The following is a 131,832-nucleotide window of genomic DNA, read 5'->3' on the forward strand; positions in this document are numbered from 1 at the left end:
TTGGTGGGATTTGAACCTAAATTAAATGTGTGATGTTTTCGATGACTCGTCGCGCCTATCCTCCGGACCATGAATGCTGCATGTCTTGGCCGGGAAAATTGTGCAACTTCAAGTAGCGCCCTTTCGTTGCCAGTGATAAATACTGTCGATTTCACTCCAAGTTGGACCGTCCCAAGTGTGTAAGCTCCTTCAAAGTGTGGAAGCAGCTCAGGGTTACGTCAAATCATGATGGTGTTTTTAGTGCACTTTTTCCTTGTGGTTCAAGGAACAAGTGTAACGAATACGTTTTAATGATCTGATGCACGTGTGCACCCTTATTTATCACACTTTTTTGCACTCTATAATTTTTGTGATAGTCCAATTTGGGGTGAAGTGTGCAATAAGTAAGTGGACACGACTGTTGCACTTCCAAGTTTACCACGGCTGTCGCTTTTTTGCTGTTGAGATTTTGTTTTGTTTTCATTGTGTGGGGCTAAATCTTCACGTTTTATGTATCGTTTTAGCGCCTCGGCATATTGAATCGTTGATAGCCGTGTGGTGTACGCACGGGCCTATCAATCGTAAGGTTTTTGGTTCAATTCCAGGTTGTTGTTTGTTTTTTTGTTTTCAAATTCTGGTTTCTCGTAATAAAAATCTACGAATTTCAACAAGATTTCTTGTGGCGAATTTTCATAAGGGATATTTAAGTATTTCTTTATCCTATTTGCCTGAGTGAGGGAAGGTTTGACGATAAATAGAGCAATGAAATCTTGCCATTTTTGTTGCGATGAAGCATTAAGTAAGATGATGCAATGAAGCATTGAATGGTGACCGTATATCACTCATTAATGCACATTTTATTGCTACAATAAAACAATGCTACATTGCATTCATAAATTGGAATTAAAGCATTACTGCACGCATATTGCAGAATAAAAGCAATGATGCATTGCACTCGTTGAATTAAAGTTAAAATACGGTAATACCTTAATGCTTGTGGTTACTTGGGATGTCTTCCATAGTTTTATGTTTTGTGCAAAAAGGGTGCAAATATTGTGTTTAATGATCGTTTTTGCGTAAAATTCGTGATTAATCTTTTATTACCCCACTTGACGGAAATCCTGGCTACGCCCATGGTGCGAAATGATTTTTTATTCATATATGAGCTCTATAGAACTCATAGGGATACTACAAAAATTTCAGGTGTTCCTACCAGAATAACGAGAATACGAGAATACTTACATAGAATACCATATTCATCATAAAAAATCAACACGCTGCCTCACGTGAGAAAATTGAGAGTTTCTCTCACTTATCGCTCTCTGTTACAATCATGAATCACAGCAAATTATGAACGTCTGTTTACAGTGACTCAATCTCATTTTCGTACGGGGCACTGTTTTCATATCAAGTTGGTATAAATCTATTAAATGGTGCATGGACTTCGAAATACTTTATCAATATTGAAGGTTATATGTGTCATCTATTGTCTGGCAATGACAAATTGTATTCATTTGCTTAAATCTTTGGAATAATGGAAAAGTATTGAGATTGTGTCTATAATTGACCCAATAGGGTCCTAAAGCCCTGTCCCAATTTTAGTGCCAAACGCTTAAGTTTAGGCCAAAAACACATGTTTACTCATTTTTTTTTATGTTTTTCGTTTGTTTGAGTCCAAAAAAAAATGTTTGTTTTTTTTAGATTTTGTCACACCCCTTGGCTTAAACTCATATTTTTGGGTGTATTTAGTTTTCCGTGTCCCTTTCGAAATGTCAGATAGGAACAACCCCAGTGCTAAAACTAAAACCCCTGTGGTGTTTTTGTCGACTAAGCGAACTTCAAACATGATCTTAAGTGTCAAGGTTCATTTATTGACCCAATTTTTAAATTGAAGTTTACATATGATAAAGCCGTTATTTGAGCGGGAAAAATTGCTAAAGTAGTTGCAGTAACATGCTTTTCCGTTTTATTAAATCAAAACAAGATTTCATTAAACATTTTAGGACCCTATTTCATATTCGCACACCTACACTGAAATGAATTTTATTGTAGAAACTACTGAATCCATGGTAAAATTAAGAACTGCACCAACCATTTTCAACCGACTACATTAATCTGTTAACTCTACCAAAACATAGTCAACATCACTACACAAGAAAATTTCTTCTGTTGATTTAACCAGAGTTGTAGTATTTTTGACTAGAAACATTCTTGATTTGAGAAGTTTAGCATCATACTTTTGACCACACTTTGTTGTACGGTGGGTGTCACGGATTGAAATACAATGCTTTGTAGTGGATGCTACTATGGACATGGTCAAATTTACTGCACTGCTCAGTGATTTTCACCAGATTATAGTAAACTTAACAGATTTTTGTAGTTGGTTGAAAATCGTTGGTGCAGTTCTTAATTCTACCATGGATTCGGTAGATTATACAACAAAATTTGTTTGCGTGTAACAAAAAAGAAATATACAGCTTTCAAAACTAATTTTTAATGGACTAGATGATTACTTATGCTCTTTGTTGTGTTGTTCAGATGCAGTAGAATACATTTGGAAAATTTAAAAGCGGACATATTTGAAACTTAAGTAAATTTAAGAAAAATACCAGTTTTCCCATGTTATTTGCTAAAATATTCGGTAAGTCGAACAATAAATTGCATTTTTTCAACATCACTTCCTTAAGAATGATAACTGCGAATATTGCACAAGTTTCAAAAAATTATAATCAGTTTTAGAGTAGCTAGGAGTGGATATCGACAACTTATACTTTTGAATCTTAGGTAGTATAACATTTATAACAAATCCAAAACCAAAAATTTTAGTCAATTTCTTTATGTTTGGCTCCTAAATGTATATACATAATCCATAGTTAATGTTCCTATCAAAACATTGCGTAATTATCATTTTTACATTTTACTACCAAACATGATTATAGAGATTTAAGGAATAAATATAATTGCCATAACCGCAACACAAACGTTTTTTAAAGTGATGAAAACAACAGGATACATTCTATTAAATTCAAGTTATTTTGTATTTTTCTTATAAAATCAATAAATTGCAAAATAGGGTGCTATTTTGAATATAATTTGAATATTATTTCAAAGATAATTGAATATTACGATGACATCAATTATGTGAAGGTATGTACAGCGTAGTTTAGGGTACTTTATTGTAAAACGTAGTTCGTAGTTCAAATTATTTTTACAGACAAATTTAAAATTAACATTTACCTGTTGTTTAGAATGAAAATTTGGTTTACATTGATTAAAAATATAATTTTAGAAGAGTTTTGAACTTATGGCACAACAATTTTCAGAACTCAAAAGGGATAAAAACTGTTTATGATTTTTGTAAACTATATATATTTCAACTAAATTTCTATCAGAGCTTACGAGTATAATCTATAGATTGGATCCAATGACAAAAATAAACGTTATTGTTCGAATTATAGGATTTAATAGCAAAAATCATTGGAAAATTGGCCTTTCTCATAACTTTAACCTAAATTTCATATTTGCCCACTAATAAATTGTCCAAATGTATTTCACTACATCTGAACATCATAATAAAGCATTTCAGTAATCAAATAGAGCTTCTAAATTTAGTTTTGAACGTTGTGCGTATGCATTTTGGTAGGTGTACGAATATGGAATTGGGTGGATTTTAGCTGGGTGCTGCGGACAGACTCGAAATGCTTGTCAAACGGGAGCCTAAGTGCCGGAGCCAAACATTTGAAATTGAGGTTATGTTTGTTTCGGATGAATGACTAATGAGAGTCAAGGAGTATTGTATTCTATCAAAATTAAAACCCAAAAAAGTTTTTGTTTACTTTTTCATATTTTACAAGTATAGTTTGAAAATCGATTTTTCTTGCATTTATGATTCTCATACTGATTTGTCTTTATAATTTATGGTTATCACGCTCGACATCATACAGCCATGCTGTCAACCGGCTGTCGAATTCTGATTTACGTGTTTTTATCGAAGCGTAATGCTACAAAGATTCATGTTCAGTGTTATCATTACTCCGAGCAAAAGAAGATGAGCATAAACTCTGATTCAATGTCTTCGTTTTTGTCTGGTTATTATCATAAAGTTTGAGCCACTTTGAGCGGAGAATAAAATCCGTCGGGAAGCGATAGAAACTCACATGATCCTTCCTGTTGCTCCTTCGGCAACCTTTAAGCGAGCATCGTATTGTAATCAACAAGTTAGTTATGAGTAAGAATAGAATAGATAGACAATAATCAACTTTCCGAAGATTTTCATATGATCATATCCATATTTCACTTGTAGTCGATCGAGTCCAAATGTAAACAAACTTTGAGAAAGTCATGGGTGTTTGAACACATTCAAGCTCTCCAGAGAGAGATCGGTGAGCAAAATTTTGAGAGCAGAGAACTTTGAATGACGTTTGAGGGACTAATGCGACAAACACAATTCGTCACAAGAAACATGTTTCAAGATTTGCTTGAAAATAAAAGGGGATTCAGTTCGCAGTACCCAGGATTTTAGACATCAATTCAATACTTTTCTATTAATCCAAACATGAATGTAAATGGAAACATTTTGTGATTGGCAAATAATAGATGACACCTGTTACCTTTAATGTGGATAAAGTATTTGTAGCTCAATACTTCATTTAATAGTTTTTTACTAACTTGATGTGGAAACAGTACAGGAGAATATGAAATTGGGCCACAGTATCATCTTCGGATACAGCTCTGATTAGATTGGAGGGATAACAATGTACGATAAAACCCATCAAAGCTAGCTCCAAACTGCTATTTCGCTGCTTTAGTTGCTACAACTTGCGAAACATTGCTGATCATGGACCGATACAAATGTGATGTGTTTATTCGTTTGCTTTGATCTTGCTTCGAAATCGAATGAAAACTAATTCTGCAATGCCTGGACATGGGACATTATTTTTAAGAAATAAACACGGAGAAAACCAAAAACCCATATTTGAGTATTTTTTAACTTACTTTTGAGTTATTTTTCTCTCCCTATTTCATTCGCTCCTTCTATGGTTGTCAGAGAGCGAAGAGCAAAACAACCCATAAACCGAACCTTTGTGCGTTACCTCAAATTTGAGTAAGTGGCACAGTACTGAAAGTTGAGTTATTTGATCTGCCGATTGAGTGAAAAGAACTTAGCCAGTAGGTATTTTTTCGCATGGCTGCAAATGAAAACAACTTCTACCCCATCAACTCAAAAATAGGTTAACGCACGAACCCCCGGAATTGAGTGGAATGAACTCACTTTTGAGTACTTCATTTTCTCCGTGAACACAAAAGTGACATTACGTATGTATGATGCATAATGGAGTTTCTTTCTATATTAACATACACCAAGCTTAATGATACTTAAAAGTTTTATTATTTACATAAATATTACACAAAAACAAGAGAGAAAATGGCTACGCTATTACACTTTTGCTAAAAAACAAATTGCGAACAGGACACAGTTGCAAGCTTGAAATAGATTTCATTCCATATGAATGATAACGTTGACATTACTCATCGAATAATCAATTACTAGAACTCAATCAATCGTAAAAGTATTTTTCCAGAAAAATATTTCCAGTAGAACCCTTTAAGCTTGCAACAGCCCGTCGCTCCACAATTAACCCTCGACATAACCCCAATAAGTACAAACATATTTCCCTTTCGCGCGAAAACGTTTGAACTTTCCCCACATGGCAGCAAATCTTATCCGACAAGTTCCTGTTAAAAACCGGTACGAAAACTGCATTATGCTTAACGGCAAATCCACTTTGCACAATTCAGTGTCATTCGCGATAATCGTCGCATCAAAGTAGGCTTGAACTCTCATAATGACAACATCAACAATCGTCGCCATTGGTGACGACGACGACGACGACGACGTTGAAGACGATTGGACACATGGAGGAAGTTGCAGCCCGGCATACTTGGATTTGCGCAACCAGCATGGAAACTGGTTTTCAACGGAAAGGAAAACGCTGTCGCGCTGCATGGGGTCGCCGTTTCTTAATCGAAATTTAAAAAAAAAACGATGAACTGGGAAGCGTTTTTGTGTAATAGTTGTTATCTGGTACTAAATGCTCGTTGTTTTAAAATTTCGTCTACTAAAAAAACATTTATAACAAAAGAGGGAAGGAAGAGAGGGGTTGGAAATAACTTTCGATAGGATGAGTGGAAATTTCCGTTACAATTTCTAAAACAATATCAAACAAAAACTCAATAACAGAAAATGGGAGGGGATGACGGATGGCTGATTGATTTTGGAGATGTTAAACATAACCTTGCTAGAGTGTCGATATCATCGCGGTTTTGTGTGGTTTGCGCAGGTGCCGTGGTGACAATATAAAAATGTGTATAATACAATGAGAATCAACAGAAGAAAATGATTTTGACTGAGAAAGACTCTAGAAAAAAAAAGGTACAACAGTGAGTAGTCGAAGATTGGCTTACTAGAACGAAAAATAAAAATAATATGAATTATCTAACTTATAATCTCTGTGTGAAATGGTTTTATCCCGTTTGTTTTCCGCTTTCGTTCGTTCTTTCTCGCTCGCTTTCTCACTCTGAAAGCGTTGTTGCTCGAGTCTCTTTCTCGCATGGCTTCGGCTCAGACGCCTTCAATCTTCTCATCACACGCTCAGCAGTTGTCTGAGTTTATTTTTAGAAAACATGGGATACTCTGCGTGATGAGCGGGAGCTTATTTCTTGAAGCCGACGTTCTCAGGTAATTCGTTTAGGAATTGCTGCAAAAAAGGGAAGGTATCGTTGATTTGAGAAGCGATATTTCGAATGATGTGATCTTACATATTGATGAGGTGAGTGAGATTCGTGACCGTAATCGGCCCACTTGGTCAAGTCGATCGATGGAAGGATTCCACTCTTGCATGGCACTCTTGGATTGCTGTTGGATCGGAAGAAAATGGTGATTAACAAAAACTCATCGAAGATGGCGAGCAATGTGTAAACTTACATTTCATGATCGGGCAACACCATCGGGTAGATTTGCACCGTATCGATCAGATCGGTGTTGTCGCAGATGAGCCGCGCCAGCTTGGCCTTGCGGATCTCCTGCAGCTGTTCGGGCGTGAAGGACGACGGTTGGTTCGGCAGTTCGTACCAGAACCGATCGCCACGGCGGACGTAGCTGAACTGGGTCGCAATGATACAGGCAAAGGTCGGTCCCAACATCGATCCTGGCAGAGATCGTTCGGACACACCGCCCGACCACAGATCCACGTCCGATGGGTGTCTGAGGAATAGAGAACAGTAAATACGAAGTCTGTGATGTAATACTTAGTTTCAACTCACTCGAAGATGCTCTCGTACCGCCGAACGGTCTCATTTGGCATCGATCCGAACAGTTCTTGGAAGGTATCGGCCGTGGGCAGTCCGCAGAACTTTCTGAACTCCATGTATCCGGGGACGCCGAATTCGCGACCGCGCTGCATGTTGAACGATACCAGATCCATACCGAAACGGGCGCCCTCCTTCTTGAACAGATGGTTGGTGACCTCCTGGGTGATCGAGTCGTCCATAGCCTGGGCAACCTGGTTCATCAGACCCATCAGGTACTCGTCGTAGACTCCGGCACGGTACAGATCGTACGGGCGACGAATCAGATCGGACAATCGCTTGGAGGCGATGAACTTGTGAGCCTTGGACCAACGTTCGATGGCCGTCGGCAGCAGCGAGTGGCCAAATCGGAAGGCAGCGGCGGAGAAAGCGTCGATGATGGCCGGGTTGATGTTCTCATCGTATCCATCCCAGTATCCTTCCTTCAGTGGTAGCAGACCGAACTTCTCCATCACTTCTTTGCCGAGCAGAATGGGCAAGAACTCGTTGTAGGTGATGTGCTGGATGATACCGATGTTGATGCGACGAGATTCCTGGAAGAGAGTTTCGTCGTCCCAGTGCGGGTTGATGCGTCCCAGCTCCGTAGCGATACGATTGTGTTCACGAGCCAGAAGGGTGTGCATGCAGGTCAGGACCAGCTGTTCGTTGACTCGGATCTCGCCGGCTTCAAAGCAGAACATGCTCTTGTTGGGACGAGTGCAGCCCTCATCTGGAATGTCCAACTTCAGTGGGAGGAGGTCCTTGAGGCCGTACTCGGCGAAGACGGGGTTCATGCGGAGGAGGCCGTTGTAGCCGGTACGCAATTTGCGGGTGAATTTCTCGTTGACTCCGTAGATGGTGTTTCCGTCGATGACTGAGGTGAGAGTGTTGAACTGTTGACGCGATCCCAGGCGGCATCCGGCGCGAGGAGACGGGAAGCCTCGAACGAAGTCGATACACTTGACGTTGAACAGGCGGTAGAAGTAGTCATCATCTGGGATGCGGATTTCGTTACAGTACGGATGCTTGAGGTGAGGTGGACGCTTGCAGCATTCTTCTGGATCGTTACGGTTGATGGGGTCCAGTGGGGTTCCGGTCAGGGTGAAATCGTGATCCATGAACTGTCCCCATGCGATGACGAATACGGTTCCGGCGTGATCATGGTAGCCCTCATCAGGATGGATGGTGCGCGATACGACACGGGACAACGGCAGTTCATGTCCAGTTACGGAGATCCTGGGAGCGTTGATTCCGTCGGCGTACAGTGGGCCGATCAGACGCTGGAAAGGAGTCATGGCAGCTCCCCACGTGGGGTGTTTCAGGTTGTTACACAGACCATCGACGCGACGGTACTTGCCGGGACGGCACTCGACTCCAGCCAGGAAAGCCGGGCAAACCTCGCGGATCAGAGTCTTGGAGGTGTCGATCGACGGGAGACCCTTCTCAATCTCCTCGTAGGAGAGGCCATATCTAATAATGAGGAAAAGGATTAGTAATCTTGAAGAAGCATTGATGACGGAACTTACGTTCTGGCGAGTTGGATGGAGATGTCCAGCAGCAGCTCGCCGACGGTGGCGATATCTTCGGTTTTCCAGTCTCCCTTGGGTTGCGAAACGCGGATGCGCTTGCGAGCATCCAAGTAGGCTTGATTGATGGCATCGTATGTGATGCAAGACGTTTGCTCCGCGTGCAACGGCGATCTGCAAAAATGAAACGTCAGTTATAAATCAACTCAACCAAATTGGCAACACTGCAGCAACAACTGATACTCACGGCGTGCCTCGGAACAGATTCAGGTTGTAGTCGAAGGCGGACGATTTGCCGGGGCCGCTGACGTAGAGTGCGCACTCCTGTCCATGCTGCTCGAAGGCCAGAAATTGTGAATGGACCACGACCAACGTGGATATGAGCGCTGTTAACCTGCGGAGGCGTAAACGAAGATCAATGGAGGAGACGTTAATAAAAAGTGCAGAACTAACGAGCCGTCGGAAATTTAGTGACCTAGACGGGGAACCGAGAGCTGAGAGCGCGTGGTGCTGTAATTCTTCATTAGGAAGGTTAGCGACGCGCAGATGGTGCTCGGCTTGCGTAAATCTTGGCGCAAATTAGCGTAATGACATTCGCCACAGACTGCTTGGATTGAGTCGGTGATCACACGGTCGGTCGTTCGTTGGTTGCTGCGATTTGACGGCAGATGATGACGAAGCATGCCTATTATGTACTTGAACGATGGATGCTTGTTGCGGTAGGCCAAGAACGCTGCCGCTTACTCAATGGTGCCCTCAAACTGACATTGTAGAGGTCCTTTTGCGGATTGCTTGAGAGACGACGACATTCACCTCACCGATCCGGTGGAACACTAATCTATGCATCTGTAGCAAGACATACGTGAGTGTTGTAATGTGTCATAAATCATGTCGCTCATGTTCCATTCCATTCCAGCGCAGGTACCAGTGGCTTGTTGCTGCAGAAATTCTTTTGAATCTCCACTGATTGCTTTGAGCAATCTTAGCGTGCGCGCACTCGACTCAGTGACTCATTCGAACCAATCGAATGTCTTGCGTCCAATCAGCAACCAGAAGTAGGCTTGTCCCGTCAATGAGTTCTAATCGCTTGCGTTGCGCTAACACGTGCTCGCGCCTGGTTGCTATGACCTAACGCTTGCTTAGTTATTTTCCGTTGAAAATCGACATCGTTAAACAGAACATTGCACCATTATGAAACTCGCGGAAGGAGATGACATTTAACGGACTTTTACTTTTCCATCGGTCGCTTCACAGCTGTATAACCATCTCCCGCGGTCATCGCCACGGTAACCGTTTGCCCCGTGATCGGGCGTCAACGGCGAAAACTCCACACTGAGTTATGCACGCGAGATGCAATTGCTGCTCCCGGGGCTGGCTGGACAACTTTTTCAACCGGCGCGACGGCTTTCCTCCTCCTCCTCCGATTGAGGCACGCACTTCAACAGTAATACCGGTACAATCGGGTTCGGATGGCATCATTCCGCATCCAAGCGGGAAGTCAACCGGGCACCGGCCCCTAGACATCTACGTAACTCCACAAATCCAACGCCGAGGGAAGTCCCCAACGGACGAAGCAGGCCATGTGCGTGCCACGCAGACGCCACTTTCGCTTTCGTGCGGAGCCTACTTGGATCTTTGGCAAATGTTTTCCGAAACAACATAAACAGCGCGTTCGCAATCGCGAAAAACTCCTCCATTAGATGATCTATGGAACACATCGATTCGTTAAAGAGGTTAGGTTTCAGGAGCAGCGCGCGGTCACCTATTCCCGCGAAGCGCGGGGGAAGCAAGATATTGCGCGATCGGAATTTATTATTGAATAACTCTCAATAGTGGCGCGGAGGATCGCACTCTCGTGGCCGATAATACCTACAATGTATGATCGGTTGTTTTTCTTTCGCAATTGCAAGCCCAATAAAAGGCATCTCGAAAGATCACGTTGCTTGTTGCGTGAGTTTGCGATTTTTTTCTTCTTTTCTGTAGCCAACATAAGCGCTTTAGATCGTACCTATATGAGCTTCGATCCACGATGCTGATTGTTGGATGTGCGTGCAATGCTCGAGAGCTCACGAGATTGAAACATTCTTCTCAGTTTGTTACACCGGATAAGTGTAGATTGCGAACGGGTTGCGTTTTCGTTGGATAATTTTCAAAATCAAAAGTATTTGTGTTATGAAATTCTAATGTTCGTTTCTTTGTCATTAGAGTTTGACGAAATAATGACGTAGAAGTCGGACTCAGAACACGTACAACTTCTAGTACTACGTTCGGTTCATCGGTATCGAAGTTTGACATATCGCAGAACATTCTCAGCGTTCTAGATTTTGCTCTACTACCTCACTCACTATAGATTTCTGGGCAGCTGCAAGGAACATTACCAAATTGATGGCTGAAAATCAAAGGAATATTGGTGAGTCTTTTGACTCATTGTGTCGTATTTCCACAGTAACTGTTTACTCACACAAAGCAATGATTTCTTGTTTGTCTATTAGAGTTATAGTAGTGCTTTCTAACGTAAACAACAACATTCAGTTTTCATGAATATTTGACGGGCTTTATGACTAAATAATTTTTGACGGCTTGAGTGGGATTGTAAAGACGAAATAAAGACGTCCATGTTCCTTGCATTTGCGCAAAATTTTATGACACATAAGGTAATAGAGCTAAATCTAGAATATTGTGAAAAGTGTACTGCGCTCTGTCAAACTTGGGTACCTTTTGCAGTACCAAGTGACCAAATGCTGTACTAGAAGTGGTATCCATTCTAAACCCGACTACTATGTCTCTATCCAGCTTTTTACGCTAACTATAAAACTGCGAGGGGTTATTCAATTTTGACATATTTTGCATATATATAGACAGTGTTCATTCGACTGTCAAAAATTTTCACTTTATTTGTTTTCAGCTGTTTTCTTAACCAAACTTGAAAGATTATAATATTTTTCAGTAATTAATATATTAATACATTCATTTTATACCTTTTTAGGCACTGAAGGACAGCACACATATACGAAGAAATTTTTGCTATGCCAGACCAATACGGAATAACACAAATCTTGAAAGATTAATGTGAAACTCCGTTGAATCCACAAATTGTAATGTAAATGTAGTGGTAGGCATAACTTTATTCTCTTGTTTCCGGGTAGTAGTGAAATTTAAATCATATGTACATCGTTGCCAGCAATTGATGTCCATTTTATATATGTGATTGGCGTTTATTTTCAATTCGCTTTCAAACTGCTGGATGTCTTACATACCTTCCAACGACACTGACAACACTGCAACAACGAAAGCGATCAAAAATTAGAAAAATAAAAAAAGTGAAATATTTTAACATCGTGATTGTTGTAAGTTAGCGTTTGCTTACTATTTAGAGCATGCGACTTACCTTGGACTCAACTCAGGGGCGCCTAGCTTCCCTAGCCGAGAGGATTCTTCCGTTGGAGAGAGGGGTCTCTCCTAACCGCCGCCGATCTCCACCGTCACTCACACTCACTTTCCCAGCATCCACCTCAACCCGTAAGGGGTGTCTCCCGGTGGGGAGGGATGCCGAAATGGTTTCGCGCGGGATTTCACAAGATCACAAGATACGGACCGGACCACCGCGGATATGGCCAAACTTCTGTCCGTGGAACTTCTGGCCAAACTCAGGGCAACACAATGTCACACACTGCCACGAGGTCTTCTCCCCTTCAATGAGCACTATGGCACTACTTGGTGTCTAACACTTCCCCCGGGGGCCAACTCAACCGATAATCTTGCCGGTGAGGTCACTAGTTCTTCCACCTTACCCTTCACTAGTTCTTCCACCTTATGCCCGGTCAACTACGCTCCCAAAGAGCGGACACTTTCGTCTCCTCCGGACTTCACACGCGCTCAAACCACTTTTTTTCTGGCTAATCTTTTCCGCACACACGACTGACTTCGTTCACGACTCAAACAGAAGAGAGCTAGCTCGGGTCGCTTGGTCTCCTATGAACCCCCTAGGGCTCCGGCTCGTGTTCTCTCGGGCGGAAGACGACGCCCGAAGGCTGGCATTTTTGCGTTTTTTGGGAAATTGTGTTCTGTCGGAGTGGGGTTGGCGTTTGCGGTTCTTCGGAACACAAGGTTTTTATTAACAAATTTAACAGGTCCTAACTCCTAAACATTCAATAGTATAATATTGGATTTAATTATATGGGACATTTAGTTATAAATGTAACATTTCCCCCGAGGTAGAATAAAAAAAAAATAATGAAATGATTTTTTTTTTTGTTTGAATAGTATATATACAAGAATACCACAAATATTATCTAAACTAACGTAGAACTGGAATATTAAGGATTATATAAGAAAATAAACAAAAGGATAATTAAGAAACAAATGTTGAACAAAAGCAAAATATCGATTTATAAGGTGTTCGATTTGGGTACGCGCAATTGGGGGACCCCCGTGATCTGGCACGCCATCACGGTGAATCCAAACATTTACTATCGACTCCTCGAACACCCGTGCAACTCTTATCTGACCAGAGTCGTGCTGATTGACTAATTATCTTCGTCCCATCTAACCGTCGCTGGTAGGTCGCAGTCTCTTTTAAACTGTCGACAAGGAATATATTTAAATGACGAATCGCCTCCCCTTTTCCTTACCATTCTGTCCCGTCTTATTGCTTACTCGCGAAGGTACATCATACTCGCACTTTGTTTGAACGCTAGAGAATTCCCTAATTTTGGCCATCTTCAGTTTTTTGAAGACACACATTAGTTTTTGCAGCGATCTGTTTTAAGTTGAGAAGGAAACCGCATTTCCTTGATAAAACTTATGAAATATTCGGCCGGCCTAAAAGATGTTCTGAGGTTTTCAGAATGAGAAAATCTCCTAAGCTAATCCTTACCACCCTACTCCCACTGAGAGAGAACATTGGACATTCACATTAGGAGATCTTGACCACTCACAGCATGCAATCCTCTCCCCGAGAGAGGCAAACACTGTCCCGCGTGGCTCGTGAGAGTGAGATTTCGTGAATTTTCCGCCACAGCAAATCAAGTCAATAACATGCGGCAGACAGGAAAGGAAAAAGGAGAGAAAACGACCACACAAAGCATCAACAGGAAACTAGGGCTTAATGTGTTCGGCGGGCCAAACACCCAAGTTTTTCCCCTCGAAGTCTTCGAGTTCGTAGGAGCTAGAACCGCGTTTCGCTACCACGCGACAGGGTAAATACATAGGTGCCAACTTAGCGTTATAGTATTCTCCAGCGTTCGATTGTTTGAAGTTACGGCGATATACACTTTGACCCACTTTGAAATCCTCGGGGCGCGCCCGCTTTCGCAGATTGTAGCGTTGAGCGCTTGACGTGTAAGCTTTCAACAAGTTTTTTGATACCAGGTCGTATATTTCGCCGGCAATCTTCTTTTGCTGGTTAGTTCGTTCTTCCGGTTCGTACTCTTCCTTTCGTCGCATTCGCAGATGATCATCTCCACTTATCGCGATCTCGTGATTACGGGTCACGAAGAAAGGTGTGAAGCCTGTTGCGGAGTGTACCGTATTGTTGAACACATGCTCGATATCGGCAATCTTGGCATCCCAGCCCCGCTGATCCTTTTGGCAGTAGGTCCGTATTGCAGCATTTACCGACCTATTTAGGCGTTCTACTGGGTTTCCTTGACTGTGATGTCGAGAGGTTGTCCAGTGCTTGACATTATACTGTTTCAACAATGCCTCGAATTCCTTCGAAAGGAAGGTCGATGCATTATCCGTCAGGACGATCTCTGGTATAGAGTTCTTCAAGAACCAACCTTCACGAATTGTCTTGCAGAGGTTCCCCGCTTCGATCCTGCGAACGGGGTGGAGCTGACACCATTTGCTAAAAAGGTCTTGCACCACCAGGATATGCATATATCCCGCCTTACTTTTCGGCAAAGGTCCTATGTAATCCATGGCGACGATTTGCCAAGGATGATCGGCTAACTTTTGTTTACCCATCATCGGTATTGTTGGGATGGTGGCTGGCTTACTTTCTTTACAAACGGTGCATTTCTGAATCCACTTCCGGGTCTCAGTGGCCATGTGAGGCCAGTAGTACCGCAGCTGCAACCTGGATAACGTTTTCTCGACTCCGAGATGAAACGACTGTTCATGCTCTTCTTGTATTATCCGTGGACGATTTTCCGGTGGTGGCACCATCTTCCATTCGAACTTTACGTCGAAAGGTTCTTCATCTACCGGGATGTATTTCCATAACTGTCCGTCTTCTAATCGGAAGTCTGGAAAATCCGCTGGTTCTTCCTCTACCTTTCGCACCAATTCCTCGAAAGATGATGTCCGTACCCGGGAAGCCTTTATCGCGCAAATGCTTCGCGAAAGAGCGTCGGGCACTATGTTCTCAGTGCCTTTTCGGTGTACAATGCTCATGTCCAGATGCTGCAAGTCTAAACTCCAGCGACTGAGCCTGGACGATGGGCGCCATTTATTGTTCCGGATATATTGAAGGGCGGAAGCATCGGTCACCAGCGTGAAGTGGCTACCTTCAACATAACCACGAAACTTTTCCACCGCCATTAAAACAGCCAACGCTTCCTTCTCAGTGGCCGAATAATTTTGTTGAGCTGAGTTCAATTTCTGGGATACGAAGCTTATAACCTTCTCTGACCCGTCCTGGATTTGAGTTAGCACTCCTGCCACGGCGCGATCACTCGCGTCCGTCTGAATAATAAACTCTTCTTCAAAATCCGGGTTCGAGAGTATGGGAGCGGTAATGAGACGCTCTTTGATTAGCCGGAATGCTTCGTCCGCTTCTTTAGACCATCGCACGATCTTTGGTTTGCCAGCAAGGATGTCCGAGATCGGCGTGGTGATGGCACTAAAGTCGGGAATGAAACGCCGGTAATAATTTACCATCCCAAGAAACCTTCGCACCTGGCGAATGGTCTTGGGGGGTTCGAAATCCAAAATTCCTTGGACTTTGGAAGGATCGGGTCGGAGTCCGTCAGATGACAGCAAATATCCCAGAAATGGTACTTCAGACCTACAAAATTTCGACTTATCGATATTTATCGATAGGTTTGCTTTCCTTAGTCGGTGTGCAACTTCCTCGAGAAGTCGGATATGTTCCTCGAAACTGTCGCTAGCCACTATGATGTCATCTAAATAGACGAACACCCAGGGTTCTAGCTCTCCAGCTCCGAGGATTTTATCCATCAACCGAGATAAGGTTGCCGGACTATTGGTCAAGCCGAACGGGAGGCGAGTGTACTGAAACATTCCCCGCCCTTGAATGCAGAAAGCGGTAAGAGGCTTCGAGTCTTCACTTAGCGGTATCTGTAAAAAAGCGTCTTTCAGATCGATAGTGCTAAGGTACCTCGTCTTGCCTAAACGTCCCAGTATACGGCCGACGTGAGCCAATGGGTAACTGTCTCGCTTTGTTCGGGCGTTGAGCTTTCGCGCGTCTAAACATAATCGTACAGTCCCATTGGGTTTTTTGATGGGCACTGCGTTGAGAGCCCAATCGGAATATGACTCTTCGATTACTCCTAGTTGCAGAAGCCGATCTATCTCCACGTTCAAGGCTTTACTAATTGTCGGGGAGTATGGGTAAGGGGATACCCGTATTGGTGGAGAATCTTTAAATTCCTCCTTCAGTTCTATGGAGTGTTCGATCAGCGAGGTGACCTCGAGCTGATCAGACATAGCTGGCTTGAAGATTCTCTTAACTTTTTCTAGTGCCGCAACCTGTTCGGAGCTTAGCTCAACGATACGAGGTGGGTTACTATTAGGGCATTCCTCTTCATTCACCAAGAAGAGAATTTCTTCTCCTCTGGTTATATGAAGATCAAAAGCCGTGAAGAAGTCCATGCCGGCAATACATTCGACGGGCAAGTCTTCAACGATTGTGGTCTCAATTATTTTGGTTTGGCCTTCAAACCAAAATGGAAGAAACACACGTCCCACCACGTCCAGAGAATCTCCTGAGGCGCTAGTGAGAGTTAAATTGCTTGGAAATATCTTCGTGGTAGAAGTTTTCCAAAGCGGGGACGTTGTGGCAGAGATCAATGTTCTCTGACTTCCACAATCCAACAGTGTTCGAACCACTGCATCAAAAATTTTTGGTTTTATGTATGGTCTATTATCATTTATTATTGATAAAACTGAGGAGCATTGAAAATCTTCAGTATTATCGTCACATTCGGGTGAGGGCAAATACCCGAACGCAATAAGAGAATCGGTCAAGCTAGAAACAGTTACTTGGAAGGACTCCTGTCCTTCCGACGCTGGGAGTTTTTTGAACAGAACGGACACCGATGTGTGGGAAAACCTAAAAATCCGCACACTTGGCAGTGAACTTTGTAGGGTTGAGTGCACTGACCGGTGAAATGCTGTTGACTTCGGCAGTTGAAGCACACGAATTTCTCGTTCAACGGCACATGTGTACGCAGCTGGCCTTCCAATCCATTATTTCCTTTCTGACTTTCCGGCGCCTCACCTTCACTTGAGTCGCCTTTTTCGGGTCTAGAATCCCGTTTTGTCTTGTCCTCCGTTTTGGGGTTGGGTTGGGTTTTGAAAAACGGTTTTCCTCCGGGTTTTCCTGGATTCGCTCCTTGCTTGGGTCGGAACTGTTGAGTTGAAGCCTGTTGTTGGTTTGAGCCCTTGTTTCCGCCCCTTTGCGATCCTTGACCGTGTTCACGCGACGCCGTGTTGAATGGCGCTGGTTTCCCTGTCGCCTGAATCGCATTGGTTTGGGCATTCCCCTGTGGCTTGGTGAAGAGATATGTGTTTGTTGCGTCGATTTCTTGCCCCGCCATTTGTAGCGAGTACAAATCTGGAAACTCTCGACCAATGAGAGCACGTTTGTAGTCGGCACGCAAGTTTCGCCGCACTGTTTGAGCAATCTCCTCCTCAGACACTGGCTTGGTCAAACTTTTGAACTTCCTCTCGACATCAAGGAAAAACTCCAGAAAGCTTTCGTTTTTCTGTTGCCTACGTTGGTAGATTTCTAGCAACATGAAATGATCCAGGTCCGGATGACGGAACGTGGCCTTTAGGCTATCAATCAGATCGGAGTAGGTAGTGAACCGGTGTTTATTACTGATGAACCACATCTTGGCTTTTCCGGTAAGTAGATTGCCAAATGATCTCAGTAGCTCCGGTTCAGAAATCAATTCCGATTGTGTCCAGTCATTAACTTCCCACAGGAACGTATTGAGTCCGGCACCGCGATCCTCTCCTGCGTAACGCATCGGCCATTTGACAACCGGAATGGTTTTCGATCGGTTTGCCAATGGTACAAAATCCAAATCTTGGAAAGGGTTGAGGGAAGGAGTTGGTGCTGAGGTGTGAGCCCTAACATTTGATTGGGGGAAATTGTTCCTTGCAGAAGCGTAAGGATTTGGCGTTTGGTTCGGCGCAGTCGGGTTACTCCTACGCGGATCCAAACCTACCAAATCAACTGATGTGGGAGTATATCTCAGTGGGATTGTATCGGATAACTGTACAGGGCTGTGTTCCCTAATTGGATTGCCAGATTGTGGGAATGTTGGTTGGTACATCGAGTCTCGATGATTAACCGGGACTGAATGCAAAGGGTTATCGAAGTCTGCGTATTGATGTGTTTGGATATTCGCATATCCAGTGTTGGGATTTGAAAAATTAACCTGGGGTTGGGTTCGAGCATAGTCGTATGGGATTGACCATAATGACGTAATCAACTGTGTATTGGGTACTGCAGAGCCGGTGTTCTGTGGAAGCTGTTGTGGCGTTGCGTATTGATCGAAAACTGGTTGTGACTCCGGATGGTTACCCATTGCATGGGCTCTTACACCTGATACACTGTTCACAATCGACGCACGTATCGAGCTTACTGTGTTCACTGCGCTCGTTTGTACCGTTGCAATACTCACAGATGGCTCCCGAAAATCACTAGGCAATTCGCGAACCGTATCGAATCTAACTTGTCTAGACTGTACCCGCGACGCGACCTGGTATCGTGGTGTTGCCCACGTCATGTGTAAATCACTCCCTGACGCTATGGTGACGATTGGCGCGGTAATCACGGGTGTTACGTTAGGCACTGACACTGAGGTGGCAGAAATAGATAAATTGTGGAAATTTAACTGTGGGTCATTTTCCGCTGCAGTGAGAATCGGATTAGAGACGGGCTGTGTATCAGTTGGTGCTGATATTACCGTTTCAGCTACCAACGAAGTCAAAATCGGTTGTTCCAAATTGATTAAGTCGTGCGACTGTTCTGCCGTTTGAGCTGCTAAACTAGCTGCTCCCTGCTGCTCCAGAGGAACCGTGTTCTGAACAGTGACCGAATATGGAGAGTATAAAGCATTCTCGTTGAAGAATGATACATAAGTTTGTATCACCTTCGAAAACAACCAAGTTGCATCGTTAGCATAACTGCCAACACCAAACGTTCGTTTGAAAAGCTTCAAACGATGATACAAATGCAAGAGCGCCGTCTTGGACATCTGCCTATCGAGTGAACTATCATTTAACTCGTCATACACCCGCTCTAATCTCTCTCTACATACAACGAGTTCAATTTTTGGATCTCGTTTGTACGAAAAGATCCGAATCAATCCATCCGCTTCTTCTCTCAACGCATTTTTGAGCTTCCTACGGTTCACGCTCAAACTACGTTCTCTCTCCTTCATCAAATTCCTGATCTCGAGCTCAAAAACAACTTCATCAGGGGTAAGATAAGTCACACTCATCTCCACCTGATACTCCCTATCCATGTTCATGGTTGACGCAAAGTGCAAAGTCTAAATCTACAAAACTCTAACACTCTCGTTCACTGCGTGCCTGTCAATACGATCAACGATAGATCAAACGAAAAAAACAAGCATGCCCAAAACGTATACGAATATAGATGGATATGGAATATGGATAAACAACTATTGTCTTCCGATCGACGGCACAAATGGTGTGTCTTCTACCCTACCAAGCAGCGTGCGGTTGCAAATAAACCAAAATCTCCTACCTCCAGCACGTGCTATCTACTCTGTCTCTAGCCAACAAATCGATCGTGAGTATGAGTACCCCGCCAGAAAGAAATTAGACGGGTTCAGAATTTTTTTGGTTATTTTAAGAGAATTATTTTTTTTCTTTAAAGGTTCGGTATTCAACCACCTAAAAATATTCCCCTTCTCCAACGAAAAAATAATTCTCGATAAATCGAAGCCTATTTTTTTGTTGGAGCGACAATATGTAAGTTAGCGTTTGCTTACTATTTAGAGCATGCGACTTACCTTGGACTCAACTCAGGGGCGCCTAGCTTCCCTAGCCGAGAGGATTCTTCCGTTGGAGAGAGGGGTCTCTCCTAACCGCCGCCGATCTCCACCGTCACTCACACTCACTTTCCCAGCATCCACCTCAACCCGTAAGGGGTGTCTCCCGGTGGGGAGGGATGCCGAAATGGTTTCGCGCGGGATTTCACAAGATCACAAGATACGGACCGGACCACCGCGGATATGGCCAAACTTCTGTCCGTGGAACTTCTGGCCAAACTCAGGGCAACACAATGTCACACACTGCCACGAGGTCTTCTCCCCTTCAATGAGCACTATGGCACTACTTGGTGTCTAACACTTCCCCCGGGGGCCAACTCAACCGATAATCTTGCCGGTGAGGTCACTAGTTCTTCCACCTTACCCTTCACTAGTTCTTCCACCTTATGCCCGGTCAACTACGCTCCCAAAGAGCGGACACTTTCGTCTCCTCCGGACTTCACACGCGCTCAAACCACTTTTTTTTCTGGCTAATCTTTTCCGCACACACGACTGACTTCGTTCACGACTCAAACAGAAGAGAGCTAGCTCGGGTCGCTTGGTCTCCTATGAACCCCCTAGGGCTCCGGCTCGTGTTCTCTCGGGCGGAAGACGACGCCCGAAGGCTGGCATTTTTGCGTTTTTTGGGAAATTGTGTTCTGTCGGAGTGGGGTTGGCGTTTGCGGTTCTTCGGAACACAAGGTTTTTATTAACAAATTTAACAGGTCCTAACTCCTAAACATTCAATAGTATAATATTGGATTTAATTATATGGGACATTTAGTTATAAATGTAACATTGTTTTGACCACGGTTTTGCTAAGTTTTAAGTTATATCTACCAGAAATGATCTAGTACGTGTTCTTAAATATACAATAAGTGAAAGTAAATCCTGCTGAACGGACTACCTTGCGCAGAAACTAGGAAATTTAGTGAAAAATGTCCTTCGTTTGCAAGTGGATTAGTGTAAACAAGCACCGAAAAAGTCGTCGTGTGTGTTGAAAATGACCACGAAACGTCAAATTTCGAACATAATTAGTTGAGAAAATGAGTAAAATGGAAAGGTAATATAGTTATTACAGTGTTTTAGCAATTTGGCTGTAATTAATCACTGGTAAGTTGCATAACATGAGAAAAAGAGAAAACCGCTTGCTGAATGTGTCTGTATGCGTCAGGAAGCCATCTTCCCTGCCATGTCAAGGATTCTTTCCTATATGTCCTTAAGTTTAATCATCGCTTTGTACGTGATAGTTAGCTGGACTATTATTTTAATAACACGAATGGGGGGACAATTCCAAATACATTTTTGGAATAATCATCCATTGCTAAGGTGGATATTATGTGGTAATGGGGTTGGCTCAAATGTATGTTCCATTGATGTGTCTACCATTGGCGTAGCTAGAATTTTTTTCTGGAGGGGGCCCAGGGGGGGCCTAGAAAATACTGCTTTTATAGAAGTAATGTCGGTCGCAATAATCACGATTTTTTCTAATTTCGTAGTTTTGACAGATTTGTATTCATTTTATTTATTTGTTATTTTGTCTCATTTTGCGGCAGATCAGAGATATTTGCAAATTTCAATTTTTGCTACGAAAAAGATTCATTCTTTTTGTAATCCAGTAAAAAATCTTTCAAGAATTTAAGCAAATAAACTCAGAAGAAATGTCCTTTGTGATTCTTCTACGAACTTTTCAGGTATTCAACCATATGCTTTGAAGAGATTCCTCTGAGAATTAGACATGAATGCACCATTTTGGTGTAGAATATCTCAAATAAACAAAACAAACAACAAACAAACTCTGAGAATTAACACAGGAGTTTCATTATGAATTTATTTCTTAATTTTCAATTCCTTCTCCAAGAACTCCTTTACCAATTTCAATTGAGTTTGTCCTAGTGTAAACTACGTCCGACGCAGAACTTGGCCAACCTTCGACGATGACCACAGAACCTCGAGACTTACTTCCCGACGACTTCCCAGAATCACAGACCCAACGATAACTGGGGGTATTTCGGATCGCAGCACAAAAGCGAACTAGCTCGTTTGCTTGCTGTAACTAAACTGATTGAATTTATTTCATCGAAGCGTTGAAGCCCCCAAAATGAGAATGAATATGTATTGGTTGCCTGCCCGATAGCACCAGCTTCCTAATAGATTTACACTAGGATTCACATGGAAAATCATTCCCAGACTTTCTGATCTCACCAGAAAATTTCTCGGAGAATCTCTATCGAATTGCTTAAAAAATCTCTTGAAGAATTCCGCCAGAAAATGTATTGGACATTATTTTAAGGCTAAGTAGCCCGTCATTCGTTTTGGCAAAAATGATGACTTTTCAGCTTACTTTTCAAAGTGAAAAAACTCAGTCTTGATAGTTTATATTGACTTGATAAAGTATCACTGTACGCGCTAACATTCATAATGTATGCTAATACTTTTTCAGCTGTATCAGTGCAAAACCAACGGATTTTCTTTGATTAGGAATCGTGAGATGAATTAGCAACAATCATCAACGACGCGTACAAATGTCAATGACGGCCTACTTCGCCTTAATCATTTCTCCTGGAAGGACCTCTGGGTACTTATTACATATAAATTCCAATTGTTAGTTCAAAGTATCCTCCTGTGTTCATTGATAATTTGTTTAGGATTTTCAGAAATTACTAAGCATTTCTCCAAAAAATAGTACAAAAATTCTAGGAGCCTCACCAAAATTGTCTTCAACATTACCAAGCAAGGATTTATTCTACGAATTATTCAGAGAGTACGCCAACAGTATTTCAAACTTTACTTTTCAAATTATTTTTAAAGTTTCTCTATAGGATTGTTGGAAAAATCGCAACAAAAAAAAAACACCAACAAAAACGTAACAACAACTTTCTGCAAAAAAAAATGACTCTTCCAGGTGTTACTGTAATCACCCCTATTCTTGTTTACGTACGAATGCGCTTTCGATCGAAAACCCTTTCGCATTCTCGTTTACGCCAGCAAAATCAAATGGGCAATGGATTCGAACGAATAGGATTCGATCGAAAGTTGGATCCGCCGTAAACAAGAATGAGGGTGAATATTCCACAAGCATTTAATGAGCAATTAAAAAGAATTCAATTGGTAATATGTTATTGATGATTTCTAAGAGAAGTTATCCGCAGACCTATCTGTAGTTTTTAACAGGTAATTATTTTTTAGATATATCAAAAATCTGGAAGCAACATCTCGCATTCCTACAAAACTCTATTGATTTTATTTTTCCAAAAAATCCTAAATGAGACATGTTTGAAGAATTCTAACATTTCTATAAAGTTCCTAGAGGAATACGTTCAACTGTTCTTTCAAAAACTTTTCCGAGAAAATACTCAAACACTTCTCGAGTAATCCGTTCATGGATTTCTTAGAGAATTATATTATTGTTAGAATATTAGGATTGTAGAATATTATTGTAAGGATCTTATCAAAACAAAAACCAGAGATTCATTTAAGAATTTTCCAGATATTTTTTCCTTTGAACAGCACTAACGATTCTTTTGGGATTTAAAAAAAAATTCCACCAGATTTACAAAAATTTCGCAATTCTTGAACTTTTTAAAAAATTTCTCTAAAAGTGCGATCAAGTATTCATGGACATTCAAGAAATAAGCAATAACTCCAATTTTTTGGCTAATGCTAATCTCAGGATTCTTCAATAAAAAACTTTTTAAGTATTCATCCATTCTCCATTATTTGGTTCTAAAACTACTCCAGGAATATTTCAATATTTTTTATAGATTCAAAAGATCTCTGTTGTTTTTTTTTTTTTTTGAACAATTGCAGCTTAAATATAATTTGGATAAATTTACTCAATTTCTGTCGTAAAATTCAAGATTTAAACCGTAGAATTTCTTAAACTTGTTGACAGTGTACCTCACAGATTTGTATTTCCATACAATTAAATAAACGTCAAAATATCATCGTTCAACATCAGAGTGACCATTTCATGCATTGAGGATTAATGAACTTTAGAGAAAAATCTTTCCGATATAAACAGGAAACCTTCACCACGTTTGAAACGAAAAAATGTATAGCTTTCTGAACTGAAAAACAAAGAATTATTAACGTCATCCACAACTTTAGTAACAAATTGACACACTGAAGCTTATTTTTGTTAAAATATTCAGGTAAATTTAGCTGAGTTTGAAATTTAACCAAAAAAGTGATAGTCAGTGAAAAAAATTCACTGAAATCCAATCGTTAAATTCTTTGAAATAATCCTACATATTGACACAATGCATTTTAAATATGATATGTGCAGTTTATTTCGAAAAAAATACTCTGCCAGATGTCAGTTCTATTGTTGACCATTTTTCATGGTCATAGTTTCTGAAAATTATCATACGGATATTTCAAATTTAGATACTCTCAAGTAAATTTAAAATGACCGATTCAAGATAACCAATCATTGAAGCCAAAAATGATACAATGATACTTGATCTCAAGAAGGCTTGGTAGAATTTCGAAAACGTAGAAAATAAATGCAAACTTAGAATATTTTTCGTGACCCAACAGACATCAGCTCACATCGCAACCCACATATTGGGAAACTATGGTCTAAGATGCATTGTGGTAAAGCTCGTAATGTGCGATTTAAATGCATTTAAATATTAGGGGAAACTTTTGCATTACTTTGAAAATTTGTTGAGAAATTTCTGCAATTTTTCTAAACTCCTACATTTTTTATATTCTTTAAAATGTTGCTTTCTGAAGTATGGAAAGATTATTGTACAACGCTCCTCAAAGCGTCATGCGAAGGGAGGAGAAACAACAAAATGTTGAAGCAGGCACCATATGCTACAGTCAATATATGGGCAATGGTACAATAAAAGATAATTTATAATCTTTTCTATACGGGTAAATTACAGGATTGTTAAAACATCTCTAATGAATTTACAAATACAACAAATTTCTCAAGAAGGTCCATGAGAATTTTATTTAGAAATTATTCTTGAAATCTATCCTACCTTGATTTCTGGTTTTCTAAAATTCTGTCAGATAGCCTCTATGAATTCCGCCCTCGTATCAGACAAAAATTCAAACCAAATGGATTTTTCCAATAATTGATAAAATTAATTCTATAGAATTAGTCTCTAGAGATTCCTTTACCGATATGCTAATTTCGGAAGCAAAAGTTTTCCAGGGGGGTTTCAACAAATGTTCTCTGAAGGTTCGAAGGCAAGAGACATGAAAGAATTTTTGACGCAATAGTATTTTGGAAATATAATTTAAGGACTTAACTTCCCATCCCCAACCATTAGCCCTCTAATTCGCCTTTTTGGCCTTATAAGGCTATTATACGGCCAATATAGGGTATGTCAGCTGTATTATAGCAATATATTAGCACGCAGGGCGAAATAAAGTGCAATTTGGTTACTTGGGTTCGCGGGAGAATTTGGAAATAAATGTTTGAGAACACACTCCGAAAAAACCATGTGATTTTACGTCTTTTGGATGCACATAAAAGAAGCGAGCCGTATGACGTGAATTTATGTCACATTTCAAATACCATAACGTCTGATTCGGGAAATGCCGATCATAGTGACATCGTTTTCGTGTCCTTTAAAGTGTAAAATTACATTTTTTGTTCAATACATCTGCAAGGACACATTTTTGTGTCGTTTTATCATTTACATCATGTGTCATTCAGTCATACTATGAATTACGTCCACAGTAATTTCCATTATTGTTAAGAGTGAATACTATTTAAAAAAAATCACAGAAGAATTTATAATAGAGTTGTCAGAAATTATCTCTGCGTTAGATTTGACAGAATCAATTAGTTTTTGGAGGAATTGCGAGAGAAAACTGAACTTTTTAATGATTAGGTAACAGTTTTTAGGTAAATGTGCAAACATATTCCGGAATCAATTTTCTAATCAAAAGTAGAAATAGAAGGAATGGATGTTCACCATGAGGAATTTATTTTGAAAGTATGAACAAGTTCCCAATGTTGGTTGATTAATTTTTAAGAGGTTTGCAAAAGTTCTGAAGCTACCATTGAATATTCCTTTAGAAATTTGATTTAATTCTATAAAGAATATCGAAATTTTTTTTGAGAATTTTTGTTGCAAATTTGTTGGATTTATAAAAAAATGAATAATCTATGAAATAATAAGTTTTCTTGGAAACATATAGTTTAAGCAATAAATTTATTCATGCGGAAATACTTGAAAAAAATAATCAAAATCAAAGAGAGAATTAATTGCTGGGATATTACACTATTGTCAATTTTGTTACATTTTTCACACCAGGTAAAATTTCTGCTATTCATCTGAAGAAAACTAGGCTGGGCCGAAATTCCTTGAAAGTTAAGTCTTATTGGTCGACATTCCCGCTATGTATTGTATGAGAAATTCCTTTAGTAATTTTGTCTATTTTTTCAATTATTTTTTTGAATAATATACGAGTTGAAGTTAATGTATGGATTTCTTAATTGAATTCTCATAAGAAAAATCATCACTATTTCAAAACATGAGAAATCTGAATGCAGTGAATATGCTGCTTAATGCTGCTTTTTTTGACGCTTGTTTGTACCACGGTAAGTTTTGCAACGGAGATGTCGGAAAATTGCGCTTATTGCATACAACAAGAAGCTAGTTCTAACAGAAATCAATCGATCGACAGCAGATGGTTAAGCTTTCGGTTGTCGCGCGATTCACCGAAGTCAGAACCGCCACGTTGATGCTGTGTAAGACAAGCGAGGTTTTCTCACTATATTTTGACAACATAAAGTAACATAACTACTGAAGAGATTTTTGTCAATAACATGATTCAGAAAATTTTGTTTCATGTTTAATTGTTTTTTTCTTGTTATTATCACCAAAAATTCTGGGGGGCCTGGATGATTCTGGAGGGGGGCAGGCCCCCCTGGCCACCCCTGTTCCTACGCCAATGGTGTCTACAAGAGGAAGCGCAGTTTGACACGTTAATTTCTTTCATCCACGTATTTATACGTAAATAATGACCAGCGTCACCTAACAAGATAGCAACTTTGTATGTAAAAGATACAGTAAAACCATGTGAGAGAAAAATCATATATTTTATTGACTTGCTGTTAGGACAGCAGTGAGCTAACTAACAGAACCAAAGCAGTGCTTTAACAGGACGACCCGTCCACAATGGCCGATCCTACGGCTATTGATTAAGATAGAGGGTTCTCTAAACTCTCAACATCTCAATTGCTTTCGAATTGATAATTCTAACAAAATAATTTGGGCATCTATTTCGTTGCTCAGTTTAGAAGACTGGTGGTAACACCTTTTCCTTGACCTGATCAAAAGTTTTTAACTGACAGGCTTGCGCTGAATGGATGAATAAAATTACACCAATTTTCCTCCAGCGTCAATCGGAGCCATTGACTCTGCGACTTGTTTTTATGTACAACTCTAAAATAATAAGAGCTTTAGTATTATATATGAAGTTATAAAATTTACCGCTCCAATTTCCTTCAAACAAGAATGCGATTTCATGATGCTGTTTTATCAACACGAAACATTTTCAATCTTGAATAGCTTACTACGATTCAACCATAAAAAATATAGTGTACGCAAGAATTGTCAGAAAGGGGTGATTCAAAGTTTATAGCAAGCTAGCGTAAAAAGCTGGATTCGTCTCTGGTGATTGAATGATTTTGCACGCAAAAAACTCTTGCATGACATTTTCGAAGCCAATTTCCATTGAATTTGTTCTCGCGAGAGAGCTCATTGATTACGATTTGAGTGTGAGTCTGTCAACATTGGTCCTATGTTGGCTACGTTATAGAGCTTAGTGACATTGGAACACACGTAGACTAGCATACGCTCGTCGTACACTGTTTGTTTTTGTTTTCCTCAAAGAAACTTGCACACGCTTTCCAGACTCATCAAAATGCATATGGAAATATTACCCAATTTGAAAAATTTACACCCGGATTCTGAGTGTTTTCGAGACAGAGTGCATATTGTTTTCCTATAAGGTTCACAACTACATCTACACTAGGGCACCCATACCATTGGGCGTGATAACCACTATGAGCCTCTGTACGTGCCATACATTCTTTTGTTCGTTTGACTTTTACTGTGCGCCGTTTGTTGGTGTTGTCTCGCTCTCTCTCGCGGGCAACTAGAAAACAGGGCGCACAGTAAAAGTCAAACGTTTTATATCATGCATAGGCTCATATCCAGCCGTTTGAACTCGCTATAAAACAATAAGGGGTTATTCACATTTGACATCTCTTGCGTACTGATTTTATAGCTGTATCTTAGTAGGCAGTTATCTAGGATAGTTGATTCAAACATCAATTTTTTTCACTGATTGGTCCAACATAGAAATCCTTTATTACTATAAATTATAAGAGAGATTCGCGGAAGCTGACATTTCTGTCAAAGTGTGAGCCAATGGACCAATGCACGAGTTCACTAATTTGACGTTTGAGCGGTGCCGAATTCACTAGTTACCATGGCCACATAAATAACACGGCACCGCTCAAACGTCAAGTAGTGAACTCGTGCATTGGTCCATTGAGCAGCGAGAGTTGTCAAAGTGTGAGCACAGACAAACAGACGTAACACTTAGAACAAATCTCGATCGAATTCATAGTCACGAGGACATGTACGCCCAATACTAAAATCGGTATGTTTGGCCGACGCGCCAACAGATGGCGGTAGTGAGCAAACGTCAAACACGAACAAAAACGATGTGAGCGCTGCGGGTGGCGGATTGGCCACCTACCATATTTTCGAATCAACCGTTAAAAAGGTAGTCGATGGACAACGATGGGAGTGTGACGTCTGTTTGTCTGTGGTGTGAGCCAAACGAACATGCGTTATGTTTGTTTTGAACTTTTCTTGAGGAGTAATGTAATCCGCTTGAAATTATTTCGGTTAAAAGAAATTTTGCATGAAGCAAAAATAATAAATGTTTTACTTTTTTGAATTTTTTTCAATGCGATTTTTAGTTTTTATTTTTTTCGGCTGTTTATTAGTTTTGATATGTAGCTCAAAGATCTATAACGAAAAAAAATACACTTTATGGCAATGAGGAAGTCATGTCCGTGTTACAATATTATTCTCGACACCGAGCAAAATCAGCACTGCTGGTCTGTTGCCAAATCATTCCATTTTACTTCCGCTTATCTCTCTATAAAGGATCACTAGTCCAACATATTATTAATACTTTTGTATTTTAATATAGATGTTTTTAGGTACCTACAAAAATGCATGTCTCGTCTTCAATATAAGGGCTAAATTGGAACTCTATATTATATAATTTGATGGTATCAAAAGTACAAATGAGAATAACGAGCAAAACAATAGTATCCGTGTACCAGGTCTATCTGGCGTAAAATATCTAGTCCGGCACTTTGTTTTTATTACAATGCTTTGTATACCCTGCTCTTTTGAGGTTTCTTATGGAAATTTCGTGGCGTCAAAAGCTTTGGATTGTAAAGAAAAATTTGGATTGATTTTCAAGGACCGGTAAAGAGTATGTTAAAACGCTAAATATCATTAAGTGCGAAGTTATGTTTAGTCCTTCATTTATATTATCTATTTATAATTTTCATCCATTAATAAGTGATTTGTTCACCACCGATTAGGCCTCAAACCTGGTTTAACCGTATGGATAAACGTGGTTTACGGCTTAAGCACAGCTGAAGAAAAATCTGCCCTTAGTAGTTTTTGTAGTGTCGTAATGCTCCTTTTGCATAAGCCCGTGGTTCAGCTTTCCAGAAGAGGTTTTATATGCTTATCCCAATAGATGGCCCCAGTCTTTGAACATTCATTTGGAACTTATGGCAGTCCTCTTATAGAGGTGAGATTATGCTAAAAAAGGATTATTTTGTTCATAATTTTTCGATAAATTTCAATTAAACTATTGAACGTTGAAAAGAGTTGACATTTTCTATGTTTACGCAGATTTTTCAATCAGGCACGGTTTGTTGAGATGCAATCATAAAAAATAGTAGTTTACGGAACAAGTTGCAGAATGATGATTTTTAAAGCACGAGTCGTAAATTTATCCTACGAGGCTAGCCGAGTAGAATAACTACGACGAGTGCTGTAAACATTGAGTTCTGCAACGAGTTATGTACTACATTTTTGCAATTTCGTTGAAGACCACTTGAGGGTATCAGAAATTATATTGTTTTACAATTTCTGAAAAATTGTTGTGTTATGACTCATTACGCAACTCAAAACAGTTGCGTAATGAGAAAGCGTTGCGTAATGAATCATTACAGCACTGGTTTCAGTTGCGTAATGACTATTCCCACACTGCATACTTTAGTGCAGGAAAGTAGGCCGTTTCATGACAGATTGGCGTGATGAAAAACAGCCTATTACGATGAGAATTTGAAAAATGTAGTTTATGCAGCACGTGCCATAAATTCTTCTGTTTTTTTACTTTTGCGCCGTGTGTTGGTGCTGTCCCGCTCTCTCCCGCGGGCAACTACTAAATGCAGTACTAGAAGTTGTATCCATTTTGAACATGATAACTATGTCTTTATCTCGTCTTTGATCAAAATCTATGATCACTCAAGAGCTTTTCTATGAGTTTAAAGATGTGTTATAATGTTTCAATTAGTTAGTAAGGTAACCAAAAGATTACTAAGAACATGGGAACAGCATTTCAATGAATATTGGGATAATGAATCAGCCTATGCTCTAAGAAGGTGAGAAAGATTCCAAAACAAAAAGTTCATGGAATGTACCAGGATTCGTACCAGTCATCTTCGACATGATCTGAAGAAGCTATACTCTCGAAGACATTTCAAATGGAAGTCTGCATTTTTTGTAGAAATTCTTTCTGAACTGTCTGGAATTTGAATCAAAGTAGCCGGAATATAGAACAGAGCGAGTAAGGGCGCTTAAACCTAGGCTATGGGGCTCTGCACAAAAATCATTGGCTCTCTTTCACTCTTTTATGAAATTAGTAAACAGCAAGGCCAGTAAACATCAAAATTCTATACAGAATCATAACAGTGCAGAGCCCCATACCACGGTAAAAAGAAACAAGGTATTATATTCTGAAAAATGACATTTGGCAGTGACGTCATTCCTATCGCAAACTCGAACGAGTGCAAAAGAAAGCAAAGCCTGCTTTTCTTTACTATCCTCAAGGCCTCATGCTTCACGATAGGAATGACGACACATGTATTGATGGAAAATCGTTGTTTACACGTAGGAATAGCCTACCTTGTTGTGTATACCGTGGGCTATACCTGTGTCCCATCCTAGGAAAAGGGCCACAAACAACAATGGAGTACGTAAATAGAACATTAGTAATCCTTTCTAACGTAAACAACAACATTCGGTTTTCACGAATTTTTGACAGGCTATATGACTGAGTCGTTTTTGATGGCTTGAGTTTGATTGAGTGATTTTGCATACGAAAAACTCAAGCATGAGATTTGTGAAGCAGATTTCCATTGAATTTGCTCTCGCGAGAGAGCTCATTGATTAAGATTTGAGTGTGAAACTGTTGTATAGGAAACAATCAAAGACAAAATAAAGACTTCCATGTTCCTTGGAGTTGCACAAAATGTTATGGCGCATTAGGAAATAGAGCAAAACCTAGACTGCCGTTATACGCATATTTGTCCCATGTTACTTTTTGTGCATTTTGACTTTTTGCCATCAAACAGTTTATTTTTACGAATAGTTTTAGAAAACACTTACCAAAAATTAACTTTGTTAGGAAACTCAATGGAAAGCAAGCCAAGTCAATTTGTCCCATTGATGAATTTCCACGCATAACTGTCCCACTATTGTATTTCTACGTATAACTGTCACACTATGAAATTTGCTGCGCTGATCTCGAACAAAATATTCAGTAGACAGTATTTAGCTGGAGTTCGGGGAGATCGTTTTAAATATCTTGTTACGTTGGCTCTACATCCCATGTGGAACACAACCTGTTTTATGTGTTTGTATTATCGGGATGCATTCATCAGTCATGCGAGCTCAACATCATATTTGATTGAAATTTTTAATATCACAATACTATTTCCCATCCGTTTTTCAATGCATTTCAGTTGAATTTTAAGGGTCAATCACAAAATTCTTCTAGTTTTTGGAACCATGGTCATCGACTAGAAATTTACCGTAATTTTGAAATCATCGCAGGGAGTACTGAAGTGATCCCACTTGAAGAATCAGTAACCACTTTAATCTCGAGTCCATAGCTTGCGACAAATCAATTTCATGATTTAGCTAACCAAGTCTAAATAGAAATGGTTCGACAGTTTTTGGATGACTTTGCCACATTCTGGGTTGTTCCAAGTACCGGTTCACTGGTGGAAGTGGCCATTATATTGGCGAATCTGAAACCTGGCTTGCGACATACCAATTTTCATGAATTTTCAAATTAAATCTAAAGGTGGTTCAGATGTATTTGAATGACTTGACCACATGTCGGTTTGTTCCGAATTCCCGGTTTCCTGGGGAAATGGCCACTGAAGTTCCCAAATTTCATGAATTTGCAAATTAAGTTAAAAGAAGAATAGCTCAAGAGGTTTTGGATGACCTGGCCACATATTGGGTTATTTTGGATAACTGGTTCTTCGGTGCAAGTGGTCTGTCGACCCTGCAGCTGGAAGAGTCGATATAGGAATTTAGTACATCTAATAAACTCTATATATTACTCATCCACTCTTTCTTTCACTAACTCATACATTTTCTCATTATCACACAAACAGAAAACTTTGCTTTCCATCCCAAACTATAAAATCGTATTTCTTCACTTCCCTACACGTGGCTCCGTTTGGCACATGTCACTTGAGCCTTCATTAGGTGCCTTAACATAGTCTTGAGGATATACGTTCTCTACATTCGGTACAATATATACATAAGAACGGTAATCTACAGCAGTATGCTTAGCACATAATTGGTTACTACTATCAGTGGGACTGTTATGCGTAGAAATTCACCAAAAACCCCGTATTTCTAGGCATAACAGTCCCACTATGAATTTCGTAGCTAAATTTACATTTTTCCCATAACACAAACCCTTGACTCAAATGAACACGCCATTCTTTACACTATTGTGAAGATTTTTATTTAATTTACCACACACCTGGTCAAAACGATGCCTAAATGTGTTAAAATCTTTAAACGCGTTTTTCTCGATTGCATATTTTGGAACATGGGACAATTATGCGTATGACGGCAGTAGAATGCCGTGAAATATGTACCGCGATCTGTCAAACTTGGGTATCTTTGCAGTACACAGAGAACACAAAAAACCCATATTTGAGTATTTTTTGAGTTTTATTTGAGTTATTTCTTTCTCTATTTCATTCGCTCCTTCTATTGTTGTCAGAGAGCGAAGAGCAAAACAACCCAAAAACCGAACCTTAAAGCGTTACCTCAAATTTTGAGTAAGTGGCATAGTACTGAAAGTTATTTGATCTGCCCGTTGAGTGAAAAGAACTTAGCTAGTAGATATTGCAAATGATAACAACTTCCACCCCATCAACTCAAAATTAGGTCAACGCACGAACCCCCCGATTTAAGTGGAATGAAGTCACTTCTGAGTATTTCATTTTCTCCGTGTACCAAGAGACCAAATGTAGTACATGCTAGAAGAGGTGCCCATTCTGAGCCTGACTACTATTTCTTTATTTCGTCTTCGAAACTACCAACGACGTAATAAAGACGCAATTGAGCATCATTTTATGGTGCGTGAGGAAGTAGAGCAAAATTTGGAATGCTGGGATAAGTGTACTGTGATCTGTCAAACTTTGGCACATGAAAATCGTATGAAGTACTAGAGTGGTACTCATTTTGATCTCAACTAGGGTGATGTGCTAGCATCCATCGTATTAAGCATTGATCGGTGAGAACTGTAATTTTCCCAGTATTGCAGTGAAAGATGCTGATACAAACCGTTGCTAAACAATTCTTTCTCAAAACGGCTTTAGCATTGTACAATAACATTTTGATAAATCTTGATCTCTTTTTGGAAATAATGCAAAGAAAATGCATCTTACCGTATTCTCAATCCGTCGTATCGTTTTCAACTCCGTCGCAATCAGTTTCCAGATTCGTCTCACAACTTACGGCTCACTGTGATGCATTGAGTGGTTAAAATACAACATATCAACGTTATAATAAAATGTTTTACTAGAATATATAGATCTACGGGCATCTCCCTCCATTCCTTCAGCATGGTGGAATATACTACTTTCCTTTAAAATTAATTGTTCGTCATTCAAAATTCAGGCCAAACAATGTTTGGCAAACATATGAACACAATTCTTTTTGACCGTACTATTATGGCATTTGCTCACAGTACAGCGAAAACAACACAATCAAAGGAACCGTATTTTTCCGTCGAGCGTCGCGCACACATTGATGCGCACAAGCTTTTTTTTTTCTCAGTACGACGGATTGAACTTTGTTTACATTCTCAATTATACTCGGCGGTTGAGGAAATTTCGTGAAATTTGGTGATTTATTGAAGTTTTACGGCGGGTTTTTGGAATGAAATCCTTCCATGAAGAAGTACGAAGGTTTTCCAAAGTGAAAATAAGTGCCCGGCGAAGTAAGTCACCCACGGGGGCGGGAAGAAACTTGTGTTGCAAAGTGGTGTGGCTCAGTCGATCGTTAAGCATTTCTCTCAAATCGTGTTCGTCCATGCGATTTCGGTGAAAAAGTGCAAAGTGGATAATTGTACTGAAGTTATTTACCGAAATACAGTAGTTTTATTGCATTTTTTTGTACAAGTGTACAAACCATAACAGTTTTCACAAAATTGCACATGGAAAATGAATCTATGTTGCAGGTAAGTTGGAATATCCGCCGTAGTGGAACATTTAAAGTTTGATACGACAAATAGTAGTGCTTACGACGATGTAGAACGAAACCCTACTATGTCTTTGTTTCGTCTTTGAAAAAAAAAACGCCGATAGCGTCAATTTTAAATAAATGTCAATTTTAAAAGTTAATCCATATACGCTTTCGTAGATTATTATTTTCTATTTGAACTATCAAGACAATACGCTATAATGACGTTGCAGCTGCCCAAGGATGGCAAGTAAAGTAATTGAGTAAAAACTGAAAGAATTAATGAATTAATGAAAAAGGGAGTGTGTCTTGGAAGGTTCCTTTGTTTAAACTGTCGAGTGTTTTTTTTTTCGGTTTCCGCGTTTTGCTGGGCAGTGCGCTTTGGAAGCCCAAGCAAGCGGTTTCCTTGTTGTCACCACTGGAGTGTTTTTGTAACATGAATACACAACATTCATTTGAAGGTTTTGTATTTACAAAATCTTTAAAGGGTTGTCGCCATAGGTGTCGACATATTTTACAATTCGTCTCCATCTATGCTAAAAGGTGGTCTTTTCATTTGAGGTTACATAAATCGCATCACTTACCAAGATCAATCCAGATTGTGTAGCTTCTGAATCTTTCCCACTATCAAAAAACCCTTCCCGTTATTTCCAATAGGGTCCTAAAATGTTTAATGAAATCTTGTTTTCATTCAATAATACGAAAGAGCATGTTACTGCAACTACTTTAGCAATTTTTCCCACTCAAATAACGGATATATCATATTAAAACTTTAATTTAAAAATTAGATCCATAAATGAAACTTGACACTTGAGATCATGTTTGACGTTCACTTAGTCGATTAAAATACCACAGGGGTTTTAGTTTTAACACTGGGGTTGTTCCTATCTGACATTTCGGAAGGGACACGGAAAACAAAATACACCCAAAATTTGAGTTTAAACCAAGGGGTGTGACAAAATCTATAAAAACATAAAAACATGTTTTTTTTTGTTTTTAAACAAATGAAAAACATTAGAAAATTTAGTAAACATGTGTTTTTGGCCTAAACTTAAGCGTTTGGCACTAAAATTGGGACAGGGCTTTAGAACCCTATTCTGTGAAGGTTTTTTTCAGATATTCTTGTAGGGTAAACTTCAGAAATTCTAATACAGGTTCACACGTTATTTTTTTTGATTTCATGAGTGAATGCTTTAAGACTTCCGAACTTAGTCTACGCTCTGAGAAGGCGAGAAAGATTCCAAAACAAAAAGTTCATGGACTGTACCAGGACTCGTAACAGTCATCTTCTGCATGATCTGAGGAAGCTATTAACCCCTCTACCGGCAGCTTCATTTTTACCGCTACAAAAATATTCAAATCGTGATAACTTTTGTGTTTCTCGATATTTTTACACCATTTTTCACAAGATCTCACTCTTCTAGTTTTAGAATCTGTGTCGATATTAATCATTGGTGATCAAGTTTTGAAAATATTCCAATGTTCCTTGGGGGACCGACATTCTGCATATAAAATGTCTTTGGCGGCCATTTTGTTTTTGGTCAAATTATCAAAAAAAAAAAATGTGTACTATACAATGCCAGATAATAAGGAGCTCTGAAAAAATCATACAAATCGGTTCAGTATTCTTGAAGAAATCTGAAAATTACGATATGAGGTTTTTAAGAGTTTTCAAGATCATCCAGCTTGATACCAGAAACATAAATGCTGATTACTCAAAGACGGCTGCACCAAATTGTTTCATTTTTTTCACAACATACTCGCATTAATCTAATTAACATATTTTTTCGTGGTATGAATATCCGAATACGATAAAAAATTGTAGCCTGCGATATTTATGCGGGTTATGGCTACGCGTCCCCCACGGAATTTTGGAATATCTTCAAGTCCTGATGACCAATTATCAATATTGCTAAATTTTCTTAAACTAGAAGAGTTCCTGGAGGGCTTGTGAAAAAATGGTGCAAAAATATCTAGAAACAAAAAAGTTATCGTGGTTTGAATATTTTTTAACGGTAAAAATGAAGCTACCGGAAGATATTCTGAAAGACGTTTCGGACATGGAAGCCTGCTATTTTTTTAAAGAAATTCTTTGAAATTTTTTTGACTTGAAAGGTTACTATGTTTTAATATTGGCCGGTCAAAAGCTCTCAATTTTAATAAACTTTTTCTAAAGATATCTTTGAAAATTTAGAATGTCAAATTTCTTAGACGGCTCTTTATTAGCTTAGTGAGTTCAATTAATGATTTGACTTTTCTTGTTATGATTTACATGAGCTGTCCGGAATAGGAATCAAAGTATCCGGAATATCGAGCAAAGCGAGTAAGGGCGCTTAAGCTTAGACTTCAGAGCCAAGGTATACGAAATAAATAACTGTGTCCCATCCTAGGAAAATAACGCTGAGGAATCATGTAGAATTATTTATTTTAAATGCTTTTTTAAGAGGTTTACATCACTCAGCCCTAAAGTGACCATAATATAAATCAAAACAGGGCACCCAGCAAGATTTTTTGAGGAAATTTTCAAGAATATTGGAATTCTAATAGGAATGAAAGCTTTTTTAAGGAATTGTTTAGTAGACTCTTCAAAAATTCCTCTCGGGGTTGCTCGACGAAGATCTTCTGTAATTGGGTCCTAAAATGTTTAATGAAATCTTGTTTTTATTTAATGACACGAAAGAGCATGTTACTGCAACTATTTTAGCAATTTTTTCCGCTCAAATAACGGCTACATCATATTTAAACTTTACGTTAAAAATTGGGTCCATAAATGAACCTTGACACTTTTTATCATGTTTGACGTTCGCTTAATCGACAAAAACACCACAGGGCTTATAGTTTTAACACTGGGGTTGTTCCTATCTGAAATTTCGGAAGGAACACGGAAAGCAAAATACACTCAAAATTTGAGTTTAAGCCAAGGAGTGTTACAAAATCTAAAAAAAAAGGTTTTTGGACTTAAACAATAGAAAAACATTAAAAAATGGAGTAAACATTTGTTTTTGGCACTCCTTCTAGGGTTTCTCCAGAAATTTTCTTTGGAATTCCTCCAATAATTACTGTAGCAATTTCTTTATTTTCCCTTTAGGAATCTTCTGAATTCTTTAGAAACTCCTAAAGCAGTTACTGTGCAGATTTCTCCTGAATTCTCATAGTAATTTTCCTAAGTTTGCCATCAAAAATTCTTCCATTGGTTTCTCCAAGTCTCTTCCAACGTCAGATATCACTTCAAAAGATTTGCGAAGAGTTTTTGTAGGAATTCCCCAATTATTTTTCCAGAGATTCGTTCAAAAATTCTTCTGGTGAATTCTTCCACGGATTCCGCTATAGATACCGTAAAACTACACGAAAAAAAAATAACAAGACATAAGAGTATGAACGCAAAACTAAGGTGAGTAAGAACACTAATACGAGTAAGATCTGATATAACCGATTTTTATTGGTCCATCGGAAAAGTTTGTGATCCGGATCAGACAAACGCCTTAAATCGGTACCGCACCTCAATCGTAAAATTTCAAAAGCAATATATTGCTAAAAAATTCCAGTCGTGCGTTTTTTTATCTCCTCACCTCAATGACTTTATTTCCATAAAACTTAATACTTTTTGCCCAATAAGTCATCAATCCGAGCGCGTTTCTCAATCTAATCGAGTGCTTTATGACGCACCTCTTACTTCCAAATCACGTCTAAATCGCAACGAGCTGCAACCGAAAATAAAATAAATTAGCAATAAACTTGAAAAAGCTAACCCGATCCGAACGTTTGCAGCCTGCGCAAATTGCCATCGAGGTAGGCCGTGAGTCGAATAGAATATTCAATGGTTGCTGCGACACGCACCGAATCTAGTACGATTACGCCGCCAATCAATCGACGGCACATTACAAATGGGGTCGTCGTTAAACTAGAACCGCCTTACCCCCTGTGTCAGACCCCCCCAACGCCCCACAAATGCTAACTAGACATTATAAACCTATTAATATAACTGAAAAAGAGACACCTTCAAGAGTGGATCGGTTGTCTCGTCGACGGAGGTAACTAGATCACTTCGTAGCGCAAATCGTAATTCATTATTCACCTCATTGCATCGAGCTCGACGGGGGCACACATTGCGCCAGCTTATCCTCGTGGAGCTGGATGGTTGCCTAGGTCGCGCGCGTATCCTGACGCAATCGGCTCGCCTACTACGATATTGGCTTACGTCTAGTTCCATTCACTTCTACTGACAGGTTCATGCGTTCGGTTCAGATCCCCAACCGATTGACAGACATAGGTGTAGCTGGGATTTTAATTAGGGGGAGCCTTGCGGTCTCAACATATCATCAACGAATTTCACGCAAAAACGATCATGAAATGTTGATCAACATCTGCTCACATTTTTCTGTCACAGTGTGCAAAGTTGAGTCCCAAGCGCGTCCTACTTTAATTTGTTGGCTGAGTTTAATAAGGTGGCGTTTCAGGGAGTGAGCAATGGCACTTAAACCAAAGCTCTCTAGCTAGGACACAAGGAAATACATGTGTCCCATCCCATGTGTATGGAGTGACATTACATTTCTTAGCAACGTAACTTCTAACAATTTTAATCCAAGACCATTTATTCCCTTCCTATCATCCAATTCCTTGACATCTATGAGGGCGTCGGTGAGTTGCTGGCTTTTTTTTAAGTAGATGTCATATCATCATTATCCTTCCCTTTCCTCGTAAGGGAGGAGATGGGTGTGGCCGGTGATGGAAATTTTCATGTCTTTCAATTTCTGTCTTCCGAATGAATAGCTGTTTCATCCAAAATAGTTTTTTACAAGTAATAGGAATAAGTGTGATAAAGTTAATAACATGACAGTTTTCAGTATGCAATCTACAAAATACTCAATTATCACGCAACGCAAGTGGCCCGAAGTTTTGTCCCACTATGGGTCAAAAATAAATCGAAAAAGATATATTTTTAATTTGTTCCATGCAATGGAATTTTAATCGAAAATTACAACTTTGATGTCTTAAAACAACAATTACTCATAACTTTTCCAAATTTCAATCATTTTTTATTGTAGTTGGAGTAGAAGTTTTTTTCATTTGAATAGCATTCCAAGATTCAATTAACAGAGACCCGGATGCCCGTCAATTTCCGCCTGGTCAATTACTGACACAAGTTATAAGGATTCCTTACCGATCCTCAGAAAGATTGAACCAGCATTTTTTCAAAAAATAACTTTCGAATCTCTCCAGGCATCCCACCAATATTTTTTTTTAAAGTATTCCCACAAGAAAACCAGCACAAATATCTCCAGGAAGTTGTCTCAAGATTTCTCTAGGATTTATCTTCTTCCTGAAACCTTTCAATCAAATCATGGGTAGGACAAACGTTGGCAAATATTTTGTGCACAGTGAGGCTAAGAAAAAAATTATCCCTGGACTGGAAATTAAAAATTGAGGGGCGATTTTGAGTTTAGTGGAGGAAATTCTACAGTTTCCAAGCATTATAATAATATTTCATGTGATTTTTCCGCTCAACAGAAAAAAAAACATAATTCTTGAAAGACTGGCTTGTTTTATTTCCACTCCCATGCAATTTGTACAGAATAAAAATTGCTTAAAAACATCAGAGTAGAATTTTTCAAAACTAGGTTTTTGTCAATGACACCCCTTTGCTTCTAACCCCCTCGTTTTCATTCCATTACTTCAGATTTAGTGATTATTTTTCAAAGAAGTTCTACACGAATTTCGCTAGAGAATTTCTCTCAGAATTTTTTGAGGGTACATCCATCAATCTATTTTCCTTGGATGCCCTCCAAGACTCCCGGTCAAAACGTCTGCTAACATTCAATCAACAGATTCTCTAGGAATTTCAAGGGATTTTCTCTGAAATTGTCCTTCAAGATTTATATAAGATTTCAATAAGGGATTTCTCTAAAGATACCTTCAGCAGTTGTCCCAGAGATTCCTTCTAGGATTTGTACAAAAATGACTCATTTTTCAGGAATTCCTTCAAGAATATCCGAGAAGTATTTCTAAAGAAAATCAAAAATTATCCTGTGAAGAAACATTGGTAAGGACTGTTCATTTTATAAAGTGGACACTTTGTTTATGCTATATCTTTTTTATTTATTGATAAAATCGTAATCGGTTTTCTGTGTATCGTTGACCTATTATTCTAAAATGCTATGAAAATATAAAATCTTTGAAAATGCTTTTGGTCGAAGAGCTAAATAGTTTTTCCAAAAACTCTTAAAAAAAGCTGTCCGTCAAAGTTTGACATTATTTTTCGCAAAACAAAAATCCTTATTTTTATGAACAAATTGTATGTTTGTATCCTTTACTATTCTACTAAAGGTAAAGCTTTAAAAATATCAATTATATTCCACCATTCTATGACATTAGGTAACTTTAGTGATTTATCCATTTATGGCCAAATTTGCTGATACACCATCCTTTCACTCCCAGCAAAAGAGAAAAGTAAAAAGCGTGTTCAAAACTAGTTTGAATTACTAAAGAAACTATATTAGTATAAACGAAAGCTAAATCGTGAGATTAAACTACAGTCTTAAGTATAAATTTTACTGTTCATGGTAGTTTTACTAAAAAGTCTCATACTTTTAAAATCATGTACGCATATTTATCGATCTAAAGCAAATTGTGAACAGTTTTCTCCGAATTTTTCAGTTGGTAATCTCAGAATAACATATTATGAAAATAATATGTGGAAAATAAAATCGATTTTATTACAGCAGTGTTGCCAATTTTGATGATTGTCAATGTACTTTGATAGGTCTTCTAAGAATAAAACAATTGTGTTTCTGTTGTGCTTTGAATGTGACGTGGGGACTTACTAAGTAACTCTATGAAGGCGTAAGTTATTTTTCATATCAATACTATATTAGGACTTCCGTCAGGACGTACTTTTACACAAAAAATTCTACTCATATCAATTCCCATCAAATTTAAAAAAAATTTCTTTAAAAATATACAGGAAAATTGATTTTATTATATCTGTAAAATTGTTGCTCCAAAAATAACTTGATTTTTTCCATCAGGCTTCTGATTGATGATGCTTTCGAAGAACAAGCCTTTTTTGAAAATAGTATATGTAAATTATCGAATTTTCCAGCCAATTTCTTACAATCATTGATTTTGATAACCTCAAAAAATCGACCGATCTAATCGTTGTTCCATATTCGTGTGAAATTTAATTATTTTGGAGAATTTTTATTATCACAACATTGTACAATACTAGTCGAACGATGTGCAAAAAACCGATTGAAATTTCATTGATTAATAAGAAAGATACAGCATGCACAAGGTGTCAACTTTATAAAATGAACAGTCCTTAAGTTGTAAAGTCACCATTAATGAACAAGGATTTCTGACATAACTTGTGGGCTCTTGAGGAAGTTTTAAAAGATTTCCTAGATAATTTACTAAGATATTCGAAAAAAAACAATAAAATCTCGGGATGGTCTTCTAAAGGACTTTCTTAAGAAATTTCTCGAAAAACATTGCACAGAACCTCTATAGAAATTTGTGTATGAATGATCCGAGGAATTATTGGAACCGGTGTAAAAACTTAAATAAACTTTTGAAGAAGGCACGTGATTTTTTTGACAAACTTTTGAAAAAATGTTTGGTAAAACTGCAGCAGTAATGCTTGTTTGAAATTATGGAGAAATTTTGGATTTTTGGGAGGAAACGTGGATGAATTCTTGAAGGAACTTACATGAACAGGTGGAGGAATTCTTGCAGGGTTTTTTGAAAAAAAAAAAAAAAAACCTTGAGCTATTTTTTCAAACACCCTGGAATTAATCTTTGTGGATTTGCTCGACGGAAATTCTGTAGAAATCTTTCGAACATCTCCTAGAGTAATAAGTGGAGGATTCGACTGAAGGATTAGTAAAAAAATGTCTGGAGGAAATTCTAGGATAGTTTAAAAAAAATCAAGGTGATACCTGAGAAAATTACCTGTAGAAATCTTTCGAACATCTCCTAGAGTAATAAGTGGAAGATTCGATTGAAAGATCAGTGAAAAAATGTCTGGAGGAAATTCTAGGATAGTTAAAAAAAATCAAGGTGATACCTGAGAAAATTACTGGAGTTCTCAAGGATTTTCTGGAGCAAACTCTGGAGAAGCATCTTTTAAATATCGTTGGAAGTATCTCTGGGAGACTAAGTACAGAAATCTCTAGAAGAATTTTTGAAGAGATCCATGTTGAGGACACTAAAATTCTTTTTCCGGGAGTTTGAGACAAAATTCTTGAAGAGCCTGTTGAATCCCTTATAGTCTCCGAAGGTTTCTTTGGTGCCTGTACAATTTTGCATTATGATTCAATGTAAGTGAAAAAATAAAGACCATTTTGGTTTAAATAGATACTTTATATTTTGAAACCCTTCCATTAAAGATAGAGACTTGCATTTAAATAGAAAGCAAGTAATCTAAGAAAAAACTACTTCCAGTCCTTTCCTTAATCATTTATATTAATAACTAGTGGTCCCAGCAAACTTCGTCTTGCCATCAAGTAGGCTATTAAAATACGCTTTTGATCGTCCCATACAAAATAACAGTTCCGTTCACGCTCGTTTTTCCGACTTTCCCGGTATTTTTATACACACAAACACGTCGGAACACTTGACGAACAAAACGGAAAAATAATCATTCAAATCGGTTGACTCGTTCGGAAGCCATTTCGTGACATACAAACACCACTCCATTTTTATTTATATAGATATGAATATCCCTTTCATTCATATCCTTTTTGACGAAAATAGACTAAACTACTTGCCTTTACAAAAAGTGAGGCTATTCTAATTTCATCATCTATTTAATGAAATATTTTGAAAAATCCTCATAATCGGCTCTAAATATTTCTATGAATGATACCACAAAATAACAGTAGGAATGTCCAATCTGTTTTCAGGAATCAACTAAAAACTTCCAGAAACTTTTACGGCCATTTTGAATTACGCAACTAAGGTTGTCATGTCTATTACGGCTTAAACAGCCGATGGTGTTTTGAAAAAAACCTGAAGTTCGTATGATCGCCACCATCCAGAATCTGGGTATAAATTTGTCGAAATTCCATATGCATTTTGACTAGTATCGAAAACGTGTGAAAGTTTCTCAAAGGAAAATATGAACAAACTGTGTATAACCATGAGCCTCTGTACGTGCCATAAATTCCTTTGTTCGTTTGACTTTTACTGTGCGCCGTGTGTTGGTGCTGTCTCGCTCTCTCTCACGGGCAACTTGAAAACATGGCGCACAGTAAAAGTCAAACGTTTTATAGCATTCATAGGCTCATAAGGCTCTCGCACCCTTCTCTTTCCAGCAACAATATCAAATGGGATGTTTTGTTTGTTGTTTTCATACGGAAACGATTTACGTATGAAAACAATTCATATGCGTACATGTGCTGGAAAGAGAAAGGTGATTAATAGTAGTTTACGTAACAAGTTGCAGAATGACGATTTTTACAGCACGAGTCGTACATTTGTCCAACGAGGCTTGCCGAGTTGGATAACTACGACGAGTGCTGTAAAAATCGAGTTCTGCAACGAGTTGCGTACAACTTTTTTTGCAATTTCGTAGAACACCACTGGAGGGTATCAGAAATCACATCTGGATGCTTGCACCATCATTTTGCAATTTCTGAAAATAGTTGGGTAATGATTCATTACGCAACTCAAAACAGTTGCGTAATGAGAAAGCGTTGCGTAATGAATCATTACAGCACTGGTTTCAGTTGCGTAATGACAATTCCCGCACTGCTTACTTCAGTGCAGGAAAGTAGGCCGTTTCATGACAGATTGGAGTGATGAAAAACAGCCTATTACGATGAGAAAAGGGAAAAAGGAGAAACGTAAAGTCTTTGAATGGTTCCTCTTGGAAGATCATTGGCAACTATCTGTAAAACCAGATTGGACTTCAAGAATTTTACAAAAAGATTATCATGATATATTTGGTTGACACGATTTGATATAATCGTTGAAAAACCTAAACCAATCACTACTCGTAGCAAACCAGTTGATCTTACATTTGATTCATCACCCCCTGGCTTCGCCCATGCTGACAGCCACACACGTGACACGATTGCTACGCGCGCATAAATTTCTGTGTGGTCTTGTGGCGTAGCTTAGAACCTACCGCGCGCGCGCACTTTGAGCATTCCAACCAGATGCGGTTGAGGAATTTGAAAGGTTGTCAAGCCTCAGCACATGTCACATGGTGGAGTTCATATATTTTACAACAGAATCTCACTGCCATATCACCACACCGCTGTTGCAGAAGGGGAGCGACATTTTGACATCGAGGTGACACCTTTACTTCTTATGAGAGGGCTCTCCACTAAAAAAGTGAAGGTTTTCCCATACCGCCGCGAGCTACTTGGAACGGTATTAAAAAAAATGCAAGAAGTGTCAACTTTGGGACGGACCCTTGACGGGTTTCTGAAAGATCCAAGCCATTCATTTAAGTCTGCACGCATAATAAAGGGTTATTCATTAGGGTTGGCCGTCGCCTCCGGAGGTTCGCCGTGGTTTATGGGGTGCAATAAAGTTTACACAACGGAGCGGAAACTTACCAGCCTACTTTGTCCGATGTTGATTTTAATTATTTCATTTTTTGTTCAATAAACATAGCTCGGGTCGTTCGTCGCTTGATCTAGCAGGCTGTGACAAGATTGCGCAATATGTCACCTCTCAATCTAGCAGTCGTTGACTCCTAACGATGAGAATTCCCATGTTTCGATAAAACGACTCATCACTCCGTAGGAAATAGACGGAAGTTTATGAATTGGAAAATGTGAAGTTCACACGTTTTCGCGAGGCTGTTTATCTTTTTATCAGCCATAAGCAGTGCCACATTATGCTGCTTGGAGTTTTTTTTTCTTTCCATGATTGTTATACATTTTTATTGCGGATGTTCCCACCGGCACAACTGCTACCTTGAATGCCGGTCTTTTGAGCCATTCTTCTGCTACCGCGTGCTCTCTGGCAGATTGGCCCGGGGAATGATTTTTCTTCGCATGGAGAAGATCAAGAGCGGTGCTAAAGGTGATTTTTGGCTTTGTAACGGTGGAGAGAGTTTGCGAATCAAGATCAAACCATTTTCAGCTCGTCTACACGTGGTTCATTCGAGTTTAGCGGAAAGTTACAGTTTGATTCGATGGATAACAAACAAAGTAGACGTAACACTCTTGGACAGTAGATGATCAACAAATGTGATAGGGGAAAAGCACTAATTTTCGACCCACAAGAATTCTGTGCCAATTTTTAGATTTCCATACAAAGTAGGCCAAAATCGTATGGATGGGTCGAAAATTGGTGCTTTTCCCCTACATTTGATATGCAGTTGAGCCTTGCAAATGTATTGGCAGAAGCTTTGGCATTTGAAATGAACTTCCGAGTTTTAGCATAATTTTTCGTGTAGTTTATTACCCACATCTCGATAAGCGAAGCATCAAGATAAAGAGAGATCGAATTAGTCAACTTTTACGTGTAACAAATTTGATCCGTTCCAACAAATCTGAAGACAATTCTACTGGTCTTGCTCTTCTAGACATAATTCAAAGTTATCTGTCAAATCGTACACTTCAGGTTAATTATCAGAACTCCAGATCTGAAAGACTTCCTGTAAGAGCTGGTGTTCCCCAAGGCAGCATTTTGGGACCAATATTATACAATATTTTCACATCTTACTTACCTGAGTTACCTCAGGGATGTCAAAAATCTTTGTTTGCGGATGACACAGGCCTCTCCGCCAAAGGACGAAGCCTGCGTGTCATCTGTAGTCGGTTGCAAAAAAGTTTGAATATTTTTTCTTCATACTTGCAAAAATGGAAGATATCTCCTAATGCTTCCAAAACTCAACTAATAATATTCCCACATAAACCAATAGTTCTTTATTTGAAACCTTCAAGTAGACATGTTGTCACGATGAGAGGGGTTCCAATAAATTGGTCAGATGAAGTTAAGTATCTAGGGCTCATGCTAGATAAGAATTTAATTTTCAAAAATCACATTGAGGGCATTCAAGCCAAATGTAACAAATAAGTAAAATGTCTCTATCCACTTATTAATATTATTAATATTAATTATTGAAAATGATTCTGAAGGGTTTTCGGGACGCCGGGAGTTTGGTTTTCGGTTCGCGAGTTGTGCTGGGCAGTGTTTTGGAAAGCCCAAGCAAGACGGTTCGTTTTCGGGGCGCCGAGAAGTTTTGCTGTTCGCGCTGTGTGAGTGCGAAAAGATATTTGTGTTCAGTCGAGGATGGATTACCAACTGGTGAGCTCGTTTCATGCTTATGATAACACATTTTTTCATGAAAGCGTTATTTTTTTTGTAATATGCAATCAAACTTTGTATGGTTCGTCACTACATGTGTCGGCATTATTCCTGTTCCATATAATTTAAGATATACGCATATATTTTCCTCTTTTCGCCATCAATAAAAACTTCTTTTGAATGGTTCGACATTATAGATGTTGACGTTTATTTTAAATCTTCTACCAAAAACTTTTTGAGACAAAACTAAACACTAGCTTTAAGTATAAATCGTATTTTTCCTCCTTATCCATGGATCGCATCACCGACCAAAGATGACTCCCAGATCTTTTCCTTCTTTACTAATAAACACCCTTCCCGTGGTGATTGTGGAGATGCAGAGGTATTCTCGGTCTCTAGAAGCAACAATCATTACACCCTAACATTCCTTTCCTATACCAACTGACTGTAAGGACTTGGCCGGCGCCGTTATTGATCAATAATATTAGATCTGCTAAAATTGCACTCCGAGAGTAAGCGGAAACTCCCATCCCTTATTCATTTGGATCGCAGTGCAATTCTTACCAGTTCCGATCAATCACGGAGTAGCAACCATTGACATGTACAGTCAGTCTATGCTATGCTATGCTATGCTATGCTTAATTATTGAAAATGATTCTGAAGCTTCCTTCCTGGTATAGTACCAATGAGTTACATAGAATATCCAATGTTGAAACATTGGAACAAATGTCAAATAAAATAATTAATAATTTCAGGCAAAAATCGTTACAATCTTCTATTGCCACGATTAATGCGTTATATGTTTAAGTTAAGTTAGGTTAAGTATATTCAAAGCGTTTTTTCTCTTATCAGCAGGTGAAATCAACTCACCTGTTAAAAAGCTGAACTGCTACGGCAAATGAAATGTAATATGTTGTTAACAAAATGTTAATAAAATCATAAATTTGTTTTACCAAATTAGGATGATAGTGTTGTCTAATAACACAGAACACCTAGATGTAAGAAATTAATATAATGTTTGGAATAATACTAATAAAAAAATTGAAAAAGAAATAGATCGAATTAGACAGAGAATATTTTTCTAATTAGTTCTAAGTTTAAAAACTTAGACCGTTCAATTGAGGTTGAAATACGCGTATCAGTCAAAGGATACAAACTCTTGTTGAATTATATGCAATGACACCAAATTTGCTTTTCATTTACTTTTAGGTAGGGTAAATGATGGCTTCGGCACCCTGAGGGTATTTTCGGCAGCACTAACTTATCTTCCTTGTTAAAATTTATCTACGGAACAAGAATTACCTTCAATGTACTCTATATATTCCTTGAACTATAATCTTCCATGTAAACTTCATCTTCCACAAAAATATGATATAACATGGGTTTTTATCATTGAGTGAAATAAATGCTTACGAAATCATCCTCATTCGTGAGCTGCCGAATAAAACAACACAAGAACAGCTTAAGAAAAACTCACCACTTTGAAAGGTCCAATTCTCCGCTCCAATACCAATTTGTCACAAAAGCTACACACCGATCACTCATGCACTACTAAACTTATGATTTGTCTATAAAGCACTCGAAAATACTGAATTTTTATGGTTTAAATCGCAGCTCAAAATAAATGCGCTTTGCTTTCCTCGGCAATTACTTTTTATTACGGTTAATAGGTTGCCAGAAAACCATATTCAATTGCAGTGTATTTTTTTATTCACAATTTAAATTCATTGAAAAAATTAAACACAACTAATTAATGCATTGGAATTAGACAACAAAGCATGCATTGGTAATAATTGAGCCTTTCAATACTTTCCTTTTCTGAAGATTGTAGCGCATAAAGTTCAATATACTGAGAAACATATAAAATATACGTCTTTCAATAGGTAAACTATTTTGGCAACACTCCTGTTGTTCTACAGGCAATCAGAGGATGATGTTTTTGTGTCAAATCATAAGAGCATTGATTTGCAAAGGGTCTATTCTGATTTTCTCATACACTGAAAATAATATGAACGTAAACAAAATGTTAAAATAGCCTGTAGAATTTTCAATTTCGCGTTACCTGTTAGCGATTTTTTGCGCATAGACACTAAGGTGCCGCAAAGTTTGAGTCAAAAATATTAAGATTTTTATATTTATTTATTCACCGTCTTTGACTACAAGTCACACAGACTGAAAACTTAATATTATGTACTTTACTTAAATTGTATCTTTTATCCTATTAACAACTTTGGTTGTTTGTCAACAATTTCAAAACTTTTAGCATCATTTTTTTCAAAATCAAATTTATGAAAACTTTGTAGAACATAAAATTTGTCTTAAATCGAAACAAATCATTGTTAAAAGTAGTTTTCTCGAATTTTTTCTTCATTTTACTGGAAAATTCATATTTGTTTGATCATAACACTCAACCTATTTCAAATATTTGTACAGTCGAAGCTTGTTATAACGACATGGCAAGAGAGCGTCGTAATAGAGAAATGTCGTGATAACATTAAATTTTTTTTCAAGGGATCGAAAAATGTCGCTATAGGGAGCTTTTGTCGCTATTAAAATGGTCGTTATGACGAGCTTCAACTGTATATGTTTTTAAAGCAAAAAATAGTTGTTTCCATACTGTTCATACAACATACGTTTCAAAAAAAAAAAAAATGGTTTTGGCTTAGTTTTGTAACAAAAACTACCCAAAAACATGACTTTTTAAAGAAAAAATCGAATTTCTTTGGATTATTTATGTTTTGTTCGCCAAAAATTACATTTTTCCTATAAAACATGTGTTTATAAAGCATTTGAGCGGTTCCACAGAAAATGACGACTTTTTTCCCAAATTTCATTTTTATATTTTTTTATTTGGCTGAAATTTTGCACATGCTTTCTTTATACCCAAAAATGCCTTTTCGCATCATCGGCTCGCCATTTTGACTCTAGCCTTACTTTTGAGAAGGGCCTAAGAAAAAAAATCCTAAATAATTTTCAAAAAATTATAACTTTGAAACGGTTTGTCCGATCAGTTTGGTGCCTTCCGCAAAGTTTTAGGTTATTGTTGGGACTATCTGGAAAAAATATACACTGTAAAAAAAATGTTGTAATTTTTTATATATCGAAAATAAAGCTTAAAAATCAATTTTCTCAAAAATCGTATTTTTGATTTTTTTTTATTTTTTTATATGTTAAAGTAGACAAAAAATTAAGTCTTTTGCACAGTGGGTCAAGATGGAGAAATCATGGACAAAAAGTTATGATTGTTTAAAAAAAGGTTAATTTTTCAATATGTTCTAAATAAACTTTTTGAATGCTTTTTGACCCGATTTTATGAAAGTACGCAAAATTTTCAACAAAAAAGGTATATGAGAAAATTTTGCTAATAGCTACCGAAACCCAACAATAACCTAAAACTTTGCGGAAGACTCCAAACTGATCGGACAAACCGTTTCTAAGTTATATTATAATGACCGAAAATTGTAAATTATATCATAATTTTGTATCAAAATCGCTGTATCTTTAAAACGGTAAAAGTTAGCCTGATTTTTCCGTATACCTTTTTTATTGTAAATTTTGCGTACTTTCATAAAATCGAGTTGAAAAATATTAAAAAAAATTTGTTTTTACTTTGTATATTTTTTTCCAGATAGTTCCAACAATAACCTAAAACTTTGCGCAAGACACCAAACCGATCAGACAAATAGTTTCTGAGTTTTATTTTTTTGAAAATTGTTAAGGCTTTTTTTCTTAGGCCCTTTTCAAAAGTAACGCTAGGGCAAAAATGGCGAACCGATGATGCAAATAGGCATTTTTGGGTATAAAGAAAGCATATGCCAAATTTCAGCCAAATCAAAAAATACAAAAGTAAACCGACATTCGAATTCAAATGGAACCGCTCTTTGTTTTAATTACAAGTTGAATAGTTCATATATTTTTTAACATGAGCAAAAATATTGTTGATTCAAAATTATTTAAAAATTGTTGACAAGTCCTTTCCAAAGGTTTATCAAATGAGAAAAACCAGTTTCAGCTTTAAAAATATTGTTTAACTGACACAAATTAAAAACAAAACTGACGTTTTTCATTAAAAAATCATGGTTTTGTGCAGTTTTTGTTGAATAACTTGGTCAAATCCTTTTTTTTGTGAAATGTGTCGAATGAAAAGTATGAAACTAATTAAGTAAGCTTCTAAACCATGCAAAAAGATTTGGAATCGGTTGAGTATTCATGAAGTTATGGTCAAACAAAAATACTATTTTAGTAAAATGAGGAAACATTTGGAGTAAACTTTTTTTTAAACTAGTTGATTTTACACAAATTTGATATTCTACAAAGTTTTCATAAATTTAGTTTTTAAGACAATGGTGCTGAAAGTTTCAAAATTGGTTAGAAATTACCGAAGTTATGGTGACTTCACTGAAGGCCATTTTTTATAATTTGAAAATTTAACTTCAAGACGCTTGCCCCCCTCTAAATCTTAATATTTATGGCTCAAACTTTGAGGTTTCTCTTCTTATATGATTCGAATTCATAAGAGTACAAGAATTGTTGGTTTTGAGAGGTTTTGAAAAATAAGCCGCACCCTAATAAACAGAAGTGTGAGTAGCGAATAAGGGCATGCATGTAACCCTTTCAAACGCAACTCTGAAATTCAAGTAATCCGATAATCGTGTTCCGTGGATTTTTCTTGCAGAGCACAATATAATGAATCACGCTGCAACTTCTAGGCTGGATTCGCACTTGCTGCAAGACAATGACATGGCGATTTTTACAGCCGTGAGATTGAATACAAAAAATATTCGATAAAATAAATGAAAACGAAATTAGGCAGCGTCCATTAATGACATAACGTTAAAATGTACGATTTTCGACCATTCCCCCCTCCGCAATGGTCTTTGCATGAAAAAAATAAATTTGTGTTTGATCCGCATCGTTTGAGCCTACTCCCCCTACCACTAGAGCGTTACGTAATTTGTTGACGGTGCCTTAGTCTGCATAAATTTAGTGGCGTTGTGTATTCAATTTGACTCTCTGCTATTCTATTTATAACTGCAATTCTGTTCTCAGTGTAGTCTGTATTTTTCTGCATTGGCCCTTTCAACAAGTAGAACATAATAAGTGACGTTTAATTTCAGGTTTTGTCAACAAATACGAAATGTTACCAATACATAAACTAGTTTTTGCGCAGTTTTGGATTGCCGAAGTGAACATTTTTGTTGCCGACAATAGTAATTGCATTTCCGATAAAAAAAAAACAAGTGCCTCGTGACTTTGGTGAGGAAAAATAGAAGATTAAGAGAATAAAATAGTGTTTTGTGTATAATAATTAACAAATGAAGAGTGCTCAAGTGTAGTGAAGGTGTCTGCTGCTAATTGTTGTGCTCTATTGTTGCGTGAAATTGCCCTCTTAAAAGTTCAGCTGCTTAGGCTACCGACAATACGTAAGTTCCCCTATTTCACTAAACAGCTCGAAGATGTGTTATCTTTTAAATATAAAAAAACTAGTAGGCGCCACCTTTTTCTGAATGCATTGTATTTCGCGATCGTGTAAACGTGAAACACGAACATACAATGGTGTCGCTGCTTGTGAACTACTATTAACAGCGAATTATATTTTCAAATCAATAGTTAAAAAGATAGTCGATAGAAATTGTTACGTCTAATTGTTTGTTTTATAAGCATTTAAGTGCAAGCATTCAAGTAGGCTACACTACACAAGTCTACACTTTCGAGTTTTGATATTACTGATTTAGAGACTAATTGTCAAACATTATCAAATATCACTCATGGTTCTCTACGATGCCCATTTTCAATGTGAATTATTAAAAATTCTTAGAAGCCAAGCCACTTCATTGGAAAATCAATTATATTTATTTAGCCGACAAGAAAACATCATTAAGTTGCCATTATCCACACATTTCAAATTCAAATCGAGCTCATTATCCAAATACCACCCAACGTCCAAACGCAAACATACTTACGATTCACTCTTCCATTCCAGGTACTAGGCTAATCATGTTCAAATCATGTCTAATCATACCTTAGGCGCTTTTTGCGCGAACATAAAAAAGATGAAAGCAAAATTTACAAGCCCACCGAAAAAGATTTACATTCACGGCCCTCCCTTCCGTCCATCGGATTTTTTGTTCGTTTATTCGATCCGAACCAAATACATACCATCCGTTTGGCCTCCAAGCTGGTTCCCCCCATTCAATCCGATCGAAAGTGAAGGCCTCAAGCCGGTTCACAATAAACCCGTCAGTAATCTCCTCTCTCATGTATGAAGGAAAAACATATCCGCATCAAGAGATGACTTTTGATTTTGCGCGCATCGTCTTACACGTGCACATCGCAGTAGGCAATGAGGTAAACAAAACAAACCACCACTTCAGCCATCTATAGCATAGCAACCCGATAGACGACTATTAGGTAACTGGAGCCTGAAGTTGTTTACTCCTTCGTCTACGGCGTGCGAGCGGTTCCTACGGTAAAACCGGAAGAATCCGAACCTTTGCGGACCAAAAGCGAATTCAAATGTGGGTCTGCGCCCGTTTGCGATGACTATCATTCCGTTTCCCGATTTGGCCAAAACTGTCACTTGACACCGCTGACTGCATCCAAGTAGACATGTGTGCAAAAGTGGAAAATTGATACGACTGGCGACTTCCAAGACTGGTTGTGTGGCTCGACTCGCCATGGCCCAGACCTCTCAGTCCGAGCCTTCTTCTTGGAATTACGTTCCCACTGGGACAGAGCCTGCTACTCAGCATAGGTGTTCTAAGAGTACTTCCCATAGTTATAACTGAGAGCTTTCTTTGCAGATACAATGATAGTTTATGCCCAGGGAAGCCCAGGAAATTTCCATTGCGGAAAGATCCTGATCCGATCAGAAATTGAACCCAGACACCTTCAGCATGGCTTTGCATTGAAGCCGACTTTACCACTAGGCTAAGGAAGGTCCCTTAGTCATAGCCTACTGCCAGGAAAAACTGGCGATTTAGATAAGGCTTGAAACGATTAGAGAGTGATGTCGCGTCACTACTTTAGTTGACTGGTCACTTAAGCGACTGGGGGCCCATTTATGGGTTGCCCATGATAGTGACCATCACAGTTACTGTGACTACCGGGGTAGAGGTCCGTGCGTAGATTGAGTGGGCTCACGCGATTTGCGAGGTGGTCAAATCGGTCCGGGTGTTGGCCAGTATGCGGATGCAATTGCAATGCGGCTGCGATGCAGGTTATGCTTGCAGACCGTTCATTAGTTGCTTGCAGTAGAATGTTAAGTATTTTTCACTGGGTGTTTGTTGTGTGAACATTTGAAAAGCTGTAACCTGTCGGGAAAGAATACCGAAAATGTCCACTGTAATTTAGGGCAGTGTTGATAGACTCACACTCAAAATCTCAATATATACGCTCTCCCGTGAGAGCAAACTCATTAGAGATCCGTTTCGCCTATCTCACGCTTGAGATTTTGACGCAAAATCAACTCAATCAACTCAAATCGTAAAAAATGATTCAGTCGCAAAACCCGGCAAAAACTCGTGAAACCCGAATGTTGTTGTTAACGTTAGAAAGGATTAACATAATTTTACCAGACTAACAAGAAATTATTGCCGTGTGTGTGTAAACTGTCGAAATACGAGACAATGAGTTAAAAAGGTGAGCCAATTCATCCATGATTTTTTGACTGCTGAGTTGCATGATTGACAACTCACGCATGAAAAATCTCAAGCGTGAGTTGTGAGAAATTGAGTTTTTCACATCACTGATTTAGGGTAACTCTGTGTTATACGCTCCACTCGGGCAATAAACCCCTCTTCGACATTTAACGAATTAAAATAAAAAATGCAAAAAAGGTGACGGAATCCTCATTATTTATGAGACTTTCTCACAATGAATTAATTTTTCACGCAATTTGTTTAAGCATTTTTTTAAAGTTAAATAGCAACACCATCAAAGCAATCAATGGTGAAACGTCGATGTTGGAATCAATGTACGAGTATCATTAATCAGAATGATAAAAACATTCATTAAAAAATTTAATGAAATGTTAATTTTTCAACAACTTCTTATTCGTGGGTATTAGATGTTTTTCACGACTCGTTTTTTTTATCTCCCGTGCGTGCTGATTAAAAAAATTGAATGTGATTTGTGGATGCTCGACCCTTTCCATCAACATTCTACAACATCCCGTAACACCTATAATAGATCGTAGAGTTCTCTGCATCTTTCTTAAGGGGGCAGAATCCGTCATTGATTTCGGAATTTTCAAAAGCAGTTTTTTTCGTTCAAAATTAAGAAAATTTACAGGAAAATGTGTTCACTGTATTATATTCTCCAACCGAAACACAGTGAAAACATATTTTAAGGCTAAGTAGCCCGTCATTCGTTTCAAAGTAATAAAACTCAGTCTCGATAGTTTATATTGGCTTGAAAAAGTATCACTGTACGCGCTAATATGCATAAAGTATGCTGATACTTTTTCAGCTGTGTCAGTGCAAAACCAACTGATTTTCTTTGATTCGAAACCGTGAGATGAATTAGCAACAATCATCAACGACGCGTACAAATTTCAATGACGGCCTACTTCGCCTTAACCGAATAATTTTTAGTTTTGGACGGAAAAAACTGCTTTTGAAGTTTCGATGATGACGATGATTACGATGACGGAGCGTTGAACGTTAATTTTTTGTTCAATCAATCATCCTTTCCCATTCCCCAGCTTTCGCAAGGACGTGGCCAGGAAAACTTTCGACTGTTGGAGGCTGCGTCAATCTTGTCTAAGGGTTAGAGGTTAGTCCCAAATTTCTGACTTTGGTAACGGACGAGTAGGAGGCTACCCTCATACGGTGGTCTAGGACTATACCACCTACGAATTTGTGCGAAATGCTTAATGCTAATGCTAATTTAGAGTTTTTGTCCGCATTAAGTATTACAATCTTAATTCATAACATCTTTCTGCAGTTGATTCTGATTAGCATATTTCCACACCGGTTTCCCGAACATAACATTGAAAATGTTTGCTTTGAATTTTTAATAAATACTGTCATATTGACTACACCAAAGCATTCTTAGATTAAGTTTCAACATTCTGAAATGTTTCATTGGCTATTTAACGCCAAACCTTGAAACATTTTAGATAATCAACATAGCATAAAATACGCAGCAGTTTACGCTGTTAAGTGAATAACCCTATTGTAAATATAATCAAATAGTGCAATCCATAATGGAAAGATTTCGCTGTTTTTTTATCCTTTAGTTCGTCAATACGATGTCGTCAAACTGTTTCCATGCAAAAAAGTTCTGTTCATTTTTTTTTCGCCAAAACCATATTTTTGCCTCAATTGTCCAAAAATTGTGTTACTTTTTGCAAGGTTTTTGAAATTTTAGCTTGGAATCTGTATCTCATGAACAAATGTTGAGATAAACAACCTAATAAGGAACCATAAAATTGAAACTGTGGTAGAATTTGAAAGCGAAGTAGGCCGTCATTGAAATTTGTACGCGTCGTTGATGATTGTTGCTAATTCATCTCACTGTTTCGAAACAAAGAAAATCAGTTGGTTTTGCACTGACACAGCTGAAAAAGTATCAGCATACTTTATGCATATTAGCGCGTACAGTGATACTTTTTCAAGCCAATATAAACTATCGAGACTGAGTTTTATCACTTTGAAACTGCAAGCAGCAAAGTCATCATTGCTTAGCCTTAAGGCTCCTAAGTTTCCTGTGCGGTTTCTTAACAATATGGTGAACTAGGATGATTAATGTGAAATTCTAAATATTCCTGTGATATTCTCGTTATTCCGGTAGAATAAAAAAATCAGTTCTCATAACAGAGGTTGAATTGACAAAAGGATTTTTTTAAAATTCTGGAATCTCTAGAAATCTAGAAATATTTTGTGGAATTACATGAACAATTTTTATGAGTCCAGTTCTAGCTAAGTTTCTTATTAAAATGTTGTATTTCATTCGATTTGTAGAAAACTTCTAATCAATTAAATCTGGTGGAAATTATGAAACGTGATGGTAATTTTTTAAATTCAATGGAGTACCCCTGAAACACCACGACTCTCATCAAAATTATAATGATTAGATAACATACGATAACACAAAAATTCAAATCGGAATCCAGTATATATTTACCGACATTCAAAAGGTTTACACAACACAAAAAAACTGGAAATCAAAGGAATTTTAAGGTGAAACATCTCGGAGTCCAAGGATGGCTGTCACAATGGCCGATTTGTGCCCATACTCACGTTTTCAAAGGCACTAATTTGGAGAAATAATGAGAAATAGTTGGCAAACGTTTTTGTTCTTCTTATTTTAAACTTTCTGCTAGTGCACAAAGTCAAAATAAAAAGTTTACTATTGTTGGATGCTTTCTTCGCAAGATTTGTGCCTTTGAAGTTTCAGTGCAATCTTAGAAGTTGATTTCAAACTGTTTAACCTTAAAGTTTTTAATAAGAACTCCAAAGATTGACTTTAGAATGCCAAAGATTCACACCACATCTTGCAGGCATACCAACAAAATCTTATAGATTCCTCCCGTATGAAAAATACCCACAAAATGAAAAAAATAAAAATAGAATACTCGATTACTTTTTCAAATCGACGTAAGTAACTTTCAATCGGTTTTGAGAAAATTAATTAAGAAGAATCACAACCTGTATTCTAAATTTGTTTTAAAATGAATCACCTTTTCAACATTTTTTCGCCGTGTACATCGCTTAAATTTTGCAAACAATCAGTTCGCGTTCAAAAACTAGGTAGTTTCTATTATTTCGCACAAAAATGATTATAACAACATGATAAGCCGTTTCATTCAGTTACTTTCATCGTTTTTCTACCAGTGTAAAATCGGCTCAAGTAGTGTTTTGTTTTGATTCGTGGTTAAGTCACTTTGTCTCTTCCTACAACGAGGCGGTGAAAGGAGCAGTTGGGTTGCGAAAGTTGAAATTCTTAATTACGCCGTTTTGTAATCCCGGAATTAAACGTTCTAAAAGTGAAAAATTTTAGTTGGATGAGAGCGGAACGTGTAGAATGTCGTCTGCAAAACACGCAGGATCGATAAAGTAAGTTTGCTCATTTTCTGATTTGAGACTATTTGAATAAGTTTTCGAGATATAATAGAATGTGATACATTCCACCCCAAATTCCAAAGGTTTTACCAGATTTATATTATTTCCACAAGAATCCCAGGATAGACAGAATGTCTATCAGAATCCCAAAAGGGATTGCAGAATTCCAAAGGATACCATAGAGTCCGGGATGATGCTCATAATCCCAGAATTCTTTTCGAAATTATTGAGTTCCTAAGGCAATCTCAAAATACCTTTCGAAACATCAATTCACATTGTTTTCCTTCGATTTGTACTCAAATGTAATTTATTCTATTCAATTTCGCTATTTCAAAGCATGTGTAACAACCTCTGAATCTAACTACCAACAGCTTTGTAGTAAATGCTTCCTTTATTTTTTTGTTTCTTGAAAGTTCCGTTTAATGGAGTGACAAAGTGACGTAAGCACGAATCAAAACAAAGCATTACTTGAGTCGATTTTTCACTGGTACAAAAACGTCGTAAATAATTGATCAGAACGGTGTATAATTTTGTCATCAAATTTTTGTGGAAAGTAATAGAAAATCCGTAACGTTTGAACGATTGCATACAAAATTAAAGCGATGTACACTGTGAAACTTCACATACAACATGATCAGGGATTGAATTCTGAGAAAATTGGGAGAATCTCTCACGTATCGCTCTCTGTAGTTATCATAACATGCAGCACATTATGAGATACTGTTTATCGTATACTGCTACAACTTTGATCAGATCGGGGGGATAGCAGTGCATGATAAAACTCCTCTAAACAAGCTCCAAACATGGGAGACACTATTGCTATCGGAAGTTCGGGGATTGTTTATTGTGCCAGTATAATAAAACACCTATTCCCAATGGTAAACAAAAGAGAAAAATAGATTTTATCATCGCTCTCTCTTTCAAATGAGAACGAATTCTGCAATGCCTGAACATCATGGTCGTCACGCACTTTGTCCCCGCCAGAACCACTACGATGATGCTGTGTATGAAAAGCGAGTTTCTTTCATCAGTGTTGTACGAAATACAACTGCACGACTACTCAAGTGTTAAAAGCAGGCTCTGGTCTGAGCTAATTTCAAGAAAAAAATAAGAAGAAGAAGAACATTTGCTCAGAATTAATAGCAATGTTTACTCAAAATACTGAACTGAGTTTGTTCAGATTCTTGAGAAGGATTTGTACATAAATCTAGTGTTTCAAGAATGATTCGTTTTTACTTTTGAGCAGGATTTGCTTAAAACCCCCTAGAATTCTTTAAAGTCTGCTCAGTCTTGGCCGTATTTTCTCTGAATTATCTGTTTTTTTTTTGTGTAAAACCAAGTTTGAAGTGCAGCAATGTACTAAAAGGCAGCCATCTGCAGACAATTAAGATCTAATTTTTGTTACAAATAGATATTTGGACCGTAGGCTAAGTCCATTTTCACATTTCAAGCCACTTCATGTATGTGTAACACAATTTCCCAGCAAACACTGCTACTACTGGAATCTCTAAGCTTGCTGGACTCGAACTTGCTAATTTGCGGCTACCATACTTCCATCGGGGGATCGACTTCGCACGATATACATTATTCATACGTTCCGGTTAGATCGAAGGCGCCCATTCGAGAGCTTCATCAAATGCAAAAGAGCTAGATCGTGGCAGGCCGGTATCTACTAGGACCGGTTTAAAATCACTATGGTTACGGAGCGCGCCCATCGGTGACAATTAACCCATTTTCTGGTGTGTCAAAGTCCCGGAATGATGGGCGATGGCAGTCTTCCTTCTTTTTATCGTCTTGTGCACCGTGCGTTTGGGTCTAAGATTGTGTTTGAGAAAGAAAGCTTTAGAAGAAAATGGTGCTAATGACATCGACAGATCCATCTCCAGTTTCTCTTTTAGTAACGGTATAATCTCTGAATGGGTGCTTTGTGGTTTTATCATATATGTGCCTACATCATAATAGGCCATGCCGCGAAAGATTAACGCGGCGTCATTTGTTTAACCGAGAGAAATATTAGTCTTGAAATGGGTTACTCAGTTAAGCCTTGTTTGCTTCCACCACAGGAGTCATTTTTTGCGATGATGTGCGGACTAGTCATTAAGCCAAACGTTTGCAAACGGTTGCGTATCTTCGTCAAACAGTGAATGTTTAATCACCGAAGACATTTATTGGGCCGTGTTTAAGTGCGGAACAATTAGCATCAAGTTAGGATTGCCACCATGGGCGTAGCAATAAGGGGAAAACTTTTGAGATTTCCACCACATTTTCTGAAATTCTTTAAGATTAGAGTTATTCGAGAAACTATTTCATAAATCACTCCTGGGTGTTCCTCAAATTTCTTCAAATATAGTCAAATAGTGAATATTTCTGGAATCATTTTTCAAATCGACGTAAGTAACTTCATATGGTTTAGAGCAAATCACATGAGAAGAATTACATCGTACTTCTAAAGCTAAGTATGGTGCTTAGCACAATTTCCTACAGAGAGCCCGTTTTAAAACGACATTTCTTCTCAACATACTGCGATCGAAGAAATATGATTTTCTTGACCATTTCTGGAAAGAAATTTTCCACGCATCAAGGTAGGCGATTTTTTTATCAACAGCAAACCGACCTTTAATTCGAAATCGATTTCACGTCAAATTTACATTTTAACATTTTTCACAAAACATTATGTAGTATCATTTTCCAGAAAAAAAAGATACACTGTTTTTGTACATGTGTAAGATTAGCGCAGGCAGAGCTTTGTTTTGATTCGTGATTAAGTCTATTTGGATATTGTCGAAATTTATTCGCCAAAATCTTTTATTCGTCGTTTTTAAGTGCAGAACAATTAGCATCTAATTGGGATTGCCTTGGACGGTAAACAGCAAATTCAGTTTTCGTCCAAAACCAATGCACTCAAGCATCCGTATTTACGACGGACAAACAATTTGAGGCGAAGTTTTGCCTCAAGCAACAAACCTGTTCTCACGTGCAAGTGAATGAAAGTGAAAAAAAAAATCGTGGAATCGAAAGACGCTGCTGCAATGGCGCACTTCTTCGTTCCTCTTCTATGGCGTGTCTAAACCTCTGAAGCGAGCACGTTTCGAGCATAAAAAGGTTACCTTGCTATCCTCGCCAAACGATGCGCGATTTAATCCACTACTCTGGCTGACGTAATACTGTCAAGTCATGATGGCCAAAGCAGTCGTCGACGGTTCTTCGAGCGAACACCTCAGTCCAGGTACTCATCCCAGTAATCGCAGATTACCCAGATGTGAAAAGTTGAAACAAGCAGGAAGCATAGAAGAAAATTTAGTGCTTTGGAAAAGCATGATTCATAAAATTTTCATAACACATAGCCAAACCAAGTAGGCGCTGGAAACACGATTCCTCAGGATGATCGTTACCCCACTACGAGACTACGCGACGGCGACAACTTCAAGGTGCTCCTTGGAACGTGACGCAATGAGAATGGTACTTGATACCAAATGTGAACTAAGGAACCCGCGATTCGCTCAAGTGTGCTGTCAATGGCAACGCGATCGCGATGACGGGGTTTTCGCACGAGCACCTGCATCGTCAACCTTATTGTGTGTGTGGGATGGAATGTAGGTCAGCTGAACAGCTGGTGCGGAGCGTTCCCGGACAGGGCAGGCGTGGAAGAGCTGGTGGCAGCGGGTAGCTTACTTTCACCTGCTGCTTCGCGTGAGCATTCAGTCTGCGTGGCGTGGCCTTATTCGCTTGTTAATTCTGTGACTATCCCTGTATGCGCGGGGTGACATCGGTGCGGTCTCATCACTCATCAATTGGCAATTGAAACTCATGACATCTACACGCTAACTTGAAAGTACTCATTAAATGAGTATCTTGTACCCATTTTTTTCACAAGTACTGAGCTGTCAAATAATGGGTATTTTTCTAGCTCCAAATAATGGGCCATTTTACCCCATTATGCAGTTCTGCTGATGAAGTGCATAATGGGTAAACAATAACCTTCGAGTTTAAAATCAACATCGCCATTTTTGTTTTTTATTTTTCAAGGAACTTTTCATGATTAGCAAAAAGTCTTCATTTAAGTCAATTTCCTAGTGCCGTTGAGTTTTATCGATGTCCAAATTGCTGCCGAAAGTGAAATCACGTGAAATGGATATAATCAGAGAAAATGTAGATGGTGAAACGTTCCGGAAGTTGGAAAGTAAGTTACCATAGTTCCAGTTTTCCACAATCCATCCGAAAATTTCCATACTCTTACAGGATTCCGATGTACTGTATCTGAGTGCGCAATGTTCATTCCAGCCTGTCTGGAAGAATTTAAAATTCAATTAAGAGGCCACATATTGAACACTAGCGGGAATAAACCGTCGTATTTGCAGTGCTATTGTGGTTCGATACAAAATTCGTTTAAAACTCTCAAGGTACACGTAATTAAGCAACACCCTGGAGAACCCGAGGGAGCATTCTCTTCGATATGTGATGTCCCACCGGTATATGCGCCGATGGTTGTGCATCAGGGTGATGGAACGAATGATTCCGTTTCCGGAACAAGATTTACGAAGGAGGAGTTAAAGGAAACAGCTGCAAAGGCTGTTTCTAAGCTACGTTCCGACTTGGCCCTAACAGAAGTCAAGGTGAAATTTTTCATGGACTTCTATAATGAACTAATTTGAAATAATTTGAAAATTGCACGAAATGTATTAAAATGCTGCACAATATATGAAATAAACGTTATCAGAACATGTAGAAATGTTTTTAAATTATTTTTTTCATTTTTCATATATCTGAATTTCAACCTAGCCTGGAAAATAAATAAAAATAAAAATGAGGTTTTTGTACCCATTTTTTGTTGACATCGCAAGGGTATAAAATACCCTTGTTTTGAAGTTCGGCTCCCATACCCATTAATGAGTAAACGGGATTTACTCTTTTAATGGGTTAAGCCACTTTAGAGGAAAATGGGTACGAAAGTACCCATTAAAGGGTACTTTCAAGTTAGCGTGATAGCATCTACAGAACACAGTAAAGCCAAACTATGAAACTTTCTTGAAAATTTTTTGTCAGAAGTCTATGACAAATTCATTTCAGAATTCTAAACGAATTCTGATAACAATAATTAGAAAATTTTACCCAACATTTTTCACAAGTGTTGCTCAGACATCTTTAACAATATCATGATCCGAATTTTAAGTGAATCCTGCTCAAAATTATAATTCTGTTCAGATATGTGATCAAATCCTGATTAGGATTCGGAGTAAGTCTTGCTCAACTTTCAGAGGAAATCTTATCTCAAGATTGTGAGAAAGTCTGGTTCAGAAGTATGACTGAGTTCTGATAATGGAGTCCTGCCCAAGATTTTGAATCAGTTCGGGTAAATTCATGGCCTAGTATTGTAAAAAAATCAAAATTATTTAATATATACATTTGGCAAACACATTTAAAAATAACGCCCGTAATCTATCCAGCTTTTTACGCTAGCCATAAAACTTCGAGGGGTGAATTGAGTTTGACATTTCATACCTACAAGTTTTATAGATAATCTTAGTAGGCTGTAATTTAAGATTGTTGATGAACTTATCCACGGTCTTCTTTTATCCTTGACTTTCTTTTTCTTATCTACTCTAAATGCGGGCAATGTTAACATGAAATGACATCCGGACCGGACCAACATCCGGACGACGAATGTTCACCGGATGAACATGAAGTGGATGAATGCACAACAAAATCGTTCATATTTTGTAAACACGGCCCGCAGTAAAAGGTGTTCTTCCCGATGGAAGAAGCAGCGTGACGTCATTGTAAAATAGTTCATTGAGCTGTCAATAATTTTCACTATTTACATTTGTATGTTCATTTCTTTGTAGCTACAGGAGTATCAATTTCTTAGCTTAGCTTAGCTTAGCTTAGACTGACTACACATATCAATGGTTGCTATTCCGTGATTGACCGAAGTCAGTGAAAATGCACAAAGAATCAACTAGAAGTTCGGCTGGGATTGGCCATAATCTTCTTCAGTGTGCATAATTCAGTGCCTCTATTTATACAGGGTCAATAACGGCGCCGGCCACGTCCTTGCAGTCAGGTGGGATTGGGGGAAGGAATGTTAGTGTGTAACCTTTGCTATTTGGAGACCGTGTTTGCCTCTGCATCTCCGCAAAGGTTACTGGGAGGGATGTTTGTTAATGGGGAGGATCGTTGGGTCACAGGATTCACTTTGATAAGCGATTAGACCATGATAAACGATTATTTGTGAGATATAAACATACTTAGAAATATAAAATTTTCGATTGACATGAAAAATTTTCAAGTATGAGAAAATAATGCCGTTACTTGAAGTGACGAACCATTCAAAGTTTGTTGAACAAATAGCTAAAAGCAACATTCCTACAGGATATTTTACTCAAATTGAAAAAAAAATATCGATTGGCTAGACCATCACATAATATTCCTATGCCGACACTTACAGTGGCGAACCATCAAAGTTTTTTGAATAAAATGAACGTTTTGCAAGTCTACACTTCTAGCACAGACCAAACCATTCAAAGCATTTTTTTATGTATAAAAATAAAGGTAAGTGATTTAATACAAAAAATATAAAACAATAAAGTTATGAATAAGAGTTTATGCCGACACCCACAGTGACGAACCATTCATAGTTTGTTGAAAAATCATATTTATGTAACGATTAAATGTGCGGTCATACATATTTTATAGACTTGAAAAAAAGCATGAAACGAGCTCACCGATTGATCCTTCATCCCTGATTGAGCAGCCACAATCCACTTTCAGCTTCACTCGTGTGCTCGGCCATATAAAAGCACTCAGAAAAAAACGCGTCACCCGAGAGGAAAAAAAACTGACGACTTCTCGGACTTTCTCGACGCACTCTGTAGCTACAGGAGTATCAATTTCTGAACATTAAGTATTTAACTATCGCTTATTTTTTTTCTATCTTTATTAACGAGATTTTTAGCCTTGGGCTAGTTCATCTCGGGACCAACGGCTTTACTTCCATTTCGAAGGAAGTCGTCACTGAAATGTTTTTTGGTGACTATCTCGGGGATGGGATTGTGAGGCGTGAGAGGTGTGTGTTCTAACCACTACACCAGGTCCGTCCCCATAACTATCGCTTAATTAATTGCATTTATTTTTAGAAATATGAAGAGAGCAATCATGAAAAAGTAGGATGAACAAATACGTCGGATTGTCTACAGTGTAGACTCTACACATAATCGCTCCGTCCATGGGCTCGCTCGTTTTCAGTTTCAGATATCCGTTCGTAAACTTTTCATGGACTTTGAAAGATACTAGGGAATGTGTATTGAAATATTAAAAAAATGAAGAAATGTCTAGTTGTCAGCACTTTTCAAGCCAAACACGGCTGGTTCCGCTATGATGAGGCTTCCAATTATGCTTCATCGGCATCCCAAGAAACAATTTTTGCTTTAAGAAAAGTTTCTCAGAACTGTTTTATTAAGCTGTTAGTTGCCTAATGATTGACTTAGTTAATATTAAACTATTATTCAAGCCTTATTCGCCCAGAAATGGAGAATCTATTCAACAACAATTTTATTAACGTATTTTAGTACATGTTTATTCAATAACCTTACCTCGGCTGTTAAACAGTAGTAACATTATAAGTAGACTTTATAATGTGTATTCAACATTTTATCCACCAGGTGTACAGCGAACATCCAGAGATGCTTATTAGGCGTTTGTTTGACAGGATTTCGTTACGTGTTGTTTCTAAATTGTCGAATAAAAGTTGTAGATGCCATTATAACTCATGGTAACAAGTGTACAAAATAGTAGACTTTGTTCAGCATTAGTTCAACAACAACACATGCTGAACACAATCCGTTTAAGCGTTTTGTTCAACTGAATTGGACATCATATTTATTTATAGAATTAATTGTATAAACGTACAAAAAGAGGTTTGTTCAATGTTTCTTCAACATTTATTTTATAATGGATACAGCAAAAACATTGGTAGTTATATGCGCACTTCATCAAATACTCATATCTGGATGCCTAGGAATTTGGCACTTCATTATTAAATCATACATTGTTGGGATGTCGAGACTCGAACTCAGGACCTTCCGATTTACAGGCGCATGCTTCTACACTGCTTTAACCAAGGTTACATAGAACAGCAGATAAAGAGCAGTATTTAAAGATATAATAAGATAATCGAACAAATTATCGTACATATGTTGTTTAAACATTGTCTAAGTATTTTGCTTGCCTACGGTGTATGTAAACATCTTTGTTGAACATTGCTTGTGAATGGTCTCAAACGTAAGACTTATTCAAGCTATCAGTTTCATTATAGTTTAATAACAGATGAATAATCACCTTATCAAAACATACTGTTGAATTAACACTGTACAAAGGCTATTTTTGGAATGACGGTGATCATAAGTAATAAGGATTTCTTCAACTATTCTTCCACGATTTAGTTATTACTCGTTATAAATCCCTGTTAAACAAACGCTGAACAAGCATTTCTGAATGATCGATGGCTAACTGGTGGTTTACTTGTTGAATACACATTGTAGAGTCTCTTTATAATGTTATTAATGTTTAATAGCCAAGGTAAAGTAATTGAATAAGCAAGTACAATATTGCGTTAATCAAATGGTTTATTATTGAATAGATTCTCCATTTATGGGTGAATAAAGCTTGAATAATAGTTTTAATTTCATCAAGACAATTATTAAACAATCAGTAAAACAGCTCTCAGAAACTTTTCTCAAGAAGGAAATTGTTTCTTTGGAAGTTGAACAATACTTGTGATTGAGAATTTCAATCTTAGTTGGTAATAATGGTTACTACCACACTTCTACAAGGTTCGAACAAGGATGTACCTACAACTATGTTTAAGAGCTTTTATATTACTGGTGGTTGAAAAGTTGAATTCAAAGCTTTTCTAAGCAAACATATTTTCAGTGCCGTTTTGTCCCATTTAAGTATTGTTGAAAAGTGACGAAACAAGTGTTGCTAAAAATTGTGAAAGCTTGTTATTCAATTGTTTGTCGCATATGGAACAACAGAGTCTGGATCTTGAGAAACAGCACATCTTCAATTATAATAGAGAGGCTCTTATACAACCATACTAAATTATCAACCAACGTTGCTTCAACTTTGGTTCTACTTGCTATTAAAATGCCATGAAAGTGAGGAACAAAAGTGCTGCTAACAAAATATGTAACATTTGATCATCACTTTTTACAACTTATACTTTTGTTCAACTACCACGGCTGCTGTAAAGCTTTAGTTAAGCAGGCAAGTTTATTAATCGCCTACAATTGTTTCTTGGGATATTATTGGAGACTTATTCAAACACATACTCCATCATTCATAAGAGGGAAATCTATGAAAAATAAAATGTTAATTGTATTATCAATGCGTGAAAGAGGGAAACGTGTGGGTTTTCTCTACAGCTAGGTTTAGTTCGAACATCAGCAGAACACCGTGATAGAATAAGAGCAATCGCATGAAACAAAAAATCCACCAGCAAACGCTATGACTGCGTCCTTCCGTGTCTATGTTCAGGTGGAAACCGCAAAGCAGTTTTTAAACATAATGCCCTCTAAATTCTATTAAGAAAGTAGAACGTTAAATAGTGATAAAAAAACAGTTTTCCAAAGAAAGGCCTCACTGAAAAAACTTTTTCAGCATCTTGTATTTAGTCCATTTCGTATAGCTCTTCATAATAAATAGAGTCGTATTCTCCACAATGCTTCAATTAAACGCTTTTCATTAACCTAAAACAACAGAAATAGAATTAATATAAATAGTGAATTAAGAAATGTTGCTTTTCAATTTTTAAAAACCAAGAGTAAAGATTTCTGAGGTTTCAATTTATACACAACAAATTTTTAGTATCGCGAAGCTTACTTTGATCTAGCCATAAAAAATTATAGTGAAGGCAAGAAATGTCAGAAAGGGACTCAAACTTTATAGCATGCTAGCGTAAAAAGCTGGATAACAGATTTTGAAAAAAATCTGACATACCAGTAGTCTGTCAAGTATTTTCAAGATTTCAAGGAACTAATATAAAGCTAGGGTGTGCGAAATGGATATCAATGGACCAATGCACGAGTTCACTAATTTGACGTTTGAGCGGTGCCAAATTCACTCGTTTTCATGGTCACGTAAACAACACGGCACCGCTCAAACGTCAGATAGTGAACTCGTGCATCGGTCCATAAGCAGCCAGGCTGCTGTCAAGTTGAAATTTTCATAAAAATGATCGGAGTATGCGTAGGAGTATACAGTCACTACTTCGTCACGCTTAAACAGGTTATATATTTTATGTAACACAAAAAGTGCAACTGTTGCAGAATCGTTATACTTGGTCTTTTTTATGCGTAAGTTTTTATATCTTTTGTAAAATATATTTCTTACTAACATTTAGTTAGAAACTATGTAATTTGGCTGATTTATAGAACTTCTTGCCTACATCAAACGGCAGCAGCTTTGTGTGAAGTATTTTAAGTGTGTACCTGAAAAATAGTTGCCTGCGAGACAGGCAAACAAACAATGGTTAGCACTGGTGGCAAATATTGTGATCAAATCGAGAGGGATTCGCGATAAGGGCCTATCTGACAAATCAATAACAATGAGAAAATAACCAATGAAATTTTCATGTGCAATTTTTAATCCCATTTGGAGAAAATATCCTCAAACTTTAACCTTTTCACATTAATACACATTTCATAAACCTAGTTTCAAAATCCTCATCAATACCACACACATCTCCTACAATTTCCCTAGCTATTTCGTGATAAAAAAAATATAATAAGGTTTCGCCTTAAACGCACTCAAGAATGCCAGTATCGCCCAATGTTATTAGCCTGTAATCGATATTATTTTCAATGTCGCTTATTACTTTTGCGCCGTGTTCACATTCTGGTTTCAATTAAGCCCGCCATGTACGCCTTGTTTATTTTTTTTTTGCAGTGTCGCCGTTTACTCTCGCAGTGTTTTGATTTCGATTTCAGATGCGCCCATCACTTTGATAAACAAAAACACAGGCGTAATCAATACAGTGTGTGGTTTTGCATGAGGTGAAGTTTCGTCTTCTACAAATTTGCGTTTTTTGAATAGTTAAATTATCGATAGGGGAAAAGTTCAAGTGCAGTGAATAGACAATCAAGCTACAATTTCAACGCTATAGTTTCATAAATTCTGTATATTTTGTCAGTTTCGCGAATTCGCGAATCTTTCTTGAAATGGATCATTGAATGTAGTGTTTGCAAGTGCTTACCGCATCAAAACAAAGGCGCCACTGTATATGGGATTTAACATTGTGACAGCATTGCTGTTCTGTCAAACACACAAGACTACGGTGGCGCTATCTATGCTTTCCATAGCGGCCGTTTTGGTTATTTTAATGATCCATTGAATGACTAAAAAGTTTGAGACCGCACCCCTCAGATATAGAGGATCATGTCAAAGTCCAACAAAACCATTCAGCACACGAATAATCATTTCAGCACCTTTGTGCACATGGTGACATCGATGAGGTCTCATCGATCATCACTGCAATAGGCCTATTCACATGACGTCTCAAATCAGCTGATCGGGAAGCACTTTGACAGTTCTATGAAAATGACAGGCCCGTGTTAGCACCGGTCCTCCACCGATGTAAACAAATGCATAGACGGATCAGTCATATGAAAAGGCCTATGGACCGATGAACGAGTTCATAATCTGACGTTTGAGCGGTGCCGTGTTATTTACGTCACCATGAAAACGAGTGAGTTTGGCAGAAAGGTCAAATTAGTGAACTCGTGCATTGGTCACTGACACTCGCGATACCTATGGACATATGCACGGGTTCACTATTTGACGTTTTAACGGTGTCGTGTTGTTTATGTGACTATGGAAACGCGCGGAAATCTGGTTTAAAACTACGATCCAATCTTTCATGAAATGCTGACTGAACTCAACTAATACCAAAAGCAAAATTGGAAAGCCGTTCGGGGAAACTGCATTAAGAGTTAAATGCAATAGATGTCCCGAGAAACTCCTGGAATATAGGCCTATCCCAAATTACTACTAGCTCAATGATTTGTTTCTAGGATTGTGGAACTATCACACGGCAAATTTAAGGCATGTCAGCTCCACATTAGCACTATAATGGCATTTAAAGCCAATTGAAGTACTACTCTATTACTCATGTAAGTTTCTAATGGTAGCCTGTAATCTAAAGGTTTCAATGAGTTGGATAAAAATCGTGGACATTCTCTAGATCATCTAAAGACATCCTGGAATATGGATCCTCGAGTTTACGTACATAGTTACTTATCTGTTGAATAGTTGTGAATGAAGTACATGTTCTGGAAGAAAAACTTCCTGAAGTATAGGATTGAAGATCAACATTCATGATCAGTAATTGTGTGATCAGGGATTGCATTTTGAGAACAATCATGATCCGAAGCACATAATAAGAGTTTTATTTATCATATTGTGTTACAGCTCTGATTAGATCGATAACAGTGCATTAGAAACCCCATCTAAACAAGATCCAAACCTGAGGGCAGTATTGTTATCGAATGGTTTGGGATTGTTTATCACGCATGTAAAATAAAACACATATGGCCCATGGGAAACAAGCGAGAGAAATGAGTTTTATCATCACTCTTTCTTAAATTCAATGGGGCTCTGCACAAAAATCATTCTCTCTCTTTCACTCTACCATGAAACTTGTAAACAACAAGGCCAGTAAACGTCAAAATCTCATACATAATCAAAACAGTGCAGAGCCCCATACAACTTGCAAAACATTGTTGATCATGGGCCGATGCAGATGTGATGTTTTTCACTGCTTGCTTTGATCTTGCTTAAATAAAAAGGAATTCTGCAATGCCTGTGTGTGATATAAGCGGAGACCCAGTAGACTTTGGATGAACAGTTGAGCTCAACGGGCATGAATCATTTTCTAACAACTCCCAGAGATACGTACGTTATAAATGACTTTATGCAAGATAAGTGATGCACTACAAACCTAAAGTGGCTCAAGGAAGTAAGGCGAGGAATTCAGATCTCAACTTATATTTCACTTTCACATATGTTCAGAAAGATAAGTCTGGATGTTTAGCAATTATCGATTGGCTTTACAGTTTTGAATGCAGATTATATTCAGGTGACTCAAGAATTGAATAGGTACATGACATGCACTTAACGTCTAAATATTTAAAAAAAAACACAAAAATCCCGAGAAATCTTCGGTTACGCTACGCTATTAAGGTGAAGATGAAACAAAGCCAAAATTCAAATTTCAAGAGCACAAATCTGGAGAACCGAATACCCGTTTGAGTTGAAAACCAATCGATTAAGTTTTCAGCTTAAACGGATGTTTGGTTCTCCAGATTTGTGCTCTTGAAAATTTGAGGTTTGGCTCCGATTTATCTTCACCTTAAGGCATTCACTTAATTGTGTCCGCTGATTATTCTTGATTCATGTTTACTCCAATTTGATCAATTTTCGTTTCATCTTGCTTATATAGCGTTTCCAAATCTAGGTACGCAAGTAGAACTGAAGTCCATTACTTCGAGACAATATTAACAATTCTCTATCCTTTAGATCGGTTGACAATCATATAAACCTTTTGATCGGTTGAAACATCTACTGAACTCGATGTATTCTTAAGTATGAGTGAGCATGTACACAGTTATTAACTGCGAGCTTCTTTTGATATTAAACCATATCTGTGGCATTTGCTATATCGAATGGTATGCAAGAAAATACGATATGCCTTAGCAATTGTCCGTCACTCCCAGTATAGTCTAATTACGCATGTAGATCTAAATGACAAGTCCTTAGGCGATTGCCTTTTTGTTATTGCCTAATTCCACACACTTCTTGAGTACTGATGGCTCTGAAACCAATTTGATTTTTACAACTTCATATCAGTGTTGGGCAAGTGATTGAGCAAGTTACTCTTTGTGAGTATGGTGAGTAACCAATTTCCATAGCGAAATAAAATTGTACATTTGTGTACAATTGTGTTCTATACTAGGTGGAAGACTGTAAATGTAAATAATTCAAAGTGTTTACAGCTGCTGTCGACTTCAGTGTGTATTGTGATATACAGTTTTATAGTATGGTTGTTTAAACTTTACCGAATTCAGAGCCAGTTTTTCAAAATGGATAAACAAGTTATAATGGCTAAAGTCCGGTTGTGTTCAAATACTTTCCAGACCAATTTATTTCGTTTAGTGGCATGAAATAAATACTGTAACCTTTTCTTAACGCGTTTATGTTATTGATATTCAAAAGTTGAATTGAAATATTAGTAAAAATGGAATAAGGTACCGTGGGGCAAGTGGGTAATGGAAATCGTATAGTTGAGATTCTTCAAATTCTAAAGACTTTAAATTGAAATAAATAAGGTCGTCTTAATTTTTTAACTTGACTCCCACCAAATATAAACAGTATGCTAAAATTGATTTTTATGTAAAAATGAAAAAAATACAGAAAAAGTTTTTGCAAAATGTCAGTTTTCACTTGCTCCACAAGTTTTTGAACAATAAATTGAAATTTTGTTATATTCACGATTTCTATTAACTTCAACATTAGTTAAGGCGTCCTGTTCCTTAGGTAAGTAACATGTAAACAAAGAAAATTTTATTCTTGTCAATTCAATTTTCTTCTGTTCAGTTTCGGCTCTGTAGAATTTTCACCGGTCGTTATTTGTTTCTAAGAAAGTCGGATATGAGATATGACATAAGATAACTCTTCGGGAGAAATTACTTTTTGGAACGGAATCCTTCAATAGTATTCGGATTCTTTTTTGTGTGAATAGTCCCGTATCCCATTTTTATGTTTTGGACTAGCTTTACATTCCATGAGATTCCCGTGCGTTCTCTTATATTGCAACTTTTCAATCAACGTTTTCCTTTCAATCGGCTGTCCAAAGTAGACACATCAATATCGTCTGGCAATCTCTTTTAGAGAAGTTCCATGATTAGTAATAGCTTTTATAGCTTTGAGTATTGTGTTTCTTGAATTTGAAGCATTTCTATGATTTTCTATGATAATTGTCAACCTTGTATACTTATAGCTACCTAAAAAGAAAACACAAATTCAATCTCTAATGAGAAACTTTTTACTTGCCCCACGTGATAAGAAAATTGATGGTGTTTTAATTTAGTTATTTTTATGTCTAGGTCGAATTAATCCCAAAATTTTTATTTTCAGTTTAAAACTGTCAGAGAATACATCTTCAATTATGTTCTGCAACTTTTTTCTACTGAACATATCAATACAAGATTGCACGCCGCCAACTTGTAATGGAGTGTTGACAAGTAGACAATCTTTCACTCTATTATGCAATAATGGTTGAAAAATCGCAGGAATCTCTTATCTATCGTAATGTTCTGAATGGTTTCAAAGGTTTACGCATGAGTTTGAAACGTGAATACATATATTCAGTAAAATATACAAATTATTTTCACTTACCCCATTTACCCACTTGCCCCGCGGTACCTCACATAAATTTGGTTTGCGATTGGCATCTTGTCCATTTCATATGTAATTTTGCTTTTGAATATTTTCAGCAAACCTTATGTAATTTGCAAGTTTGTTCTAGAAAACTTGTATGCAACGTTGCCGAATAAAGATTTCTGATCAGCAAAAAGGTTCGGAATTTATTGTATTTTGCTTGGTTTCTAGAAAGATACTGAATGATAAGTTTATCCTCATAAAACCATTATACGGGCCTCTGATTATTGTTTGGTCATTACTGCTGGTGCTGAAGTTGTTGCACAAAATATTGCTGGCAACGCTGTTTGGCAGACCAATCAGCGGCTTATTAGTTTTGGCACGAATTTCAGATATGTTTTGTCGAGTCTCTGTCTCAGGTTTTTATTATTGCAGTAGTGCTGCATCTCGTAAAGTAGAGAATAAAATAAAAATAGTCAATTGTCATATAAATAAAGCTCATAGTTGATAAATGAAGAAATGCTCATATCATAAGTACATTAAGCAAAAAAGCAGAATCTGGCCCAGTAGAGGTGTAACGTCAGAAGAAAAGAGCATTTATGATGCAACATGCGCAGCGAAACACCAAACATAAATTACAGCTTGTGTTAAGAATTCATATTATAGTAACGTTTTGCGTGCATCAAATAGTTTTCAGAATAAAATTTTCATGTTATCATTTGAATGAGGTCACCCCAAGAATAGCCTTACTTATTACTTATTATTTATTTGAGCCATTCGCAAGCTTTTAGAATATTTACAATTTTTCAAGTGAGTAAAATTACTCACGAGTGAGTAAATATTAATCGAGTGATTACTGGTAACGTTTCCAGATCTTAGGGTCTATATTTCATGGATTTTTTACGTTATCTATAATGTCTGTAGAACTTATTTTGTTATGTAATTTTTTATAAGTATACCTAAGAAATTTCAGAGATGATTGGCTACGTATTAAGATCTGATCATCTTAACTGAGTCGTAAGGTGTTCAGCTGTATCCCAAAAAAGCATTAAACTCTACCAATGATACCAACCACAGGTACACTCTGTAAGTTGTGGTCAACCTGGAACTCCATGGAAAATAGATCTTCAAATTTATAAACTTACTTCGCTTGTGTTGCAAGAGAGCATCATTAGTAATTTTACATAAATCATATTTTTGAAAAAATAAACAAAATGCTTTAAAATATTACTTATTTTATTTAGGTTTTAAATACGCCGAATATCGTTCCTAGATATTCTGCAAAAACTGTCTTCAACATCGTCAGATATAGATATGTTAGCCAACATTGAGTGTAATTGTGGCGGCACTTAATCGCACTGAACAGATTCCTAAGAAAATTTCAAGCATATTTCAAGCTCATGCTTTGCCAAATTATGCCAGTTTCCTAGAAACAAAGAAACTTGCAAGGTTCTTGGCAATTTTTTTTGCGGGTTGAAGAAATTTAAAAATTTTTACTATGTCCATCATTGGAGAAATTCTCTCGAATCTACAAGCAGGATTTTTATACGGTTTTCTACTGATATCTGTAATAGTGATATTCAGAAAAAAAAATCAGCAAAGATTCTTGATGGATACTAAAAAGGCTCTTGGCGTAATTTCCAATATTTTTTTTACCAGCGTAAGTAAACAGAATCCAAAACTTGGTGCGCATTAATCTTTGGATAACATCTTGGCGAGAGCTAGACTGACTCTGCTGAAATCATACCTGGAAAAATCTTTCAAATCTTGTGAAAGCTTTTTGTGATTTGAATCTCCATCAAGCTCCTGTTTTCTCTTTGACAAATTGTTAGCTTCACCTACACCATTTCACCTACACACTTAGATTATATTACTGGGGTCGGTCAAATTTTACTGGGTTTTGGAACTACCGAAAAAGTCAGTAAAATGAAAACTGTCGCCACGCGTAATTGAAAAGCAAATTTCACCATGTTTTATTTTTTATCGATATATGATATAAAAAGAAAGCTCTCTGCAAAATTTCAGTGAAAAATCTCTGTTTTTCGATTTCTGACATTTTTTTTAGTTTACTGACTTTTTCGGTAGTTCCAAAACCCAGTTATTTCTACCGAACAGATTGAGTGTGTACAAGATATTTTATTGGACGTCGCTAGGATCCATTTTAAGAAGTTCCATGTCAGACTATAGGAAAGCTGTTTGGTAGATACCTGGTAAGATTCTAAGTGTGAAAAATCATAGCAGAATTCTAAAATTATATGTGGTGGATCACATATTACCTGCCAAAGATATCTGTTGATTTATTAGAAGATCTTTCCAAACAGTTTTATATTTTCTTGATTTTTTTGAATGATTCAAAATGATTCAATTGCAAATTTTGAAAAAAAGGGGAAGAGAGAGAATTTAAGATCACTATTCTTTGGAATTATTAAGCGATAAAATAACAAGATCACAAGAACAAAATATTATGGAAAAAATATGGAAAAGGACTAAATAATATTATGGAGAAAGACTAAATTATTCCAACAGAATATCACTGCAAAGGCTTGATTTTTACAAAATCCTGTACATTTAATGGAAAACTTGGGCAAGGCAAGACTCTCACAAGAAAAGGGAGGGCAAGAAAATTTCCATTACGAAAAGATCCTGGACCAACCGGCGAACTCTAACCACTAGGCTAAGGAAGGCCCCTAAACGCCCCCCCCCCCCCCCTCTTACCGAAACTATTGGAAGCTTTTTATTAGCTTTAGGACAGTGGTTTATCGACCAGATCTAGTTTACCACTTGAAACTTGAATGATTCTTTCAGCAATCTTCAGAAAAATCCTGTTGGAATTTTTAGTTGAGAATATATCAGAATGAATACCTAAAAGAATCCCTAGCGAATCGTACTTAAAGACAAAGACAATCATTCATTCATCATCATTGTGGAAGTAATGTGAAAATGCAGCAACCAATAATATTTGAGAACGTTTAATTAGCATTGGTTTAGTTCTTATCGGAACAGGATAGCATAAAATATACTTAGCCTTTGAGGTAGTTGAGATTTTCAGAAATAATGTATATAAATCTCTCATCATAAAAATATGACTGTCGCACATGAGGAAAGAAAGCATTGAGATATAAATATTCAAATTTTCATATAAGCTTAAGCATAAGCATTGATGACCGTACAATTCGTAGTTGCTACTCCGTGATTGACTGGAATAATACAAATATTAAAATTTTCATATAGGAGATTTACTCAACACTTATCACTGAGGACCTTCCTTCCCAAGTAGCAAAACTTGTTATGCTGTTTTTGAAGTGTTCACTAACACCAATTCTATAAAACCATGCATACAACCAATAATGCCTAAAAACTGCTCCAACCCGATCATAAACCGAAAAAGGCCCATACTTGAGACGGTGTTGAAGAGAAAATTTCAAGTTCAATTCAAGCACTTATTACAGTCTTCTACACTGTGACAAAGCCTTTACAAGAATTTGTTGAGTGCATCTTAAAACAACAATTGAAATATAAATTGACGCATATATTGAGCTGTTCGGTAATCCAATCCGCATGGTTATTAAATTAATTAACTCATTACGCGTGGTAAAGATGGACAAATTATGGGTGAAATTATGAAAAAAATCCACGTGCTCGGCTGGGATTCGAACCCAGGACTCTTGTATGCTAGACGAGCGCTTTACCAACTAAGCTACCGAGCCACTTGGTGACCCAATAACTGAGTTAATTACATATGGGTTATGAAAGGGGTCCGCGTGGTCTGTAGGGATTTGAATTCTAAACGGAACGGAAGGTGCCGTTGGGTTCGTGGAAGTAAATCGACGGAACGGTTGGTTTGACGAGGAGTGTCGGACGGTTTTGGACGAGAAGAATGCAGCGCGGGCGATGATGCTGCAGCAAGGCACCCGTCAAAACGTGAAACGATACAAACAGAAGCGAAGACAGCAAACCCATCTATTCCGGGATAAAAAGCGCCGCCTGGAAGAGTTGGAGTGCGAAGAGATGGAGCAGCTGTATCGTTCTCAAGAAACACGAAAGTCCTACAAGAAACTAAATGCATCCCGCAAAGGCTTTGTGCCGCGAGCCGAAATGTGCCGGGATAAGAATGGAGGTATCTTGACGGACGAACGTGAGGTGATTGAAAGGTGGAAGCAGCACTACGATGAACACCTAAACGGCGCAGAGGAGGAAGATCAAGACAGCAGGAGGAATGGCTTCATCAGTACGGCGGATGAGGGAGACGTGCCAACTCCCACAATAGGTGAAGTTAAGGATGCTATCAAACAGCTCAAGAACAACAAAGCAGCTGGAAAGGATGGTATTGGAGCGGAACTTATTAAAATGGGCCCGGACTGGTTGGCCACTTGTCTGCACCGATTGATAGCCAGGATCTGGGATACAGAACAGCTACCGGAGGAGTGGACGGAGGGAATAATATACCCAATATACAAAAAGGGTGACAAGTTAGAATGTGAGAACTATCGAGCGTTCACCATTCTTAATGCAGCCTATAAAGTGCTTTCCCAGATCATCTTCCGCCGTCTATCACCACTGGCAAGCAGATTTGTGGAATGTTATCAAGCCAGTTTTGTGGATGGGCGATCGACGACAGACCAAATCTTTATGTTGTGGCAGATCCTCCAAAAGTGTCGCGAATATCAAGTCCCTACGCACCACCTATTCATCGATTTCAAAGCGGCCTATGATACCATCGACCGCGAAGAGCTATGGAAGATTATGGACGAGAATGGTTTTCCCGGGAAACTTACTAGACTGATCAAAGCAACGATGGATAGTGTACAGTGCTGTGTGAAGATATCGGGTGTATTACCGGACCCGTTTGAAACACGCAAAGGACTTCGATAAGGCGATGGTCTTTCCTGCCTCATGTTCAATATTGCGCTAGAAGGTGTTATGAAACGGGCGGGCTTCAACATGCGGGGCACGATCTTCAATAAATCCAGCCAGTTCATCTGCTTTGCTGACGACGTGGACATTGTCGGAAGAACGTTCCAGGTGGTTTCTGAACAGTATACCAAGCTGAAACGTGATGCAGATCGGGTTGGATTGAAGGTAAATACGTCGAAGACGAAATATCTGCTGGCTGGAGGAACCGAGCGCGATAGAGCTCGCATAGGCAGACGCGTGACGATCGACGGGGATGAGTTCGAGGTGGTGGACGAATTCGTCTACCTCGGATCATTGATAACGTCGGATAACAACTGCAGCAGAGAAATTCGAAGACGTATCATCGCCGGAAGTCGTGCTTACTATGGACTCCACAAGACCATGCGGTCTGGTAAACTTCATTTCCGTACTAAGTGTACCATGTACAAGACGCTAATAAGACCGGTAGTCCTCTACGGGCATGAGACGTGGACAATGCTCGAAGAGGACCTGCAAGCGCTAGGAGTTTTTGAAAGACGTATGCTTAGGACGATCTTCGGCGGAGTATGTGAGAACGGCGTATGGAGGAGAAGGATGAGCGCAATGAGCTAGGTGGTTTGATCATGTGGAGCAGGATCTTTGAAGTGTGGGGCGATCGAGAAACTGGAGGTTGGCAGCCATGAACCGAGTTAATTGGCGTAACATTGTGACGCAGGTCATATCTTGAAGGACGTAGAGCCAGCAAAAGTACAGTAAGTAAGTATTTTACATCGTGAATATCACACATGAAATATCAAAAAAGCCCAACGCTCTTCGATAATATTGGAATTTCTGAAATAAAAATCATCAAGTCTGGGCCCAAAAGTGTTGAAAATTGCAGTATACATAGATTCATGGCTTTCATTCCAAAACATCAATTATCACTATCATGCCCGTAGTTTTACTCAAATTCATCATAACAACAAAATAAATTTTGCTTAAATAGAGTCAGTAAAACAAATCTCATTTGAGAGTTTATTTTTTTGATTGTATCTTTATTAGAGAGACCAGCAAAAGGCTGGTTCATCTCTGTTGTTAGAGAGTGCTTGAACTCGTTGAAGACATTCGGATCTTCTTGGAAAATGAAATGAGTTTTACTTGTTGTATTCAAGAGCAGCACATTTTGACGATTGGTTTATTTACACTTTTCGTTTCATAGTAGGGAATTGTCTGTTATCAAATTGAATTAAAAGCTTTCAATTTTATGCAACACAATGACCAAAAATAAGTATTTTCAGCTTTGGATAAGTCCCATGGATTCTCGCAGAGCCGTTTAAAACCTAAAGTGACTCAAAATCATTTACATTGGATGAGGGTTACTATAAAACTTATAGCTACGATAAAACTATCATAAAACATAAAAGAATCAAAATTGTAGCATGAGTTAGCCTATTAGTAAAGTCTTCGGCTACAAAGTAACGCCATGCTGAAGGTGTTAGGGTGCGGTTCCCGATTATCCAAGATCTTTTTTCAATGGAAATTTCCTTGATTTCCTTGGGTATTGAGAGTAGAAGCATTAGCCTTAGGATGTCGCGACTGTTCGTGTTACCAACATCCAGTTTGCCACGCTCTGAGGGCTTGAGTACCGGGTCTATAAGTGTCAAATCATTTTTTAAACAAAATTAAACACTCTCTGCAACATGGCACTAAACAAACAAATTCAGTTTAAATGCAAGCACTGTCCAGATAGCCGTAGCGGTAAGCGCGCAGCTATTCAGCAAGACCAAGCTGAGGGTCGTGGGCATTGGCGTAGGAACAGGGGGGGGGGTCAGGGGGCCTGGCCCCCTCCAGAATCATTCAGAACCCCCCCCCCCCCCAGAGTTTTTGATGCCAATAAAAATATATGAAAATAAAATACGTGACTCTTGAAATAGACACAAATTTCTTCATTAGTTACGTTGTTTTATGTTGTACAAAACTATAGTGAGAAAACCTTGCTTGTCTTATATAGCATCAGCGTGGCGGTTCAGACTTCGGTGAATTGCGCGACAACCGAAAGCTTAATCGTCCGGCTGTTGATCGATTGGTTATTGTTAAAACTAGCTTCTTGGTGTATGCGATAAGCGCAATTTTTCAACATCTCCGTAGCAAAATTACCGAGATACAAAAAAGCGGAAGTTTGTTTCCAAAAAATCGTTTTTTTTTCTGAATATTCCAAATAATGCTGTTTCAGCATAAAGCAGCATATTTACTGCATTCTACTTTCTCATGTTTTTGGAGGATACCCTGCTCGAGTGTGTTGTGATGATTTCCTTTATGAGAATTCACAAAAAAAATCCATACATTAACTTCAACTCGTGTAATATCCGCTAAAAAATAATTGAAAAAATAGACAGAACTTACACAGGAATTTCTCAGACAGTTCATAGCGGGATTTTTTGTTGGAAAATGAGGGTTAACTTTCAAGGAATTTCGACATGGCCAAGTTTTCTTTAGATGAATGGCATGAACCTGGTGCAAAAAATGTAACAAAATCGATCATAGTGTTTTATTCCAGCTCTCTTTAATTTCGATTTAATTTTTAAAGTGTTTTCGCATGAATAAATTTATTGCTTAATATATTGTTATTTGCTATATTTTACCAAGAAAACTTAATATTTTATTAATTATTTGATGAATTTTTAACAGATTTGTAACAAAACTTTTCAAAAAAAAGCTTTCAATATTCTTTGTAGAATTTTAGTTTAAACAAATTTTTCGAGGAATATTTAAGGGTGGCCTCAGAAATATGCAAATTTTTTCGAAATTAGTCAAATGATATTGTGGGACTTGTTCATACTTTCAAGGTGAATTCCTCTTGGTGGACATCCATTCCTTCTATACTTTTTATCAGCAAATCGATTCCAGAAATGTTCCCGGATTTACCTGAATATAATCAATAATATCAAGTTTTCCTTGCAATTCCTCCAAAAAAATCATTAATTCTGTCAAATCTTATACAGAGATATTTCGCAGCAAGTTCTGTTAGAAATTTTTCTGTGAATTTCTTCAAAAGAGTTTTCCCAAACCTTTTATTACAAATTCTTCCGCGAAGTTCATCAAAACTTCTTAAGAAATATTTCAAAAACACTTCACATATTCAAAAATTTTGCTATGCTTTTAAGAAATTTTGCTTTAAATCCCCGGATTATTCAAGAATAAGAAAGAAAACGGTTTTTGAAATGTCTCTTGTCTTCGAATCTCAAAAATTTTCTGGGGGGTACTTTTGTTTCCAAAATTAGCATAGCGGTAAAGGAATCTGTTGGGAAACATGAAGTAAAATCACTGAGAAGGGGAAAAGGTTTATTATGATATTCATAAAGATATTTGTATTAATCTTCCTTAAAACACTTTAAAAATTTTACCAATTATTGCCAGAATCCATATTTTTGGTTTGAATTTGTGTATGATACGAGGCGGATTTCTAGAAGCTTTCTGGTAGAATTCTAGAATAAAAAAAGTCAAGGAAGCATAGATTTCAAGGATAATTTCTAAAGAAGATTCTTATGAACTTTCTTGAGAAACTTCTCAATCCTGTAATTTACTTCTCGAGAAAAGATTATAAATTATCTCTCATTGTACCATTGCTCATCTATTGTTCTTCCTGCTTCAACATTTTGTTGTTTCTACTTACTTCGCATGACGCTTTGGGGAATTTATGAATGAACATTTTATAGAACCTAAAATAAGGTAAATTATAGGAGTTTTGAAAAATTGTAGAATTTTATACCTGATTTCTGAAAGTCTTTTAAGAATTCCTCAACAAATGTTCAAAGTGATGCAAAAGTTTCCACTAAGATTTAAATTCATTAAAATCATACATTTTCACGTCAAATCTCTACAGTACTACAAAATAGTCGATAATAACCCCTTCAGAAAAGTTGGCTTGGAATTTATAGAGTTAGGAAAATGGGCTCTACATCAATATGTGCATCATACACACTATAATTATTTTACAGGAATCCTTAAATTTCACCGTTATCTCAACAGCTGGAAAGCTCGGTGAAATAAATTAACGGTAAATTTTCACAGTATTTTGTAAAATTTCACCGGAATCCGTTAAATTTCGACAGAATTACGGTGTTTAACATGACCGAACTGTTCAGCTGTTGAGATTACGGTGAAATTCACGGATTACGGTAAAATAATTTAAGTGAGTAGTATTATGAAACAACGGAGTTTATGCAAAATTTTATCTAAGATTTTAGTTACAAATATTTTCAGTAAAAAATCCATCCGTTTTCACACCAATCATTTCCTATTTTAAAAGACGTAGAAAAGAAAACAAGAATTTTTGTAGTAAATCCTACAAGGACCATTTAAGCTGCGCAAAAAATATAGTTATTTATAAAACTTGAAAGAATACAAGATGAAACTTCTGGAGAATTTTTTGAGAAGTTAAAGAGAGAATTGCAAGATCTTAGTAAATCTGGTGAAAAATTTCTTCAAAAAAAAAAAAAAAAAGAATCGTTAGTGCAATTTAAAGAAAAAAAAAATCTCTGGAAAATGCTTAGATGAATCTTTGGTAAATTTTTCGGAAGAATGTTAGGGAATCAATGACATAATTTCTAAGAAATCCCTGAACAAATTACTCGGGAAATCTTTGAGTATTTTCGTGGAAGAGTTTTTGAAAGAACAGTTGAACGTTTTCCGTTAGGAATTTTATAGGAATGTTAGAATTGTTTGAACATTTCTTAGTTTATTATTTTCGAGTTTTGAGGGAATGCTAGATGTTGCTCTTTGATTTTAGATAAAAAAATAAAAAATAATTATCTGTGAAAACATACAGAAAGATTTTCGGAGAACTTCTCTGAGAAATCATGAATAACTTTTTCCAAATTGAATTCTTTTTAATTGCTTTCAAAATTCTTGTGAAATTACGAGCAATGCTTGAAGTAACACCTGGAAGAATTATTTAGTTTTTTTTTTGCAGGAAGTCTGGATAATTTTTGCTGTGATTTTTTTCAAACAATCCTGTAGAGAAACTTTAGAAGAAACTTCAAAAGCAAAGTTGGAAAAACTGTAGACGAATTCTCTGAAGAATTCGTGAAATGATTCCCTGCTTGGTGTTTTTGAAAACGTTTATGGTGAGACTCCTTGATTTTTTTGTACTATTTTTTGGAGAAATGTTTAGAAGTACCTAGAGAACCTTCCAGGAGAAATGGCTAACAAAATTTCTCATGCATTCTCTGGTGGAATTTTTCTAGAGATTTTTTAAGCAATTCTATAGAGATTCTTCGAGAAATTTTCTGGTGAAATCAGAAAGTCTGGGAATGATTTTCCGTGGAAATCCCAGCATGAACTCTGTGAATACTGGTAAAGAAGTTCTTGGAGAAAGCACTGAAAATGACGAACATTGTTCATGAAGAAATTCCGTTCTCAGAGAAATCTCTTCAAAGCACATGGTTGAACACCTGAAAATTCAAGCAAGGAACACAAAGGACATTCCTTATGAGATTTTTTGCTAGAATTCTTGAAAGATTTTTGACTGGATTATTAAATGAACGAATCTTTTTCGTAGCGAAAATTAAAATTAATAAATATCGCTGATGAGCCGCGAAATGAGACAAAATAACATATTAATGAAATCAATACAAATCTGTCAAAACTACGAAATTTGTGTGAATCGTGATTTTTGGGACCAACATTACTTCTGTAAAACAAGTATTTGCTAGGCCCCCCCTAGGCCCACTCCAGAAAAAAAAACCTAGCTACGCCAATGGTCGTGGGTTCGAACCCCACCGGTCGAGGATTTTTTTGGGTTGGAAATTTTCTCGACTTCCCTGGGCATAAAGTATCATCGTACCTGCCACACGATATACGCATGCAAAAATGATCAATCGGCATAGAAAGGTCTCAGTTAAAAACTGTGGAAATGCTCATAAGAACACTAAGCTGATGAGCAGGATCTGTCCCAGTGGGAATGTAACGCCAGAAAGAAGAAAAAGAAGAAGCAAGCTCTGTCCAAAGGAAGGGGGCCTCACCAGTTTCGCATAAGGGCATTTCGAACACGGACGTTTAGCATAAAGCAGTTTCATACAAGAGCATGTAGCATTTTAAAGAAGGCATATTACACTAGAGTGATGCAAATTTTGAAATGTTTGCTCCCCTATGCGTAAACGATTTTAATTATGGTAAATAGCATCCTCCCAAAGTTTGAAGTGATTCGGAAGAAATTTGACTGTGCACACGCCATTTGAAGTTTATATGACGATTACTATGGAAAACGCCAATCTTTTGTGTTCAGCCCTCTATCTCTTCTTCATAATATTTTATGGAAAAGTGAACAAATTCTTCTAATGTGAAATCCTCCCAGCTACAACTTTGCCGAAGACCACTTTTTGATTGGACCTAAGGATAAATTGTTATTCATCATCATAAATTGGGTATGCATTTTGCATGCTGAACCAACAGCCCGGCAGGCAACAGTGGTGCTCCTGGCTGGAAGAATAGATCAAAGTAAACCAGGCTACTATGTTCTACAGCAAAAAAGCAGTGTTGCTCTAAAAGTAATTGAATGATCATTTCAGCATGATTTAGACTTTGTTATCAATAATAACAAATTATCTTTACGTCTCATTGAAATGTGGTCTTCGGCAAAGTTGTAGCTGGGAAGTTTTCACATGAGATGAGTGTGTTCACTTTTCCATAAATTATTATGACGAGCAGTTAGAGGACTGAACACAAAAGGTTTGCCTTTTCCATAGTAATTTCCATATAAACTTCAAATAGCGTGTGCACAACCAAATTTCTTCCGAATCGCTTCAAATTTTGGGAAGATCATTTTCATCAGAATTGACATCGTTTAAGCATAGGGGAGCCAAAACTTCAAAATTTGCATCAGTCTAATATTACACTCTAACACTCATTATACCAAATGTCCATTATGCCAAACGTCCGTATGCGTAATGTACCACACCTCCCCCCGTAATGCCAAGAGAAGAGAAGATCTTCTGATCACTGATCAGTGATCATTGAAGAGCAAACATGTGTGATTCGATAAATTTTGATGACAATAAATTTGGATTTTCAGAATGCTTCGAAGACTTTGTTTGTGTCTTTTTTCTACAATACATTGTTCAGTTTAGTATTTTTTCTATGCAAAGTTGTACAGACATCCGGGATTCCGCGTAACGAGATCCTTGTCTCTATTAACAGTATTGATCGGGTTCGTCGCCATTGAGCATTGAAGTCTTTCCCCCCATCGCAGCCTCAACATCGTAAATTGCAATCCCCTTTCAAGCGACAACCCTTGCACTAGTCGAAGACTCCGTCGACGCCATAAAACAACAATCATCACCGCAAAAACTGGATCCCCCGACTCTGGGAGTCCAGCAGATCACGGAAAGCGATAGTTAGCTATGGGGACGGAGGTGATCTACTAACTAACATTCACCGATTCCGATCAGATCAAACGCTCTCGTCGTCATAAATATTGAATCGCACCCGTTTTCGCATCAAACAGTCAAACCCTTTCCCCCCATGGCAATTGCACTCGTCACCCATAATGACGCATTGGCACTGCAGAGGGCACCGTAAAACCAAAAATGAATTATTAAACGTTTAGCCTTGTCTTGACGAGTTTATGCCAGTCACCATCATCGGTTTTGTACGTGTGGTTTTGCTGATCGCCGTGCGCTTTGTGAATGTGTGCTTCGCCGCATGAAGCCTTTTAGTGCGGGAAGTTCCTTTTTCCGTTCGCTTGCAAGCTCGACAAGTCATTCGGTATCACTACAATCCGGAAGCGTCGAAGCAACATCGTTGATTTTTTTCTGTCCACAAACACTCGCACTCTCAGCTACTACAAGAAACGGTATGTCCGGGTCACGCAATTGAGTCTAATTTGAAGCCCACTAAATCACTCGCAATTACCGCCCAATCAGCAGTCTTGTTGCGCGCGCAATGCGTGATGTCTTTGAGGATTAAAAAAAAAAAAACTGAAACAGAAAGTCTCACCTGATCACCGGTAAGCCCATTTTGAACCCCCGAACAGTGATGATCGGACGGAATTCAAACTTCTTCGCTCCGCCAAAACTGCCTTAGCTGCTATTCCACTGAAATCCGATAAATAAAATGTACGCTTCTCTTTCCACTCGGGTATGTCACTGTTTTGGGCGCGATGCACTATGAATATTAAACTAACATTTTCTGCCACTTTTGCTGCCTGCAAAAAAAAACCCTAGAAACGAAATCACAAATTCAGAAAACTACAGTTACGATCACCCCAATTTCGAATCTTCTTCCTTCGCACAGAGGGGTATCGCACAGCGGACGATTTCACACGGAACACTTCTTCACTGTCCCAAACGGGCGGACTTCACAGAAAACCGCAAAAATCTTCCATTCACGCTTTCCTCTTAAAGGTTTCCCACAGAGAGAAGTCCCCAAGTCCACGATTATCCCTTGTGCACGCTTTCAGTTCCTTGCAACTACAGTAGAGGCCAAATCGCGACGATCGCTCCAAGTAGGCGATGCCACTCTGCTGAACGGAAGGACCGAAGTCGTTTTACCAACCGACCCGTACGAAGTTCAACTGCCAACTGATCGCTGCCAGGGCACGGACAGACGGGATCATTAGCTCCTATAGCCTAGGCTGGTTGGTTAGGTTGGTTGGTTGGCTTTGCCGCACATGCAGACTGCTCTGACTAGGTGGACCTTTCGATTCTCGATCGCGCGACGCCGCCGTCGGCGTCGTCGTCGTCGCGACGACTTGAACATGTACCGCGCGATCATGTGCGTTACTTTGATCGCGCGAGACGCGATGCCTCGTTTGAATCGAAGCATGCTGTGCTGAGCTGAATACGCCTGAGGCGCGCGCGCATCAACGCGCCGTGAGAGAGTTTCGCGGACGTCGGCGTTCTCTCTCTCTTCTTAGTGTTGCAATTGCAACGCGTGCGTCGGTGAAGGGTGAAACCATAAGCTGAAGATGTTGGGGCGCCCAACAACTACCCGACTCCGTGTCAATTGACGGCGGATTTTATGATCGAAAGCGAAAGGATAGAAGAACGCAGTCGGCGGCGACGGCGACGACGTTGTCGACGCTTGCTCATTCGCTCTTGTCATTGGAAGATCGACGCCGGCAACGGCACTGTGTAAAGAGAGCACGGGGCACCGCTTTAGAGCGAGTGTTTTTGGCGCCTTGGGCACTTCGCCACATGGCACGTTGGGATCGTTGGATGTACGAACGTACGTCGCGGTGCTTCTGTGATATATTGTGGTAGGGTAGTTTGATACATTGTTGGCTGACACCAAAAGAATCAACTAACCACAGCAAAATATAAGTGTAATATCACGTCGTATTAGATACACATCATTCTCGTCTCAATTGTGGTGCAATATCACTTTCCATTTGCGACATTTGAAACTGATGGCGTTATTATTTATTAATTTCATTATTGTATTTACTTGGTGTTACATCAATTAGTTTGATAAAAGCTCGTTAACGATGTTACGCCAATTTATTCGGTCCATGAATGTGTCCCTCCAACTTCGATTTTAGCCCACGCTTTCCAGATCTTGTTGCACCTGATCAAGTCATCTCGCGCACTGTGCTCCCTGCCTTCTTGTACCAACGGGTTCACCGTGAACACCATCTTTGCAGGGTTGTAGTCCAGTAGTCTTGCTACATGCCCTGCCCAACGCACCCTTCCGGCTTTCGCAACCTTCTGGATACTGGGTTCGCGGTATTGCCTAGCGAGCTCGTGATTCATTCTCCGCAGCCATTTGGTGCGGGGGTGAATCTTTCTCGACCGCAGCTTCTTCTGGAGGCCATAGTAGGCGCGACTTCCACTGATGATGCGTCTCCGTATTTCACACGACTAACGTTGTTATCAGCAGTTGACAAGGATCCGAGGTAGACGAAATCATCAACAACCTCAATAGTATCCCCGTCTATCGTAACACTGCTTCCTAGACGGGCTCTGTCGCGCTCGGTCCCACCTATCAGCATTTTGACGCATTTACCACCAAGCCGACTTTTGTCGCTTCACGTTTCAGGCGGGTGTACAGGACTGCCACCGTTCCAAATGTTCTGCCGACAATATCGATATCGTACGCGAAGCAAAATAATTGGCTGGATCATGTGAAAATCGTACCTCGGTTATTGAACCCGGCTCTCCGCATGACACCTTCTTGCGTGATCACCCTGTCGAATGAACTGGAATGTTCGCCCGAAATCTTCACGTTATTCTGCACACCGTCCATTGTTGCTCTTATTAGTCTTGTGAGCTTCCCGGGAAACTGTACTCGTCCATGATTTTCCATAGTTCTTCGCGATCGATGCTATCATAAGCCGCTTTGAAATCGATGAACAGGTGATGCATTGGGACTTGGTATTCACGGTATTTCTGGAGGATTTGCCGTACAGTGAAGATTTGGTCCGTCGTCGAGCGGCCGTTGATGAAACCAGCTTGATAACTTCCCACAAACTCATTTGCTATTGGTGATAGACGACGGAAGATAATCTGGGATAGCACTTTGTAGGCGGCATTCAGGATAGTGATCGCACGATAGTTTTCACATTCCAGTATTAATTGTGCCGCCTCAACGGACGAACGGTCGACGGAATTTTTCTGAAGATGACCGAAAAAATAAAAGTAGGTTGAAACGTAAAAATTCATCAACGGAAGTTACAAACCATCACCGAAAAGCACCAATAAACTGAAAACCATTCCAGTATGTCGCTTTTTTGTAGATGCGGCATATGACCCCTTGCTTCCACTCCTTCAGCAGCTGTTCCGTTTCCCAGATTCGGACAATCAGCCGGTGAAGACAGGCCGCCAACATCTCCTGACCTATTTTGATGAGTTCAGCTCCAATACCATCCTTACCAGCTGCCTTGTTGTTCTTGAGCGGGTTGATGTCATCCTTAACTTCCCTCAATGTGGGAACAGGTTGGTTTCCTTAATCCACCGTGCTGACGTAGTCATTTCCTCCGCTGTCGTAACCCTCTGCGCCTGTGTTCTACGTGCTATTCAGGTGCTCATCGTAGTGCTGCTTCCACCTTTCAATCACCTCACGTCCGTCCGTCAAGATGCTCCCATCCTTATCCTTACAAATTTCGGCTCACGACACGAAGCCTTTTCGGGATGCGTTAAGCTTCTCGTAGCACTTCCGCGTTTTTTGTGAACGATGCAACTGCTCCATTTCTTCACATTCTGCTCCTTCCAGGTGACGCTTTTTGTCCTGGAATAGGCGGGTTTGCCGCTTTCGTTTCCTTTTATATCGCTCCGCGTGTCGCGTTCCTTGCTGCAGCATGCGGCGGTGACGTTCGGTTGGGCCAGTCACGCTAGATTACACCGAGGCGGGCGTCGATACCGTACATTGTTGATGATGGATCAGATAGTGATCAGAGTCAATGTTAACGCCACGATAGGTTCTGACGTCGGTTATATCGGAAAAGTGCCGTCCATCGATCAAAACGTGGTTGATTTATGATTCCGTCTGCTGTGGTGATCTCCAGCTGTACCGATACGGAAGGCTGTGCGGTTGTACTCGCGTTCGAGCTGCGCTTATAATGCATCCTTGTCATCATCAGTGCTTCCGGAGTGAGGGCTATCCACGTTTATGATGCTAAAGTTGAACCTCATCTTGCACATTCTTTCGTTGATTGGCCGAGCTGTTCCCAGCTCACGTGTGTTGCCGCAGCTCTGGTAGATGGTATGATTACTTCTAAACGTTCGCACCATCGAACCTGTCCAACACACCTCCTGCAGCGCTACGATGCTGAAACCGCGGATCTTCGGTACATCGGAGAGTTACTGTTTCGTCCAGGGTTGACCAGGCCCTACGTTGTGTTTTACTTGGTCCCGAAGGGGCAGACGAATAACGAACGATTCTTGTCTTCTACTATCACGATAATTCATTGCCCACCACCGAGAGGCAGTACTCCTGCTCGGTGGGGGATACTACTCGTAATGATAACAACGTACAACTTTAAGAAATTTTGAGATTTTCTCCTAAATTCCTGAAGCCCTAGAGGAATTATGAAGTTACGATTGTTGAAAAGCTAGTCCGTTAGTACCACACAGATCCTAGCGAGGCTAGCACGTCCACAAACGATTGTAAATCATTAAAGAAAGACAATGCAGAAGTCATTTCCATCAACTAGACAGCTACTGACTGATATATCCATCAGTAGCTAGCACTCTCCTTAGGGTCGCAACCTCGACTGTCCTCCATCCGAGCTCCTCCTGACCTCGATCCTGTTGGGAATGTCAATTTCCTATCGTTTATTATCGAACCCCATCGACCGACCCCTTGACAGTTGTAGGGATTGAGAGGGGTATTAGCGAATATATTGGGTCTTTCACGAATGTTTAGATTGCTATGATAATTTTTACATCCCTCCAAGTATAATTTCGCTGCGACATTTTCCCCCGATTAGACTCAACGATTATCACAGTACGGGGCTGTCCATTAATTACGTAAGACAATTTTAGCGGTTTTTCAACCCCCTTCCCCCCATGGTAAGATTTTTTGTATGAAAACCAAAAATAATTTGTATGGCGCGTAAGAATTCTTCAACCCCCCTCCCCCCATAAACCCTTACGTAATTAATGGAACACCCCTACAATGTATTGCGCACTAAAGAAACTATAGGTAAAGAAGCGAAATGTTCCAATTGGAATTCCAAGTTTACTGTCAATGTCATTCCAATCGAGCAGGAGACTTGTCAAACACTTTTTCACACAAGCTGAAAATGACTCACACAAAAAAGTTACCGCCCACGAAAATTTTGCTTCTTCTGAAGTAGCATATTTTCTGAATACTTGAGTGTCGGTTGCAATTTTCATGCTTTGCATAAAGAATGCTCTACTCATTACATTGGTTTTCCACACATTCAGTCAATTTTTCAGTCGTTACCCAAACCTGTGAAAACTCAACACATAAAACCTGTGACTCACTTTTAGCGTGGGATTCAACATTGGCAGTGCTGCGTAATAGATTCGGCATAGTTGCTAGCTGATTTATTTTGAATATGATCAGATTTCGTCTCTTTATAATTTAGACTCTTTATTGCGCACAAATCGCACAATTGCGTACCGTGCTGCATCAATACCCGGACGCCTAAGGTGATACCCATATTCAAATGGTCATATACTATTGGATAATCGATATTTTATTATGTTTTACTTTGAGATAATAGCTATAAGGTTAGAACTTGATAATTTTCATAAAATTTACTATGAATTCAGTGAAATTATCGTAAAAATTGTGTTCTTTCTGCACTTTGACGTGTCCATAAATCCGGACACGTGAATCAAAATCCGGACATCGATGCATCAAATTCCGGACATTCAAACAATCACAGCTGTTTTTCACATAAAACTTAAAAATATTCAACATACCTTGATATAATAATACGTAGATTCAAAGATTTTGGAAAACTAATATTTTTCATCTGTTGTATGATCTGAAACATCATAAAAGGTTGTTTTTAAAGACTTCAAACGATACTGTGATATGCGCCTCATTCCTCCCCGACAATAACAATTAATTTACACTCATTTTCAGTTATTTTTGCTTAAAATCACAACAACATCACTTTCACCTTTTTTCCAGATTTTCCAACAATTATTAAATATATTAAATGTAATATTTCTGGTTGAGCCTTGTAAATAAGATGCTGAAGCACTGCGTCCGGATTCAAAACCACACGACATCACTATCCGGACACTTTTCTTTTAGCACAAAAGTATATGTATTTTCATAATTTTTCGAAACTATTGAATTCAACAGGAAGAAAAAAAAACAAACAAATCACTTCAGAACATCAGCACACAAGATTAGCACTTAATAAACGCGTTTTGAATCGTCGAATTGTGGTGGTGCATTAAGTACAATTTCTCCGGTTTTCGTGGATTTTCCAAATCAACACGTCCGAGTGAAGCTAACATTTGTTTTTGTTTTTACCAAAGTTTTTCAAGGCTAACTTGATGGCAATTCACGTTACAATGGTCAACAATAGTTATCATTAATCGTAGGAATAGTATTCTTATGATTGGAAGGATATTTAACATTGAAATAATTAAATTTCATCAAAGTGTCCGGATATTGGTCCCGTCCAGATTTTGATTCACCACGGTACAACAGGTCTGTTCGACTAGGTAGGCTTATTGGTCAACTGTCAAAAAGCTGAAACAACCTTTCTTATGACAGACCTTTTTTGTATACATTTCCACTGCGAAATCGTATGCGAGATTCGACTGAGATAATACGAAATTTGGGGTGAGTCTTGGGTGTAAAAGTCGCAATATAAACTAAGCAGAAGGCCATATGGTCGGCGTTAAGTCAGAGTGGACCAAGTGACTTTTTTCATATTTTGAGAAAAATGGGTTTAAATTCTAACGCTCTGTAATTTTCGATTTCGTTTAAATTTTGGTTCAATATTTCTACACATCTTTGTGTTTCTTTCAAACAATATAATGTGAAGTGATAATCATGAAAAATCATAATCCAAACCTCTGATAGAACGATTTTCTGATGGACTATGTGTACTTGGTCCACTCTGACTGAACAATTTCTATGAAAATAACAATCATTCAATGCTTGCATGGTCAAACTGGGTGCATATCTCTAACATAAGCAGATTATGAAGACCCTTCGACACCAGTATAGTAAATTCTTCAATAATTCATATCGTCAATACCGAAATCAGTGGCATTACGATAGCTTGAAAATTAAGGTTTTGCAGGGTCAGGGTATTGAAGGCCAGAAATATTCAAATATGCATTCAGTCAGAGTGGACCAAGTGAAAATCTTAAGTACCGACCAAAATATACTGGTACAATAAGCGATTTCTAGCACATTCCATACATACACCATAGAACTAACATAAACTCCTATCGGTTTCTAAAATTGACTCAAAGAAATGCAATAATCAATGAGTTTAATGCTTTTCAACACTTGGTCCACTCTGTCTGCACAGAAATTGTTGCAATTTCTGACCACCCATCCAAGTAAGGAAAATGGTCAAAAACCAAAATCAAATACATCCAATTAGGAAATATTTATAAATTTCTATTGATAAATAAGAAGAAAAATCATTCGATGTCGAAAAATCTAAAAAATCTATTGAAATGTTTTTCTTTTCCTCGCAATCCTCAGCGCGCTGATAATTTTCGCTGATATGTTAATAAGCACTTGGTCCACTCTGACTGCACACTTTTATCGATTTTTATTGATCATCCAAAGTAAATTTGTAACATATCTCTCGCAATTTACAGTATTTATCAAATCTGATGAAACGGAGTTAAGGTAATTTCGCATCTAATGAGTGAATAATCCAATTTTCACAAATTTTGTACTTGGTCCCCTCTGACTTAACGCCGACCATATAGTTTCAGTAACAAGGAAAAACTAAGCAAACGAGAAGAGACGAATGACACGCCAGTCTTGTAAAGTGTTTTGAACAATGAGGTTGTGCTGGAATTGCTCCCATTGCGATTCGGATGATCAAGTCATTAGCTTTGCATGTGCCGGTTCCTCCCTACATGGATGAGGAGTGAGGAACGAGGAGTGTGGAGTAGGAAGTGAGAAATGAGAAATGAGGAGTGAGAAGTTAGGAATGTGAAATGAGAAGTAAGGAATGTGAAATGAGGAGTGAGGAATGAGGAGTGAGAAGTGAGGAATAAGGAGTGAGTAATAAGGAATGGAGTGAGTAATGAAAAATAAGGCATGAGGAATGCGGAATGAGGAGTGAGGAAAGAGGAGTTTGGAATGAAAAGTGAGGGGTGAGTAGTAAAAAGTAATGAGTGAGGAATGAGAAACGAACAAGGAATGAGGAACGAGAAATGCGGAGCTAAGAATTAGGAGTGAGAAGTGAGGAATGATGAACGAGGAGTGTGGAATGAGCAGTGAAGAGTGAGGAATGAGCAAAGAGGAGTGAGGAGTAGGAATGAGGGGGTATCAGGTATTAGAAGGCCGGCTCCAGAGGCACGTTCCCCGCCATTTGGGAAATTTGTGCCATCGCCATATTTGAGCCTATTTCATCATCTACCCGATGGGAGAGGAAAGGGAAGGGAAAGATGGGAGGAAATAGGAGTGGGATCCCTTGAAGAGGGAAAATTGCATAAGCGAATTAAGAGCATGTAGCTCCATACCACAATGGGTTCGAACAGCGCCCTAAAAAGGGCACTGCAAAACGCCCACAGCGGGTTAAGAATACCAGAAAGTCCTGAAGATTCAGGTTTCTGAAATCAGTTTCACTTAATAAGTGTTTACCAAGTAATTAGAATCGCAATTACGCGAAAACTTGATAGTTACGTATAAGGTGATGAGAACTTCCATAATCGGAATCACAACTATCACACACAAATGTATCAACACACTGAATATTTGCCATGTGATAGTTGAGTCGGCAGTGGCCAGTCAAGGTTGTAACCAAGCGACTGCAATTCTGCTTTGACAGATTTGTTAAATACTTAGCCACCCTTGCACTGTGTTTTATTTTCTCGATTTCATGCGCTTTTTGAATAGCGCCCAAAACGTTGATTTTAGCGATATAGTTTGTTCGGAGAAGTTTCTTGGTTTATTAAAGCGCAACTTTTGACGAAAAAAGTTTTGTGATCAATCCACCTGGCAGAGAGATAGAAAAACTATTTTTTCATAACATTCAGATAGACGTATAGTGTCTTCGGCAAAGTTGTAGAATTGGCAATTTGAAACAACTTTGTCGAAGACACGATTTTTCTATCTCTTACAATTTTTGAGATATATGCCGTTGTATGTGAATGACCCCTAAAAATCATACTTTTTATCATAACATTTTTCCATAATTTTTAACATTTTTTGTGATTTCTACAAAGTTGTTTTTCATGAAAAAACCCGTGTTTTTGCTGAACATATCATCACTCTATCTTTTGAAGTAACTAAGTTATTCATGAATTACTCTTTTTTCAAGGGGTAGTTTAGGTCTCTATAACTGGCTTCGGCGCAAAATGGCGCAGACAACACTTACAAATCATGAAAGTACCATATCTCCCCTTTTGGCATTTGATTAACACTTTTGTCTATAAGCGTCTTTGCATGGGTTTTTACTATTAAACAAATAAGCCTTGTTAAAACGAATTCGACTGATAAATCTTTTATTTTAAGAGATAGAGAGGTGCTATGTTCAGCAAAAACACGCGTTTTAAGATGTTGAACAACTTTGTAGAAGACATGAAAAATGTTAAAAATTTAAGTAAGAAGTTATGAGAAAAAATGATTTTAAACAAGTTTTTTCATACAATTTTGTGTACTTTCTGTTAAAAAATTCGTAAATCTTTTTTTTTTTTTTTTTTTTTTTTTTTTTTTTTTTTTTTTTTTTTTGGGATAATCGAATCCTGGATAATCGAGTCGCCGGATAATCGAGTCTCCGGATAATCGAGTCCGACCTGTATATGTTTGTTATATAGTATGAAGAATCTCAAGGACAACCAAGGGATGAATGAAAGATAATCTGAATTTATTTGTCCATATAAGAAATGATCTTATTATTATAAGAGTACCGTCAAGCTACCATTCACCGTGCATTTAAGAAAAATTTGCACTTAAAAAAAATATATAACTTTTTCAAATTGTTCAAAGCGTACTAGAATACCACTACGTAGCGTGCAATTATATAATAATTCAGGGAAAAACCTAAAACTAGTGATGCATAACAAAAAAATATTCAAAAATTATGTTTGAAAATGTCATGTTAAGGTCGCCTCGTACCGTTCTATGTCACCATTTACCGTGCGTATAGTTTTCGTCATGATTTAATTTTGTATCTTGAAGAAACGTTGTTGATAGAGCAACTATGTTGCTAGTAGTGTGTGCACTCATTTTTTAGAGTATGCAAATCTTCATTTACAATAAAAAAAACCATAAAAAATAAAATTGTTTAAATAATTATTTTTTCATTAAAACCGTTAAAGGAGGTATGACTGTATTGCCCAAACCATTCCATATTCACTCAAAAACTAAATATGAAGTAGTTTAATGACGACATAACAATAAATATAATATTACCGAATAGTTTCATGCCTTTTACACTAATGCACGGCAATAGGAACCATGTATATTGAAAAGGATCCATTCACCGTGCATTTGGGTTTCGACTGAAACTAAATAAAAAAAATCTAATTTGCATAAAATCTCATTGCTCATACGATGAAATACATCTTACTCATAGTATCCACAGTGAAAACTTGTTGGAATTTAGAAAAATTTCATACTCTATCGTTAAAATGAAAAATGTGATTTTTTGGCGTTTCTACTAAGAGTGATGAAAAATCTCATTATCAAACAGAATTCAAATGATTTTGACCACATAAACTATGAGCGATTTCGAAATGGAACTTCAAAAAGAAAAACTATTTCCACGCATTTGGAGACGTTATGTTGATGATATTTTTGCAATAGTAAAAGAGCGGTATTTGTCACAAACGCTTGAGATGTTGAACTCTCGGCACAGCACCATCAAATTTACAGTAGAGAAAGAGTCGGACGGAAAACTCCCCTTCCTGGATTTGATTATTGCAAGGAAGGAGGACAACACTCTGAAATTTGGTATCTACCGTAAACCTACGTCAACCGACCGTTATATAACGTCTGACTCCAACCACTTCGGCGCACAACAGCAAGCTGCTTTCCATTCAATGGCTCACCGACTTTTCAACATTCCTATGGAGAACCAAGAATTCGTGGCGGAGAAGAAGAAAATTCACGAAGCCGCGACCTTGAATGGTTACAGTGCAGAATTTGTAAAAAGAATCCTCAGGAAACATGAACGGAAAAAACATCGCCAAAACGCAACCACACTCCAACCACAAAAAGAAAAAGCTGTTCGGATAAGCTTACCGTTCTATCCGAAAATCACAAACTCCATGCAAACTGTTCTCAAACAACACGGACTGCATGCAGTTTATAAGAGCGGTCACACGTTGAAGGAATATTTATGTGCCCTCAAGGATAAAATTCCAGCAGACGAATTGTCTGGAATCTACGAGATTCCCTGCAAAAGTTGTCCATCGGTATACATTGGACAAACCCGTCGGAAATTTAGAGTTCGTTTGAGGGAGCATAAAAACGCCGTGGACAACGAAAAAGTCCACGAATCAAGTGTGGCAGCACACTCTACAGAGCTTAACCACACCATAGACTGGGAACACGCGAAGCTTAAAAAGAGCATCAGAAAAGTTTCCCACCTGAATGCTTGGGAATCAATGTTCATCGCCTCTGCAGAACAACCACTGATGAATGATGACGATGCTCCAATAACTTCGCCACTTTTCCTCTTGACGAAACGAAATATTCGTTGATGCTTTCTCTTTCTGACGAGTACTGGAGAAAGTACGAAGCTGTGTTGTTTTCTTCGTGTAATCAGTTGTACATCGTCCTGTAGATGGGCAACATCGAGCCCGAAACCGGTCGACGGAAAAGGTAAATTTTAATTCCTTTTTATGTTTGTAAGAACAATAAGTGTTGTGTCCAGTCTCGCGTCGTGTATTGTAAATGCACATAAACTAGGTTTTTCAAATTGCTTTGTGACTAAAACTACTTCATTTCATCAGTTTTATCTTATTTTGCTGACAAAAGAATAATTTGTGAAAATTGTATGGATATTCTGTAGGAATTTGTATATGTGCACGGTAAATGGAGGCCGCACGGTGACTGGTGACTTAACGGTAGATCAGGAGGATAATGTAGGGATTGAGAGGGGTATTAGAAAAGATATAAACTAAGCAAAAGGGCATATAGTTTCAGTAACAAGTAAAAACTAAATTAATCAACTCATTACGCGTGGTAAAGATTGGCAACTTATTGGTGAAATTATGAAAAAAATCACGCGCTCGGCTGGGATTCGAACCCAGGACTCTTGTATGCTAGACGAGCGCTTTACCAACTAAGCTACCGAGTCACTTGGTGACTCAATAACTGAGTTGGTTACAAGTTTAGAATTCAAATCTCCGCAGACCAGACAGGGGCACCAAATGGCTCAGTAGCTTAGTTGGTAAAGCGCTCGTCTAGCATACAAGAAGCCTGGGTTCAAATCCCAGCCTAGCACGTGGATTTTTTTTCATAATTTCACCCATAATTTGTCCATCTTTACCACGCGTAATGAGTTATTTTATTTAATAATCATGCGGATTGGGTTAGCGAACAGCTCAATATAAGCGTCAATTTAAGGAAAACCTAAGCAAACGAGAAGAGAATAAAATTTAAAGTATCCTCTAACGTTCTCCAAAGAACATCAAGATTTTTAGCTAAAGTCTAAAAATTCGTTAATGAATGATTTTTTGGCTGTCAGTCTTAGATCCTCAATTAAAACAGCCCTTTTCTACTGTTCAGTGCAAAAGGACTGTTTTAATTATGGATTCTTCAACCTTCTAGATTTTTCTCTACTAGGGAGCTGGATCCTATTCTTGGCACTTTTGATTCACTTCGGCAGTGGGTTTTTTTGAAAGCTATTTATAAATATTCCAATGAACAGCTCGAAGATTTATTATCTTCGTTTCTTTTGTCGCACAGCGATTAGGCAAACTTAAATATACTGAGGGACCAAATGTAGTACTAGAATTTGTACACATTCTGAGCTCGATTACTACGACTTAATTTCGTCTTTGTCTGCTGTATTCCGTACAACGCAGATGGTATAGTATTTTCTTGTTAACTATCAAATCACCATTCAAATAAAAAAAAAAAACTAATGAAACAGAAAAACTATTTGCATCGCAGCACTAACACTACCAAACAGATTCGACCCCTGGTCCGTACATCGTGCACTAATTGAGAGTCAGGGTCAGCTCCGACCACCAAGTTTAAGCCCGAAAAAAACCATTAATGAGCATCACGTGAGCTCGAATTTTTATTACCTACCGCACTCATTTGTTTCCATTTCGAACTGAACAGCATCACCTTTTGAGGGAACTGGTAAGCACCGGTTTAAGCCGAGAGATTTTGCCGCACTGCATCCCTCGTTACTTGCCGGACTTAGAGGTACCCGGAGGTCCAAACGGGGAAACGAAGAAAAGACACAAACTCGCCGCCGACTTCTCGTGGTTCCAAGCTTGGAAATAAAACTGAAATTTCAGCCCAAGGTCTCTGGCAGCAGTTGTTACGAAATCGACACTCGGTCGGACCAAAACAGCGGACGGAAAGCGCCAGCCTGGATAAAGCCACGCAAAAACTCAAGTGAACAACAACAAGCATCGAATGCTAAGTAAGGCGAAGACATCTCACATAAAATGTAATTTGCCGTAGTGCATTGCAGATAAAGTCTCAGCAGGCCGAGACGAAGGATGGTTCTTACACCGGCTTGCTTTGTTAGCTGCATTCCGATGAGGGTCAAGAAGTCTTCAGACTCCAAAAATTGACGCGGTCCGAGCGATCGCAGTAGACCGTGAAAAACCTCAAAAATTCAAAAGTGCTTATACTTCTTTAACGACATTTTAATTGTGTCAATAGGTGCCTAACTACTGTTCGGTGGTTGGCTTGGCGTATTATGGCAACGGTAGCGAATACGAATCGCCTGAAAGAGGCGAATTTTGGACAAGGTGACCGGCCGGGTCCGTTTATGGGAAATTGAATAAGTACCATTTTGCTCTCGTTTCAAGTTTTTTTTTAATTCAGCACTTGGCCGGACAGGGTCGGGGTGTTTCGATCGGAACAGCAGCGTGAGTGCGTTGAAGGAGGTGACCACATGTATTCATGAGACCGACCTCTGTCGCGCACTGATCGTGATCGTGCATGGTTTTGCCATCCTGCGCTGCAATTAAGATTAAGAGGTTGTAATTTCTTTCGAATGCGGGCAATTTCTACTGACACGCGATCGTGCTGGCCGATTGTGTAGTTTTACTTAAGCCAACAATGGCAAGTGCGTCCGATTGCCCGAAGTTATGCGGTCGTTGTTTTCCTCAAGGTTCGATGGGGTCTTGTTGCTGCTTATCTAGGTCAATTTTGGCATCGGCAGTTACTCATAGTGAAACAAAAGACGTCCCTCCATTGCTGCGTGTTCCTTAGCCTAGGTCATGAAATAAATTCGAAAAATTGCTCATGAGATCAGAGATCAAAGTAGCCTGGTTCAACATCAACGCAACCGAAGCAAGCTGCGTTCCAACGGATTACGTGATGTCGGTCGTCGTCGGAACGGAAGACTAGATCTCCAACCGGTAGGAGTATGAACGAGTGCGTTGTGGTCTCCAAATCTGGTTTGGCGTGTCGCAGTAAAGCCGGGATCGGTAGCCTCTCTAAAGCCAATAAAAGAGACCGGGGGTTGCTTATCTGATTTATGCCACCACCACTGGTGGAAACGTCATTTTTTTCCGCAAATGCTCACCACTGGCAAAAACTCACTTTCACTCCCCTATGGGCTCTAGTGGTCGGTCATAGCCTCAGTTGTGAGGTTATGTTTGTGCAGATGAAAAAATTCAACCCGTAATACCAGTCTATCTGGTGTAGGTCACTTACTTGCTGCTAGAGCTGGAGCTTGGACGGTATGCATTCATGCGGCTGCTTCAACTTCAAAGAGATGTTGATTGCTACTTCGTCGAAGGATGAAGGTTGGGTGAAAGAAATCTTTCAATCCGAATGGCCATGACAGAATCCTCCAGCGTCAGTTCGGATGGAGGGACTTGTTTTGGCTGAGTGCAGTTTTTCAGGTGGTTTGCGGACCGACAGTTACTTTTATTGTGTTTACTACGAGTTCTGTCTCGTTTGGAGGTAGCTGTAGCAGTCTAAATATAGGAAAGCGAAGGTTCTCAGTTGCCACCTCAGTTACGATATGCACCAATTTTAAATACTTTTGAATTATGTTTTATCGTTTACGGCTAACCAGTCGAGTGGAGGGAACAACTACCATAAAACTAAACAATACGCATACTTTGAAATTGGATTAAATTGACAAATTGAAGTGAAATTTGCGAAAAAGTTACATGTTATCTCGATGAGAAATGAACTCAGGACTCGCTGTTCACTAGAGAAGGGCGTTTTACCCCAACATGAATTCGCTTTCAACTCAATAATCACGTGGTCCTCTACAGCTTCTTCAAAGGGATCAGTTTTTGGGGTTATCTTAAAACTTTCAAATGGAAATGCAAATGTAACAAGTATTATATTTTTAAAACACCGCCTGTGGAAATTTTTTTTTTTAGCAATTTTAGTGTTATTTCATCAGTTTTAAGGCAACTTGAACGCTCTTTTCAACGATTCCGTGTATCAACAAGCCAATACGTCGATTGGCAGTGTCGATTCTGTGGCTAATGCAAAAAAAATCAGTGAAAATGGCATTACCGCAACTACAGGAACACCCACAACTGATGTATCACTTACCCTACTCAAACTGCCCATTGCACGGTGACTTCTTCAGAAAATCGCTCTTTTTCCCTCCTTCGGGAAATCTATAAACAGTCAGTCTTTAAAAAATCTCACTCCAAGAGCTGCTGAGATCCAAATCTTTCCGTGCAAGATCGTTCGCGCGCGCTCAATTTGTTTAAATCAAGACATGCATTGAATCTTGCCTCTTGTATGAGATGATTGAATCCCAGGATTCAATCCTTGATGACGATTATATCTGGCGTAACTATGAAAATGTATCTAGTTACCGTTGATGATTTAGTATCAGTGAAAAGCTTGGTTTGACAAGACACAAATGTTTCAGCGACTGGTGAGAAAATTGCATTGACTCTAGCAACCCATATGTAGGTAAAACCATTCATGTAATATTTGAGCGTCTCTAACCATAATATTTTAGACAAATGCTTGCAATTGCATCTGTCTAAGTCGGCCCCCCCCCCCAGGTCGAACGCATCCAACAAAAGGTGGTCCAGAATGTGCAGTTTGCAGAGGTCATATTCAACATTATGATGGCGCCTAACCGTATTATGTCCGTACCTGGAATTTATAAATAACTGACTCTAATCATATTCAAGTATTTCAGTCGTCCCTTGCTTAGTTGGTGCCCTCAAGAAAAATGTACTCAGCGCTAAGGAATTGGATATGAAAAATATGGAATAAAATATGTCAGAAATAAAATTATTATCATTGAACGGTTTTGCAAAGAATTACTTTGAAGTGTTATTCCCGTCCTTTCGAGCGAGATCCCAAACTAAAAACACTTGAAAGTCTTGCATTTCATCCTGTCCACTGCAGAAGCTAGAGCGTTGCACGAATCTTATTTATCTCTTGACATAAATTAAAAGCACAATATTCATCAAGTTTTTTAAGAGCGTCGATACCGCCACAAATAAGCTCTCTTCCTGGTAGGGATTCAGCAAGCTTCAACTTGTGTGTGATCGGTCGTAAAACTTATCAATTGGTTTTCAAACGACCCATGTAAATTTTCAGATCGTTTGATTCGTATCAGAAAGGAAAGATTCAAATATGACGTCCATCGTTTTTTTAGATTTAAAGATCCCCCTTCCCCCTCTGTCAAGATTTTTTCCAATACCTTATACACGTACTGTCACACTTTCGTAGAACAAAATGATGGACGTCATATTTTGATGATCCCAAACTGAGCTTACTTATGGCGGTCATGAGCGCTCGCAAAAACTGCATAACTGTCAGAATTCCACACAAAACAATGATAGCATTTCATTAACAAGGATTCAATCCTAGGATTGAATCCCTAGCAAAACTACGCTCACTGAGATTGAAAAATCAGGATTCAAAACGATTACACTAAAGCTTTGATTACACAGTGCGTGCAATGCACGAACATTTGTGCAAGTTGCGCGAATGTTTGCGCGAGCTGTGTAATATTGCAATTTCAGAGATAACTTTCCGTTCTGCGGTTGAACAGAAAGCTACCGCAGCTGTCACATTACTGATTTTCACAAAGCATCATGGATCGGCTGCTATGATACCTTGGAAACCATACTGATGATTGTTGTTTTCGGCTGTTTTTCAAAACTGTGGACTCTACTAGCATACTTTGATTAGATGGTTTCGTTCAATGATACAATGATTCTCAAGTCTGCGGTGTAGCATAAGATAGCGGTGCGAATAATAAAGAGATGAGAAAAAAAAAATATAATAATTAGCATTTCCATTAATTTTAGATTCCCGAAATATAGCCGTTACCACAATGCATTAAAGCAAAAAAAAAAGCTTTGGAATTGGAAAGGGTGGAGCTAATTTGTCGCACTGCTTCTTGTTCTGGTTCTTTATTTCCGTTGCATCCCGATCTTATTTTCCCCTTCGTCGTTTCCCCTTCGTTCATTCTGATTGGTTGCAGTTCAGATGTTGGCAGCTATATAACACGCAACGCTTGCTTTGACTAGCTCATTCAATAGTCCGATGCTGAAGACGACACACCAGCAGCAGAGCAGCGGTAGCAGAACAGCAGTAGCAGAGCAGCAGTAACCGGTGAAAAACCGAGGAGCCCGAAGACGACGACAACAACACGTTGTCTATTCGGCACGGCAGCAACCCCAGCCTGCTCAGAGCGGCACAGCAGCGGTGCTCCGTTTGAATTGCGAAAGATCGCAAACGACGACGAGAAGAGGAAAGCGATAGTGGACAGCCATCGTACGACGAGGCTGTTTTCGAGCTACTCTCGTCTCGGTAGCGGTGATCATTGTCGTAGCCGGACGTCATGCCGGAAGCGGCCTCGCTCTGCATGATCACCGCTACCGAGACGAGAGTAGCTCGAAAACAGCCTCGTCGTACGATGGCTGTCCACTACCGCTTTCCTCTTCTCGTCGTCGTTTGCGATCTTTCGCAATTCAAACGGAGCACCGCTGCTGTGCCGCTCTGAGCAGGCTGGGGTTGCTGCCGTGCCGAATAGACAACGTGTTGTTGTCGTCGTCTTCGGGCTCCTCGGTTTTTCACCGGTTACTGCTGCTCTGCTACTGCTGTTCTGCTACCGCTGCTCTGCTGCTGGTGTGTCGTCTTCAGCATCGGACTATTGAATGAGCTAGTCAAAGCAAGCGTTGCGTGTTATATAGCTGCCAACATCTGAACTGCAACCAATCAGAATGAACGAAGGGGAAACGACGAAGGAGAAAATAAGATCGGGATGCAACGGAAATAAAGAACCAGAACAAGAAGCAGTGCGACAAATTAGCTCCACCCTTTCCAATTCCAAAGCTTTTTTTTTTGCTTTAATGCATTGTGGTAACGGCTATATTTCGGGAATCTAAAAATAATGGAAATGCTAATTATTATATTTTTTTTTTCTCATCTCTTTATTATTCGCACCGCTATCTTATGCTACATGCGGTAGAACTTTGACAGCTGCGGTAGAACTTGGCGGCTACCGCAGGACGGAAAATTTTCAAAAGAAACGCAATATGTGCACGAACTAATAGAGTAGAAGCATTAACCTAAGAATGCTAATGTCGCTACTGTTCGTGTTACCAACATCTAGTTTGCCACGCGCTGACAGCTTGAGTACCGGTCCTCAAAGTGTCAAATAAATTTTAAAATCATCCAGTACAACATGGCATCGAACAAACAATGATAAGATACAGTTAAAGGTGATAATAAACTAATTCAGTTTTGTGAGAACAGCGTCATTAGCGTTCTACTACTAATATTTCTATTACTAATAGCAAATATTTTATAGGAACATATTCGTGCATTCTAACATGTTGGTTCGTCGAACTTGCATTACATAGCAACCATAGACTGTTGTTTGATACAAAAGGAAAACAAATTACTCAAATTGATAATGAAAAAAAGTTCTGCAGAGTTTCTTCGAGAGATTTCTACTGGATTTTTTTCGAAGATTTCTCCAGGGATGTTACAGAAATTCCCCCAAGATCATATCTACAGTGATTCCTACAGCGATTTCGCAGGGATTCTACTAAAAATTTTGCCAGAGATTCCTCTAGAAAGAACATTTAATAACCTTCATTTTTTTCAGACCTGCTCAGATAGAGCTCCAGGAGTACCTTTAGCAATTCCTCTAGGGATTATACCAGAAGCATTATCACGGATTTCACTAGGGATTATTCCAAAGATCCCTCCAGAAATATATTTACAGGGATTCCGCTAGAGATTACCCAAGGAGATTCTTAAGGAGTTCCTGCAGAAATGCCTCCATAGATTATAATAGGTCTGACCAATGATTTCGACCCATACAAATTTGTAAATTATTGAGAATTTTTTGCCTCCATAGATTATAATAGGAGGTCTGACCAATGATTTTGACCCATACAAATTTGAAAATTATTGAGAGTTTTCACCAGCAATCCTACTTAAGATAGGTTCAGCAAAATCGCTACAGGAATTACTCAAAGGATTTATCCACGTTCCCTAGAAGTTTATCTAAATAATTGTTCTGAGATTCAAACAATATCTCCAGTTATCTTTACAAGAATTCCTCTAGAAATTCCTCCAGAGCTTCAACCATGCATTCCACCCAAATTTAATCAAAGGATTATCAAAGGACTTTTTTGGACAAATTCTTAGATATATTCCAGGAGCAATCCCTATATCGTTGGATTTCGCGAATCCCCGACCCGTCAGCGCTTCGCTTTGTATGTACAACAAAAAGCGAGGTGACGAGACGTTGGGGGTTCCCGAAACTCAAGTCTGGGAAACTATGCCCTAGAGAAACCTCTGAAAAAAAAATTGAGTCCCTGCAGGATTTTATGGAGGAATCCCTTTCGAGAATTCATGGAAGAATCTCTGGTTAAATCTTTGAAAAAAAAAAAAATCCTGGAGAAATTCTGGGATACCTGGAAAATCTCTGGAGGAATTGCTGACAAAATTCCAAGAACAACTTTCGAAGGAATAATAAAAAGTGTTTTCTGATGTAATCTCTGGGGAAATTCCTTGAGAAATTTCTGGAGAAATCTAAGAAGGACTACCCGAGTAAATTGCTGAAGGAAACCTCGGAATCATCTTTAGAGAAATCCCTGGAGTATGCTCAGACGATTCTACCCCATTGCTCCGAATCCCATTACCCCGAATGTCATTGACCCGAACGCCATTACCCCGAACTCGAAAATCCCGAGAATGACATTACTCCGAATTCCAATATATGGGGAAATGTCATCAATATAATCATGTCAAGCTAATTGTAAATTCGGGGAAATCACATTCGATGGAATTCAGGTTAATTTATTTATTTGACGTCAAGCATTTTGTAGACCAATGGTACATTCGGGGTAATGGAATTCGGAGTGATGGCATTCGGGATAATGGGGTAGAATCCTTGGAATAATCCTTGGACGAATTGCCAAATTTATGGAGAAATACCAGGAAACATCTCTGGAAATATTACTGGAGGAATCAAGGGACGAATGACATTTGGGTTAAAGTCCCCCTCATCAAACAACAACACCAACTGGAGGAATCACCGGAGGAGTCTCTGGAAGAATTATTTAGAGAAATTCTTGGAGTAATGGAATAGAGCTCTATTGGAACTGGTTTAGAATACACGGTTGTGATTGAAAGTTCTTCCTAAAGGAATTCCTACATTATTGTTTGGAAAAATTCATTGAAAAATTATTTAGAGGAATCCCAGGAGAAATAGATATTGTAGAGATTTGAAGAAAATTTTGAATAACGAAACGACATACTGGGTGGCAGTATAACGTTAGCCGGGTAACTGCTTGGAAATGAAATCTCGGGATTTTTTTTTTGCGAAAGTCCCTAATAAATTTCTCGAAAAACATTTGAAGGGATCTTAGAGTTTTTGAAACTAAAAATCCCTGCAGGGATTAAAGGGCGATGTAAAATTTGATGAGCATCTAAAGAATCCATAAAACAGTAAAGTTTTTGAAAGTATCTTTGTGAATATATCGTAAAAGTGCATTGACTTTAAAGAAGTTTTCAAAGGAATATATTAAGCTAGGTAAAGAACGTTTCCTAGTAAAATCCATGAAGCATTTCAAAAAAAAGCCATAGAATGTGAGGAATTTTTATCAAACATTTTAAATTGAAAATCTTTTCTACAATTTTCCAATTTAAAATTATTTTGTAGATTAGTAGATTATAAAAAGCTTCACAATAGGATGACTTTATTATTTGATTTCCACGTGAAAATTAAAACATGAATTTTTCCAAGAACTTATCGCAGGATGTTTTTAAAAATACTTTCCTTCTTAAATCAGTTCGAATATTTTAAAGGATTCTTTTCCAATTTTCTTCCAAGAATTCCTCTAGGATTATTTCAGGCATTCCTTCAGGAAACCATTTAGAAATTCTCTCTTGGATTCTACCAGTAAGGCTGATACAAACAATAATTTTCTTTTACGTCCGAGACCACTTGAAAGGTACGAGGGGGGATAAAAATAAATAAGGAACAAAAAATAAATATGAAAAAAAAGTTATTACAGTCGACTCTCCATAACTCGATATTTAAGGGACCATCGAATTATCGATTTATAGAATATACCGACGATAATAATTCCAAAATCTAAAATAAAAATTTCTGTATTTCCAATACATATATGATGACTTCTTTAAGAAAGCAATAATATTTTGTTAATATTATTTTACATTATTATTATTTGATTTTTTTTTCGAAATACTAAAAAAATCTCATTATTTTTACTGACAATATTTTTTTTATTTTATTGTTTTTCAATATTTATTACAACTTGCAAATATTTATTCACTTTCACACAAGAATAAGTCCAAGTTTCCCCGAATAAGAAGGATTTAAAAATGGATATCGAGTTATGGAGGGAAATTTTCCTCTCACGTGACATCGACTAGTGAAGATATCGAGTTATAGAAATATCGACTTATGGAGAGCACGATGTATGAAAATTTGAAGGGACCGGAAAATCCATCGAGTTATAGAGTATATCGAGTTATAGAATATTGAGTTGTAGAGAGTCGACTGTATTTCGAATTTTTATTTTTAATGATAGTTGTTAAACTTTTTCCTATCGTCATCTGGATCATTTATTTTTCCCCTGGTTTTTACTCTGAAAATTTAAAAAATCTAACTGATGTCAAAAAATGATGAATCTTTTTCTTTTCTCCCCTTTATAATTTTCGGATTTTTGAAGGGGGGGGGACATAAAAGAAAATTAATATTTGTATCAGCCTAATTGACTCAAAATAAAAAAAATAAAACAAAATATGGTAAATAACTTGAAGGTTCTCAATGCTTCAGGAATTTCAGAATGAATCACACCAGGGATTTTTCTTCAATTATTTTAGTTATTCATCCAAGAGTGATTTCAGGAGTTCTACCAAAATTTTTCCCTGTTTTTTTCAACAAATGGCTACTAGTATAACTGTGGAAACTCGTTATGGGTCCTTTCTAGAATTCTTCCAGAGAATAACCCCTCCAACCTCGATTTCGTTTGGAAGCTACGTACGAGGTGAGAAAAATCCTGCTTCATAGCTTAAATTAATAAAATTTATCAGCAAACCTTTATTCTAGAGCTAGTCCTGGTTTGAGAACACCTGGCCTGTAAAATTATCTGAAATACATGTGTTAACAATTTGAAAAAAAAACACGGTAGAAATATCCTAGAGCAATTAATTATAAATTCACTAAAACTAAAAATTCAAATAATTCATGAAGAAATTCTTTATGGAATCTCAAAAAAAATCATCGCTTATGTGTCCAAGGAAATCTTTGAGAAATCTCGAGAAGATATTAAAACTCTTTAAGGAATGAAAAGAAACAATGATTAAGGAATTGCAGTAAATATTTATGAAATGAAGAATTTATATTGGCTTTCAGGAAACACTTGTAGATTTTTCCGTGGAAATATTTGTTGCCAAATTTTGGCAAAAAAGTTCTCTGAGAAAGTTTTCAAAATTAACTTCGTAATATTTTAACGTTGAAGAATTCGTCATCGTAATGATCGAAACTTCAGATTGTTCAGGAGAAGTTTTTCTACTCCCAATTGAAAAGAATAATATATAGTGAACACTTTTTAATGAAAATGTTATCGATTTTAAATGAGAAAAAAATTTGCTTTTATAAATCCTAAAATTAATGCCGGATCCTGTCCGATTAATGTTTTTTTAGAGGATTCCTCAAATAATCTGGATCTGCAATGCTCCATTAGTTTTCAAATACATTAAAGAAGAAATTAACTCATATTGAATTCAATTTTTCCATTCCAAACCGAGTTCTCAAAAAAGTCAGATTCTAAAAAAGTGGATATTTTTGGTTAAAAACCTGGTAGTCTACTCTAGGATAATTATGAGAAATATTAGAGCACTGGAGGAAACTCTTGAAATATTTGTAGATCTACCAAGATAATTCTGAAGGAATGCGATGTAGCAACACCTAGAATATATAATTGTGTAACTTTTCTTCAGATTACAAACTTTTATGTATCTAAGAAATGCACAGGATACTTCCGAAATTTACATAAACATTCCCGTATACATCTCTGCAAACGTTCAATGAAGTTCTTCACAGTTTCTTAGACGATGGCCCTTAAAATATAAGGACGGATTCGTGAGGTATCTTCTAGAAGTTACTGATAAAGAATGTTGAAACACCGGAAAATACTTTAGATTATGTCTTGAAGATTTACAGAGGGAATTTCTGGAGGATTTGTTGGATTGATTCATATAAAATATGTAAAATCACAGCAAAACCTTTTGGAAACAATCTTGACGAAAACGCAGGAGAAGTTTAGCACGAAGTCTGTATCTGGGTTTTGGAAGGAATCGCTGCAAGTTCAATAGACGATATCCTGGAGGAATTTCTAAAAACCATGCAATTTCCAAGTTCCGAACGAAATTTCCAAAGGACTTCCTCGACATCATTATTGCGTCATTCATTAGGGCAATTCTGAAAATTCTTGCATTCCTTTTTGGAAGTGATTTTGAAGGCAATCATTTGAGAATTTGAATTCATACCTAAAAATAAAGAAGGATAAATTGAGGGAGAACATTTGTTAATAATATACCGTTTTGTCTCAAATTCCGAACAGACTCATATTCCGAACACTCCGTTTTTGTATGGCGATTCGGTTGAAATGTTTCAATGAAATATGTCATCAAATAACCAGGAAATGGCAGTCGATTGCAATTTAGTTTTAACGTCTTTAAATGTATTTTATACCTCGGGAGTATTGATGATTCTTTAGTTCAAGACCAGTAAAACTAGCTTGAATAAATTTATTTGCGAAATTATTCATTTGAATACGCTTTATTCGTGCTGTTCGGAATTTGAATCAAGGTGTTCGGAATATGAGACAGAATGAACGCAGTGTTCGGCATTTGAATCAAAATGTTGTTCTATACTTTACGTTGAAACAATACTAAACATGTTCAAATAAACATTTTTATCAGCACACTACACAGCTAACAGTTAGGCTTTCCGACGAAATTAAAACTTTTACAAATATCAGCTAATTTATGCCTGCCAGATGCATTTGAAGTCACTGCTGGCCTTAAGTGTTCGGAATATGAGTCAAAACGGTACTCCAATAACAGCAACAGCAGTAGCGACATTTTGACAAACAATTAACACATTGGTTGCTACAGGTTGCTACGACCATCAGTCATGGAACTTACGTGTTTGTTCGAACTGTGTAATATATAAGCGAACAGTTCGTACTTACAGAACCACGAACAGTTCGCGCGAATATTAAACGAACATTTTTGAGCGAAAGTTCGTGCATTACGCGCGTAGTGTAATCAAGGCTTAATAGAGATTTATTCAAAGCATGCTAGTTTGAATCCTGGAGTAGAAAGATGATCTTTGAAAACTGTAAACAGTGCCTGTACCTGCCAAGAAGGAAAGAGAGAGAATTTCGTCGTGAAATGCCTAATTGTATAAATAAATAAATGCATATACCGCAATCCGTGGGCACATATAACAACTTTTTGTTATGTCATCCATGGTTTTTATAATGACAGGTTTACCGATCTGATTCAGATTCTGATTCTAATAATTTGTTGTTGTTACAATCTTGACAATTCGTGTGAAGTTGTACAGTGCCTTCCTGATTTTGGCAACACCCGTTTTTGTCTACCCCCGATCTTAGCAACACCCGTTTTTAGCAACATTTTCTTCCCGATTTTGGCAACACATTGACAAATATTTTCTATTGATTATTAAGTACTGAAACCTTACATTTTGAGTTTAAACAAAGTGAAAATAAGTCAAAATGACAATGGCGGTGACCATTGCCAGCTAAAAAACGTATGTGGAGCGTACTTATGAGTAAAACTCCCATATTACAGTTATTGTTTAATGTATAAGAGAAGTCTTATAAAGCAGGCATGCTGTATAAATTATTGCTACATAGTTTAATAGGCATCATAAATTGGTGAAATACGATGGTAATTGACAGTAAAAGCAAATGTAATAAAAGCATCAAATGTTCAGACAATCAGCTATTCCGCGTAATCGCAAATATTTTGTTGTTTTTGTGCTAGTATTTTTTTAATATCAATCGGATTATATATGGCTGTCTAATGAGCCTGAAAATGTTTTCAAATTAACACGAGCCTATTGATTAATTGTTAATCCATTAAAATATTGAATAATTAGTAATGAATATCTTTGAGGTATATTTTGAGCTATTCACGCAGAATTTTTTGCACGATTGACATAGCTTTTCCGATAGTTGCTTTAACATGCCTGGGTACAATTGCTACAACCATACTATCGGTACTTCTGAACTGATAGTATGGTTTGCGCAATCGCTTTTGCTTTTGTTTCGGTCTTCCATCACATAAATATTTCAATTATATTATTGTTAAATCAGCTTTCTGTACATTATTGTCATGAAATTTTATGATCTGTACAGCAAAAAACCGCTGTTTATCAACAAGTGAAGTTGGAGTAGATGTTAGTTTATGGGCTCTCACTCACAAGACAGTGGTTTATATTCCTGCTTACATATGTATTTACATTTTGTCGCATTTTTTATAATGTCGATAGAGAAGATTCGTGCCGGTTTTGACAACACAACAGCACTGTTATGATTGTATATTAATATTGAGTCAATCATACCAATGGTTGATTCGATTATTTTGTGTTGTTGAACCAATCATACCAAATAATTGAACCAAGCATAGATATTGTAGATTCAATTTTATTGTATGTATTTTAAAATTCAATGTGAAGTATGATTGATCTACCAGCAAATATTATTAACTGAACAATTCTTTTTTCTCCGTGTTGAGTCACTTTGTTCATAACTATAGATGACAACTTGGGCAAAATGTTGCGAATGGGTTTTGACGTAGTCATAGAAAAACGTTTATGGAGGAATTCCAAGAGCGAATCCCGAATTTGGACATTGTTAAAAATGGAGTGGTTTGCTTCTTCCCGTCGCATTTACCCAATATAGACATTTGAAAATTGTCTTTATCAATATAGACCAGATTGACGCTTCTTCATCAGTGAAGAGTTTATCAGGCCACATCCTTGCTGGAAGGTGGTATAGGAAAATATCTGGATGTTTACTATAGACATTTGCATGCACCTCTGCAATTAAAAAAAGAACATTAAAAAAAAAATACTGATATAAAAAAACGTTAAATTTCACTCATTATTTTGCAAGAAGAAGAAAAAGCAATGATTTTTTTTCCACTGATTCCACGAAATCTAAGCTACATTTTTTCTGGTTGGTAAATGGCTGGGCATGGCGTACCATTGGTACCTCGCGTACCTGAAGGAATAAAATAGACCCCTCTGTGCGGTCCTTAGCCTCTTGCCCAGCAACTCCTATCCCTACCTCCTAGCGGTACTGGCCGAGGTACGAGTAACCTTAGGGAAGATCGGGTAACCAACCCCCGGTTGGAACTTTGGTCGTATGCTGACAGGGAAGGAGGGGTTTGCTTTTGCTTCTGCAATCCTTGAGCGTCTGTACTCCATGTTAGGAGCGGCTCACAACAGCGTCTGTTCCCCATGTATGGGGCGGCTGATCATCGTCCGAGTGCCAGAGAAGGACTCTAAGCTAAACTGTGCACTATGGTCCTCCGAACATTTAGGGGGAATGGTCCTCCGGAAATCTAGGGTGTTGGTGTCAGGGAAACCAACCAGCCTCTACTTTGAGGGAGGTTAAGGATGTCATTCACCAGCTCAAGAACAATAAAGCTGTTGGTAAGGATGGTATCGGAGCTGAACTCATAAAGATAGGTCCGGAGAGGCTAGCCATTTGTCTGCACCGACTGATAGGCACAATCTGGGAAACAGAACGGCTACCGGAGGAGTGGAAGGAAGGGTAATATGCCCCATCTACATGAAAGGCGACAAGTTAGATTGTGAGAAATTTCGAGCGATCACCATTCTAAATGCGGCCTACAAAGTATTATTCCAGATCATCTTCCGTCGTCTGTCACCTGTAGTAAACGAGTTCGTGGGAAGTTATCAAGCCGGCTTCGTTGACGGCCGATCGACAACGGATCAGATCTTTACTGTACGGCAAATCCTCCAAAAATGTCGTGAATACCAGGTTCAAACGCATTACCTTTTCATCGATTTCAAGGCGGCATACGACAGTATCGACCGCGTAGAGCTATGGAAAATCATGAACGAGAACAGCTTTCCCGGGAAGCTCACGAGACTGATAAGAGCGACGATGGAAGGTGTGCAAAATTGTGTGAAGGTTTCAGGCGAACACTCCAGTTCGTTTGGATCTCACCGGGGACTACGACAAGGTGATGGACTTTCGTGCCTGTTGTTCAATATTGCGCTAGAAGGTGTTATGCGAAGAGCCGGGCTTAACAGCCGGGGAACGATTTTTACGAGATCCAGTCAATTTGTTTGCTTCGCGGATGATATGGACATCGTCGGCCGAACATTTGAAAAGGTGGCAGACCTGTACACCCGCCTGAAACGCGAGGCAGCAAAAGTTGAACTGGTGGTGAATGCGGCCAAGACAAAGTACATGCTAGCTGGTGGGGCCGAGCGCGACAGGGCTCGCCTAGGTAGCAGTGTTACGATAGACGGGGATACGTTCGAGGTGGTCGACGGGTTCGTCTACCTTGGATCCTTGCTGACGGCTGACAATAACGTTAGCCGTGAAATACGGAGGCGCATCATCAGTGGAAATCGGGCCTACTATGGCCTCCAGAAGAAGCTGCGGTCAAAGAAGATTCACGCCCGCACCAAATGTACCATGTACAAAACGCTCATAAGGCCGGTAGTCCTCTACGGGCATGAAACGTGGACGATGCTCGAGGAGGACCTGCATGCACTTGGAGTCTTCGAACGTCGGGTGCTCAGGACGATCTTCGGCGGTGTGCAGGAGAACGGTGTGTGGCGGCGAAGGATGAACCACGAGCTCGCCCAACTCTACGGCGAACCCAGTATCCAGAAGATGGCCAAAGCTGGAAGGATACGATGGGCAGGGCATATTGCAAGAATGCTGGACAGCAACCCTGCAAAGATTGTGTTCGCTTCGGATCCGGTTGGTACAAGAAGGCGTGGAGCTCAGCGAGCTAGGTGGGCGGATCAAGTGGCATATCGATTTGGCGATTTGGGGGCAGAACCGAGGATGGAGAGATGCGGCCACGAACCGAGTATTGTGGCGTGAAATTGTTGATTCAGTGTTATCTGTGTAGATGTTAACTAAATAAATGAAAAAAAAAGGATTTTTCTGTTATCCGTGTTTATTCTTACAGATATTACAAAAAATCCCACAGAAATAAAAATGAAAATTGTATCCCTATTGTATCGACTCTAATTTCTAATTTCATAATTCTAATAAGATTTCGTAAGCAGTTTCTTCAAGAATTCGTTAAAAAAATCTAACGGTAGGGTGATCAAAGTAATTTTCGAATTGAATATTAGTGGAAATTGTTGAATGTTTTGCTCTTGAAATTTCAAATTGCATTCATTTCATTGAGATTATATTTTTACAATAATAGGGTGTTTCATGTATGTTGGACAAAGCGTTACGCGTATATAATTTGGCCATTTACGGCAAAATCAAATGGAAGTGGCCAAATCATATACGCGTAACGCTCTGTCTAAAATACATGAAACACCCTATAATTGTAAACATATACCGTTTTGTCTCAAATTCCGAACAGACTCATATTCCGAACACTCGGTTTTTGTATGGCGATTTGGTTGAAATGTTTCGCTGAAATATGTCACTAAATAACAAGGAAGTGGCAGTCAATTGCAATTTAATTTTAACCTTTCCAATATAGTTTTTACCACGGGAGTAGTGATGACTCTCGAGTTTGAGACCAGTAGAACAAGCTCAGATAAATTCATTTGCGAAATTATTCATTTGAATACGATTTATCCATGCTGTTCGGAATTTGAATCAAGGTGTTCGGAATATGAGACAGAATAAGCACAGTGTTCGGCATTTGAATCAAAATGTTGTTCCATACTTTTACGTAAAAACAATACTAAAACTAATCAAATCAACATTATCATTGGTACACCCAACAGCTAACAGTAAGGCATTGCAAAGAAATTAAAATTTACACAAATATCAGCCAATTTATGCCAATCAGATGCATTTGAAGTCACTGTTGGCCTTAAGTGTTCGGAATATGAGTCAAAACGGTAATCTCAATGAAATGAATGCAATTTGAAATTTTAAGAGCAAAACATTCAACAATTTTCACTAATATTCAATTCGAAAATTACTCCTTATGTTGCTTTAACCATTCCAGCACAAATTGCTTCCTTAACATGTTATTTTTTTTAAGAAATTTCCTCCAATCTAATGACCAGAGGCTTTAATTTTGCTACTCTCAGCAACATATTTCCCGAATCTCAGCAAACGAACATAATGCTTGATGAAATCTTGTTATTAACTCTATTTCTGTGTGCATGGCGGTCTCGATAAAAAACATTGAAAAATTGCCATGATCCAAAAAAGGGCTGTAGTTTTTTGTAACGGGCCTTACAGTAAATATTTGATGGATATTTTTCATCTTCTCTTTTTCTATTTATTCCTAACATTATTTTATAAGAACTTCCACTTTTTCAACATTAGAATCTTGTTCACTCTACTTAAGACATGTGGTAACCAAAATTGCACTCTATATTCAGGAAATCCCAACAATGAGCCCACACAAAAGGATCCTGTATTTGAAATGTGCTACTTTCAATGGCCACTGAAAGTAATACCACGCTTGTACTGTGCACAAAAAGCGTGCTTTTCAGATGGTACATATAATCAGTGCAAGATGTCTATGCTTTTGAGTCAAAAGCTGCACTGAGGAAGGCTCCAAGACATTTTTCACATCATTCGTAATAGTTGCCATGCTTTTTCTGATACTTTTAGAAATTAAAATGATAAAAAATGTAAGCATTTCAAAATTCCCGATTTTGGCAACATCCCCATTTTGGCAACATAAAAATCAGGCGTTGTTGCCAAAATCGGTAAGGCACTGTATTGGTGAACCCAGTCATGAAACCGTGGTTTATCACAGTGCGAACCTATCGATTTTGGGGTTGAAACTAGCGCGAAACTAGGTCCAACCGAGCGAATTAAAAAACGTTTTGACAGCAGTTAGGGTAGAACTAGTTCGAACCTAGGTTGGAACTGAACAAAAACGAATTCGACATAGGTGAACGTCAAACATAATCAAAAGTGTCAAAGTTCAAAACCCATTTTAAAAAATAAAGTTTTGAAATGATACGGTCGTTATATGACCGAGAAAATTTGTCAAAAAAGTAGGAAGAACACGCTCTATCGTGTAGTACAATAAAAAAATATCAAAAATTGTAGGGCCCTGTTTTTGCGGAACCTTGCTAAGATTCCTGCCGAACCTATCTCAAATTCAATATAAAACTGTATCAGATTGTTGCAGAATCTATCTCAGATTGTTGTTGAATCTGTTACGTTTATTTTGTTAAATGTTGATTGTGATTTTATTTATATTATACGTCGAAATGATGTACAGTCGGGTCTCCTATTAAACGCATTCCTATAACGTGCACTCCTATTACGCTCACTCCTATAAGACACACCAGGACGTTATAGGAGACCCAGGGCTTATGGGATTTCATCACTTTGGGGGTGTCGTTGAATATCTCGTATGCCAAAAGAGATAGTACAGTACTGTCTTCGGCGAAGTTTCAGTACAAAGTACGATCTACCTTTAGGAGTTGAGGATCATCCTTATAGTTGAGAACATGGCCGGTAGGGGCGCTTTTTCTGATTTGCACTATATGAACCATGAGGGATAAGAATGCAAAATTTTGTAACATATCGAGAGGGATTCGCGATAAGGGCCTATCTGACAAATCAATAACAATGAGAAAATAACCAATGAAATTTTCATGTGCAATTTTTAATCCCAATTGAAGAAAATATACTCCAACTTTAACTATTTCACTTTAATACACATTTAATAAACCTAGTTTTAAAATCCTCATCAAAACCACACACATCTCCTTCAATTTTCCTAGCTATTTCGTAATAAAAAAATATTATAAGGTTTCGCCTTAAACGCACTCAAGAATGCCAGTATCGCCCAATGTTATGAGCCTGTAATCGATATTATTTTCAGTGTCGCCTATTACTTTGCGCCGTGTTTTCATTCTGGTTTCAATTAAGCCCGCCATGTACGCCTTGTTTATTTTTTGTTTGCAGTGTCGCCTTTTACTCTCGCCGTGTTTTGATTTCGATTTCAGATGCGCCCATCACTTTGATAAACAAAAACACAGGCGTAATCAATACAGTGTGTGGTTTTGCATGAGGTGAAGTTTCGTCTTCTACAAATTTGCGTTTTTCGAATAGTTAAATTATCGAAAGGGGAAAAGTTCAAGTGCAGTGAATAGACAATCAAGCTACAATTTCACCGCTATAGTTTCTTAAATTGTGTACATTTTGTCAGTTTCGCCTAATTCGCGAATCTGTCTAGATATGATATCTCTGAATCCTGATGTTTTGGAAGGTTGGTGTCTTCGGAAGAGTTGTTCAGTAGCTCAAGGGCTGACATGTGGTGGTCATTCTGATACGGAATTACGCCACCAGGCGGCGCTAGTGGGCATGGAATTTTTATTTTGCGCATAGCTCAGTTGCCTGACCACTTAGAAAGATGGCGTCTTCGGAAAAGTTACTCAGTATCACAAGGGCTAACATTATTTGAGCCGAAAGTTTCAAAATTTTGCCACTAGGCGGCGCTAGTGGGCTAAGAATTTTTGTCCTGCGCATAGCTCAGTTGCCTGACCACTAAGAAAGATGGCGTCTTCAGCAAAGTTGCTCTGTATCACAAGGGCTAACATTATTTGAGCCGAAAGTTTCGAGATTTTATATATACGTAGAAATCGGGTGAAAAAGTTTTTTTTATAGGATTGAATTATAGCTATGAAAGAGAAGGTTTATATTTTGAAAATATTCAAACAAGAGTGTCGTGTAACTAAAGAGATAAGGCCAGTCATAGTTATCTCATTAAGATTCTTAGCAAATGGATTTCCCAATTTATTAGTAATGACTGACATTCCAACCTAACTTCATTTCTATCCAATCCATAATTTGGAAAATGTTCAAGAAATGAAGTTCATGCAATGACGAAATTAAAATAAACATACATATTTTTTTCTTTGATTCATATAAAAAGCTAACGATCACATATTTGAGTAGTAAACGAATCCTCACTCATTCTCATATCAAATAATTGATCAAAAATTCTCCCAATCCATCGAAAATACTAGGATACTAGCCACACTTTTATCCGATTTAAGAAATAATGTATATGTTTTTCTCCAGGCACTTTTACTTAAACGTGACAATGCGAGGAAAATCGATAGCCTAGTGTCATACTGAACAACTTAGGTCAGGCTACTGATGTGGTGGATGCACCCCCTGTTTACGCCTATGTGCGGCATGAAGGAGGTCGTGGAATCGAACGATGAGTGTTATGCTTTGTAAGCATAAACATCCAGCGTTCGAGAACGATAACCTACCGTAATGCACACGCAGCGAAATGGGCTGTAGCATACCACCTCGGTAGAATGCTAGAGTTAAGTAAGAATGAAAAATAAATGAGAATGAAAGTAACCATAGACCGGACCAGTTCATTGGCTATCACTCACCCAGTCATTGGGACATAACATGGCGATCCTTTGCCAGTGACTACACCAAACGAATCAATCAGTGCAAGTTAATTATGTGATTAACCCCGCAACTACACCAACGAATCAATAAGTGCAAGTTAATTAATTGATATAGTGATCGGAAAAGTGCAGCAAAATGGGTTGGTTTTCGGCGGACGAAATCGTCGCCCCAGCCGCAGTGACTACAACAGAAAGTCATCACACAGCACAGACCGTAGCGCTATGTCTTATGGCTGGAGTAGCCGTGGGATATCTACTCGTAAAAAGTCTGATGAAGTGTCACCGGCAGCAAACGGAGCGTGTTGCGGAGCGCACCGCACGGTTGGCAAATTTGCCTGCCTAATGATTCACATTCACATTCGGCGCGAAGAAAATTAGTGCCAAAAAGTGAACGAAAAGACTATGAACTAAGTCGTTAAATTGGAAAAGTGCACAGAGAAGCAAATGCTAGTGACCACGGTATACAAATTAACAAGTGATCAACGAATTTTAAGAACAATCATACATGATGGGAGATCGAAGAACACTAAATGAAGAAAAGCTGAGACAGTGCTACCAATTTTTCGAGCGAGAATTGATGCATTGGGAACGCCTCGCTAGGAAAAGATTGTTAATCACCATAGAGGAATTTGAATCCAAGAAGGCCATCATTGAAGCAGTTCATCGCGTGGCAGCAGTAGCAGCCATCGAATGTGGACCAGTGGACGTACAAAACCTTCAGTGGAACAACGGTGAATTATCCATGGCGATGGAGGCATATCGACAAATGGATTTATAAGGTAAAAAGTACGAATGGGTACATGTATTCATGGACGAACATGGACGAACAAATGGCACAGTGGTGAGTGAAAAGTAGATGTAAAGCAAAAAAAAAAAAAAAAAAAAAAAAAAAAAAAAAAAAAAAAAAAAAAAAAAAAAAAAAAAAAAAAAAAAATTGAATGGATAAATTTTTCAGCATCGAAGATGCTATTTTCAAACTGCATCAAAGCTTGAAAAAATATAATACATTTAAAGTAGAGACACGAGACAAAAAGGTGCATACATTGATAGCTCTTAAAGAAGATTTAAAAGCAATAGTAAAGAGCAGCTCAATTGACTATGTAACTAGGCAACATTTGTTTGCCAGGTATAAAAGGCTAAGAGCAGTTATTTACGATTGTCTAAATCTTTTAAAGTCACCTTTGGAAGAATCGATACTGGGAAATTTATTCACTCTAGAGTTAGAACAGGAATCATTAGATAACAATAATTGTAAAGATTCTACAGAAGGCTCAGAAACAGAGTTTGAAGAAGAGTTTGAAAACATGGCCACGAAACTTGATCTCAGTTTAGGCCTGAAGGTAATTCAGCCGTTCGATGGAACAGTAGCTAAGCTAACTAGTTACATCGAAGGAGTTGAGCTCTTCCAGGACTACTCTGAAGGGGTGCCAGAAGACAAAATAATAAAATTTCTAAAGACTACGCTAGTAGGTTCTGCGCACGGTGCGATCGATGGATCTGTAACCGTTGCGGATGCCCTACAGGCTTTGAAAAACAAATTCGCGATCAGAGTAACACCAAGAGCGGTTCAGAATGAAATGAGCGCTCTAAAACAAAGCCAAAAGTCAATATCTGACTTTGGTTCTGAAATGGAGAAATTGTCGGCCAAACTGGCAGCAGCTCATGTTTCTATGGGCACATTTGCGCATGAAGCCGCCGCTGTAAATATTGTAGAACCTATTGCGGTTCAATCATTTATTGATGGATTGAAAGATCCGTCAACTAAATTTTTTCTAAAGGCCCGAAACCCAACAACTTTGAACAAGGCAATCTCTGATGCCTTAGAGTGCCAGGCAACGCCCAGCACAGACAATATGAATGAAAACATGATGGCATTATGGTGTACATCAAACCAACGCCCGTACTACTATGCGAGAGGTCGCAGAGGTTATGGTGGAAACCGTGGGTATCAAAATACTCGTGGTAGAAGCTATGGCCGAGGTAGAGGCAATTACTCAAATTACAACAACCCTAGGAATGACAATATGAATTCACAACCCCAGTCACACAATTATGGCAGAGGCCATAGAGGAAATAGACCACCTCGAGCTAACCACAACGGGAACGATCACAGGGCGCATACAGCAAATATAGCTGAGCAAGCACCCGAACAACCACGTCAACGTCAACCTGTGAACCAGGAGCAAAACCAAGCAGAGGAAGCGAACTTAATAGATTTTTTTCGCTAATTTCAGTGTTAAAAAAGCACTAAGAGCCAAATTTGAATTATTTGGAAGGAGTATAGAATTGATAGTAGACAGCGGAGCATCCTGTTGTCTACTGGACAAAGAGTATATTCCGAAAAATTGTAAAATAAATAAGTCATCAACCATTGAAGTCAGAGGAGTAAATGGAATAACACATACATTGGGATATGTGGATACATCTTTAGGCCATGAGTTGGCAGAGTATCCTGTTAGATTTCATATACTGGAGCAATTACCAGCAAACGTTATTGGTTTGATTGGTACAAACTTTTTGAAAAAATTTGGAGCAAAAATTGACTTTGCAAAAATGAAGATGGAATTCACAATTCCGAGTGGTGAAATACATTTCACAATACCACCAAGATATGAATATATTACATACATAGAAACAGAATTCGCCGAAACATGTGTGGTACTGAACCAGAAAGTTCAGCCAAATGTGTTTGTGGCCAATTCTATAGCAAATCCCGTGAATGGTAAAATACCGGTGCGATTGGTGAATATTTCAAATAAACCAGTTGTTATTAAAGATTTGAAACCAAGGATAGCATTAGCTGAAAACTACAATGTTATAGAATTGAAAAAGGATGATCAAAAATACGACAAAATTCGAGCGAGCAAATTATTGGAAGAATTAAAATTAAATCACTTATCTGGTAGTGATGAAAAAGCTATTAAACAAATTTGCTTGAAATATTCCGATATATTTTGTTTAAAAGGCGATAAGCTTGGTACCACCAATGTTTATTGCCCGTCATTAACGGTCAAGCCAAACATCCAACCAGCATTTAGTAAACCTTACAGGCTTCCTTTCTCTCAGAAAGAAGAAGTCTGCAAACAGGTGGAAAATATGCTTAAAGATGGTATCATTGAAGAAACCAAATCTGAGTGGAACAGCCCCTTGTTGCTAGTTCCCAAAAAATCAGACAATGATTCAAAGAAATGGAGATTAGTTATTGACTATAGGAAAGTCAATACAAATCTTCAAGACGATAAATTTCCATTGCCCAATATAGAGGAAGTAATCGATTCCCTCGCAGGTTCTCAATATTTTACTCATTTGGATTTGTCACAAGGTTATTACCAGTGTGAATTAAAACCGGAGGACAGACCCATTACAGCGTTTGCGACGCCATCCGGTCAGTATCAAATGACCAGGTTACCGATGGGATTGAAAACAAGCCCATCATCTTTTTCTCGATTAATGACAGTAGCAATGTCAGGATTAAATTTGACTAAATGTTTGATTTACCTCGATGATATTATTGTGTTTGGGAAAACATTTGACGAACACAATAAGAATTTGATTTCTGTTTTTCAGCGACTACGAGAAGTCAATTTGAAACTCAACCCCGCTAAATGTAATTTCTTGAAGCAGGAGTTGATATATTTAGGACATTTTATTTCAAAGGAAGGTGTACTACCTGATCCACAGAAAATTGAAACTATTAAAAATTGGAAGAGTCCTTCATCCTCTGATGAAGTTAAGAGATTTGTAGCTTTTGCGAATTACTACAGGAAGCATATACGAAATTTTGCGAGTTTGTGTTTACCATTAAATTATTTAACTCGAAAAGGAATAGAATTCAATTGGAGTGAAGAATGTGAAACTGCATTTCAACAATTGAAAGAGCGGTTCATCAAACCCCCCGTGTTAGATTATCCAGATTTTAGCGAGAAAAACACATTTAAACTACACACTGACGCATCTGGTTACGGAATCGGTGCAGTACTAAGCAACAAAAATGATAAACCAATAGCTTATGCCAGCAAAGGTTTAAATAGCGCTGAGAAAAATTATTCAACAATCGAAAAAGAACTTTTGGCCATAGTCTGGGCAATTCAGCATTTTCGTGTATATTTATATGGACGAAAATTTGAGTTGTATACCGACCATAGACCTTTAGTTTACCTTTTCACATTAACGGATCCTTCGAGTAGGCTGACAAAATTCCGTCTTGCCCTCGAGGAATTCAACTTTGACGTCTTCTACAAAAAAGGTTGTGAAAACGCTGTGGCGGACGCGCTATCACGTATTTCAACAACCGAATTGAGAGACATGCAAGAAAAACTCAGCAATGAGGCATTCGTAACGACCCGAATGCAGTCGAAGAAGGAAAATACTAATTCTACTAAAGAGGTGATCAATGGCCATGACGCTTCAAGTGGAAAAATAGTTCAACTGAAAGTAAAAACAAATAATTTTTCTGATAACGTTACATGGATTCCTGAAAGAGAAGAAATTATAATTAAACCAACAGATACCTTGGTCTCGTTACGACGAACAATGGAGGAACTTGGTTCAATATGTAAAAAATATGGTGTCGGAGAACTATACATTCAAATAGACGATGATTGTGCGCACAAATTTTATGAAAATATTATGCAAAATGATTTAGCAAAAAGGGTACCCTCAATTTTAAAAATATCAAATAAAGTAAAAATCATCAATGACGACACTACGAAAAAGTTAATCCTGAACGATTATCACATATTGCCTACTGCAGGTCATGCAGGTATTAAACGAACAATTAACACCATTAGGCAAAAATATTATTGGAAAGGCATTAACCAAGATGTAGCAAAATTTATAAAATCTTGTGAGAAATGCCAAAAATATAAATCAATTAATGTTGCGAAACCACCGATGATAGTAACCACTACAGCTGAAAGTGCATTTCAAAAAATTTATTTAGATTTAGTGGGTCCACTTTTACCCTCTGATGGATATGAATATATATTGACAACGCAGTGCGAACTGACAAAGTTCATTACTGCAACACCAATTAAGAACAAGACAACGGAAGCTGTAGCTGAAGCTTTTATGAAAAGTATCATACTGAAGTATGGTGTGCCAGATAGAATTGCTTCAGACAGAGGAGCAGAATTCATGTCCGAATTGTTTACTAAAGTCGCACAACTTTTGAACATTGAAAAGCTGAACAGTACAGCATATTATCACCAATCAATTGGAGCATTAGAAAATACTCATAAAAGCCTTGGGAATTTTCTAAGGGTCCAATGTGACAACAAGCTCTTTTCATGGGCAAACTGGGTGCCGTATTATGAATTTGCATATAATAATACGGTACATTCTGCAACCAAATACACTCCGTTCTTCCTAGTTTTTGGGAGACCTTCAAAAATGCCTTCTAACTTGGTGGACAGCCGCCCTGAGCCTCTGTATAATTTTGAAGATTACTGTAAAAGAATAAAAGCAACATTACAGATCAGTCATAGCGAAGTTAGAGACAGACTTATTCAGGAAAAGACAAAAAGGATAGTAGGCATAAATACAAAATCAAAGGAAACAACTTACCGGAAAGGAGATTCTGTTCTCATTAAAAATGAGACAGGGAAAAAACTAGACCCGAGATATGATGGTCCGTACCACGTAGTGGAGGACATGGGTACAAATGTAAAAATCAGTAATAACAATAAAGAAGACATAGTACATAAGAGTAGGATTAAGCTTTTTATTGAATAGGAATACGCATTTTTAAACATTTTATTTGATAGGATTAAACATTTTAAACAAATTTTTGGATAGGATTGAACATTTATTCATTTTATATAAAAATATTAATTATTTTAAACATTTTTTTTATGGAAGAGGATTGACAATTTTATAGGACGTGTGGTGGATGCGTAACCTTGAGAAGGTCAAGTCCAAGATACGAGGTATCGAGGATTAGTGTGTATCATCACGTTACTGTAGGATTGTACCTTTAGAGTGAAGGGAAACATATTGTATCAGATAGATTTAAATTTTTAACTGTAGATAAAAATTTAAATAAAATATGATAGGGCGTGTGGTGGATGCACCCCCTGTTTACGCCTATGTGCGGCATGAAGGAGGTCGTGGAATCGAACGATGAGTGTTATGCTTTGTAAGCATAAACATCCAGCGTTCGAGAACGATAACCTACCGTAATGCACACGCAGCGAAATGGGCTGTAGCATACCACCTCGGTAGAATGCTAGAGTTAAGTAAGAATGAAAAATAAATGAGAATGAAAGTAACCATAGACCGGACCAGTTCATTGGCTATCACTCACCCAGTCATTGGGACATAACACTGAGCTATCCGCAAAACAAAAATTCTTCGCTCACTAGCGCCGCCTAGTGGCAAAATTTCGAAATTTTCGGCTCAAATAATGTTAGCCCTTGTGATACTGAGCAACTTTGCCGAAGACGCCATCTTTCTAAGTGGTCAGGCAACTGAGCTATGCGCAAAATAAAAATTCCATGCCCACTAGCGCCGCCTGGTGGCGTAATTCCGTATCAGAATGACCACCACATGTCAGCCCTTGAGCTACTGAACAACTCTTCCGAAGACACCAACCTTCCAAAACATCAGGATTCAGAGATATCATATGTTACAAAATTTTGCATTCTTATCCCTCATGGTTAATATAGTGCAAATCAGAAAAAGCGCCCCTACCGGCCAAGTTCTCAACTAAAAGGATGATCCTCAACTCCTAAAGGTTGATCGTACTTAGCACTGAAACTTCGCCGAAGACAGTACTGTGCTTTCTCTTTTGGCATACGAGATATTCAACGACACCCCCAAAGTGATGAAATCCCATAAGCCCTGGGTCTCCTATAACGCAGATTCCTATTACGCCCCCCAACCATGTGTCTAATAGGAGACCTGACTGTATAACAGTTCTCCTGGTAGGCAAATAACTAGAACCCTATAAAGGTACTGTTGGTGCGTTAATCATGGCCAACTCCGGTTGGGTCGGGTGGACTGTATATTTCGGAATGAAGGGAATCAACACCATTGATTCTGATAGTACAGTTTACTAATTTATTAGCACTACTCTACTGTTTACGCTACCTACTGTTCACTATTTTACTTTTCACTTGGATCACTTCACTTCGACGTTTATTCGCGGCGGGTTAAAATAATAGAAGCATTAGCCTTAGAATGCTAATATCGTGACAGTTCGTGTGACCAACATCTAGTTTGCCACGCTCTGACAGGTTGATTTCCGGGTCTATAAGTGTCAAATCAATTGTTTTCTACAAAACAAAACATTCCCTACAACATGATACTAAACGAAAAATGAAAAAAAAAAACTTCAATATTAAGTAATACAGTCATCTCTCCCTTACTCGATATTGAAGGGACCATCGAGTTAGGGAGGTATCGAGTTAGAGAACACAAAAGCAGTGCAACTGCGTTCCAAGGGACCATCGAGTTAGCCATGAAAACTAACTTTTACTATGGTTCTCTAACTCGATATCGAGATACGGAATATCGAGTAAGGGAGAGTTAACTGTAATAAAATAATTCTGTTTTGTGATGACAGCGTCACTAGCATTCTAATACTTATAATTCTATTGTTTAAACAAGACTGAAGACAACGGGCGAAGTTGTCGCGTATAAATAGCAGCTCGAACGCGTTCTAGAATGTTCACGACACGTGTTCCGGTGGCGCGTGGAACATTCCCAATGCGTCAGCACTCATCATCACACTTCTATTTCGGTGTGTCCCATGTGAGTGTCGTGAGTTCCGGAACCTTACGGTGGTCTATCACTAGCACTCAGTACTAACACTCACGTCCATCGATGGTACTCTTTATTACAGAGGCGTCAGCAGGGTGGGTCGTGTTGGGGGCTGCATTCAGGTGAATTTAAATCTTAATTCTCATAGAGGTTTTAATTAAATTTAAACATAATTCTTATAGAGGCTTCTGGGTTGATTCACAAGGCCGTATAGCCTGAAAGTAGGTAACCAATTTGGGACCTAATTTAGTTGTACCAATAAATATATGTTTCTGTAACTTAATGCTTTAGACCCTAGACAGCAAATTGTTGATCTCAAATGGGTCCATTCAGCGTAAGACTAATAGCGGGCAGCATACTAAAACACGAGTATTTACAGGATTTACTTGAGGACCCAAAACATTTTACACTTCGTCATCCCGTAGGCCTCAAAGAGTGGCGTTCCCTACTCAGGAGGTAGAAGGAACTTTACAAATGTAATTATGTATTCTGTCATTTGTTTGATGATGTTTTTGTCCTAACTTGTTTATTTTTGTATCATTTGTATTTTTGCATTACAAAGGCCGTTTTTTTGTTGTTAAATCGAAAACCACATTGTCTTTGATGTGACAGTTAGTGCAAAATCTGTTTCAGAATTGTGTGAAATCCTTTTCAGACTCGTGTGATATATGTTTCGGATTAGTGCATAATCTGTTTAACCCGTATAGACCTGAGTGAAAGCAAAAATACTAAAACACTCACTACTCAGCAAACACATGGCGGATTAAAATATTTTTTTTGTCAGTATACTGGCACACATATCTAGTTTCTAAAAGTGGCTAGAGGAACTCGGGAACATTTCTATGGCCGGAGTTATGCCGGTAGGTCACTGGGTCAGGTTGGGTAAAAAAGTGCTATTAAGTAGACATTAATCGTAAAAGTTCACAAAAATGGCGTTCCTATAAGCTTGGCATAGACGTTTAAATACAAATTGGCCACTTTATAGTAAATTTGAGGGTACCGGAGACTCAAAAATGGTCATTTGTAGGGTAAAGCAAATGCAGGAAACAAGGTTATCCAATTCAATCATTCCCCAAAAGGTTCACACTGATGCGTTTTTCTTGAAATTCGTTGATTAAAGACGATTACGGTTATTACGATTATGGAAGCTATACTAGACTTGAAATTTGCCTGCCTCCAGGGACAGAAAAGCACAGCACTCTTTCCACCCGACCTGACCCAGCGACCCACCAGAATGACTCCGGTCACAGGAACATTCTCTAGATCCCTTGGCCACTTTTAGAAACTTGATATGTGTACGAGTATACTGACCAACAACAATTGAAATCTGTTAAGTATTTGCTGAGCGGTGAGAGTTTTAGTTTATTTTCTTTCACTCAGGCCTATACGGGTCGATAGTTGTCTGGTTCTCCAGATTTGCATTCTTAAAGATTTCAAGTTTGGCCTCGATTCATCTTCACCTTAACCATATATAAATGAAAAGTAAAATCTATTCTTATTTTTGATCCATCCACCACAGGCGTATTTCGAAAACATTTGGAAAACCTCAAACAGACTCCATTCAACTAGTAGTATAAGTCTATATAAAAAGGCAGACCCTTTTGAATTTTTGTATAGAAATGTATTAAGATTGTTCCACTTTCATCGCCGTTTTACCTCCAAAACCCCCACTAGAGGCAAATCCTGGTTGCGCTACTGGTATACAGGCTTCAGCAAACTTGTAAACCATCCAAATTAAAGCAACTTTGCTGAAAAAAGTTTTTTGTAGCTCTCAAATTGACCGATTTAGAGCTATTTTCATATGATGACATATTCCAATTCTATAATATCTCATCAAAATACTCTATGAATCACCTTTTGGTGGGTGACGGAACTTATTATCTCTTTTCGTTTGAGAGTTATTGTTGATTTTCTTACAAAAATAAGTCTACTTTGACTGTGAATGCATCTGATCGGGGCAATCATGAAAAATATTTTTTGACGGCATTCAAAGGCTAAATATAGTTGCATATTGTATCAAAAACTACACATGTGTTATTTTTGTAACTCTTATAAAATACCTTTAAAAACAAAGAATTTTTATCACAAAACTTGCAATAACTTTTGAAAAGAAAGAGAAAATTATAAAAAATAGCTCTAAATCGGTCAATTTGAGAAGCACAAATTTTTTTTCAGAAAAGTTGCTTGAAATTGGATGGTCTACAACTTTGCTGAAGTATGTATACTATAATTTCTTATAATAAGAAAGATAGTAATAGCATTTCTATGGAAATGTGGACCGTCTTCGTCTAATGTTCCATTTTAAAGCACAAAATGCATATTTCCGCGTAAAACTGCTTTCTGGACCACTGTGCATTGTCTAACAATGCAAATCAGGGACTTTGGAGTCATGCACAAATTACGCCACGCTCCAAGGGGGGTAGGGAGGGGGCATGGCTTGACGAGCTTTACAAAATTGTCGAAGGACACATACAAAAAACGTGTCAATGGGGGTGGAAGAGGGGGTCGAAATAGTCGAAATTCGGCGCGAAATAATTTGTGTACCATCCCTTTGGTAAATCGTGCCTAATCAATTCTCAATTCTTGCAGAATCTGTCCCAGATTCTTGTAGAATCTACCTCAGATTCTTATAAATGTGTCTCGGAATCTTGTAGAATCTGTCTCAGATTCTTGTAGAATCTGACTCAGATGCTTGTAGAATCTGTCACAGATTCTAATAGAATGTGTCACAGATTCTTGTAAAATCTGTTTCAGATTTTTGTAGAATCTGCCACAGATTCTTGTAGAGTCTGTCTAAAATTCGTGAAGAATCTGTCTCAGATTCCTGTAGAAACTGCCTCAGATGTTTTTAGAATCTGCCACCGATTCTTGAAGAATCTGTCTCATAATCTTCTAGGTTCTAGAAATTCTTCTAGAAGAATCTGTCTCAGATTGTTGAAGAATCTGTCCCGGATTCTTGTGAAATCTGTTTCAGATTCTTGTAAAATGTTTCTCCAATTCGTGAAGAATCTGTCTCAGATTTCTCAGATCGATCTCAGATTCTTGTAGAATTTGTCTCAGATTTTTGTAGAATCTTTCTCCGATTCTTGTAGAATCTGTCTTAGATTCTTGTAGAATCTGCCGCAGATTCTTCAAGAATCTGTCTCAGAATCTTCTAGGTTCTAGAATTTCTTCCAGTAGAATCTGTCTCAGATTTTGTAGAATCTATCTCGGATTCTTATAGAATCTGTCTCGGATTCTTATAGAATCTGTCTCAGATTTTTGTAGAATACTTCGCCGATTCTTGTAGAATCTGTCTCAGGTTCTTGTAGAATCTGCCACAGATTCTTGTAGAATCTGTCTCAGATCGCACCCTTCCAGCTTTGGCGACTTCCTGGATACTGGGTTCATCGTAGAGTAGCGCAAGCTCGTGGTTCATTTTTCTCCTCCATACGCCGTTCTCACATACTCCGCCGAAGATCGTCCTAAGCACACGTCGTTCAAAAACTCCTAGCGCTTGTAGGTCCTCTTCGAGCATTGTCCACGTCTCATGCCCGTAGAGGACTACCGGTCTTATTAGCGTCTTGTACATAGTACACTTAGTACGGAAGTGAAGTTTACCAGACCGCAAGGTCTTGTGGAGTCCGTAGTAAGCACGACTTACGGCAATGATACGTCTTCGAATTTCTCTGCTGCAGTTGTTATCCGACGTTATCAATGATCCGAGGTAGACAAATTCGTCCACCACCTCGAACTCATCCCCGTCGATCATCACGTGTCTGCCAATGCGAGCTCTATCGCGCTCGGTTCCTCCAGGCAGCAGATATTTCGTCTTCGACGTATTTAGCTTCAATCCAACCCGATCTGCTTCACGTTTCAGCCTGGTATACTGTTCAGAAACCACCTGGAACGTTCTTCCCGCAATGTCCACGTCGTCAGCAAAGCAGATGAACTGGCTGGATTTATTGAAGATCGTGCCCCGCATGTTGAAGCCCGCCCGTTTCATAACACCTTCTAGCGCAATATTGAACACTGTACTCTATCCATCGTTGCTTTGATCAGTCTAGTCAGTTTCCCGGGAAAACCATTCTCGTCCATAATCTTCCATAGCTCTTCGCGGTCGATGGTATCATAGGCCGCTTTGAAATCGATGAATAAAGATTTGGTCTGTCGTCGATCGCCCGTCCACAAAACCGGCTTGATAACTTCCCACAAATCTGCTTGCCAGTGGCGATAGACGGCGGAAGATGATCTGGGAAAGCACTTTATAGGCTGCGTTAAGAATGATGATCGCTCGGTAGGTTAGTAGTGTTTGATCTTTCTACCTTGACGCTTGCTCCTGCGGGGGCGGGCGATGAGGGCAAGATCTCGGGTCGCGCGCCTATTTTCGCTAAGTACTTTTATATTGCCGAGCAAACGAATGGAGCTGAAAGTGGATTGTTTCAGCTCAGTCAAGGATGACGGATTAATTGGTGAGCTCATTTCATGCTACTATTTCTAATATAGAAGATATGTATGACTGCACATTTAATCGTAAATATGATTTTTCAAGAAACTATGAATGGTTCGTCACTGTGAGTGTCGACATAAACTCTGTTTCATGAATTATTTATGTTTAACATTTTT

The 131,832-nt window shown here is 38.2% G+C and overlaps 1 protein-coding gene, 1 long non-coding RNA gene and 1 other non-coding gene across 7 annotated transcripts; 1 reads left to right on the forward strand and 2 right to left on the reverse strand.

Annotated features, from left to right (window-relative positions):
- Nucleotides 1–5,345: 5,345 nt before the first annotated feature.
- Nucleotides 5,346–87,190, reverse strand: LOC5574332 (peroxidase). Of its 5 annotated transcripts, none has more exons than XM_021838939.1 (8): nt 87,091–87,190; nt 86,529–86,751; nt 9,100–9,246; nt 8,853–9,026; nt 7,303–8,796; nt 6,965–7,243; nt 6,799–6,895; nt 5,346–6,737 (listed from the first exon to the last, which is right to left on the reverse strand). In XM_021838939.1, exons 2-8 carry the CDS (start codon nt 86,546–86,548, stop codon nt 6,693–6,695), a joined length of 2,256 nt encoding a protein of 751 aa, XP_021694631.1. In that variant the 5' UTR covers nt 86,549–86,751; nt 87,091–87,190; the 3' UTR covers nt 5,346–6,692. The 5 variants fall into 5 exon arrangements, with proteins under 5 accessions (XP_021694631.1, XP_021694634.1, XP_021694632.1 ...); XM_021838942.1 differs by having other exon boundaries at nt 86,529–86,736; nt 87,091–87,178; XM_021838940.1 differs by having other exon boundaries at nt 87,087–87,172.
- On the reverse strand, nt 77,297–77,368 carry Trnaa-agc. The gene has a single exon. It is a non-coding gene; the product is annotated as a tRNA-Ala (tRNA).
- A 14,977-nt stretch (nt 87,191–102,167) lies between the features above and the next one.
- Nucleotides 102,168–102,601, forward strand: LOC110674356. Its single transcript, XR_002498787.1, has 3 exons — nt 102,168–102,238; nt 102,292–102,423; nt 102,478–102,601. It is a non-coding gene; the product is annotated as an uncharacterized LOC110674356 (long non-coding RNA).
- The last annotated feature ends 29,231 nt before the right edge of the window (nt 102,602–131,832 follow it).

This window comes from Aedes aegypti, chromosome 1 (assembly GCF_002204515.2).
Source record: "Aedes aegypti strain LVP_AGWG chromosome 1, AaegL5.0 Primary Assembly, whole genome shotgun sequence".
In the NCBI taxonomy this organism is placed as follows: domain Eukaryota; kingdom Metazoa; phylum Arthropoda; class Insecta; order Diptera; family Culicidae; genus Aedes; species Aedes aegypti.

Coding starts and splice junctions, on each gene's coding strand:
- LOC5574332 (XM_021838939.1), bottom strand. CDS start 86,548: ATGGGCTTACCGGTGATCAG. Junction 9,247..86,528: donor ATGGGCTTACCGGTGATCAG/GTGAGACTTTCT, acceptor ACGCCTCCGCAG/GTTAACAGCGCTCATATCCA. Junction 6,896..6,964: donor GTGTTGCCCGATCATGAAAT/GTAAGTTTACAC, acceptor CCGATCCAACAG/CAATCCAAGAGTGCCATGCA.